General features: G+C 49.9%; 1 protein-coding gene and 1 non-coding gene across 2 annotated transcripts; one reads left to right on the top strand and one right to left on the bottom strand.

Annotated features, from left to right (window-relative positions):
- Positions 1-51,087: 51,087 nt before the first annotated feature.
- TRNAG-UCC (transfer RNA glycine (anticodon UCC)) lies at positions 51,088-51,159 on the bottom strand. The gene has a single exon. It is a non-coding gene; the product is annotated as a tRNA-Gly (tRNA).
- A 7,601-nt stretch (positions 51,160-58,760) lies between these two features.
- Positions 58,761-142,407, top strand: CD80 (CD80 molecule). The gene is made up of 5 exons (XM_068266434.1): positions 58,761-59,211; positions 125,698-126,048; positions 132,647-132,904; positions 133,491-133,598; positions 142,225-142,407. The coding sequence occupies exons 1-4, from the start codon at positions 58,761-58,763 to the stop codon at positions 133,589-133,591; spliced, it is 1,161 nt and encodes a 386-aa protein (XP_068122535.1). The 3' UTR covers positions 133,592-133,598; positions 142,225-142,407.
- Positions 142,408-144,179: the final 1,772 nt, after the last annotated feature.

Genomic DNA, 144,179 nt, shown 5'->3' with positions numbered 1-144,179 from the left:
ATATGGTAGCACATTAGACTATGGCTATGGTAGGATGAGATTGTGAGCTCCTCCGAGGACAGTCAGTGACATGACTATGTACTCTGTAATGTGCTGCAGAAGATGTCAGTGCTATATAAATACATAATAATAATATGGTAGGACATCAGACTATGACTATGGTAGGATTAGAGTGTGAGCTCCTCTAAAGACAGTCAGTGACATGACTATGTACTCTGTAAAGTGCTGCAGAAGATGGCAGTGCTATATAAATACATAATAATAATAATATGGTAGCACATTAGACTATGGCTATGGTTGGATGAGATTGTGAGCTCCTCTGAGGACAGTCAGTGACATGACTATGTACTCTGTAATGTGCTGCAGAAGATGTCAGTGCTATATAAATACATAATAATAATATGGTAGGACATCAGACTATGACTATGGTAGGATTAGAGTGTAAGCTCCTGTGAGGACAGTCAGTGACATGACTATGTACTCTGTAAAGTGCTGCAGAAGATGTCACTGCTATATAAATACATAATAATAATATGGTAGGACATTAGACTATGATTATGGTTGGGATAAGAGTGTGTGCTCCCCTGAGGACAGTCAGTGACATGACTATGTACTCTGTACAGTGCTGCAGGAGATGTCATTGCTATATAAATACATAATAATAATAATATGGTAGGACATTAGACTATGGCTATGGTAGTATGAGATTGTGAGCTCCTCTGAGGACAGTCAGTGACATGACTATGTACTCTGTACAGTGCTGCAGAAGATGTCAGTGCTATATAAATACATTATAATAATAATATGGTAGCACATTAGACTATGGCTATGGTAGGATGAGATTGTGAGCTCCTCTGAGGACAGTCAGTGACATGACTATGTACTCTGTAATGTGCTGCAGAAGATGTCAGTGCTATATAAATACATAATAATAATATGGTAGGACATCAGACTATGACTATGGTAGGATTAGAGTGTGAGCTCCTCTGAGGACAGTCAGTTACATGACTATGTACTCTGTAAAGTGCTGCAGAAGATGTCACTGCTATATAAATACATAATAATAATATGGTGGGACATTAGACTATGACTATGGTAGGATTAGATTGTGAGCTCCTCTGAGGACAGTCAGTGACATGACTATGTACTCTGTGAAGTGCTGCAGAAGATGTTAGTGCTATATAAATACATAATAATAATATGGTAGGACATTAGACTATGACTATGGTAGGATTAGACTGAGCTCATCTGAGGACAGTCAGTGACATGACTATGTACTCTGTAATGTGCTGCAGAAGATATCAGTGCTATATAAATACATAATAATAATAATATGGTAGGACATTAGACTATGAATATGGTAGGATTAGAGTGTGAGCTGAGGACAGCCAGTGACATGACTATGTACTTTGTAAAGTGTTGCAGAAGATGTCAGTGCTAAATAATAACAGCTAATCAAAAGTCACCTATTGATTTTCAGGGGAATATTGAAACTGCTGCCATTCTTACACTGTTTATGGCAGAGGCTTCACATTTGCTACAGTCGGTCATTGGGTGACTGGGGTCCAAATTAACTAAAGGGGGCGGAGCCACAAACAGCCAATCAGATTTCCTTGGTGGATAAACTGCTTCCATTCACACATTATTAATGCCAGGACTTCAAATCTCACAAAATTGATCATTGAGTGACTGTGCTTCAAGGTTACAAAAAGTGGGCAGAGCCAAAATCAAATGTCACTGGGAAAATGTAAACTGCCATTGTTACACTGTTAATGGCAGGGTTCTCAAACTTGGCACAGTTGGTCACTGGGTGAATGGGATTAACATTTAGAAAAGTGGGTGGAGCCTACAAAATCCAATCAAAATTGACCTATTGATTTTCAATGGGAATATTTCAATTGATGCCATTCTTACCCTGTTAATGGCAGAGGCCTCAAACTTGGTACAGTCGATCATTGGGTGACTGGGATTCAAATTCCAAAAAGGGCTAGAGCCACACAGCCAATCAGATTTGTTTCATTTCAATTGAAAATTTTACATTATTGATGCCAAGGACCCCCAACATCATAGACTTGGTCATTGAGTGACCAGTGGCAGGGTTAAAAAAAGGGAATGGAGCCAAAAACAACCAAATACATAACCGGGCAACACCAGATCATCAGCTAGTAATAATAATAAAAAGCAAAGAAGTAGAAAGTTCTTGAATGGCCAAGTCAGTCGCATGATCTAAATCCAACTAAGCATGCATTTCATTTATTGAAGACTAAACTTCAGACATAAAGGCCCACAAACAAACTGCAACTGCAACTGAAACTGCAGCAGTAAAGGCCTGGCAGAGCATTGATAAGGAGGAAACCCAGCATCTGGTGATGTCCATGAGCTCAGGACTTCAGGCTGTCATTGCCAGCAGAGGAGGAAACCCAACATCTGGTGATGTCCATGAGCTCAAGACTTCAGCCTGTCATTTGCCAGCAAAGGAGGAAACCCAGCATTTGGTGATGTCCATGAGTGCCAGACTTCAGGCTGTCATTGCCAGCAAAGGGGGAAACCCAGCATCTGGTGATGTCCATGAGCTCAAGACTTCAGGCTGCCATTGCCAACAAAGGAGGAAACCCAGCATTTGGTGATGTCCATGAGCTCAAGACTTCAGGCTGTAACTGCCAGCAAAGGGGGAAACCCAGCATCTGGTGATGTCCATGAGCTCAAGACTTCAGGCTGTCATTGCCAACAAAGGAGGAAACCCAGCATCTGGTGATGTCCATGAGCTCAAGACTTCAGGCTGTAACTGCCAGCAAAGGGGGAAACCCAGCATCTGGTGATGTCCATGAGCTCAAAACTTCAGCCTGTCATTTGCCAGCAAAGGAGGAAACCCAGCATCTGGTGATGTCCATGAGCTCAAAACTTCAGCCTGTCATTTGCCAGCAAAGGAGGAAACCCAGCATCTGGTGATGTCCATGAGCTCAAAACTTCAGCCTGTCATTTGCCAGCAAAGGAGGAAACCCAGCATCTGGTGATGTCCATGAGCTCAAAACTTCAGCCTGTCATTTGCCAGCAAAGGAGGAAACCCAGCATCTGGTGATGTCCATGAGCTCAAGACTTCAGGCTGTCATTGCCAACAAAGGAGGAAACCCAGCATCTGGTGATGTCCATGAGCTCAAGACTTCAGGCTGTCATTGCCAGCAAAGGAGGAAACCCAGCATTTGGTGATGTCCATGAGTGCCAGACTTCAGGCTGCCATTGCCAGCAAAGGGGGAAACCCAGCATCTGGTGATGTCCATGAGCTCAGGACTTCAGAATGTCATTGCCAGCAGAGGAGGAAACCCAGCATCTGGTGATGTCCATGAGCACAAGACTTCAGGCTGTCATTGCCAGCAAAGGGGGAAACCCAGCATCTGGTGATGTCCATGAGCTCAAGACTTCAGGCTGTCATTGCCAGCAAAGGAGGAAACCCAGCATCTGGTGATGTCCATGAGCTCAAGACTTCAGGCTGTCATTGCCAGCAAAGGAGGAAACCCAGCATCTGGTGATGTCCATGAGCTCAAGACTTCAGGCTGTCATTGCCAGAAAAGGAGGAAACCCAGCATCTGGTGATGTCCATGAGCTCAAGACTTCAGGCTGTCATTGCCAGCAGAGGAGGAAACCCAGCATCTGGTGATGTCCATGAGCTCAAGACTTCAGGCTGTCATTGCCAGCAAAGGAGGAAACCCAGCATCTGGTGATGTCCATGAGTTCACGACTTCAGTGTAACGACTGGTGTCAGCACGCAGAGAGAATCTGATTATTGGTGATCTGCAGTATCACCAAAAATGCAGATATATACCCGATTATTGATGATCTGCAGAATCACCGATAATACAGATATATTGGTAACCTCTGGACACCTAAGGTATATGAGTGTTTGGTGTAACAGTAATACTTTGAGTAATGCACCTGCGGAGCAGGTGATCAGAAGCAGCCTGGAATACTGCTTTAGAGGTCACAGGAACCCTCCAGCAGCCTGAGATGCTCCAAGGGGTGGAGTCAGGCTGAAGGTAGGAGGAACCTGCGCGGGAGTGACACCTGAAGGGTTGATGTCACTAGCAAGTCTGGAGACTATCTCCTAGGGAGAGAGATAGCTCCCAAGGAATAACAGATATCACACAATACCTAGTCTTGGTGTGAGGTCCGTTGTCACAACACCCTGGAACTAGTCTGGATTATAACACAAATGATAATACAGTTCCCTAGTCTTGGGTGTGAGGTCCGTAGTCACAATACCCTGGAACTAGTCTATAACATAACATACGAGAGTAATCTAGCTCAGTGTGAATTCCCAGGTCCTCCCGGTTCTAACACAATGTAGGATCTGACTATGCTCTGAATGCTTCCACGTAAGTGTTTGCAATGGCAGACAACCAGCAACTGACAAGCAACCTCAATATATAGCTGCTGCAGTCTGCTGCCCCGCCCAAGCCACTCAGCCAATCCTGAGTCCAGCAGGAATCAGCTGATCCTTCTGATCAGCTGACACTTCCCCTGCTGGTATAAAGGTCCTGACATCTGGACCGCGCGCGCGTAGCTCTCCATGCACTTATGTGAACTAACAGACCCAGCCACACCAACCGCACGCCGCCGCGTACAAACCGCCGCGTTGGACGCGGAAGCCGCCGCCTTGCTATCAATACCTGCGGCGGCTTTTCCGCGTTCTCTCGTGGTGCCAGGCGCACGTCTCCGCATGCCAGCCGCCATGCCGGACGCGGACTCAGCCGTCCTACCGTTAACACACGCGGCGGCTTTTCCGCGTTTCCTCACATTCAGGCTGTCATTGTCAGCAAAGGGGGAAACCCAGCATCTGGTGATGTCCATGAGCTCAAGACTTCAAGCTGTCATTCTCAGCAAAGGAGGAAACCAGCATCTGGTGATGTCCATGAGCTCAAGACTTCAGGCTGTCACTGTCAGCAAAGGAGGAAACCCGGCATCTGGTGATGTCCATGAGCTCAAGACTTCAGGCTGTCACTGTCAGCAAAGGAGGAAACCAGCATCTGGTGATGTCCATGAGCTCAAGACTTCAGGCTGTCATTGCCAGCAGAGGAGGAAACCCAGCATCTGGTGATGTCCATGAGTTCAGGACTTCAGGCTGTCATTGTCAGCAAAGGAGGAAACCAGCATCTGGTGATGTACATGAGCTCAAGACTTCAGGCTGCCATTGCCAGCAAAGGAGGAAACCCAGCATCTGGTGATGTCCATGAGCTCAAGACTTCAGGCTGCCATTGCCAGCAAAGGCGGAAACCAGCATCTGGTGATGTCCATGAGCTCAAGACTTCAGGCTGCCATTGCCAGCAAAGGAGAAAACCCAGCATCTGGTGATGTCCATGAGCTCAAGACTTCAGGATGTCATTGCCAGCAAAGGAGGAAACCCAGCATCTGGTGATGTCCATGAGCTCAAGACTTCAGGCTGCCATTGCCAGCAAAGGCGGAAACCAGCATCTGGTGATGTCCATGAGCTCAAGACTTCAGGCTGTCATTGCCAGCAAAGGAGGAAACCCGGCATCTGGTGATGTCCATGAGATCAAGACTTCAGGCTGTCATTGCCAGCAAAGGAGGAAACCCAGCATCTGGTGATGTCCATGAGATCAAGACTTCAGGCTGTCACTGTCAGCAAAGGAGGAAACCAGCATCTGGTGATGTCCATGAGATCAAGACTTCAGGCTGTCACTGTCAGCAAAGGAGGAAACCAGCATCTGGTGATGTCCATGAGATCAAGACCTCAGGCTGTCACTGCCAGCAAAGGGGGAAACCCAGCATCTGGTGATCTCCATGAGCTCAAGACTTCAGGCTGTCATGGCCAGCAAAGGAGGAAACCCAGCATCTGGTGATGTCCATGAGCTCGAGACTTCAGGCTGTCATTGCCAGCAAAGGGGGAAACCCAGCATCTGGTGATGTCCATGAGCTCAAGACCTCAGGCTGTCATTGCCAGCAAAGGAGGAAACCTAGCATCTGGTGATGTCCATGAGTTCAAGACTTCAGGCTGTCATTGTCAGCAAAGGAGGAAACCCAGCATCTGGAGATGTCCATGAGCTCAAGACTTCAGGCTGCCATTGCCGGCAAAGGAGGAAACCCAGAATCAGGTGATGTCCATGAGATCAAAACTTCAGTCTTTCATTGCCAGCAAAGGAGGAAACCCAGCATCTGGTGATGTCCATGAGCTCAAGTCTTCAGGCTGTCATTGCCAGCAAAGGAGGAAACCCAGCATCTGGTGATGTCCATGAGCTCAAGACTTCAGGCTGTCACTGCCAGCAAAGGAGGAAACCCAGCATCTGGTGATGTCCATGAGCTCAAGACTTCCGGCTGTCATTGCCAGCAAAGGAGGAAACCCAGCATCTGGTGATGTCCATGAGCTCAAGACTTCAGGCTGTCACTGCCAGCAAAGGAGGAAACCCGGCATCTGGTGATATCCATGAGCTCAAGACTTCAGGCTGTCATTGGCAGCAAAGGAGGAAACCCAGCATCTGGTGATGTCCATGAGCTCAAGACTTCAGGCTGTCACTGCCAGCAAAGGAGGAAACCCAGCATCTGGTGATGTCCATGAGCTCAAGACTTCAGGCTGTCACTGCCAGCAAAGGAGGAAACCCAGCATCTGGAGATGTCCATGAGCACAAGACTTCAGGCTGCCATTGCCAACAAAGGAGGAAACCCGGCATCTGGTGATGTCCATGAGTTCAAGACTTCAGGCTGTCATTGCCAGCAAAGGAGGAAACCCAGCATCCGGTGATATCCATGAGCTCAAGACTTCAGGCTGTCATTGCCAGCAAAGGAGGAAACCCAGCATCTAGTGATGTCCTTGAGCTCAAGACTTCAGGCTGTCACTGCCAGCAAAGGAGGAAACCCAGCATTTGGTGATGTCCATGACCTCAGGACTTCAGGCTGTCATTGCCAGCAGATGAGGAAACCCAGCATCTGGTGATGTCCATGAGCTCAAGACTTCAGGCTGTCATTGCCAGCAAAGGGAGAAACCCAGCATCTGGTGATGTCCATGAGTGCCAGACTTCAGGCTGCCATTGCCAGCAAAGGAGGAAACCCAGCATCTGGTGATGTCCATGAGCTCGAGACTTCAGGCTGTCATTGCCAGCAAAGGGGGAAACCCAGCATCTGGTGATGTCCATGAGCTCAAGACTTCAGGCTGTCATTGCCAGCAAAGGGGGAAACCCAGCATCTGGTGATGTCCATGAGCTCAAGACTTCAGGCTGTCACTGCCAGCAAAGGGGGAAACCCAGCATCTGGTGATGTCCATGAGTGCCAGACTTCAGGCTGCCATTGCCAGCAAAGGAGGAAACCCAGCATCTGGTGATGTCCATGAGCTCAAGACTTCAGGCTGTCATTGCCAGCAAAGTGGAAAACCCAGCATCTGGTGATGTCCATGAGTGCCAGACTTCAGGCTGCCATTGCCAGCAAAGGAGGAAACCCGGCATCTGGTGATGACCATGAGCTCAAGACTTCAGGCTGTCATTGCCAGCAAAGGAGGAAACCCAGCATCTGGTGATGTCCATGAGTTCAAGACTTCCGGCTGTCATTGCCAGCAAAGGCGGAAACCCAGCATCTGGAGATGTCCATGAGCACAAGACTTCAGGCTGTCATTGCCAGCAAAGGAGGAAACCCAGCATCTGGTGATGTCCATGAGCTCAAGACTTCAGGCTGTCACTGCCAGCAAAGGGGGAAACCCAGCATCTGGTGATGTACATGAGCTCAAGACTTCAGGCTGTCATTGCCAGCAAAGGAGGAAACCCAGCATCTGGTGATGTCCATGAGTTCACGACTTCAGTGTAACGACTGGTGTCAGCACGCAGAGAGAATCTGATTATTGGTGATCTGCAGTATCACCAAAAATGCAGATATATACCCGATTATTGATGATCTGCAGAATCACCGATAATACAGATATATTGGTAACCTCTGGACACCTAAGGTATATGAGTGTTTGGTGTAACAGTAATACTTTGAGTAATGCACCTGCGGAGCAGGTGATCAGAAGCAGCCTGGAATACTGCTTTAGAGGTCACAGGAACCCTCCAGCAGCCTGAGATGCTCCAAGGGGTGGAGTCAGGCTGAAGGTAGGAGGAACCTGCGCGGGAGTGACACCTGAAGGGTTGATGTCACTAGCAAGTCTGGAGACTATCTCCTAGGGAGAGAGATAGCTCCCAAGGAATAACAGATATCACACAATACCTAGTCTTGGTGTGAGGTCCGTTGTCACAACACCCTGGAACTAGTCTGGATTATAACACAAATGATAATACAGTTCCCTAGTCTTGGGTGTGAGGTCCGTAGTCACAATACCCTGGAACTAGTCTATAACATAACATACGAGAGTAATCTAGCTCAGTGTGAATTCCCAGGTCCTCCCGGTTCTAACACAATGTAGGATCTGACTATGGTCTGAATGCTTCCACGTAAGTGTTTGCAATGGCAGACAACCAGCAACTGACAAGCAACCTCAATATATAGCTGCTGCAGTCTGCTGCCCCGCCCAAGCCACTCAGACAATCCTGAGTCCAGCAGGAATCAGCTGATCCTTCTGATCAGCTGACACTTCCCCTGCTGGTATAAAGGTCCTGACATCTGGACCGCGCGCGCGTAGCTCTCCATGCACTTATGTGAACTAACAGACCCAGCCACACCAACCGCACGCCGCCGCGTACAAACCGCCGCGTTGGACGCGGAAGCCGCCGCCTTGCTATCAATACCTGCGGCGGCTTTTCCGCGTTCTCTCGTGGTGCCAGGCGCACGTCTCCGCATGCCAGCCGCCATGCCGGACGCGGACTCAGCCGTCCTACCGTTAACACACGCGGCGGCTTTTCCGCGTTTCCTCACATTCAGGCTGTCATTGTCAGCAAAGGGGGAAACCCAGCATCTGGTGATGTCCATGAGCTCAAGACTTCAAGCTGTCATTCTCAGCAAAGGAGGAAACCAGCATCTGGTGATGTCCATGAGCTCAAGACTTCAGGCTGTCACTGTCAGCAAAGGAGGAAACCCGGCATCTGGTGATGTCCATGAGCTCAAGACTTCAGGCTGTCACTGTCAGCAAAGGAGGAAACCAGCATCTGGTGATGTCCATGAGCTCAAGACTTCAGGCTGTCATTGCCAGCAGAGGAGGAAACCCAGCATCTGGTGATGTCCATGAGTTCAGGACTTCAGGCTGTCATTGTCAGCAAAGGAGGAAACCAGCATCTGGTGATGTACATGAGCTCAAGACTTCAGGCTGCCATTGCCAGCAAAGGAGGAAACCCAGCATCTGGTGATGTCCATGAGCTCAAGACTTCAGGCTGCCATTGCCAGCAAAGGCGGAAACCAGCATCTGGTGATGTCCATGAGCTCAAGACTTCAGGCTGCCATTGCCAGCAAAGGAGAAAACCCAGCATCTGGTGATGTCCATGAGCTCAAGACTTCAGGATGTCATTGCCAGCAAAGGAGGAAACCCAGCATCTGGTGATGTCCATGAGCTCAAGACTTCAGGCTGCCATTGCCAGCAAAGGCGGAAACCAGCATCTGGTGATGTCCATGAGCTCAAGACTTCAGGCTGTCATTGCCAGCAAAGGAGGAAACCCGGCATCTGGTGATGTCCATGAGATCAAGACTTCAGGCTGTCATTGCCAGCAAAGGAGGAAACCCAGCATCTGGTGATGTCCATGAGATCAAGACTTCAGGCTGTCACTGTCAGCAAAGGAGGAAACCAGCATCTGGTGATGTCCATGAGATCAAGACTTCAGGCTGTCACTGTCAGCAAAGGAGGAAACCAGCATCTGGTGATGTCCATGAGATCAAGACCTCAGGCTGTCACTGCCAGCAAAGGGGGAAACCCAGCATCTGGTGATCTCCATGAGCTCAAGACTTCAGGCTGTCATGGCCAGCAAAGGAGGAAACCCAGCATCTGGTGATGTCCATGAGCTCGAGACTTCAGGCTGTCATTGCCAGCAAAGGGGGAAACCCAGCATCTGGTGATGTCCATGAGCTCAAGACTTCAGGCTGTCATTGCCAGCAAAGGAGGAAACCTAGCATCTGGTGATGTCCATGAGTTCAAGACTTCAGGCTGTCATTGTCAGCAAAGGAGGAAACCCAGCATCTGGAGATGTCCATGAGCTCAAGACTTCAGGCTGCCATTGCCGGCAAAGGAGGAAACCCAGAATCAGGTGATGTCCATGAGATCAAAACTTCAGTCTTTCATTGCCAGCAAAGGAGGAAACCCAGCATCTGGTGATGTCCATGAGCTCAAGTCTTCAGGCTGTCATTGCCAGCAAAGGAGGAAACCCAGCATCTGGTGATGTCCATGAGCTCAAGACTTCAGGCTGTCACTGCCAGCAAAGGAGGAAACCCAGCATCTGGTGATGTCCATGAGCTCAAGACTTCCGGCTGTCATTGCCAGCAAAGGAGGAAACCCAGCATCTGGTGATGTCCATGAGCTCAAGACTTCAGGCTGTCACTGCCAGCAAAGGAGGAAACCCGGCATCTGGTGATATCCATGAGCTCAAGACTTCAGGCTGTCATTGCCAGCAAAGGAGGAAACCCAGCATCTGGTGATGTCCATGAGCTCAAGACTTCAGGCTGTCACTGCCAGCAAAGGAGGAAACCCAGCATCTGGTGATGTCCATGAGCTCAAGACTTCAGGCTGTCACTGCCAGCAAAGGAGGAAACCCAGCATCTGGAGATGTCCATGAGCACAAGACTTCAGGCTGCCATTGCCAACAAAGGAGGAAACCCGGCATCTGGTGATGTCCATGAGTTCAAGACTTCAGGCTGTCATTGCCAGCAAAGGAGGAAACCCAGCATCCGGTGATATCCATGAGCTCAAGACTTCAGGCTGTCATTGCCAGCAAAGGAGGAAACCCAGCATCTAGTGATGTCCTTGAGCTCAAGACTTCAGGCTGTCACTGCCAGCAAAGGAGGAAACCCAGCATTTGGTGATGTCCATGACCTCAGGACTTCAGGCTGTCATTGCCAGCAGATGAGGAAACCCAGCATCTGGTGATGTCCATGAGCTCAAGACTTCAGGCTGTCATTGCCAGCAAAGGGAGAAACCCAGCATCTGGTGATGTCCATGAGTGCCAGACTTCAGGCTGCCATTGCCAGCAAAGGAGGAAACCCAGCATCTGGTGATGTCCATGAGCTCGAGACTTCAGGCTGTCATTGCCAGCAAAGGGGGAAACCCAGCATCTGGTGATGTCCATGAGCTCAAGACTTCAGGCTGTCATTGCCAGCAAAGGGGGAAACCCAGCATCTGGTGATGTCCATGAGCTCAAGACTTCAGGCTGTCACTGCCAGCAAAGGGGGAAACCCAGCATCTGGTGATGTCCATGAGTGCCAGACTTCAGGCTGCCATTGCCAGCAAAGGAGGAAACCCAGCATCTGGTGATGTCCATGAGCTCAAGACTTCAGGCTGTCATTGCCAGCAAAGTGGAAAACCCAGCATCTGGTGATGTCCATGAGTGCCAGACTTCAGGCTGCCATTGCCAGCAAAGGAGGAAACCCGGCATCTGGTGATGACCATGAGCTCAAGACTTCAGGCTGTCATTGCCAGCAAAGGAGGAAACCCAGCATCTGGTGATGTCCATGAGTTCAAGACTTCCGGCTGTCATTGCCAGCAAAGGCGGAAACCCAGCATCTGGAGATGTCCATGAGCACAAGACTTCAGGCTGTCATTGCCAGCAAAGGAGGAAACCCAGCATCTGGTGATGTCCATGAGCTCAAGACTTCAGGCTGTCACTGCCAGCAAAGGGGGAAACCCAGCATCTGGTGATGTCCATGAGCTCAAGACTTCAGGCTGTCATTGCCAGCAAAGGAGGAAACCCAGCATCTGGTGATGTCCATGAGTTCACGACTTCAGTGTAACGACTGGTGTCAGCACGCAGAGAGAATCTGATTATTGGTGATCTGCAGTATCACCAAAAATGCAGATATATACCCGATTATTGATGATCTGCAGAATCACCGATAATACAGATATATTGGTAACCTCTGGACACCTAAGGTATATGAGTGTTTGGTGTAACAGTAATACTTTGAGTAATGCACCTGCGGAGCAGGTGATCAGAAGCAGCCTGGAATACTGCTTTAGAGGTCACTCACAGGAACCCTCCAGCAGCCTGAGATGCTCCAAGGGGTGGAGTCAGGCTGAAGGTAGGAGGAACCTGCGCGGGAGTGACACCTGAAGGGTTGATGTCACTAGCAAGTCTGGAGACTATCTCCTAGGGAGAGAGATAGCTCCCAAGGAATAACAGATATCACACAATACCTAGTCTTGGTGTGAGGTCCGTTGTCACAACACCCTGGAACTAGTCTGGATTATAACACAAATGATAATACAGTTCCCTAGTCTTGGGTGTGAGGTCCGTAGTCACAATACCCTGGAACTAGTCTATAACATAACATACGAGAGTAATCTAGCTCAGTGTGAATTCCCAGGTCCTCCCGGTTCTAACACAATGTAGGATCTGACTATGGTCTGAATGCTTCCACGTAAGTGTTTGCAATGGCAGACAACCAGCAACTGACAAGCAACCTCAATATATAGCTGCTGCAGTCTGCCGCCCCGCCCAAGCCACTCAGCCAATCCTGAGTCCAGCAGGAATCAGCTGATCCTTCTGATCAGCTGACACTTCCCCTGCTGGTATAAAGGTCCTGACATCTGGACCGCGCGCGCGTAGCTCTCCATGCACTTATGTGAACTAACAGACCCAGCCACACCAACCGCACGCCGCCGCGTACAAACCGCCGCGTTGGACGCGGAAGCCGCCGCCTTGCTATCAATACCTGCGGCGGCTTTTCCGCGTTCTCTCGTGGTGCCAGGCGCACGTCTCCGCATGCCAGCCGCCATGCCGGACGCGGACTCAGCCGTCCTACCGTTAACACACGCGGCGGCTTTTCCGCGTTTCCTCACATTCAGGCTGTCATTGTCAGCAAAGGGGGAAACCCAGCATCTGGTGATGTCCATGAGCTCAAGACTTCAAGCTGTCATTCTCAGCAAAGGAGGAAACCAGCATCTGGTGATGTCCATGAGCTCAAGACTTCAGGCTGTCACTGTCAGCAAAGGAGGAAACCCGGCATCTGGTGATGTCCATGAGCTCAAGACTTCAGGCTGTCATTCTCAGCAAAGGAGGAAACCAGCATCTGGTGATGTCCATGAGCTCAAGACTTCAGGCTGTCATTGCCAGCAAAGGAGGAAACCCAGCATCTGGTGATGTCCATGAGTTCAGGACTTCAGGCTGTCATTGTCAGCAAAGGAGGAAACCAGCATCTGGTGATGTCCATGAGCTCAAGACTTCAGGCTGTCATTGCCAGCAAGGAGGAAACCCAGCATCTGGTGATGTCCATGAGCTCAGGATTTCAGGCTGTCATTGTCAGCAAAGGAGGAAACCAGCATCTGGTGATGTCCATGAGCTCAAGACTTCAGGCTGTCACTGTCAGCAAAGGAGGAAACCCGGCATCTGGTGATGTCCATGAGCTCAAGACTTCAGGCTGTCATTGTCAGCAAAGGGGGAAACCCAGCATCTGGTGATGTCCATGAGCTCAAGACTTCAGGCTGTCACTGCCAGCAAAGGAGGAAACCCAGCATCTGGTGATGTCCATGAGCTCAAGACTTCAGGCTGTCACTGCCAGCAAAGGAGGAAACCCAGCATCTGGTGATGTCCATGAGTTCAAGACTTCAGGCTGTCATTGTCAGCAAAGGAGGAAACCCAGAATCAGGTGATGTCCATGAGATCAAAACTTCAGTCTTTCATTGCCAGCAAAGGAGGAAACCCAGCATCTGGTGATGTCCATGAGCTCAAGACTTCAGGCTGTCATTGCCAGCAAAGGAGGAAACCCAGAATCAGGTGATGTCCATGAGATCAAAACTTCAGTCTTTCATTGCCAGCAAAGGAGGAAACCCAGCATCTGGTGATGTCCATGAGCTCAAGACTTCAGGCTGTCACTGCCAGCAAAGGAGGAAACCCAGCATCTGGTGATGTCAATGAGCTCAAGACTTCAGGCTGCCATTGCCGGCAAAGGAGGAAACCCAGAATCAGGTGATGTCCATGAGATCAAAACTTCAGTCTTTCATTGCCAGCAAAGGAGGAAACCCAGCATCTGGTGATGTCCATGAGCTCAAGACTTCAGGCTGTCACTGCCAGCAAAGGAGGAAACCCAGCATCTGGTGATGTCCATGAGCTCAAGACTTCAGGCTGTCACTGCCAGCAAAGGAGGAAACCCAGCATCTGGTGATGTCCATGAGCTCAGGACTTCAGGCTGTCATTGCCAGCAAAGGCGGAAACCGAGCATCTGGAGATGTCCATGAGCTCAAGACTTCAGGCTGTCATTGCCAGCAAAGGAGGAAACCCAGCATCTGGTGATGTCCATGAGCTCAAGACTTCAGGCTGTCACTGCCAGCAAAGGAGGAAACCCGGCATCTGGTGATATCCATGAGCTCAAGACTTCAGGCTGTCATTGCCAGCAAAGGAGGAAACCCAGCATCTGGTGATGTCCATGAGCTCAAGACTTCAGGCTGTCACTGCCAGCAAAGGAGGAAACCCAGCATCTGGAGATGTCCATGAGCACAAGACTTCAGGCTGCCATTGCCAACAAAGGAGGAAACCCGGTCTCTGGTGATGTCCATGAGCTCAAGACTTCAGGCTGTCACTGCCAGCAAAGGAGGAAACCCAGCATCTGGTGATATCCATGAGCTCAAGACTTCAGGCTGTCATTGCCAGCAAAGGAGGAAACCCAGCATCTGGTGATGTCCATGAGCTCAAGACTTCAGGCTGTCACTGCCAGCAAAGGAGGAAACCCAGCATCTGGAGATGTCCATGAGCACAAGACATCAGGCTGCCATTGCCGGCAAAGGAGGAAACCCAGAATCAGGTGATGTCCATGAGATCAAAACTTCAGTCTTTCATTGCCAGCAAAGGAGGAAACCCAGCATCTGGTGATGTCCATGAGCTCAAGACTTCAGGCTGTCATTGCCAGCAAAGGAGGAAACCCAGCATCTGGTGATGTCCATGAGCTCAAGACTTCAGGCTGTCACTGCCAGCAAAGGAGGAAACCCAGCATCTGGTGATGTCCATGAGCTCAAGACTTCAGGCTGTCATTGCCAGCAAAGGAGGAAACCCAGCATCTGGTGATGTCCATGAGCTCAAGACTTCAGGCTGTCACTGCCAGCAAAGGAGGAAACCCGGCATCTGGTGATATCCATGAGCTCAAGACTTCAGGCTGTCATTGCCAGCAAAGGAGGAAACCCAGCATCTGGTGATGTCCGTGAGCTCAAGACTTCAGGCTGTCACTGCCAGCAAAGGAGGAAACCCAGCATCTGGTGATGTCCATGAGCTCAAGACTTCAGGCTGTCACTGCCAGCAAAGGAGGAAACCCAGCATTTGGTGATGTCCATGACCTCAGGACTTCAGGCTGTCATTGCCAGCAGATGAGGAAACCCAGCATCTGGTGATGTCCATGAGCTCAAGACTTCAGGCTGTCATTGCCAGCAAAGGGAGAAACCCAGCATCTGGTGATGTCCATGAGTGCCAGACTTCAGGCTGCCATTGCCAGCAAAGGAGGAAACCCAGCATCTGGTGATGTCCATGAGCTCGAGACTTCAGGCTGTCATTGCCAGCAAAGGGGGAAACCCAGCATCTGGTGATGTCCATGAGCTCAAGACTTCAGGCTGTCATTGCCAGCAAAGGGGGAAACCCAGCATCTGGTGATGTCCATGAGCTCAAGACTTCAGGCTGTCACTGCCAGCAAAGGGGGAAACCCAGCATCTGGTGATGTCCATGAGCTCAAGACTTCAGGCTGTCATTGCCAGCAAAGGGGGAAACCCAGCATCTGGTGATGTCCATGAGCTCAAGACTTCAGGCTGTCACTGCCAGCAAAGGGGGAAACCCAGCATCTGGTGATGTCCATGAGTGCCAGACTTCAGGCTGCCATTGCCAGCAAAGGAGGAAACCCAGCATCTGGTGATGTCCATGAGCTCAAGACTTCAGGCTGTCATTGCCAGCAAAGGGGGAAACCCAGCATCTGGTGATGTCCATGAGTTCCAGACTTCAGGCTGCCATTGCCAGCAAAGGAGGAAACCCGGCATCTGGTGATGACCATGAGCTCAAGACTTCAGGCTGTCATTGCCAGCAAAGGAGGAAACCCAGCATCTGGTGATGTCCATGAGTTCAAGACTTCAGGCTGTCATGGCCAGCAAAGGAGGAAACCCAGCATCTGGTGATGTCCATGAGCTCAAGACTTCAGGCTGTCACTGCCAGCAAAGGGGGAAACCCAGCATCTGGTGATATCCATGAGCTCAAGACTTCAGGCTGTCATTGCCAGCAAAGGAGGAAACCCAGCATCTGGTGATGTCCATGAGTTCACGACTTCAGTGTAACGACTGGTGTCAGCACGCAGAGAGAATCTGATTATTGGTGATCTGCAGTATCACCAAAAATGCAGATATATACCCGATTATTGATGATCTGCAGAATCACCGATAATACAGATATATTGGTAACCTCTGGACACCTAAGGTATATGAGTGTTTGGTGTAACAGTAATACTTTGAGTAATGCACCTGCGGAGCAGGTGATCAGAAGCAGCCTGGAATACTGCTTTAGAGGTCACAGGAACCCTCCAGCAGCCTGAGATGCTCCAAGGGGTGGAGTCAGGCTGAAGGTAGGAGGAACCTGTGCGGGAGTGACACCTGAAGGGTTGATGTCACTAGCAAGTCTGGAGACGATCTCCTAGGGAGAGAGATAGCTCCCAAGGAATAACAGATATCACACAATACCTAGTCTTGGTGTGAGGTCCGTTGTCACAACACCCTGGAACTAGTCTGGATTATAACACAAATGATAATACAGTTCCCTAGTCTTGGGTGTGAGGTCCGTAGTCACAATACCCTGGAACTAGTCTATAACATAACATACGAGAGTAATCTAGCTCAGTGTGAATTCCCAGGTCCTCCCGGTTCTAACACAATGTAGGATCTGACTATGGTCTGAATGCTTCCACGTAAGTGTTTGCAATGGCAGACAACCAGCAACTGACAAGCAACCTCAATATATAGCTGCTGCAGTCTGCCGCCCCGCCCAAGCCACTCAGCCAATCCTGAGTCCAGCAGGAATCAGCTGATCCTTCTGATCAGCTGACACTTCCCCTGCTGGTATAAAGGTCCTGACATCTGGACCGCGCGCGCGTAGCTCTCCATGCACTTATGTGAACTAACAGACCCAGCCACACCAACCGCACGCCGCCGCGTACAAACCGCCGCGTTGGACGCGGAAGCCGCCGCCTTGCTATCAATACCTGCGGCGGCTTTTTCCGCGTTCTCTCGTGGTGCCAGGCGCACGTCTCCGCATGCCAGCCGCCATGCCGGACGCGGACTCAGCCGTCCTACCGTTAACACACGCGGCGGCTTTTCCGCGTTTCCTCACATTCAGGCTGTCATTGTCAGCAAAGGGGGAAACCCAGCATCTGGTGATGTCCATGAGCTCAAGACTTCAAGCTGTCATTCTCAGCAAAGGAGGAAACCAGCATCTGGTGATGTCCATGAGCTCAAGACTTCAGGCTGTCACTGTCAGCAAAGGAGGAAACCCGGCATCTGGTGATGTCCATGAGCTCAAGACTTCAGGCTGTCATTCTCAGCAAAGGAGGAAACCAGCATCTGGTGATGTCCATGAGCTCAAGACTTCAGGCTGTCATTGCCAGCAAAGGAGGAAACCCAGCATCTGGTGATGTCCATGAGCTCAAGATTTCAGGCTGTCATTGTCAGCAAAGGAGGAAACCAGCATCTGGTGATGTCCATGAGCTCAAGACTTCAGGCTGTCACTGTCAGCAAAGGAGGAAACCCGGCATCTGGTGATGTCCATGACCTCAAGACTTCAGGCTGTCACTGTCAGCAAAGGAGGAAACCCAGCATCTGGTGATGTCCATGAGCTCAAGACTTCAGGCTGTCACTGTCAGCAAAGGAGGAAACCCAGCATCTGGTGATGTCCATGAGATCAAGACTTCAGGCTGTCACTGTCAGCAAAGGCGGAAACCCAGCATCTGGTGATGTCCATGAGCTCAGGACTTCAGGCTGCCATTGCCAGCAAAGGAGGAAACCCAGCATCTGGTTAAGTCCATGAGCTCGAGACTTCAGGCTGCCATTGCCAGCAAAGGAGGAAACCCAGCATCTGGTTATGTCCATGAGCTCAGGACTTCAGGCTGTCACTGCCAGCAAAGTAGGAAACCCAGCATCTGGTGATGTCCATGAGCTCAGGACTTCAGGCTGCCATTGCCAGCAAAGGAGGAAACCCAGCATCTGGTTATGTCCATGAGCTCGAGACTTCAGGCTGCCATTGCCAGCAAAGCAGGAAACCCAGCATCTGGTTATGTCCATGAGCTCAGGACTTCAGGCTGTCACTGCCAGCAAAGGGGGAAACCCAGCATCTGGTGATGTCCATGAGCTCAAGACTTCAGGCTGTCATTGCCAGCAAAGGAGGAAACCCAGCATCTGGTGATGTCCATGAGTTCAAGACTTCAGGCTGTCATTGCCAGCAAAGGAGGAAACCCAGAATCAGGTGATGTCCATGAGATCAAAACTTCAGTCTTTCATTGCCAGCAAAGGAGGAAACCCAGCATCTGGTGATGTCCATGAGCTCAAGACTTCAGGCTGTCACTGCCAGCAAAGGAGGAAACCCAGCATCTGGTGATGTCCATGAGCTCAAGACTTCAGGCTGCCATTGCCGGCAAAGGAGGAAACCCAGAATCAGGTGATGTCCATGAGATCAAAACTTCAGTCTTTCATTGCCAGCAAAGGAGGAAACCCAGCATCTGGTGATGTCCATGAGCTCAAGACTTCAGGCTGTCACTGCCAGCAAAGGAGGAAACCCAGCATCTGGTGATATCCATGAGCTCAAGACTTCAGGCTGTCACTGCCAGCAAAGGAGGAAACCCGGCATCTGGTGATATCCATAAGCTCAAGACTTCAGGCTGTCACTGCCAGCAAAGGAGGAAACCCAGCATCTGGAGATGTCTATGAGCACAAGACTTCAGGCTGCCATTGCCAACAAAGGAGGAAACCCGGCATCTGGTGATGTCCATGAGTTCAAGACTTCAGGCTGTCATTGCCAGCAAAGGAGGAAACCCAGCATCCGGTGATATCCATGAGCTCAAGACTTCAGGCTGTCATTGCCAGCAAAGGAGGAAACCCAGCATCTAGTGATGTCCTTGAGCTCAAGACTTCAGGCTGTCACTGCCAGCAAAGGAGGAAACCCAGCATTTAGTGATGTCCATGACCTCAGGACTTCAGGCTGTCATTGCCAGCAGATGAGGAAACCCAGCATCTGGTGATGTCCATGAGCTCAAGACTTCAGGCTGTCATTGCCAGCAAAGGGAGAAACCCAGCATCTGGTGATGTCCATGAGCTCAAGACTTCAGGCTGTCATTGCCAACAAAGGGAGAAACCCAGCATCTGGTGATGTCCATGAGCTCAAGACTTCAGGCTGTCATTGCCAGCAAAGGGAGAAACCCAGCATCTGGTGATGTCCATGAGCTCAAGACTTCAGGCTGCCATTGCCAGCAAAGGGAGAAACCCAGCATCTGGTGATGTCCATGAGTGCCAGACTTCAGGCTGCCATTGCCAGCAAAGGATGAAACCCAGCATCTGGTGATGTCCATGAGCTCAGGACTTCAGGCTGTCATTGCCAGCAAAGGAGGAAACCCAGCATCTGGTGATGTCCATGAGCTCGAGACTTCAGGCTGTCATTGCCAGCAAAGGGGGAAACCCAGCATCTGGTGATGTCCATGAGCTCAAGACTTCAGGCTGTCATTGCCAGCAAAGGGGGAAACCCAGCATCTGGTGATGTCCATGAGCTCAAGACTTCAGGCTGTCACTGCCAGCAAAAGGGGAAACCCAGCATCTGGTGATGTCCATGAGTGCCAGACTTCAGGCTGCCATTGCCAGCAAAGGAGGAAACCCAGCATCTGGTGATGTCCATGAGCTCAAGACTTCAGGCTGTCATTGCCAGCAAAGGGGGAAACCCAGCATCTGGTGATGTCCATGAGTGCCAGACTTCAGGCTGCCATTGCCAGCAAAGAAGGAAACCCGGCATCTGGTGATGACCATGAGCTCAAGACTTCAGGCTGTCATTGCCAGCAAAGGAGGAAACCCAGCATCTGGTGATGTCCATGAGTTCAAGACTTCCGGCTGTCATTGCCAGCAAAGGAGGAAACCCAGCATCTGGTGATGTCCATGAGTGCCAGACTTCAGGCTGTCATTGCCAGCAAAGGCGGAAACCCAGCATCTGGAGATGTCCATGAGCACAAGACTTCAGGCTGTCATTGCCAGCAAAGGAGGAAACCCAGCATCTGGTGATGTCCATGAGCTCAAGACTTCAGGCTGTCACTGCCAGCAAAGGGGGAAACCCAGCATCTGGTGATGTCCATGAGCTCAAGACTTCAGGCTGTCATTGCCAGCAAAGGAGGAAACCCAGCATCTGGTGATGTCCATGAGCTCAAGACTTCAGGCTGTCACTGCCAGCAAAGGGGGAAACCCAGCATCTGGTGATGACCATGAGCTCAAGACTTCAGGCTGTCATTGCCAGCAAAGGAGGAAACCCAGCATCTGGTGATGTCCATGAGTTCAAGACTTCCGGCTGTCATTGCCAGCAAAGGCGGAAACCCAGCATCTGGAGATGTCCATGAGCACAAGACTTCAGGCTGCCATTGCCAGCAAAGGAGGAAACCCAGCATCTGGTGATGTCCATGAGCTTGAGACTTCAGGCTGTCATTGCCAGCAAAGGAGGAAACCAAGCATCTGGTGATGTCCATGAGCTCAAGACTTCAGGCTGTCATTGCCAGCAGAGGAGGAAACCCAGCATCTGGTGATGTCCATGAGTTCAGGACTTCAGGCTGTCATTGTCAGCAAAGGAGGAAACCAGCATCTGGTGATGTCCATGAGCTCAAGACTTCAGGCTGCCATTGCCAGCAAAGGAGGAAACCCAGCTTCTGGTGATGTCCATGAGCTCAAGACTTCAGGCTGCCATTGCCAGCAAAGGCGGAAACCAGCCTCTGGTGATGTCCATGAGCTCAAGACTTCAGGCTGCCATTGCCAGCAAAGGAGGAAACCCAGCATCTGGTGATGTCCATGAGCTCAAGACTTCAGGATGTCATTGCCAGCAAAGGAGGAAACCCAGCATCTGGTGATGTCCATGAGCTCAAGACTTCAGGCTGCCATTGCCAGCAAAGGCGGAAACCAGCATCTGGTGATGTCCATGAGCTCAAGACTTCAGGCTGTCACTGTCAGCAAAGGAGGAAACCAGCATCTGGTGATGTCCATGAGATCAAGACTTCAGGCTGTCACTGCCAGCAAAGGGGGAAACCCAGCATCTGGTGATCTCCATGAGCTTAAGACTTCAGGCTGTCATGGCCAGCAAAGGAGGAAACCCGGCATCTGGTGATGTCCATGAGCTCGAGACTTCAGGCTGTCATTGCCAGCAAAGGGGGAAACCCAGCATCTGGTGATGTCCATGAGTTCAAGACTTCCGGCTGTCATTGCCAGCAAAGGAGGAAACCCAGCATCTGGTGATGTCCATGAGTGCCAGACTTCAGGCTGTCATTGCCAGCAAAGGCGGAAACCCAGCATCTGGAGATGTCCATGAGCACAAGACTTCAGGCTGTCATTGCCAGCAAAGGAGGAAACCCAGCATCTGGTGATGTCCATGAGCTCAAGACTTCAGGCTGTCACTGCCAGCAAAGGGGGAAACCCAGCATCTGGTGATGTCCATGAGCTTAAGACTTCAGGCTGTCATTGCCAGCAAAGGAGGAAACCCAGCATCTGGTGATGTCCATGAGCTCAAGACTTCAGGCTGTCACTGCCAGCAAAGGGGGAAACCCAGCATCTGGTGATGACCATGAGCTCAAGACTTCAGGCTGTCATTGCCAGCAAAGGAGGAAACCCAGCATCTGGTGATGTCCATGAGTTCAAGACTTCCGGCTGTCATTGCCAGCAAAGGCGGAAACCCAGCATCTGGAGATGTCCATGAGCACAAGACTTCAGGCTGCCATTGCCAGCAAAGGAGGAAACCCAGCATCTGGTGATGTCCATGAGCTTGAGACTTCAGGCTGTCATTGCCAGCAAAGGAGGAAACCAAGCATCTGGTGATGTCCATGAGCTCAAGACTTCAGGCTGTCATTGCCAGCAGAGGAGGAAACCCAGCATCTGGTGATGTCCATGAGTTCAGGACTTCAGGCTGTCATTGTCAGCAAAGGAGGAAACCAGCATCTGGTGATGTCCATGAGCTCAAGACTTCAGGCTGCCATTGCCAGCAAAGGAGGAAACCCAGCTTCTGGTGATGTCCATGAGCTCAAGACTTCAGGCTGCCATTGCCAGCAAAGGCGGAAACCAGCCTCTGGTGATGTCCATGAGCTCAAGACTTCAGGCTGCCATTGCCAGCAAAGGAGGAAACCCAGCATCTGGTGATGTCCATGAGCTCAAGACTTCAGGATGTCATTGCCAGCAAAGGAGGAAACCCAGCATCTGGTGATGTCCATGAGCTCAAGACTTCAGGCTGCCATTGCCAGCAAAGGCGGAAACCAGCATCTGGTGATGTCCATGAGCTCAAGACTTCAGGCTGTCACTGTCAGCAAAGGAGGAAACCAGCATCTGGTGATGTCCATGAGATCAAGACTTCAGGCTGTCACTGCCAGCAAAGGGGGAAACCCAGCATCTGGTGATCTCCATGAGCTCAAGACTTCAGGCTGTCATGGCCAGCAAAGGAGGAAACCCGGCATCTGGTGATGTCCATGAGCTCGAGACTTCAGGCTGTCATTGCCAGCAAAGGGGGAAACCCAGCATCTGGTGATGTCCATGAGCTCAAGACTTCAGGCTGTCATTGCCAGCAAAGGAGGAAACCCAGCATCTGGTGATGTCCATGAGTTCAAGACTTCAGGCAGTCATTGTCAGCAAAGGAGGAAACCCAGCATCTGGAGATGTCCATGAGCTCAAGACTTCAGGCTGCCATTGCCGGCAAAGGAGGAAACCCAGAATCAGGTGATGTCCATGAGATCAAAACTTCAGTCTTTCATTGCCAGCAAAGGAGGAAACCCAGCATCTGGTGATGTCCATGAGCTCAAGACTTCAGGCTGTCATTGCCAGCAAAGGAGGAAACCCAGCATCTGGTGATGTCCATGAGCTCAAGACTTCAGGCTGTCACTGCCAGCAAAGGAGGAAACCCAGCATCTGGTGATGTCCATGAGCTCAAGACTTCAGGCTGTCATTGCCAGCAAAGGAGGAAACCCAGCATCTGGTGATGTCCATGAGCTCAAGACTTCAGGCTGTCACTGTCAGCAAAGGAGGAAACCCGGCATCTGGTGATATCCATGAGCTCAAGACTTCAGGCTGTCATTGCCAGCAAAGGAGGAAACCCAGCATCTGGTGATGTCCATGAGCTCAAGACTTCAGGCTGTCACTGCCAGCAAAGGAGGAAACCCAGCATCTGGTGATGTCCATGAACTCAAGACTTCAGGCTGTCACTGCCAGCAAAGGAGGAAACCCAGCATCTGGAGATGTCCATGAGCACAAGACTTCAGGCTGCCATTGCCAACAAAGGAGGAAACCCGGCATCTGGTGATGTCCATGAGTTCAAGACTTCAGGCTGTCATTGCCAGCAAAGGAGGAAACCCAGCATCCGGTGATATCCATGAGCTCAAGACTTCAGGCTGTCATTGCCAGCAAAGGAGGAAACCCAGCATCTAGTGATGTCCTTGAGCTCAAGACTTCAGGCTGTCACTGCCAGCAAAGGAGGAAACCCAGCATTTGGGGATGTCCATGACCTCAGGACTTCAGGCTGTCATTGCCAGCAGATGAGGAAACCCAGCATCTGGTGATGTCCATGAGCTCAAGACTTCAGGCTGTCATTGCCAGCAAAGGGAGAAACCCAGCATCTGGTGATGTCCATGAGTGCCAGACTTCAGGCTGCCATTGCCAGCAAAGGAGGAAACCCAGCATCTGGTGATGTCCATGAGCTCGAGACTTCAGGCTGTCATTGCCAGCAAAGGGGGAAACCCAGCATCTGGTGATGTCCATGAGCTCAAGACTTCAGGCTGTCATTGCCAGCAAAGGGGGAAACCCAGCATCTGGTGATGTCCATGAGCTCAAGACTTCAGGCTGTCACTGCCAGCAAAGGGGGAAACCCAGCATCTGGTGATGTCCATGAGTGCCAGACTTCAGGCTGCCATTGCCAGCAAAGGAGGAAACCCAGCATCTGGTGATGTCCATGAGCTCAAGACTTCAGGCTGTCATTGCCAGCAAAGGGGGAAACCCAGCATCTGGTGATGTCCATGAGTGCCAGACTTCAGGCTGCCATTGCCAGCAAAGGAGGAAACCCAGCATCTGGTGATGACCATGAGCTCAAGACTTCAGGCTGTCATTGCCAGCAAAGGAGGAAACCCAGCATCTGGTGATGTCCATGAGTTCAAGACTTCAGGCTGTCATGGCCAGCAAAGGAGGAAACCCAGCATCTGGTGATGTCCATGAGCTCAAGACTTCAGGCTGTCACTGCCAGCAAAGGGGGAAACCCAGCATCTGGTGATGTCCATGAGCTCAAGACTTCAGGCTGTCATTGCCAGCAAAGGAGGAAACCCAGCATCTGGTGATGTCCATGAGTTCACGACTTCAGTGTAACGACTGGTGTCAGCACGCAGAGAGAATCTGATTATTGGTGATCTGCAGTATCACCAAAAATGCAGATATATACCCGATTATTGATGATCTGCAGAATCACCGATAATACAGATATATTGGTAACCTCTGGACACCTAAGGTATATGAGTGCTTGGTGTAACAGTAATACTTTGAGTAATGCACCTGCGGAGCAGGTGATCAGAAGCAGCCTGGAATACTGCTTTAGAGGTCACAGGAACCCTCCAGCAGCCTGAGATGCTCCAAGGGGTGGAGTCAGGCTGAAGGTAGGAGGAACCTGCGCGGGAGTGACACCTGAAGGGTTGATGTCACTAGCAAGTCTGGAGACTATCTCCTAGGGAGAGAGATAGCTCCCAAGGAATAACAGATATCACACAATACCTAGTCTTGGTGTGAGGTCCGTTGTCACAACACCCTGGAACTAGTCTGGATTATAACACAAATGATAATACAGTTCCCTAGTCTTGGGTGTGAGGTCCGTAGTCACAATACCCTGGAACTAGTCTATAACATAACATACGAGAGTAATCTAGCTCAGTGTGAATTCCCAGGTCCTCCCGGTTCTAACACAATGTAGGATCTGACTATGCTCTGAATGCTTCCACGTAAGTGTTTGCAATGGCAGACAACCAGCAACTGACAAGCAACCTCAATATATAGCTGCTGCAGTCTGCTGCCCCGCCCAAGCCACTCAGCCAATCCTGAGTCCAGCAGGAATCAGCTGATCCTTCTGATCAGCTGACACTTCCCCTGCTGGTATAAAGGTCCTGACATCTGGACCGCGCGCGCGTAGCTCTCCATGCACTTATGTGAACTAACAGACCCAGCCACACCAACCGCACGCCGCCGCGTACAAACCGCCGCGTTGGACGCGGAAGCCGCCGCCTTGCTATCAATACCTGCGGCGGCTTTTCCGCGTTCTCTCGTGGTGCCAGGCGCACGTCTCCGCATGCCAGCCGCCATGCCGGACGCGGACTCAGCCGTCCTACCGTTAACACACGCGGCGGCTTTTCCGCGTTTCCTCACATTCAGGCTGTCATTGTCAGCAAAGGGGGAAACCCAGCATCTGGTGATGTCCATGAGCTCAAGACTTCAAGCTGTCATTCTCAGCAAAGGAGGAAACCAGCATCTGGTGATGTCCATGAGCTCAAGACTTCAGGCTGTCACTGTCAGCAAAGGAGGAAACCCGGCATCTGGTGATGTCCATGAGCTCAAGACTTCAGTCTGTCATTCTCAGCAAAGGAGGAAACCAGCATCTGGTGATGTCCATGAGCTCAAGACTTCAGGCTGTCATTGCCAGCAAAGGAGGAAACCCAGCATCTGGTGATGTCCATGAGCTCAGGATTTCAGGCTGTCATTGTCAGCAAAGGAGGAAACCAGCATCTGGTGATGTCCATGAGCTCAAGACTTCAGGCTGTCACTGTCAGCAAAGGAGGAAACCCGGCATCTGGTGATGTCCATGAGCTCAAGACTTCAGGCTGTCACTGTCAGCAAAGGAGGAAACCCAGCATCTGGTGATGTCCATGAGCTCAGGACTTCAGGCTGCCATTGCCAGCAAAGGAGGAAACCCAGCATCTGGTTATGTCCATGAGCTCGAGACTTCAGGCTGCCATTGCCAGCAAAGGAGGAAACCCAGCATCTGGTTATGTCCATGAGCTCAGGACTTCAGGCTGTCACTGCCAGCAAAGGGGGAAACCCAGCATCTGGTGATGTCCATGAGCTCAAGACTTCAGGCTGTCATTGCCAGCAAAGGAGGAAACCCTGCATCTGGTGATGTCCATGAGTTCAAGACTTCAGGCTGTCATTGTCAGCAAAGGCGGAAACCCAGAATCAGGTGATGTCCATGAGATCAAAACTTCAGTCTTTCATTGCCAGCAAAGGAGGAAACCCAGCATCTGGTGATGTCCATGAGCTCAAGACTTCAGGCTGTCATTGCCAGCAAAGGAGGAAACCCAGAATCAGGTGATGTCCATGAGATCAAAACTTCAGTCTTTCATTGCCAGCAAAGGAGGAAACCCAGCATCTGGTGATGTCCATGAGCTCAAGACTTCAGGCTGTCATTGCCAGCAAAGGAGGAAACCCAGCATCTGGTGATGTCCATGAGCTCAAGACTTCAGGCTGCCATTGCCGGCAAAGGAGGAAACCCAGAATCAGGTGATGTCCATGAGATCAAAACTTCAGTCTTTCATTGCCAGCAAAGGAGGAAACCCAGCATCTGGTGATGTCCATGAGCTCAAGACTTCAGGCTGTCACTGCCAGCAAAGGAGGAAACCCAGCATCTGGTGATGTCCATGAGCTCAAGACTTCAGGCTGTCACTGCCAGCAAAGGCGGAAACCCAGCATCTGGAGATGTCCATGAGCTCAAGACTTCAGGCTGTCATTGCCAGCAAAGGAGGAAACCCAGCATCTGGTGATGTCCATGAGCTCAAGACTTCAGGCTGTCACTGCCAGCAAAGGAGGAAACCCAGCATCTGGTGATATCCATGAGCTCAAGACTTCAGGCTGTCACTGCCAGCAAAGGAGGAAACCCAGCATCTGGAGATGTCCATGAGCACAAGACTTCAGGCTGCCATTGCCAACAATGGAGGAAACCCGGCATCTGGTGATGTCCATGAGTTCAAGACTTGAGGCTGTCATTGCCAGCAAAGGAGGAAACCCAGCATCCGGTGATATCCATGAGCTCAAGACCTCAGGCTGTCATTGCCAGCAAAGGAGGAAACCCAGCATCTAGTGATGTCCTTGAGCTCAAGACTTCAGGCTGTCACTGCCAGCAAAGGAGGAAACCCAGCATTTGGTGATGTCCATGACCTCAGGACTTCAGGCTGTCATTGCCAGCAGATGAGGAAACCCAGCATCTGGTGATGTCCATGAGCTCAAGACTTCAGGCTGTCATTGCCAGCAAAGGGAGAAACCCAGCATCTGGTGATGTCCATGAGCTCAAGACTTCAGGCTGTCATTGCCAACAAAGGGAGAAACCCAGCATCTGGTGATGTCCATGAGCTCAAGACTTCAGGCTGCCATTGCCAGCAAAGGGAGAAACCCAGCATCTGGTGATGTCCATGAGTGCCAGACTTCAGGCTGCCATTGCCAGCAAAGGAGGAAACCCAGCATATGGTGATGTCCATGAGCTCAGGACTTCAGGCTGTCATTGCCAGCAAAGGAGGAAACCCAGCATCTGGTGATGTCCATGAGCTCGAGACTTCAGGCTGTCATTGCCAGCAAAGGGGGAAACCCAGCATCTGGTGATGTCTATGAGCTCAAGACTTCAGGCTGTCATTGCCAGCAAAGGGGGAAACCCAGCATCTGGTGATGTCCATGAGCTCAAGACTTCAGGCTGTCACTGCCAGCAAAAGGGGAAACCCAGCATCTGGTGATGTCCATGAGTGCCAGACTTCAGGCTGCCATTGCCAGCAAAGGAGGAAACCCAGCATCTGGTGATGTCCATGAGCTCAAGACTTCAGGCTGTCATTGCCAGCAAAGGGGGAAACCCAGCATCTGGTGATGTCCATGAGTGCCAGACTTCAGGCTGCCATTGCCAGCAAAGGAGGAAACCCGGCATCTGGTGATGACCATGAGCTCAAGACTTCAGGCTGTCATTGCCAGCAAAGGAGGAAACCCAGCATCTGGTGATGTCCATGAGTTCAAGACTTCCGGCTGTCATTGCCAGCAAAGGAGGAAACCCAGCATCTGGTGATGTCCATGAGTGCCAGACTTCAGGCTGTCATTGCCAGCAAAGGCGGAAACCCAGCATCTGGAGATGTCCATGAGCACAAGACTTCAGGCTGTCATTGCCAGCAAAGGAGGAAACCCAGCATCTGGTGATGTCCATGAGCTCAAGACTTCAGGCTGTCACTGCCAGCAAAGGGGGAAACCCAGCATCTGGTGATGTCCATGAGCTCAAGACTTCAGGCTGTCATTGCCAGCAAAGGAGGAAACCCAGCATCTGGTGATGTCCATGAGCTCAAGACTTCAGGCTGTCACTGCCAGCAAAGGGGGAAACCCAGCATCTGGTGATGTCCATGAGCTCAAGACTTCAGGCTGTCATTGCCAGCAAAGGAGGAAACCCAGCATCTGGTGATGTCCATGAGCTCAAGACTTCAGGCTGTCATTGACAGCAAAGGGGGAAACCCAGCATCTGGTGATGTCCATGAGTGCCAGACTTCAGGCTGTCATTGCCAGCAAAGGGGGAAACCCAGCATCTGGTGATGACCATGAGCTCAAGACTTCAGGCTGCCATTGCCAACAAAGGAGGAAACCCAGCATCTGGTGATGTCCATGAGCTCAAGACTTCAGGCTGTCATTGCCAACAAAGGAGGAAACCCAGCATCTGGTGATGTCCATGAGCTCAAGACTTCAGGCTGCCATTGCCAGCAAAGAAGGAAACCCAGCATCTGGTGATGTCCATGAGCTCAAGACTTCAGGCTGTCACTGCCAGCAAAGGGGGAAACCCAGCATCTGGTGATGTCCATGAGTGCCAGACTTCAGGCTGCCATTGCCAGCAAAAGAGGAAACCCAGCATCTGGTGATGTCCATGAGCTCAAGACTTCAGGCTGTCACTGCCAGCAAAGGGGGAAACCCAGCATCTGGTAATGTCCATGAGTGCCAGACTTCAGGCTGCCATTGCCAGCAAAGGGGGAAACCCAGCATCTGGTGATGTCCATGAGTGCCAGACTTTAGGCTGCCATTGCCAGCAAAGGAGGAAACCCGGCATCTGGTGATGTCCATGAGCTCAAGACTTCAGGCTGCCATTGCCAGCAAAGGAGGAAACCCAGCATCTGGTGATGTCCATGAGCTCAAGACTTCAGGCTGTCACTGCCAGCAAAGGGGGAAACCCAGCCTCTGGTGATGTCCATGAGTGCCAGACTTCAGGCTGCCATTGCCAGCAAAGGAGGAAACCCAGCATCTGGTGATGTCCATGAGCACGAGACTTCAGGCTGTCATTGCCAGCAAAGGGGGAAACCCAGCATCTGGTGATGTCCATGAGCTCAAGACTTCAGGCTGTCATTGCCAGCAAAGGAGGAAACCCAGCATCTGGTGATGTCCATGAGCTCAAGACTTCAGGCTGTCACTGCCAGCAAAGGGGTAAAACCCAGCATCTGGTGATGTCCATGAGCTCAAGACTTCAGGCTGTCATTGCCAGCAAAGGAGGAAACCCAGCATCTGGTGATATCCATGAGCTCAGGACTTCAGGCTGTCACTGCCAGCAAAGGAGGAAACCCGGCATCTGGTGATGTCCATGAGCTCAAGACTTCAGGCTGTCACTGCCAGCAAAGGAGGAAACCCAGCATCTGGAGATGTCAATGAGCACAAGACTTCAGGCTGCCATTGCCAACAAAGGAGGAAACCCAGCATCTGGTGATGTCCATGAGTTCAAGACTTCAGGCTGTCATTGCCAGCAAAGGAGGAAACCCAGCATCCGGTGATATCCATGAGCTCAAGACTTCAGGCTGTCATTGCCAGCAAAGGAGGAAACCCAGCATCTGGTGATGTACATGACCTCAGGACTTCAAGCTGTCATTGCCAGCTGATGAGGAAACCCAGCATCTGGTGATGTCCATGAGCTCAAGACTTCAGGCTGTCACTGCCAGCAAAGGAGGAAACCCAGCATCTGGTGATGTCCATGAGCTCAAGACTTCAGGCTGTCACTGCCAGCAAAGGAGGAAACCCAGCATCTGGAGATGTCCATGAGCACAAGACCTCAGGCTGCCATTGCCAACAAAGGAGGAAATCCGGCATCTGGTGATGTCCATGAGTTCAAGACTTCAGGCTGTCATTGCCAGCAAAGGAGGAAACCCAGCATCTTGTGATGTCCTTGAGCTCAAGACTTCAGGCTGTCACTGCCAGCAAAGGAGGAAACCCAGCATCTGGTGATGTCCATGACCTCAGGATTTCAGGCTGTCATTGCCAGCAGATGAGGAAACCCAGCATCTGGTGATGTCCATGAGCTCAAGACTTCAGGCTGTCATTGCCAGCAAAGGGAGAAACCCAGCATCTGGTGATGTCCATGAGTGCCAGACTTCAGGCTGCCATTGCCAGCAAAGGAGGAAACCCAGCATCTGGTGATGTCCATGAGCTCGAGACTTCAGGCTGTCATTGCCAGCAAAGGGGGAAACCCAGCATCTGGTGATGTCCATGAGCTCAAGACTTCAGGCTGTCATTGCCAGCAAAGGGGGAAACCCAGCATCTGGTGATGTCCATGAGCTCAAGACTTCAGGCTGTCATTGCCAGCAAAGGGGGAAACCCAGCATCTGGTGATGTCCATGAGTGCCAGACTTCAGGCTGCCATTGCCAGCAAAGGAGGAAACCCGGCATCTGGTGATGACCATGAGCTCAAGACTTCAGGCTGTCATTGCCAGCAAAGGAGGAAACCCAGCATCTGGTGATGTCCATGAGTTCAAGACTTCAGGCTGTCATTGCCAGCAAAGGCGGAAACCCAGCATCTGGAGATGTCCATGAGCACAAGACTTCAGGCTGTCATTGCCAGCAAAGGAGGAAACCCAGCATCTGGTGATGTCCATGAGCTCAAGACTTCAGGCTGTCACTGCCAGCAAAGGGGGAAACCCAGCATCTGGTGATGTCCATGAGCTCAAGACTTCAGGCTGTCATTGCCAGCAAAGGAGGAAACCCAGCATCTGGTGATGTCCATGAGCTCAAGACTTCAGGCTGTCACTGCCAGCAAAGGGGGAAACCCAGCATCTGGTGATGTCCATGAGCTCAAGACTTCAGGCTGTCATTGCCAGCAAAGGAGGAAACCCAGCATCTGGTGATGTCCATGAGCTCAAGACTTCAGGCTGTCATTGCCAGCAAAGGGGGAAACCCAGCATCTGGTGATGTCCATGAGTGCCAGACTTCAGGCTGTCATTGCCAGCAAAGGGGGAAACCCAGAATCTGGTGATGGCCATGAGCTCAAGACTTCAGGCTGTCATTGCCAGCAAAGGAGGAAACCCAGCATCTGGTGATGTCCATGAGCTCAGGACTTCAGGCTGTCATTGCCAGCAAAGGCGGAAACCCAGCATCTGGAGATGTCCACGAGCACAAGACTTCAGGCTGCCATTGCCAACAAAGGAGGAATCCCAGCATCTGGTGATGTCCATGAGCTCAAGACTTCAGGCTGTCATTGCCAACAAAGGAGGAAACCCAGCATCTGGTGATGTCCATGAGCTCAAGACTTCAGGCTGCCATTGCCAGCAAAGCAGGAAACCCAGCATCTGGTGATGTCCATGAGCTCAAGACTTCAGGCTGTCACTGCCAGCAAAGGGGGAAACCCAGCATCTGGTGATGTCCATGAGTGCCAGACTTCAGGCTGCCATTGCCAGCAAAGGAGGAAACCCAGCATCTGGTGATGTCCATGAGCTCAAGACTTCAGGCTGTCACTGCCAGCAAAGGGGGAAACCCAGCATCTGGTGATGTCCATGAGTGCCAGACTTCAGGCTGCCATTGCCAGCAAAGGGGGAAACCCAGCATCTGGTGATGTCCATGAGTGCCAGACTTCAGGCTTCCATTGCCAGCAAAGGGGGAAACCCAGCATCTGGTGATTTCCATGAGCTCAAGACTTCAGGCTGTCATTGCCAGCAAAGGAGGAAACCCAGCATCTGGTGATGTCCATGAGCTCAAGACTTCAGGCTGTCACTGCCAGCAAAGGGGGAAACCCAGCATCTGGTGATGTCCATGAGCTCAAGACTTCAGGCTGTCATTGCCAGCAAAGGGGGAAACCCAGCATCTGGTGATGTCCATGAGTGCCAGACTTCAGGCTGTCATTGCCAGCAAAGGGGGAAACCCAGCATCTGGTGATGACCATGAGCTCAAGACTTCAGGTTGTCATTGCCAGCAAAGGAGGAAACCCAGCATCTGGTGATGTCCATGAGCTCAGGACTTCAGGCTGTCATTGCCAGCAAAGGCGGAAACCCAGCATCTGGAGATGTCCATGAGCACAAGACTTCAGGCTGCCATTGCCAACAAAGGAGGAAACCCAGCATCTGGTGATGTCCATGAGCTCAAGACTTCAGGCTGTCATTGCCAACAAAGGAGGAAACCCAGCATCTGGTGATGTCCATGAGCTCAAGACTTCAGGTTGCCATTGCCAGCAAAGGAGGAAACCCAGCATCTGGTGATGTCCATGAGCTCAAGACTTCAGGCTGTCACTGCCAGCAAAGGGGGAAACCCAGCATCTGGTGATGTCCATGAGTGCCAGACTTCAGGCTGCCATTGCCAGCAAAGGGGGAAACCCAGCATCTGGTGATGTCCATGAGTGCCAGACTTCAGGCTGCCATTGCCAGCAAAGGAGGAAACCCGGCATCTGGTGATGTCCATGAGCTCAAGACTTCAGGCTGCCATTGCCAGCAAAGGAGGAAACCCAGCATCTGGTGATGTCCATGAGCGCCAGACTTCAGGCTGCCATTGCCAGCAAAGGAGGAAACCCCGCATCTGGTGATGTCCATGAGCTTAAGACTTCAGGCTGTCATTGCCAGCAAAGGGGGAAACCCAGCATCTGGTGATGTCCATGAGTGCCAGACTTCAGGCTGCCATTGCCAGCAAAGGAGGAAACCCGGCATCTGGTGATATCCATGAGCTCAAGACTTCAGGCTGCCATTGCCAGCAAAGGAGGAAACCCAGCATCTGGTGATGTCCATGAGTTCAGGACTTCAGGCTGTCACTGCCAGCAAAGGAGGAAACCCAGCATCTGGTGATGACCATGAGCTCAAGACTTCAGGCTGTCATTGCCAGCAAAGGCGGAAACCCGGCATCTGGTGAGGTCCATGAGCTCAGGACATCAGGCTGTCATTGCCAGCAAAGGGAGAAACCCAGCTTCTGGTGATGTCCATGAGCTCAAGACTTCAGGCTGCCATTGCCAGCAAAGGAGGAAACCCAGCATCTGGTGATGTCCATGAGCTCAAGACTTCAGGCTGTCATTGCCAGCAAAGGAGGAAACCCAGCATCTGGTGATGTCCATGAGCTCAAGACTTTAGGCTGTCACTGCCAGCAAAGGGGGAAACCCAGCATCTGGTAATGTCCATGAGCTCAAGACTTCAGGCTGTCACTGCCAGCAAAGGAGGAAACCCAGCATCCGGTGATATCCATGAGCTCAAGACTTCAGGCAATCATTGCCAGCAAAGGGGGAAACCCAGCATCTGGAGATGTCCATGAGCACAAGACTTCAGGCTGCCATTGCCAACAAAGGAGGAAACCCAGCATTTGGTGATGTCCATGAGCTCAAGACTTCAGGCTGTCACTGCCAGTAAAGGGGGAAACCCAGCATCTGGTGAGGTCCATGAGCTCAAGACTTCAGGCTGTCACTGTCAGCAAAGGAGGAAACCTGGCATCTGGTGATGTCCATGAGCTCAAGACTTCAGGCTGCCATTGCCAGCAAAGAGGAAACCCGGCATCTGGTGATGTCCATGAGCTCAAGTCTTCAGGCTGTCACTGCCAGGAAAGGAGGAAACCCAGCATCTGGTGATGTCCATGAGCACAAGACTTCAGGCTGCCATTGCCAACAAAGGAGGAAACCCAGCATCTGGTGATGTCCATGAGCTAAAGACTTCAGCCTGTCACTGCCAGCAGAGGAGGAAACCCAGCATCTGGTGATGTCCATGAGCTCAAGACTTCAGGCTGTCATTGCCAGCAAAGGGGGAAACCCAGCATCTGGTGATGTCCATGAGCTCAAGACTTCAGGCTGTCATTGCCAACAAAGGAGGAAACCCAGCATTTGGTGATGTCCATGAGCTCAAGACTTCAGGCTGCCATTGCCAGCAAATGGGGAAACCCAGCATCTGGTGATGTTCATGAGCTCAGGACATCAGGCTGTCATTGCCAGCAAAGGGGGAAACCCAGCATCTGGTGATGTCCATGAGCTCAAGACTTCAGGCTGTCATTGCCAGCAAAGGGGGAAACCCAGCATCTGGTGATGTCCATGAGTTCAAGACTTCCGGCTGTCATTGCCAGCAAAGGAGGAAACCCAGCATCTGGTGATGTCCATGAGTGCCAGACTTCAGGCTGTCATTGCCAGCAAAGGCGGAAACCCAGCATCTGGAGATGTCCATGAGCACAAGACTTCAGGCTGTCATTGCCAGCAAAGGAGGAAACCCAGCATCTGGTGATGTCCATGAGCTCAAGACTTCAGGCTGTCACTGCCAGCAAAGGGGGAAACCCAGCATCTGGTGATGTCCATGAGCTCAAGACTTCAGGCTGTCATTGCCAGCAAAGGAGGAAACCCAGCATCTGGTGATGTCCATGAGCTCAAGACTTCAGGCTGTCACTGCCAGCAAAGGGGGAAACCCAGCATCTGGTGATGACCATGAGCTCAAGACTTCAGGCTGTCATTGCCAGCAAAGGAGGAAACCCAGCATCTGGTGATGTCCATGAGTTCAAGACTTCCGGCTGTCATTGCCAGCAAAGGCGGAAACCCAGCATCTGGAGATGTCCATGAGCACAAGACTTCAGGCTGCCATTGCCAGCAAAGGAGGAAACCCAGCATCTGGTGATGTCCATGAGCTTGAGACTTCAGGCTGTCATTGCCAGCAAAGGAGGAAACCAAGCATCTGGTGATGTCCATGAGCTCAAGACTTCAGGCTGTCATTGCCAGCAGAGGAGGAAACCCAGCATCTGGTGATGTCCATGAGTTCAGGACTTCAGGCTGTCATTGTCAGCAAAGGAGGAAACCAGCATCTGGTGATGTCCATGAGCTCAAGACTTCAGGCTGCCATTGCCAGCAAAGGAGGAAACCCAGCTTCTGGTGATGTCCATGAGCTCAAGACTTCAGGCTGCCATTGCCAGCAAAGGCGGAAACCAGCCTCTGGTGATGTCCATGAGCTCAAGACTTCAGGCTGCCATTGCCAGCAAAGGAGGAAACCCAGCATCTGGTGATGTCCATGAGCTCAAGACTTCAGGATGTCATTGCCAGCAAAGGAGGAAACCCAGCATCTGGTGATGTCCATGAGCTCAAGACTTCAGGCTGCCATTGCCAGCAAAGGCGGAAACCAGCATCTGGTGATGTCCATGAGCTCAAGACTTCAGGCTGTCACTGTCAGCAAAGGAGGAAACCAGCATCTGGTGATGTCCATGAGATCAAGACTTCAGGCTGTCACTGCCAGCAAAGGGGGAAACCCAGCATCTGGTGATCTCCATGAGCTCAAGACTTCAGGCTGTCATGGCCAGCAAAGGAGGAAACCCGGCATCTGGTGATGTCCATGAGCTCGAGACTTCAGGCTGTCATTGCCAGCAAAGGGGGAAACCCAGCATCTGGTGATGTCCATGAGCTCAAGACTTCAGGCTGTCATTGCCAGCAAAGGAGGAAACCCAGCATCTGGTGATGTCCATGAGTTCAAGACTTCAGGCAGTCATTGTCAGCAAAGGAGGAAACCCAGCATCTGGAGATGTCCATGAGCTCAAGACTTCAGGCTGCCATTGCCGGCAAAGGAGGAAACCCAGAATCAGGTGATGTCCATGAGATCAAATCTTCAGTCTTTCATTGCCAGCAAAGGAGGAAACCCAGCATCTGGTGATGTCCATGAGCTCAAGACTTCAGGCTGTCATTGCCAGCAAAGGAGGAAACCCAGCATCTGGTGATGTCCATGAGCTCAAGACTTCAGGCTGTCACTGCCAGCAAAGGAGGAAACCCAGCATCTGGTGATGTCCATGAGCTCAAGACTTCAGGCTGTCATTGCCAGCAAAGGAGGAAACCCAGCATCTGGTGATGTCCATGAGCTCAAGACTTCAGGCTGTCACTGTCAGCAAAGGAGGAAACCCGGCATCTGGTGATATCCATGAGCTCAAGACTTCAGGCTGTCATTGCCAGCAAAGGAGGAAACCCAGCATCTGGTGATGTCCATGAGCTCAAGACTTCAGGCTGTCACTGCCAGCAAAGGAGGAAACCCAGCATCTGGTGATGTCCATGAACTCAAGACTTCAGGCTGTCACTGCCAGCAAAGGAGGAAACCCAGCATCTGGAGATGTCCATGAGCACAAGACTTCAGGCTGCCATTGCCAACAAAGGAGGAAACCCGGCATCTGGTGATGTCCATGAGTTCAAGACTTCAGGCTGTCATTGCCAGCAAAGGAGGAAACCCAGCATCCGGTGATATCCATGAGCTCAAGACTTCAGGCTGTCATTGCCAGCAAAGGAGGAAACCCAGCATCTAGTGATGTCCTTGAGCTCAAGACTTCAGGCTGTCACTGCCAGCAAAGGAGGAAACCCAGCATTTGGGGATGTCCATGACCTCAGGACTTCAGGCTGTCATTGCCAGCAGATGAGGAAACCCAGCATCTGGTGATGTCCATGAGCTCAAGACTTCAGGCTGTCATTGCCAGCAAAGGGAGAAACCCAGCATCTGGTGATGTCCATGAGTGCCAGACTTCAGGCTGCCATTGCCAGCAAAGGAGGAAACCCAGCATCTGGTGATGTCCATGAGCTCGAGACTTCAGGCTGTCATTGCCAGCAAAGGGGGAAACCCAGCATCTGGTGATGTCCATGAGCTCAAGACTTCAGGCTGTCATTGCCAGCAAAGGGGGAAACCCAGCATCTGGTGATGTCCATGAGCTCAAGACTTCAGGCTGTCACTGCCAGCAAAGGGGGAAACCCAGCATCTGGTGATGTCCATGAGTGCCAGACTTCAGGCTGCCATTGCCAGCAAAGGAGGAAACCCAGCATCTGGTGATGTCCATGAGCTCAAGACTTCAGGCTGTCATTGCCAGCAAAGGGGGAAACCCAGCATCTGGTGATGTCCATGAGTGCCAGACTTCAGGCTGCCATTGCCAGCAAAGGAGGAAACCCAGCATCTGGTGATGACCATGAGCTCAAGACTTCAGGCTGTCATTGCCAGCAAAGGAGGAAACCCAGCATCTGGTGATGTCCATGAGTTCAAGACTTCAGGCTGTCATGGCCAGCAAAGGAGGAAACCCAGCATCTGGTGATGTCCATGAGCTCAAGACTTCAGGCTGTCACTGCCAGCAAAGGGGGAAACCCAGCATCTGGTGATGTCCATGAGCTCAAGACTTCAGGCTGTCATTGCCAGCAAAGGAGGAAACCCAGCATCTGGTGATGTCCATGAGTTCACGACTTCAGTGTAACGACTGGTGTCAGCACGCAGAGAGAATCTGATTATTGGTGATCTGCAGTATCACCAAAAATGCAGATATATACCCGATTATTGATGATCTGCAGAATCACCGATAATACAGATATATTGGTAACCTCTGGACACCTAAGGTATATGAGTGCTTGGTGTAACAGTAATACTTTGAGTAATGCACCTGCGGAGCAGGTGATCAGAAGCAGCCTGGAATACTGCTTTAGAGGTCACAGGAACCCTCCAGCAGCCTGAGATGCTCCAAGGGGTGGAGTCAGGCTGAAGGTAGGAGGAACCTGCGCGGGAGTGACACCTGAAGGGTTGATGTCACTAGCAAGTCTGGAGACTATCTCCTAGGGAGAGAGATAGCTCACAAGGAATAACAGATATCACACAATACCTAGTCTTGGTGTGAGGTCCGTTGTCACAACACCCTGGAACTAGTCTGGATTATAACACAAATGATAATACAGTTCCCTAGTCTTGGGTGTGAGGTCCGTAGTCACAATACCCTGGAACTAGTCTATAACATAACATACGAGAGTAATCTAGCTCAGTGTGAATTCCCAGGTCCTCCCGGTTCTAACACAATGTAGGATCTGACTATGCTCTGAATGCTTCCACGTAAGTGTTTGCAATGGCAGACAACCAGCAACTGACAAGCAACCTCAATATATAGCTGCTGCAGTCTGCTGCCCCGCCCAAGCCACTCAGCCAATCCTGAGTCCAGCAGGAATCAGCTGATCCTTCTGATCAGCTGACACTTCCCCTGCTGGTATAAAGGTCCTGACATCTGGACCGCGCGCGCGTAGCTCTCCATGCACTTATGTGAACTAACAGACCCAGCCACACCAACCGCACGCCGCCGCGTACAAACCGCCGCGTTGGACGCGGAAGCCGCCGCCTTGCTATCAATACCTGCGGCGGCTTTTCCGCGTTCTCTCGTGGTGCCAGGCGCACGTCTCCGCATGCCAGCCGCCATGCCGGACGCGGACTCAGCCGTCCTACCGTTAACACACGCGGCGGCTTTTCCGCGTTTCCTCACATTCAGGCTGTCATTGTCAGCAAAGGGGGAAACCCAGCATCTGGTGATGTCCATGAGCTCAAGACTTCAAGCTGTCATTCTCAGCAAAGGAGGAAACCAGCATCTGGTGATGTCCATGAGCTCAAGACTTCAGGCTGTCACTGTCAGCAAAGGAGGAAACCCGGCATCTGGTGATGTCCATGAGCTCAAGACTTCAGTCTGTCATTCTCAGCAAAGGAGGAAACCAGCATCTGGTGATGTCCATGAGCTCAAGACTTCAGGCTGTCATTGCCAGCAAAGGAGGAAACCCAGCATCTGGTGATGTCCATGAGCTCAGGATTTCAGGCTGTCATTGTCAGCAAAGGAGGAAACCAGCATCTGGTGATGTCCATGAGCTCAAGACTTCAGGCTGTCACTGTCAGCAAAGGAGGAAACCCGGCATCTGGTGATGTCCATGAGCTCAAGACTTCAGGCTGTCACTGTCAGCAAAGGAGGAAACCCAGCATCTGGTGATGTCCATGAGCTCAGGACTTCAGGCTGCCATTGCCAGCAAAGGAGGAAACCCAGCATCTGGTTATGTCCATGAGCTCGAGACTTCAGGCTGCCATTGCCAGCAAAGGAGGAAACCCAGCATCTGGTTATGTCCATGAGCTCAGGACTTCAGGCTGTCACTGCCAGCAAAGGGGGAAACCCAGCATCTGGTGATGTCCATGAGCTCAAGACTTCAGGCTGTCATTGCCAGCAAAGGAGGAAACCCTGCATCTGGTGATGTCCATGAGTTCAAGACTTCAGGCTGTCATTGTCAGCAAAGGCGGAAACCCAGAATCAGGTGATGTCCATGAGATCAAAACTTCAGTCTTTCATTGCCAGCAAAGGAGGAAACCCAGCATCTGGTGATGTCCATGAGCTCAAGACTTCAGGCTGTCATTGCCAGCAAAGGAGGAAACCCAGAATCAGGTGATGTCCATGAGATCAAAACTTCAGTCTTTCATTGCCAGCAAAGGAGGAAACCCAGCATCTGGTGATGTCCATGAGCTCAAGACTTCAGGCTGTCATTGCCAGCAAAGGAGGAAACCCAGCATCTGGTGATGTCCATGAGCTCAAGACTTCAGGCTGCCATTGCCGGCAAAGGAGGAAACCCAGAATCAGGTGATGTCCATGAGATCAAAACTTCAGTCTTTCATTGCCAGCAAAGGAGGAAACCCAGCATCTGGTGATGTCCATGAGCTCAAGACTTCAGGCTGTCACTGCCAGCAAAGGAGGAAACCCAGCATCTGGTGATGTCCATGAGCTCAAGACTTCAGGCTGTCACTGCCAGCAAAGGCGGAAACCCAGCATCTGGAGATGTCCATGAGCTCAAGACTTCAGGCTGTCATTGCCAGCAAAGGAGGAAACCCAGCATCTGGTGATGTCCATGAGCTCAAGACTTCAGGCTGTCACTGCCAGCAAAGGAGGAAACCCAGCATCTGGTGATATCCATGAGCTCAAGACTTCAGGCTGTCACTGCCAGCAAAGGAGGAAACCCAGCATCTGGAGATGTCCATGAGCACAAGACTTCAGGCTGCCATTGCCAACAATGGAGGAAACCCGGCATCTGGTGATGTCCATGAGTTCAAGACTTGAGGCTGTCATTGCCAGCAAAGGAGGAAACCCAGCATCCGGTGATATCCATGAGCTCAAGACCTCAGGCTGTCATTGCCAGCAAAGGAGGAAACCCAGCATCTAGTGATGTCCTTGAGCTCAAGACTTCAGGCTGTCACTGCCAGCAAAGGAGGAAACCCAGCATTTGGTGATGTCCATGACCTCAGGACTTCAGGCTGTCATTGCCAGCAGATGAGGAAACCCAGCATCTGGTGATGTCCATGAGCTCAAGATTTCAGGCTGTCATTGCCAGCAAAGGGAGAAACCCAGCATCTGGTGATGTCCATGAGCTCAAGACTTCAGGCTGTCATTGCCAACAAAGGGAGAAACCCAGCATCTGGTGATGTCCATGAGCTCAAGACTTCAGGCTGCCATTGCCAGCAAAGGGAGAAACCCAGCATCTGGTGATGTCCATGAGTGCCAGACTTCAGGCTGCCATTGCCAGCAAAGGAGGAAACCCAGCATATGGTGATGTCCATGAGCTCAGGACTTCAGGCTGTCATTGCCAGCAAAGGAGGAAACCCAGCATCTGGTGATGTCCATGAGCTCGAGACTTCAGGCTGTCATTGCCAGCAAAGGGGGAAACCCAGCATCTGGTGATGTCTATGAGCTCAAGACTTCAGGCTGTCATTGCCAGCAAAGGGGGAAACCCAGCATCTGGTGATGTCCATGAGCTCAAGACTTCAGGCTGTCACTGCCAGCAAAAGGGGAAACCCAGCATCTGGTGATGTCCATGAGTGCCAGACTTCAGGCTGCCATTGCCAGCAAAGGAGGAAACCCAGCATCTGGTGATGTCCATGAGCTCAAGACTTCAGGCTGTCATTGCCAGCAAAGGGGGAAACCCAGCATCTGGTGATGTCCATGAGTGCCAGACTTCAGGCTGCCATTGCCAGCAAAGGAGGAAACCCGGCATCTGGTGATGACCATGAGCTCAAGACTTCAGGCTGTCATTGCCAGCAAAGGAGGAAACCCAGCATCTGGTGATGTCCATGAGTTCAAGACTTCCGGCTGTCATTGCCAGCAAAGGAGGAAACCCAGCATCTGGTGATGTCCATGAGTGCCAGACTTCAGGCTGTCATTGCCAGCAAAGGCGGAAACCCAGCATCTGGAGATGTCCATGAGCACAAGACTTCAGGCTGTCATTGCCAGCAAAGGAGGAAACCCAGCATCTGGTGATGTCCATGAGCTCAAGACTTCAGGCTGTCACTGCCAGCAAAGGGGGAAACCCAGCATCTGGTGATGTCCATGAGCTCAAGACTTCAGGCTGTCATTGCCAGCAAAGGAGGAAACCCAGCATCTGGTGATGTCCATGAGCTCAAGACTTCAGGCTGTCACTGCCAGCAAAGGGGGAAACCCAGCATCTGGTGATGTCCATGAGCTCAAGACTTCAGGCTGTCATTGCCAGCAAAGGAGGAAACCCAGCATCTGGTGATGTCCATGAGCTCAAGACTTCAGGCTGTCATTGACAGCAAAGGGGGAAACCCAGCATCTGGTGATGTCCATGAGTGCCAGACTTCAGGCTGTCATTGCCAGCAAAGGGGGAAACCCAGCATCTGGTGATGACCATGAGCTCAAGACTTCAGGCTGCCATTGCCAACAAAGGAGGAAACCCAGCATCTGGTGATGTCCATGAGCTCAAGACTTCAGGCTGTCATTGCCAACAAAGGAGGAAACCCAGCATCTGGTGATGTCCATGAGCTCAAGACTTCAGGCTGCCATTGCCAGCAAAGAAGGAAACCCAGCATCTGGTGATGTCCATGAGCTCAAGACTTCAGGCTGTCACTGCCAGCAAAGGGGGAAACCCAGCATCTGGTGATGTCCATGAGTGCCAGACTTCAGGCTGCCATTGCCAGCAAAGGAGGAAACCCAGCATCTGGTGATGTCCATGAGCTCAAGACTTCAGGCTGTCACTGCCAGCAAAGGGGGAAACCCAGCATCTGGTAATGTCCATGAGTGCCAGACTTCAGGCTGCCATTGCCAGCAAAGGGGGAAACCCAGCATCTGGTGATGTCCATGAGTGCCAGACTTTAGGCTGCCATTGCCAGCAAAGGAGGAAACCCGGCATCTGGTGATGTCCATGAGCTCAAGACTTCAGGCTGCCATTGCCAGCAAAGGAGGAAACCCAGCATCTGGTGATGTCCATGAGCTCAAGACTTCAGGCTGTCACTGCCAGCAAAGGGGGAAACCCAGCCTCTGGTGATGTCCATGAGTGCCAGACTTCAGGCTGCCATTGCCAGCAAAGGAGGAAACCCAGCATCTGGTGATGTCCATGAGCACGAGACTTCAGGCTGTCATTGCCAGCAAAGGGGGAAACCCAGCATCTGGTGATGTCCATGAGCTCAAGACTTCAGGCTGTCATTGCCAGCAAAGGAGGAAACCCAGCATCTGGTGATGTCCATGAGCTCAAGACTTCAGGCTGTCACTGCCAGCAAAGGGGTAAAACCCAGCATCTGGTGATGTCCATGAGCTCAAGACTTCAGGCTGTCATTGCCAGCAAAGGAGGAAACCCAGCATCTGGTGATATCCATGAGCTCAGGACTTCAGGCTGTCACTGCCAGCAAAGGAGGAAACCCGGCATCTGGTGATGTCCATGAGCTCAAGACTTCAGGCTGTCACTGCCAGCAAAGGAGGAAACCCAGCATCTGGAGATGTCAATGAGCACAAGACTTCAGGCTGCCATTGCCAACAAAGGAGGAAACCCAGCATCTGGTGATGTCCATGAGTTCAAGACTTCAGGCTGTCATTGCCAGCAAAGGAGGAAACCCAGCATCCGGTGATATCCATGAGCTCAAGACTTCAGGCTGTCATTGCCAGCAAAGGAGGAAACCCAGCATCTGGTGATGTACATGACTTTAGGACTTCAAGCTGTCATTGCCAGCTGATGAGGAAACCCAGCATCTGGTGATGTCCATGAGCTCAAGACTTCAGGCTGTCACTGCCAGCAAAGGAGGAAACCCAGCATCTGGTGATGTCCATGAGCTCAAGACTTCAGGCTGTCACTGCCAGCAAAGGAGGAAACCCAGCATCTGGAGATGTCCATGAGCACAAGACCTCAGGCTGCCATTGCCAACAAAGGAGGAAATCCGGCATCTGGTGATGTCCATGAGTTCAAGACTTCAGGCTGTCATTGCCAGCAAAGGAGGAAACCCAGCATCTTGTGATGTCCTTGAGCTCAAGACTTCAGGCTGTCACTGCCAGCAAAGGAGGAAACCCAGCATCTGGTGATGTCCATGACCTCAGGATTTCAGGCTGTCATTGCCAGCAGATGAGGAAACCCAGCATCTGGTGATGTCCATGAGCTCAAGACTTCAGGCTGTCATTGCCAGCAAAGGGAGAAACCCAGCATCTGGTGATGTCCATGAGTGCCAGACTTCAGGCTGCCATTGCCAGCAAAGGAGGAAACCCAGCATCTGGTGATGTCCATGAGCTCGAGACTTCAGGCTGTCATTGCCAGCAAAGGGGGAAACCCAGCATCTGGTGATGTCCATGAGCTCAAGACTTCAGGCTGTCATTGCCAGCAAAGGGGGAAACCCAGCATCTGGTGATGTCCATGAGCTCAAGACTTCAGGCTGTCATTGCCAGCAAAGGGGGAAACCCAGCATCTGGTGATGTCCATGAGTGCCAGACTTCAGGCTGCCATTGCCAGCAAAGGAGGAAACCCGGCATCTGGTGATGACCATGAGCTCAAGACTTCAGGCTGTCATTGCCAGCAAAGGAGGAAACCCAGCATCTGGTGATGTCCATGAGTTCAAGACTTCAGGCTGTCATTGCCAGCAAAGGCGGAAACCCAGCATCTGGAGATGTCCATGAGCACAAGACTTCAGGCTGTCATTGCCAGCAAAGGAGGAAACCCAGCATCTGGTGATGTCCATGAGCTCAAGACTTCAGGCTGTCACTGCCAGCAAAGGGGGAAACCCAGCATCTGGTGATGTCCATGAGCTCAAGACTTCAGGCTGTCATTGCCAGCAAAGGAGGAAACCCAGCATCTGGTGATGTCCATGAGCTCAAGACTTCAGGCTGTCACTGCCAGCAAAGGGGGAAACCCAGCATCTGGTGATGTCCATGAGCTCAAGACTTCAGGCTGTCATTGCCAGCAAAGGAGGAAACCCAGCATCTGGTGATGTCCATGAGCTCAAGACTTCAGGCTGTCATTGCCAGCAAAGGGGGAAACCCAGCATCTGGTGATGTCCATGAGTGCCAGACTTCAGGCTGTCATTGCCAGCAAAGGGGGAAACCCAGAATCTGGTGATGGCCATGAGCTCAAGACTTCAGGCTGTCATTGCCAGCAAAGGAGGAAACCCAGCATCTGGTGATGTCCATGAGCTCAGGACTTCAGGCTGTCATTGCCAGCAAAGGCGGAAACCCAGCATCTGGAGATGTCCACGAGCACAAGACTTCAGGCTGCCATTGCCAACAAAGGAGGAATCCCAGCATCTGGTGATGTCCATGAGCTCAAGACTTCAGGCTGTCATTGCCAACAAAGGAGGAAACCCAGCATCTGGTGATGTCCATGAGCTCAAGACTTCAGGCTGCCATTGCCAGCAAAGCAGGAAACCCAGCATCTGGTGATGTCCATGAGCTCAAGACTTCAGGCTGTCACTGCCAGCAAAGGGGGAAACCCAGCATCTGGTGATGTCCATGAGTGCCAGACTTCAGGCTGCCATTGCCAGCAAAGGAGGAAACCCAGCATCTGGTGATGTCCATGAGCTCAAGACTTCAGGCTGTCACTGCCAGCAAAGGGGGAAACCCAGCATCTGGTGATGTCCATGAGTGCCAGACTTCAGGCTGCCATTGCCAGCAAAGGGGGAAACCCAGCATCTGGTGATGTCCATGAGTGCCAGACTTCAGGCTTCCATTGCCAGCAAAGGGGGAAACCCAGCATCTGGTGATTTCCATGAGCTCAAGACTTCAGGCTGTCATTGCCAGCAAAGGAGGAAACCCAGCATCTGGTGATGTCCATGAGCTCAAGACTTCAGGCTGTCACTGCCAGCAAAGGGGGAAACCCAGCATCTGGTGATGTCCATGAGCTCAAGACTTCAGGCTGTCATTGCCAGCAAAGGGGGAAACCCAGCATCTGGTGATGTCCATGAGTGCCAGACTTCAGGCTGTCATTGCCAGCAAAGGGGGAAACCCAGCATCTGGTGATGACCATGAGCTCAAGACTTCAGGCTGTCATTGCCAGCAAAGGAGGAAACCCAGCATCTGGTGATGTCCATGAGCTCAGGACTTCAGGCTGTCATTGCCAGCAAAGGCGGAAACCCAGCATCTGGAGATGTCCATGAGCACAAGACTTCAGGCTGCCATTGCCAACAAAGGAGGAAACCCAGCATCTGGTGATGTCCATGAGCTCAAGACTTCAGGCTGTCATTGCCAACAAAGGAGGAAACCCAGCATCTGGTGATGTCCATGAGCTCAAGACTTCAGGTTGCCATTGCCAGCAAAGGAGGAAACCCAGCATCTGGTGATGTCCATGAGCTCAAGACTTCAGGCTGTCACTGCCAGCAAAGGGGGAAACCCAGCATCTGGTGATGTCCATGAGCTCCAGACTTCAGGCTGCCATTGCCAGCAAAGGAGGAAACCCAGCATCTGGTGATGTCCATGAGCTCAAGACTTCAGGCTGTCACTGCCAGCAAAGGGGGAAACCCAGCATCTGGTGATGTCCATGAGTGCCAGACTTCAGGCTGCCATTGCCAGCAAAGGGGGAAACTCAGCATCTGGTGATGTCCATGAGTGCCAGACTTCAGGCTGCCATTGCCAGCAAAGGAGGAAACCCGGCATCTGGTGATGTCCATGAGCTCAAGACTTCAGGCTGCCATTGCCAGCAAAGGAGGAAACCCAGCATCTGGTGATGTCCATGAGCTCAAGACTTCAGGCTGCCACTGCCAGCAAAGGGGGAAACCCAGCATCTGGTGATGTCCATGAGCGCCAGACTTCAGGCTGCCATTGCCAGCAAAGGAGGAAACCCCGCATCTGGTGATGTCCATGAGCTTAAGACTTCAGGCTGTCATTGCCAGCAAAGGGGGAAACCCAGCATCTGGTGATGTCCATGAGTGCCAGACTTCAGGCTGCCATTGCCAGCAAAGGAGGAAACCCGGCATCTGGTGATATCCATGAGCTCAAGACTTCAGGCTGCCATTGCCAGCAAAGGAGGAAACCCAGCATCTGGTGATGTCCATGAGTTCAGGACTTCAGGCTGTCACTGCCAGCAAAGGAGGAAACCCAGCATCTGGTGATGACCATGAGCTCAAGACTTCAGGCTGTCATTGCCAGCAAAGGCGGAAACCCGGCATCTGGTGAGGTCCATGAGCTCAGGACATCAGGCTGTCATTGCCAGCAAAGGGAGAAACCCAGCTTCTGGTGATGTCCATGAGCTCAAGACTTCAGGCTGCCATTGCCAGCAAAGGAGGAAACCCAGCATCTGGTGATGTCCATGAGCTCAAGACTTCAGGCTGTCATTGCCAGCAAAGGAGGAAACCCAGCATCTGGTGATGTCCATGAGCTCAAGACTTTAGGCTGTCACTGCCAGCAAAGGGGGAAACCCAGCATCTGGTAATGTCCATGAGCTCAAGACTTCAGGCTGTCACTGCCAGCAAAGGAGGAAACCCAGCATCCGGTGATATCCATGAGCTCAAGACTTCAGGCAATCATTGCCAGCAAAGGGGGAAACCCAGCATCTGGAGATGTCCATGAGCACAAGACTTCAGGCTGCCATTGCCAACAAAGGAGGAAACCCAGCATTTGGTGATGTCCATGAGCTCAAGACTTCAGGCTGTCACTGCCAGCAAAGGGGGAAACCCAGCATCTGGTGAGGTCCATGAGCTCAAGACTTCAGGCTGTCACTGTCAGCAAAGGAGGAAACCTGGCATCTGGTGATGTCCATGAGCTCAAGACTTCAGGCTGCCATTGCCAGCAAAGAGGAAACCCGGCATCTGGTGATGTCCATGAGCTCAAGTCTTCAGGCTGTCACTGCCAGGAAAGGAGGAAACCCAGCATCTGGTGATGTCCATGAGCACAAGACTTCAGGCTGCCATTGCCAACAAAGGAGGAAACCCAGCATCTGGTGATGTCCATGAGCTAAAGACTTCAGCCTGTCACTGCCAGCAGAGGAGGAAACCCAGCATCTGGTGATGTCCATGAGCTCAAGACTTCAGGCTGTCATTGCCAGCAAAGGGGGAAACCCAGCATCTGGTGATGTCCATGAGCTCAAGACTTCAGGCTGTCATTGCCAACAAAGGAGGAAACCCAGCATTTGGTGATGTCCATGAGCTCAAGACTTCAGGCTGCCATTGCCAGCAAAGGGGGAAACCCAGCATCTGGTGATGTTCATGAGCTCAGGACATCAGGCTGTCATTGCCAGCAAAGGGGGAAACCCAGCATCTGGTGATGTCCATGAGCTCAAGACTTCAGGCTGTCATTGCCAGCAAAGGAGGAAACCCAGCATCTGGTGATGTCCATGAGCTCAAGACTTCAGGCTGTCATTGCCAGCAAAGGAGGAAACCCAGCATCTGGTGATGTCCATGAGCTCCAGACTTCAGGCTGTCATTGCCAACAAAGGAGGAAACCCAGCATCTGGTGATGTCCATGAGCTCAAGACTTCAGGCTGTCACTGCCAGCAAAGGGGGAAACCCAGCATCTGGTGATGTCCATGAGTGCCAGACTTCAGGCTGCCATTGCCAGCAAAGGGGGAAACTCAGCATCTGGTGATGTCCATGAGTGCCAGACTTCAGGCTGCCATTGCCAGCAAAGGAGGAAACCCGGCATCTGGTGATGTCCATGAGCTCAAGACTTCAGGCTGCCATTGCCAGCAAAGGAGGAAACCCAGCATCTGGTGATGTCCATGAGCTCAAGACTTCAGGCTGCCACTGCCAGCAAAGGGGGAAACCCAGCATCTGGTGATGTCCATGAGCGCCAGACTTCAGGCTGCCATTGCCAGCAAAGGAGGAAACCCCGCATCTGGTGATGTCCATGAGCTTAAGACTTCAGGCTGTCATTGCCAGCAAAGGGGGAAACCCAGCATCTGGTGATGTCCATGAGTGCCAGACTTCAGGCTGCCATTGCCAGCAAAGGAGGAAACCCGGCATCTGGTGATATCCATGAGCTCAAGACTTCAGGCTGCCATTGCCAGCAAAGGAGGAAACCCAGCATCTGGTGATGTCCATGAGTTCAGGACTTCAGGCTGTCACTGCCAGCAAAGGAGGAAACCCAGCATCTGGTGATGACCATGAGCTCAAGACTTCAGGCTGTCATTGCCAGCAAAGGCGGAAACCCGGCATCTGGTGAGGTCCATGAGCTCAGGACATCAGGCTGTCATTGCCAGCAAAGGGAGAAACCCAGCTTCTGGTGATGTCCATGAGCTCAAGACTTCAGGCTGCCATTGCCAGCAAAGGAGGAAACCCAGCATCTGGTGATGTCCATGAGCTCAAGACTTCAGGCTGTCATTGCCAGCAAAGGAGGAAACCCAGCATCTGGTGATGTCCATGAGCTCAAGACTTTAGGCTGTCACTGCCAGCAAAGGGGGAAACCCAGCATCTGGTAATGTCCATGAGCTCAAGACTTCAGGCTGTCACTGCCAGCAAAGGAGGAAACCCAGCATCCGGTGATATCCATGAGCTCAAGACTTCAGGCAATCATTGCCAGCAAAGGGGGAAACCCAGCATCTGGAGATGTCCATGAGCACAAGACTTCAGGCTGCCATTGCCAACAAAGGAGGAAACCCAGCATTTGGTGATGTCCATGAGCTCAAGACTTCAGGCTGTCACTGCCAGCAAAGGGGGAAACCCAGCATCTGGTGAGGTCCATGAGCTCAAGACTTCAGGCTGTCACTGTCAGCAAAGGAGGAAACCTGGCATCTGGTGATGTCCATGAGCTCAAGACTTCAGGCTGCCATTGCCAGCAAAGAGGAAACCCGGCATCTGGTGATGTCCATGAGCTCAAGTCTTCAGGCTGTCACTGCCAGGAAAGGAGGAAACCCAGCATCTGGTGATGTCCATGAGCACAAGACTTCAGGCTGCCATTGCCAACAAAGGAGGAAACCCAGCATCTGGTGATGTCCATGAGCTAAAGACTTCAGCCTGTCACTGCCAGCAGAGGAGGAAACCCAGCATCTGGTGATGTCCATGAGCTCAAGACTTCAGGCTGTCATTGCCAGCAAAGGGGGAAACCCAGCATCTGGTGATGTCCATGAGCTCAAGACTTCAGGCTGTCATTGCCAACAAAGGAGGAAACCCAGCATTTGGTGATGTCCATGAGCTCAAGACTTCAGGCTGCCATTGCCAGCAAAGGGGGAAACCCAGCATCTGGTGATGTTCATGAGCTCAGGACATCAGGCTGTCATTGCCAGCAAAGGGGGAAACCCAGCATCTGGTGATGTCCATGAGCTCAAGACTTCAGGCTGTCATTGCCAGCAAAGGAGGAAACCCAGCATCTGGTGATGTCCATGAGCTCAAGACTTCAGGCTGTCATTGCCAGCAAAGGAGGAAACCCAGCATCTGGTGATGTCCATGAGCTCAAGACTTCAGGCTGTCATTGCCAACAAAGGAGGAAACCCAGCATCTGGTGATGTCCATGAGCTCAAGACTTCAGGCTGTCATTGCCAGCAAAGGGGGAAACCCAGCATCTGGTGATGTCCATGACCTCAGGACTTCAGGCTGCCATTGCCAGCAAAGGAGGAAACCCGGCATCTTGTGATTCCAGGAGTTAAGACTTCAGGCTGTCATTGCCAGCAAAGGGGGAAACCCAGCATCTGGTGATGTCCATGACCTCAGGCTGTCATTGCCAACAAAGGAGGAAACCCAGCATTTGGTGATGTCCATGAGCTCAAGACTTCAGGCTGCCATTGCCAGCAAAGGGGGAAACCCAGCATCTGGTGATGTTCATGAGCTCAGGACTTCAGGCTGTCATTGCCAGCAGAGGAGGAAACCCAGCATCTGGTGATGTCCATGAGCACAAGACATCAGGCTGTCATTGCCAGCAAAGGGGGAAACCCAGCATCTGGTGATGTCCATGAGCTCAAGACTTCAGGCTGTCATTGCCAGCAAAGGAGGAAACCCAGCATCTGGTGATGTCCATGAGCTCAAGACTTCAGGCTGTCATTGCCAGCAAAGGAGGAAACCCAGTATCTGGTGATGTTCATGAGCTCAAGACTTCAGGCTGTCATTGCCAACAAAGGAGGAAACCCAGCATCTGGTGATGTCCATGAGCTCAAGACTTCAGGCTGTCATTGCCAGCAAAGGGGGAAACCCAGCATCTGGTGATGTCCATGACCTCAGGACTTCAGGCTGCCATTGCCAGCAAAGGAGGAAACCCGGCATCTTGTGATTCCAGGAGTTAAGACTTCAGGCTGTCATTGCCAGCAAAGGGGGAAACCCAGCATCTGGTGATGTCCATGACCTCAGGCTGTCATTGCCAGCAAAGGAGGAAACCCAGCATCTGGTGATGTCTATCAAGGGTCCTCGGATACCCCTTTTTAAAATCCGAATTGATTCGGATCCGGATACTCAGATATCCAGATCCGGATCGGATATCCGAATCCGAACGTTCTGATTTCCGCATAGAAAACCGGAAGTGGCCTTTAAAATGCTTCCAAAACGTTTTGGAAGCTAAAAAACACTACCAATACCCTCTTCTACCTACCTCCTTCTCCTCCTTCATGGATCTTGTCTTCCAGGGATTTGTAGGATATCAAAAGCCAGCTCACTTACATTGGCTAGGAATCGAACCTAGGTCAACTGCTTGGAAGGCAGCTATGCTCACCACTATACCACCAACGCTACATGCTGAAGCCAGCCTAGCATGTACCATTGTGATATACCCAAGAGAAAATTGAGCTTGCTTAGGGATTTGTAGGATGTAAAAAGCAAGCTCACATACATTGGCCAGGAATCGACCTCAGGTCAACTGCTTGGAAGGCAGCTATGTTCATCACTATACCACCACCAACACTACATGCTGTGGTGTCACAGTTCACTCATCTCTTCAACTACAAGAAAGGCCCAGGAGTAGTCTTAGCTACCATAATATCTATGTTACGGCAGGGCCCTTATTACACTTTCTCTTACAGGGCTATGGAAACCGTTTTGCCCATGCGATAAAGCGAGGTGCAAAAATGAAATCATGCCTAGCAGAGGATGGTTTTGATCCATCAACCTCTGGGTTATGGGCCCAGCACACTTCCGCTGCACCACTCTGCAGTCTGCTTACATTTGTATACAATCTTCAAGTTTAAGAAGGGTACATTAGTTGAAATAGTTACACTACAATCTATGTTACAGCAAAGCCCTAATGACACTTTCTCTTAAGGGAGCTATACCCTGGAAGCACATCAAGCAATGAATCAATCCAATACCACACTCAGACCCAGCATGTCCTCCCAAGTTCACAGGTACCCAGAACAGGTGAATACATCTGAGAAATGAATAACTTAACTCTGAAATATGCCACGATCACCAGTCACATCTCAGCATACTCCTATTCCTGTGAGTATCCCCCTCAGGCACATACAGCCAGCATGATCACCAATCACATCTCAGCATACTCCTATTCCTGTGAGTATCCCCCTCAGGCACATACGGCTGGCATGATCACCAATCACATCTCAGCATACTCCTATTCCTGTGAGTATCCCCCTCAGGCACATACGGCCGGCATGATCACCAGTCACATCTCAGCATACTCCTATTCCTGTGAGTATCCCCCTCAGGCACATACGGCCGGCATGATCACCAGTCACATCTCAGCATACTCCTATTCCTGTGAGTATCCCCCTCAGGCACATACGGCCGGCATGATCACCAATCACATCTCAGCATACTCCTATTCCTGTGAGTATCCCCCTCAGGCACATATGGCCAGCATGATCACCAGTCACATCTCAGCATACTCCTATTCCTGTGAGTATCCCCCTCAGGCACATACAGCCAGCATGATCACCAATCACATCTCAGCATACTCCTATTCCTGTGAGTATCCCCCTCAGGCACATACAGCCAGCATGATCACCAGTCACATCTCAGCATACTCCTATTCCTGTGAGTATCCCCCTCAGGCACATACGGCCAGCGTGATCACCAATCACATCTCAGCATACTCCTATTCCTGTGAGTATCCCCCTCAGGCACATACAGCCAGCATGATCACCAATCACATCTCAGCATACTCCTATTCCTGTGAGTATCCCCCTCAGGCACATACAGCCAGCATGATCACCAATCACATCTCAGCATACTCCTATTCCTGTGAGTATCCCCCTCAGGCACATACGGCTGGCATGCCATGATCACCAATCACATCTCAGCATACTCCTATTCCTGTGAGTATCCCCCTCAGGCACATACGGCTGGCATGCCATGATCACCAGTCACATCTCAGCATACTCCTATTCCTGTGAGTATCCCCCCTCAGGCACATACAGCCAGCATGATCACCAATCACATCTCAGCATACTCCTATTCCTGTGAGTATCCCCCTCAGGCACATACAGCCAGCATGATCACCAATCACATCTCAGCATACTCCTATTCCTGTGAGTATCCCCCTCAGGCACATACAGCCAGCATGATCACCAGTCACATCTCAGCATACTCCTATTCCTGTGAGTATCCCCCTCAGGCACATACAGCCAGCATGATCACCAATCACATCTCAGCATACTCCTATTCCTGTGAGTATCCCCCTCAGGCACATACGGCTGGCATGATCACCAATCACATCTCAGCATACTCCTATTCCTGTGAGTATCCCCCTCAGGCACATACAGCTGGCATGATCACCAATCACATCTCAGCATACTCCTATTCCTGTGAGTATCCCCCTCAGGCACATACAGCCAGCATGATCACCAATCACATCTCAGCATACTCCTATTCCTGTGAGTATCCCCCTCAGGCACATACAGCCAGCATGATCACCAATCACATCTCAGCATACTCCTGTTCCTGTGAGTATCCCCCTCAGGCACATACAGCCAGCATGATCACCAATCACATCTCAGCATACTCCTATTCCTGTGAGTATCCCCCTCAGGCACATACAGCCAGCATGATCACCAATCACATCTCAGCATACTCCTATTCCTGTGAGTATCCCCCTCAGGCACATACAGCTGGCATGATCACCAATCACATCTCAGCATACTCCTGTTCCTGTGAGTATCCCCCTCAGGCACATACGGCCGGCATGATCACCAGTCACATCTCAGCATACTCCTATTCCTGTGAGTATCCCCCTCAGGCACATACGGCCAGCATGATCACCAGTCACATCTCAGCATACTCCTATTCCTGTGAGTATCCCCCTCAGGCACATACGGCTGGCATGATCACCAATCACATCTCAGCATACTCCTATTCCTGTGAGTATCCCCCTCAGGCACATACGGCTGGCATGATCACCAATCACATCTCAGCATACTCCTATTCCTGTGAGTATCCCCCTCAGGCACATACAGCCAGCAGGATCACCAATCACATCTCAGCATACTCCTGTTCCTGTGAGTATCCCCCTCAGGCACATACAGCCAGCATGATCACCAGTCACATCTCAGCATACTCCTATTCCTGTGAGTATCCCCCTCAGGCACATACAGCCAGCATGATCACCAATCATATCTCAGCATACTCCTATTCCTGTGAGTATCCCCCTCAGGCACATACGGCCGGCATGATCACCAATCACATCTCAGCATACTCCTATTCCTGTGAGTATCCCCCTCAGGCACATACGGCTGGCATGATCACCAATCACATCTCAGCATACTCCTATTCCTGTGAGTATCCCCCTCAGGCACATACAGCCGGCATGATCACCAATCAGATCTCAGCATACTCCTATTCCTGTGAGTATCCCCCTCAGGCACATACAGCCGGCATGATCACCAATCAGATCTCAGCATACTCCTGTTCCTGTGAGTATCCCCCTCAGGCACATACAGCCAGCATGATCACCAATCACATCTCAGCATACTCCTATTCCTGTGAGTATCCCCCTCAGGCACATACAGCCAGCATGATCACCAATCACATCTCAGCATACTCCTATTCCTGTGAGTATCCCCCTCAGGCACATACGGCTGGCATGATCACCAATCACATCTCAGCATACTCCTATTCCTGTGAGTATCCCCCTCAGGCACATACAGCCAGCATGATCACCAATCACATCTCAGCATACTCCTATTCCTGTGAGTATCCCCCTCAGGCACATACGGCCAGCATGATCACCAATCACATCTCAGCATACTCCTATTCCTGTGAGTATCCCCCCTCAGGCACATACAGCCAGCAGGATCACCAATCATATCTCAGCATACTCCTATTCCTGTGAGTATCCCCCTCAGGCACATACAGCCAGCATGATCACCAATCACATCTCAGCATACTCCTGTTCCTGTGAGTATCCCCCTCAGGCACATACAGCCAGCATGATCACCAATCACATCTCAGCATACTCCTATTCCTGTGAGTATCCCCCTCAGGCACATACGGCCAGCATGATCACCAGTCACATCTCAGCATACTCCTATTCCTGTGAGTATCCCCCTCAGGCACATACAGCCAGCATGATCACCAATCACATCTCAGCATACTCCTATTCCTGTGAGTATCCCCCTCAGGCACATACGGCCGGCATGATCACCAGTCACATCTCAGCATACTCCTATTCCTGTGAGTATCCCCCTCAGGCACATACGGCCGGCATGCCATGATCACCAGTCACATCTCAGCATACTCCTATTCCTGTGAGTATCCCCCTCAGGCACATACGGCCGGCATGATCACCAATCACATCTCAGCATACTCCTATTCCTGTGAGTATCTCCCTCAGGCACATACAGCCAGCATGATCACCAGTCACATCTCAGCATACTCCTATTCCTGTGAGTATCCCCCTCAGGCACATACGGCTGGCATGATCACCAATCACATCTCAGCATACTCCTATTCCTGTGAGTATCCCCCTCAGGCACATACGGCTGGCATGATCACCAGTCACATCTCAGCATACTCCTATTCCTGTGAGTATCCCCCTCAGGCACATACAGCCAGCATGATCACCAATCACATCTCAGCATACTCCTATTCCTGTGAGTATCCCGTTCAGGCACATACGGCCAGCATGATCACCAATCACATCTCAGCATACTCCTATTCCTGTGAGTATCCCCCTCAGGCACATACGGCTGGCATGCCATGATCACCAGTCACATCTCAGCATACTCCTATTCCTGTGAGTATCCCCCTCAGGCACATACAGCCAGCATGATCACCAGTCACATCTCAGCATACTCCTATTCCTGTGAGTATCCCCCTCAGGCACATACAGCCGGCATGATCACCAGTCACATCTCAGCATACTCCTATTCCTGTGAGTATCCCCCTCAGGCACATACGGCTGGCATGATCACCAGTCACATCTCAGCATACTCCTATTCCTGTGAGTATCCCCCTCAGGCACATACGGCCAGCATGATCACCAATCACATCTCAGCATACTCCTATTCCTGTGAGTATCCCCCTCAGGCACATACAGCCAGCATGATCACCAGTCACATCTCAGCATACTCCTATTCCTGTGAGTATCTCCCTCAGGCACATACAGCTGGCATGATCACCAATCACATCTCAGCATACTCCTATTCCTGTGAGTATCCCCCTCATGCACATACGGCCGGCATGATCACCAGTCACATCTCAGCATACTCCTATTCCTGTGAGTATCCCCCTCAGGCACATACAGCCAGCAGGATCACCAATCACATCTCAGCATACTCCTATTCCTGTGAGTATCCCCCTCAGGCACATACAGCCAGCATGATCACCAGTCACATCTCAGCATACTCCTATTCCTGTGAGTATCCTCCTCAGGCACATACAGCCAGCAGGATCACCAATCACATCTCAGCATACTCCTATTCCTGTGAGTATCCCCCTCAGGCACATACAGCTGGCATGATCACCAGTCACATCTCAGCATACTCCTATTCCTGTGAGTATCCCCCTCAGGCACATACGGCCAGCATGATCACCAGTCACATCTCAGCATTCTCCTATTCCTGTGAGTATCCCCCTCAGGCACATACGGCTGGCATGCCATGATCACCAGTCACATCTCAGCATACTCCTATTCCTGTGAGTATCCCCCTCAGGCACATACAGCCAGCAGGATCACCAATCACATCTCAGCATACTCCTATTCCTGTGAGTATCCCCCTCAGGCACATACGGCCGGCATGATCACCAGTCACATCTCAGCATACTCCTATTCCTGTGAGTATCCCCCTCAGGCACATACGGCTGGCATGCCATGATCACCAGTCACATCTCAGCATACTCCTATTCCTGTGAGTATCCCCCTCAGGCACATACAGCCGGCATGATCACCAATCACATCTCAGCATACTCCTATTCCTGTGAGTATCCCCCTCAGGCACATACAGCCAGCATGATCACCAATCACATCTCAGCATACTCCTATTCCTGTGAGTATCCCCCTCAGGCACATACAGCCAGCATGATCACCAGTCACATCTCAGCATACTCCTATTCCTGTGAGTATCCCCCTCAGGCACATACGGCCGGCATGATCACCAGTCACATCTCAGCATACTCCTATTCCTGTGAGTATCCCCCTCAGGCACATACAGCCAGCATGATCACCAATCACATCTCAGCATACTCCTATTCCTGTGAGTATCCCCCTCAGGCACATACAGCCAGCATGATCACCAGTCACATCTCAGCATACTCCTATTCCTGTGAGTATCCCCCTCAGGCACATACGGCCAGCATGATCACCAATCACATCTCAGCATACTCCTATTCCTGTGAGTATCCCCCTCAGGCACATACGGCCGGCATGATCACCAATCACATCTCAGCATACTCCTATTCCTGTGAGTATCCCCCTCAGGCACATACGGCCAGCATGATCACCAGTCACATCTCAGCATTCTCCTATTCCTGTGAGTATCCCCCTCAGGCACATACGGCCGGCATGATCACCAATCACATCTCAGCATACTCCTATTCCTGTGAGTATCCCCCTCAGGCACATACGGCCGGCATGATCACCAATCACATCTCAGCATACTCCTATTCCTGTGAGTATCCCCCTCAGGCACATACGGCCAGCATGATCACCAGTCACATCTCAGCATTCTCCTATTCCTGTGAGTATCCCCCTCAGGCACATACGGCCGGCATGATCACCAATCACATCTCAGCATACTCCTATTCCTGTGAGTATCCCCCTCAGGCACATACGGCCGGCATGATCACCAATCACATCTCAGCATACTCCTATTCCTGTGAGTATCCCCCTCAGGCACATACGGCTGGCATGATCACCAGTCACATCTCAGCATACTCCTATTCCTGTGAGTATCCCCCTCAGGCACATACAGCCAGCATGATCACCAGTCACATCTCAGCATTCTCCTATTCCTGTGAGTATCCCCCTCAGGCACATACGGCCAGCATGATCACCAATCACATCTCAGCATACTCCTATTCCTGTGAGTATCCCCCTCAGGCACATACAGCCAGCATGATCACCAGTCACATCTCAGCATACTCCTATTCCTGTGAGTATCCCCCTCAGGCACATACAGCAAGCATGATCACCAATCACATCTCAGCATACTCCTATTCCTGTGAGTATCCCCCTCAGGCACATACGGCTGGCATGATCACCAGTCACATCTCAGCATACTCCTATTCCTGTGAGTATCCCCCTCAGGCACATACAGCCAGCATGATCACCAGTCACATCTCAGCATTCTCCTATTCCTGTGAGTATCCCCCTCAGGCACATACGGCCGGCATGATCACCAATCACATCTCAGCATACTCCTATTCCTGTGAGTATCCCCCTCAGGCACATACGGCCGGCATGATCACCAATCACATCTCAGCATTCTCCTATTCCTGTGAGTATCCCCCTCAGGCACATACGGCCGGCATGATCACCAGTCACATCTCAGCATACTCCTATTCCTGTGAGTATCCCCCTCAGGCACATACAGCTGGCATGATCACCAATCACATCTCAGCATACTCCTATTCCTGTGAGTATCCCCCTCAGGCACATACGGCCGGCATGATCACCAATCACATCTCAGCATACTCCTATTCCTGTGAGTATCCCCCTCAGGCACATACGGCCGGCATGATCACCAATCACATCTCAGCATACTCCTATTCCTGTGAGTATCCCCCTCAGGCACATACAGCCAGCAGGATCACCAATCACATCTCAGCATACTCCTATTCCTGTGAGTATCTCCCTCAGGCACATACAGCCAGCATGATCACCAGTCACATCTCAGCATACTCCTATTCCTGTGAGTATCCCCCCTCAGGCACATACAGCCAGCATGATCACCAATCACATCTCAGCATACTCCTATTCCTGTGAGTATCCCCCTCAGGCACATACAGCCGGCATTAGCAGAAATCACATCTCAGCATACTCCTATTCCTGTGAGTATCCCCCTCAGGCACATACAGCCGGCATTAGCAGAAATCACATCTCAGCATACTCCTATTCCTGTGAGTATCCCCCTCAGGCACATACGGCCAGCATGATCACCAATCACATCTCAGCATACTCCTATTCCTGTGAGTATCCCCCTCAGGCACATACAGCCGGCATGAGTACCAGTCACATCTCAGCATACTCCTATTCCTGTGAGTATCCCCCTCAGGCACATACGGCCGGCATGATCACCAATCACATCTCAGCATACTCCTATTCCTGTGAGTATCCCCCTCAGGCACATATGGCTGGCATGATCACCAATCACATCTCAGCATACTCCTATTCCTGTGAGTATCCCCCTCAGGCACATACGGCCGGCATGATCACCAATCACATCTCAGCATTCTCCTATTCCTGTGAGTATCCCCCTCAGGCACATACAGCCGGCATGATCACCAGTCACATCTCAGCATACTCCTATTCCTGTGAGTATCCCCCTCAGGCACATACAGCCAGCATGATCACCAATCACATCTCAGCATACTCCTATTCCTGTGAGTATCCCCCTCAGGCACATACGGCCGGCATGATCACCAATCACATCTCAGCATACTCCTATTCCTGTGAGTATCCCCCTCAGGCACATACAGCCAGCATGATCACCAATCACATCTCAGCATACTCCTATTCCTGTGAGTATCCCCCTCAGGCACATACGGCCAGCATGATCACCAGTCACATCTCAGCATACTCCTATTCCTGTGAGTATCCCCCTCAGGCACATACAGCCAGCATGATCACCAGTCACATCTCAGCATACTCCTATTCCTGTGAGTATCACCCTCAGGCACATACGGCCGGCATGATCACCAATCACATCTCAGCATACTCCTATTCCTGTGAGTATCCCCCTCAGGCACATACGGCCAGCATGATCACCAATCACATCTCAGCATACTCCTATTCCTGTGAGTATCCCCCTCAGGCACATACGGCCAGCATGATCACCAGTCACATCTCAGCATACTCCTATTCCTGTGAGTATCCTCCTCAGGCACATACGGCCAGCAGGATCACCAATCACATCTCAGCATACTCCTATTCCTGTGAGTATCCCCCTCAGGCACATACGGCCAGCATGATCACCAATCACATCTCAGCATACTCCTATTCCTGTGAGTATCCCCCTCAGGCACATACAGCCAGCATGATCACCAATCACATCTCAGCATACTCCTATTCCTGTGAGTATCCCCCTCAGGCACATACGGCCAGCATGATCACCAATCACATCTCAGCATACTCCTATTCCTGTGAGTATCCCCCTCAGGCACATACAGCCAGCATGATCACCAGTCACATCTCAGCATACTCCTATTCCTGTGAGTATCCCCCTCAGGCACATACGGCCGGCATGATCACCAATCACATCTCAGCATACTCCTATTCCTGTGAGTATCCCCCTCAGGCACATACGGCTGGCATGATCACCAATCACATCTCAGCATACTCCTGTTCCTGTGAGTATCCCCCTCAGGCACATACGGCTGGCATGATCACCAGTCACATCTCAGCATACTCCTATTCCTGTGAGTATCCCCCTCAGGCACATACGGCCAGCATGATCACCAGTCACATCTCAGCATACTCCTATTCCTGTGAGTATCCCCCTCAGGCACATACAGCCAGCATGATCACCAGTCACATCTCAGCATACTCCTATTCCTGTGAGTATCCCCCTCAGGCACATACAGCCAGCATGATCACCAATCACATCTCAGCATACTCCTATTCCTGTGAGTATCCCCCTCAGGCACATACGGCCGGCATGATCACCAATCACATCTCAGCATACTCCTATTCCTGTGAGTATCCCCCTCAGGCACATACAGCCAGCATGATCACCAATCACATCTCAGCATACTCCTATTCCTGTGAGTATCTCCCTCAGGCACATACAGCCAGCATGATCACCAATCACATCTCAGCATACTCCTATTCCTGTGAGTATCCCCCTCAGGCACATACAGCCAGCATGATCACCAGTCACATCTCAGCATACTCCTATTCCTGTGAGTATCCCCCTCAGGCACATACAGCCAGCATGATCACCAGTCACATCTCAGCATACTCCTATTCCTGTGAGTATCCCCCTCAGGCACATACAGCCAGCATGATCACCAATCACATCTCAGCATACTCCTATTCCTGTGAGTATCCCCCTCAGGCACATACGGCCAGCATGATCACCAGTCACATCTCAGCATACTCCTATTCCTGTGAGTATCCCCCTCAGGCACATACGGCTGGCATGATCACCAATCACATCTCAGCATACTCCTATTCCTGTGAGTATCCCCCTCAGGCACATACGGCTGGCATGATCACCAATCACATCTCAGCATACTCCTATTCCTGTGAGTATCCCCCTCAGGCACATACAGCCAGCAGGATCACCAATCACATCTCAGCATACTCCTATTCCTGTGAGTATCCCCCTCAGGCACATACAGCCAGCATGATCACCAATCACATCTCAGCATACTCCTATTCCTGTGAGTATCCCCCTCAGGCACATACAGCCAGCATGATCACCAATCACATCTCAGCATACTCCTGTTCCTGTGAGTATCCCCCTCAGGCACACACGGCCAGCATGATCACCAGTCACATCTCAGCATACTCCTATTCCTGTGAGTATCCCCCTCAGGCACATACGGCCGGCATGATCACCAGTCACATCTCAGCATACTCCTATTCCTGTGAGTATCCCCCTCAGGCACATACAGCCAGCATGATCACCAATCACATCTCAGCATACTCCTATTCCTGTGAGTATCCCCCTCAGGCACATACAGCCAGCATGATCACCAATCACATCTCAGCATTCTCCTATTCCTGTGAGTATCCCCCTCAGGCACATACAGCCAGCATGATCACCAATCACATCTCAGCATACTCCTATTCCTGTGAGTATCCCCCTCAGGCACATACGGCCGGCATGATCACCAATCACATCTCAGCATACTCCTATTCCTGTGAGTATCCCCCTCAGGCACATACAGCCAGCATGATCACCAATCACATCTCAGCATACTCCTATTCCTGTGAGTATCCCCCTCAGGCACATACGGCCAGCATGATCACCAATCACATCTCAGCATACTCCTATTCCTGTGAGTATCCCCCTCAGGCACATACGGCCAGCATGATCACCAGTCACATCTCAGCATACTCCTATTCCTGTGAGTATCCCCCTCAGGCACATACGGCTGGCATGATCACCAATCACATCTCAGCATACTCCTATTCCTGTGAGTATCCCCCTCAGGCACATACGGCTGGCATGATCACCAATCACATCTCAGCATACTCCTATTCCTGTGAGTATCCCCCTCAGGCACATACAGCCAGCAGGATCACCAATCACATCTCAGCATACTCCTGTTCCTGTGAGTATCCCCCTCAGGCACATACAGCCAGCATGATCACCAGTCACATCTCAGCATACTCCTATTCCTGTGAGTATCCCCCTCAGGCACATACAGCCAGCATGATCACCAATCACATCTCAGCATACTCCTGTTCCTGTGAGTATCCCCCTCAGGCACATACAGCCAGCATGATCACCAATCACATCTCAGCATACTCCTATTCCTGTGAGTATCCCCCTCAGGCACATACAGCCAGCATGATCACCAATCACATCTCAGCATACTCCTGTTCCTGTGAGTATCCCCCTCAGGCACATACAGCCAGCATGATCACCAATCACATCTCAGCATACTCCTATTCCTGTGAGTATCCCCCTCAGGCACATACGGCTGGCATGATCACCAGTCACATCTCAGCATACTCCTATTCCTGTGAGTATCCCCCCTCAGGCACATACGGCCGGCATGATCACCAGTCACATCTCAGCATACTCCTATTCCTGTGAGTATCCCCCTCAGGCACATACGGCCAGCATGATCACCAGTCACATCTCAGCATACTCCTATTCCTGTGAGTATCCCCCTCAGGCACATACGGCTGGCATGATCACCAGTCACATCTCAGCATACTCCTATTCCTGTGAGTATCCCCCTCAGGCACATACGGCTGGCATGATCACCAATCACATCTCAGCATACTCCTATTACTGTGAGTATCCCCCTCAGGCACATACAGCCAGCATGATCACCAGTCACATCTCAGCATACTCCTATTCCTGTGAGTATCCCCCTCAGGCACATACAGCCAGCATGATCACCAATCACATCTCAGCATACTCCTATTCCTGTGAGTATCCCCCTCAGGAACATACAGCTGGCATGATCACCAGTCACATCTCAGCATACTCCTATTCCTGTGAGTATCCCCCTCAGGCACATACGGCCGGCATGATCACCAATCACATCTCAGCATACTCCTATTCCTGTGAGTATAACCCTCAGGCACATACGGCCAGCATGATCACCAGTCACATCTCAGCATACTCCTATTCCTGTGAGTATCCCCCTCAGGCACATACAGCCAGCATGATCACCAGTCACATCTCAGCATACTCCTATTCCTGTGAGTATCCCCCTCAGGCACATACGGCCGGCATGATCACCAGTCACATCTCAGCATACTCCTATTCCTGTGAGTATCCCCCTCAGGCACATACGGCCAGCATGATCACCAATCACATCTCAGCATACTCCTATTCCTGTGAGTATCCCCCTCAGGCACATACAGCCAGCATGATCACCAATCACATCTCAGCATACTCCTGTTCCTGTGAGTATCCCCCTCAGGCACATACAGCCAGCATGATCACCAATCACATCTCAGCATACTCCTATTCCTGTGAGTATCCCCCTCAGGCACATACAGCCAGCATGATCACCAATCACATCTCAGCATACTCCTATTCCTGTGAGTATCCCCCTCAGGCACATACAGCCAGCATGATCACCAATCACATCTCAGCATACTCCTGTTCCTGTGAGTATCCCCCTCAGGCACATACAGCCAGCATGATCACCAATCACATCTCAGCATACTCCTATTCCTGTGAGTATCCCCCTCAGGCACATACGGCTGGCATGATCACCAGTCACATCTCAGCATACTCCTGTTCCTGTGAGTATCCCCCTCAGGCACATACAGCCAGCATGATCACCAATCACATCTCAGCATACTCCTATTCCTGTGAGTATCCCCCTCAGGCACATACAGCCAGCAGGATCACCAATCACATCTCAGCATACTCCTATTCCTGTGAGTATCCCCCTCAGGCACATACAGCCAGCAGGATCACCAATCACATCTCAGCATACTCCTATTCCTGTGAGTATCCCCCTCAGGCACATACAGCCAGCAGGATCACCAATCACATCTCAGCATACTCCTATTCCTGTGAGTATCCCCCTCAGGCACATACGGCCAGCATGATCACCAGTCACATCTCAGCATACTCCTGTTCCTGTGAGTATCCCCCTCAGGCACATACGGCCGGCATGATCACCAGTCACATCTCAGCATACTCCTATTCCTGTGAGTATCCCCCTCAGGCACATACGGCTGGCATGATCACCAGTCACATCTCAGCATACTCCTATTCCTGTGAGTATCCCCCTCAGGCACATACGGCCAGCATGATCACCAATCACATCTCAGCATACTCCTATTCCTGTGAGTATCCCCCTCAGGCACATACAGCCAGCATGATCACCAATCACATCTCAGCATACTCCTATTCCTGTGAGTATCCCCCTCAGGCACATACGGCCGGCATGAGTACCAGTCACATCTCAGCATACTCCTATTCCTGTGAGTATCCCCCTCAGGCACATACGGCCGGCATGATCACCAATCACATCTCAGCATACTCCTATTCCTGTGAGTATCCCCCTCAGGCACATACGGCCGGCATGAGTACCAGTCACATCTCAGCATACTCCTATTCCTGTGAGTATCCCCCTCAGGCACATACGGCCAGCATGATCACCAATCACATCTCAGCATACTCCTATTCCTGTGAGTATCCCCCTCAGGCACATACAGCCAGCATGATCACCAGTCACATCTCAGCATACTCCTATTCCTGTGAGTATCCCCCTCAGGCACATACGGCTGGCATGATCACCAGTCACATCTCAGCATACTCCTATTCCTGTGAGTATCCCCCTCAGGCACATACAGCCGGCATGAGTACCAGTCACATCTCAGCATACTCCTATTCCTGTGAGTATCCCCCTCAGGCACATACGGCCAGCATGATCACCAATCACATCTCAGCATACTCCTATTCCTGTGAGTATCCCCCTCAGGCACATACGGCCAGCATGATCACCAATCACATCTCAGCATACTCCTATTCCTGTGAGTATCCCCCTCAGGCACATACAGCCGGCATGAGTACCAGTCACATCTCAGCATACTCCTATTCCTGTGAGTATCCCCCTCAGGCACATACGGCCAGCATGATCACCAATCACATCTCAGCATACTCCTATTCCTGTGAGTATCCCCCTCAGGCACATACGGCCAGCATGATCACCAGTCACATCTCAGCATACTCCTATTCCTGTGAGTATCCCCCTCAGGCACATACAGCCGGCATGATCACCAATCACATCTCAGCATACTCCTATTCCTGTGAGTATCCCCCTCAGGCACATACAGCCAGCATGATCACCAATCACATCTCAGCATACTCCTATTCCTGTGAGTATCCCCCTCAGGCACATACGGCCGGCATGCCATGATCACCAATCACATCTCAGCATACTCCTATTCCTGTGAGTATCTCCCTCAGGCACATACAGCCAGCATGATCACCAGTCACATCTCAGCATACTCCTATTCCTGTGAGTATCCCCCTCAGGCACATACAGCCAGCATGATCACCAATCACATCTCAGCATACTCCTATTCCTGTGAGTATCCCCCTCAGGCACATACAGCCAGCATGATCACCAGTTACATCTCAGCATACTCCTATTCCTGTGAGTATCCCCCTCAGGCACATACAGCCAGCATGATCACCAATCACATCTCAGCATACTCCTATTCCTGTGAGTATCCCCCTCAGGCACATACGGCCGGCATGCCATGATCACCAATCACATCTCAGCATACTCCTATTCCTGTGAGTATCTCCCTCAGGCACATACAGCCAGCATGATCACCAATCACATCTCAGCATACTCCTATTCCTGTGAGTATCCCCCTCAGGCACATACGGCCAGCATGATCACCAATCACATCTCAGCATACTCCTATTCCTGTGAGTATCCCCCTCAGGCACATACGGCTGGCATGCCATGATCACCAGTCACATCTCAGCATACTCCTATTCCTGTGAGTATCCCCCTCAGGCACATACGGCCAGCATGATCACCAGTCACATCTCAGCATACTCCTATTCCTGTGAGTATCCCCCTCAGGCACATACAGCCGGCATGATCACCAATCACATCTCAGCATACTCCTATTCCTGTGAGTATCCCCCTCAGGCACATACAGCCAGCATGATCACCAATCACATCTCAGCATACTCCTATTCCTGTGAGTATCCCCCTCAGGCACATACGGCCGGCATGCCATGATCACCAATCACATCTCAGCATACTCCTATTCCTGTGAGTATCTCCCTCAGGCACATACAGCCAGCATGATCACCAATCACATCTCAGCATACTCCTATTCCTGTGAGTATCCCCCTCAGGCACATACGGCCAGCATGATCACCAATCACATCTCAGCATACTCCTATTCCTGTGAGTATCCCCCTCAGGCACATACGGCTGGCATGCCATGATCACCAATCACATCTCAGCATACTCCTATTCCTGTGAGTATCCCCCTCAGGCACATACAGCCAGCATGATCACCAGTCACATCTCAGCATACTCCTATTCCTGTGAGTATCCCCCTCAGGCACATACAGCTAGCATGATCACCAGTCACATCTCAGCATACTCCTATTCCTGTGAGTATCCCCCTCAGGCACATACAGCCAGCATGATCACCAATCACATCTCAGCATACTCCTATTCCTGTGAGTATCCCCCTCAGGCACATACAGCCGGCATGAGTACCAGTCACATCTCAGCATACTCCTATTCCTGTGAGTATCCCCCTCAGGCACATACAGCCAGCATGATCACCAATCACATCTCAGCATACTCCTATTCCTGTGAGTATCCCCCTCAGGCACATACGGCCGGCATGCCATGATCACCAATCACATCTCAGCATACTCCTATTCCTGTGAGTATCTCCCTCAGGCACATACAGCCAGCATGATCACCAATCACATCTCAGCATACTCCTATTCCTGTGAGTATCCCCCTCAGGCACATACGGCCAGCATGATCACCAATCACATCTCAGCATACTCCTATTCCTGTGAGTATCCCCCTCAGGCACATACGGCTGGCATGCCATGATCACCAGTCACATCTCAGCATACTCCTATTCCTGTGAGTATCCCCCTCAGGCACATACGGCCAGCATGATCACCAGTCACATCTCTGCATACTCCTATTCCTGTGAGTATCCCCCTCAGGCACATACGGCCGGCATGATCACCAATCACATCTCAGCATACTCCTATTCCTGTGAGTATCCCCCTCAGGCACATACAGCCAGCATGATCACCAGTCACATCTCAGCATACTCCTATTCCTGTGAGTATCCCCCTCAGGCACATACAGCCAGCATGATCACCAATCATATCTCAGCATACTCCTATTCCTGTGAGTATCCCCCTCAGGCACATACGGCCGGCATGATCACCAATCACATCTCAGCATACTCCTATTCCTGTGAGTATCCCCCTCAGGCACATATGGCCAGCATGATCACCAATCACATCTCAGCATACTCCTATTCCTGTGAGTATCCCCCTCAGGCACATACAGCCAGCATGATCACCAATCACATCTCAGCATACTCCTATTCCTGTGAGTATCCCCCTCAGGCACATACGGCCAGCATGATCACCAGTCACATCTCAGCATACTCCTATTCCTGTGAGTATCCCCCTCAGGCACATACAGCTGGCATGATCACCAGTCACATCTCAGCATACTCCTATTCCTGTGAGTATCCCCCTCAGGCACATACGGCCGGCATGATCACCAATCACATCTCAGCATACTCCTATTCCTGTGAGTATCCCCCTCAGGCACATACGGCCAGCATGATCACCAATCACATCTCAGCATACTCCTATTCCTGTGAGTATCCCCCTCAGGCACATACAGCCAGCATGATCACCAGTCACATCTCAGCATACTCCTATTCCTGTGAGTATCCCCCTCAGGCACATACGGCCGGCATGATCACCAATCACATCTCAGCATACTCCTATTCCTGTGAGTATCCCCCTCAGGCACATATGGCCAGCATGATCACCAATCACATCTCAGCATACTCCTATTCCTGTGAGTATCCCCCTCAGGCACATACGGCTGGCATGAGTACCAGTCACATCTCAGCATACTCCTATTCCTGTGAGTATCCTCCTCAGGCACATACAGCCGGCATGATCACCAGTCACATCTCAGCATACTCCTATTCCTGTGAGTATCCCCCTCAGGCACATACGGCCAGCATGATCACCAATCATATCTCAGCATACTCCTATTCCTGTGAGTATCCCCCTCAGGCACATACAGCCGGCATGATCACCAATCACATCTCAGCATACTCCTATTCCTGTGAGTATCCCCCTCAGGCACATACGGCCAGCATGATCACCAATCACATCTCAGCATACTCCTATTCCTGTGAGTATCCCCCTCAGGCACATACAGCCAGCATGATCACCAATCACATCTCAGCATACTCCTATTCCTGTGAGTATCCCCCTCAGGCACATACGGCCAGCATGATCACCAGTCACATCTCAGCATACTCCTATTCCTGTGAGTATCCCCCTCAGGCACATACGGCTGGCATGATCACCAGTCACATCTCAGCATACTCCTATTCCTGTGAGTATCCCCCTCAGGCACATACAGCCAGCATGATCACCAATCACATCTCAGCATACTCCTATTCCTGTGAGTATCCCCCTCAGGCACATACGGCTGGCATGATCACCAATCACATCTCAGCATACTCCTATTCCTGTGAGTATCCCCCTCAGGCACATACAGCCAGCATGATCACCAATCACATCTCAGCATACTCCTATTCCTGTGAGTATCCCCCTCAGGCACATACAGCCAGCATGATCACCAATCACATCTCAGCATACTCCTATTCCTGTGAGTATCCCCCTCAGGCACATACGGCCGGCATGATCACCAGTCACATCTCAGCATACTCCTATTCCTGTGAGTATCCCCCTCAGGCACATACGGCCGGCATGATCACCAGTCACATCTCAGCATACTCCTATTCCTGTGAGTATCCCCCTCAGGCACATACGGCTGGCATGATCACCAATCACATCTCAGCATACTCCTATTCCTGTGAGTATCCCCCTCAGGCACATACGGCCGGCATGATCACCAATCACATCTCAGCATACTCCTATTCCTGTGACTATCCCCCTCAGGCACATACGGCCGGCATGATCACCAGTCACATCTCAGCATACTCCTATTCCTGTGAGTATCCCCCTCAGGCACATACGGCCGGCATGATCACCAATCACATCTCAGCATACTCCTATTCCTGTGAGTATCCTCCTCAGGCACATACAGCCAGCATGATCACCAGTCACATCTCAGCATACTCCTATTCCTGTGAGTATCCCCCTCAGGCACATACGGCCGGCATGATCACCAATCACATCTCAGCATACTCCTATTCCTGTGAGTATCCCCCTCAGGCACATACAGCCAGCATGATCACCAATCACATCTCAGCATTCTCCTATTCCTGTGAGTATCCCCCTCAGGCACATACGGCCGGCATGATCACCAATCACATCTCAGCATACTCCTATTCCTGTGAGTATCCCCCTCAGGCACATACAGCCAGCATGATCACCAATCACATCTCAGCATACTCCTATTCCTGTGAGTATCCCCCTCAGGCACATACAGCCAGCATGATCACCAGTCACATCTCAGCATACTCCTATTCCTGTGAGTATCCCCCTCAGGCACATACGGCCAGCATGATCACCAATCACATCTCAGCATACTCCTATTCCTGTGAGTATCCCCCTCAGGCACATACGGCTGGCATGATCACCAATCACATCTCAGCATACTCCTATTCCTGTGAGTATCCCCCTCAGGCACATACAGCTAGCATGATCACCAGTCACATCTCAGCATACTCCTATTCCTGTGAGTATCCCCCTCAGGCACATACAGCCAGCATGATCACCAATCACATCTCAGCATACTCCTATTCCTGTGAGTATCCCCCTCAGGCACATACGGCTGGCATGATCACCAGTCACATCTCAGCATACTCCTATTCCTGTGAGTATCCCCCTCAGGCACATACAGCCGGCATGATCACCAATCATATCTCAGCATACTCCTATTCCTGTGAGTATCCCCCTCAGGCACATACGGCCAGCGTGATCACCAATCACATCTCAGCATACTCCTATTCCTGTGAGTATCCCCCTCAGGCACATACAGCCAGCATGATCACCAGTCACATCTCAGCATACTCCTATTCCTGTGAGTATCCCCCTCAGGCACATACAGCCAGCATGATCACCAGTCACATCTCAGCATACTCCTATTCCTGTGAGTATCCTCCTCAGGCACATACAGCCAGCATGATCACCAATCACATCTCAGCATACTCCTATTCCTGTGAGTATCCCCCTCAGGCACATACAGCTGGCATGATCACCAATCACATCTCAGCATACTCCTATTCCTGTGAGTATCCCCCTCAGGCACATACAGCCGGCATGATCACCAATCACATCTCAGCATACTCCTATTCCTGTGAGTATCCCCCTCAGGCACATACAGCCAGCATGATCACCAATCACATCTCAGCATACTCCTATTCCTGTGAGTATCCCCCCTCAGGCACATACGGCCAGCATGATCACCAATCACATCTCAGCATACTCCTATTCCTGTGAGTATCCCCCTCAGGCACATACAGCCGGCATGATCACCAATCATATCTCAGCATACTCCTATTCCTGTGAGTATCCCCCTCAGGCACATACAGCCAGCATGATCACCAATCACATCTCAGCATACTCCTATTCCTGTGAGTATCCCCCTCAGGCACATACGGCCGGCATGATCACCAATCACATCTCAGCATACTCCTATTCCTGTGAGTATCCCCCTCAGGCACATACAGCCAGCATGATCACCAGTCACATCTCAGCATACTCCTATTCCTGTGAGTATCCCCCTCAGGCACATACGGCCGGCATGATCACCAATCACATCTCAGCATACTCCTATTCCTGTGAGTATCCCCCTCAGGCACATACAGCCAGCATGATCACCAATCACATCTCAGCATACTCCTATTCCTGTGAGTATCCCCCTCAGGCACATACGGCCGGCATGATCACCAATCACATCTCAGCATACTCCTATTCCTGTGAGTATCCCCCTCAGGCACATACGGCCGGCATGATCACCAATCACATCTCAGCATACTCCTATTCCTGTGAGTATCCCCCTCAGGCACATACAGCCAGCAGGATCACCAATCACATCTCAGCATACTCCTATTCCTGTGAGTATCCCCCTCAGGCACATACTGCCGGCATTAGCAGAAATCATGAAAATATGAGTAAACTTACATGACTTATATCTGGGGTGATGTTCAGGTTCAGTTCCCTCTGCACCCCCTCCTGGCATTCTTGCTGTTTCCTTACATGATGCCAGAAGGAGAGAATCCCGCCCCCCCCTGGGGCGTAACAATAGGGGCTTCAGCCCCTGCATCCATGGGAGGGCCTGGGGCCCGCTCAGGGCCGTTTTGGGGGGCAGGAGCGGTCGCAGGATGAGGAGAGAGCATGGTCGCACATCGGCGGGGAGAGGGGACAATTCCCCCTCTCCCTCACCTCAGGCTCTCCCCTCAGAGCGCTCCCCTCCTCCAGTTATCAGTGGCAGAGGGCGGCGGGCAGAAACACATACCTCCATGCGTTCCACGTGCCAGAGGTTGTGATCTCTAAGTGTCTGATGCTACTTCCTGTATAAACAGGAAGTAGCATGAGGCACTTAGAAAGATCAGATATCCGCGGTGGATGGAGGTATGTGTTCCTGCCACTGATAATTGCAGGAGGGGAGCATGCTGAGGGGAGAGCCCGAGGTAAGGGGGGGAGGGAGCGGGTCCAACCAAATTTTTGCAGGGGGGCCCGCTGATTTCTAGTTATGCCCCCCCCCCCCCCATTCCTTTAGATTGTAAGCTCATAAGGGCAGGGCTCTCTCACCCTTTTGTGTCTTGGAATTTGTAACTTTTGTCACGGTAAATTAAACTTTATTTTGTATCATTTCTGTATTTTGCATATTGGTGTACACCACTGTCTGTATTATTATGTACACCACTGTCTGTATTATTATGTACACCACTGTCTGTATTATTATGTACACCACTATCTGTATTATTATGTACACCACTATCTGTATTATTATGTACACCACTGTCTGTATTATTATGTACACCACTGTCTGTATTATTATGTACACCACTGTCTGTATTATTATGTACACCACTATCTGTATTATTATGTACACCACTATCTGTATTATTATGTACACCACTGTCTGTATTATTATGTACACCACTGTCTGTATTATTATGTACACCATGTTTGTTTCTTAGTTTGTACAGCACCACGGAATATGTTGGCGCTTTATAGATCGATATTAATAACAATTTATAACCCCGGTTCTGGTGGTGGGAGCACTGGGCTGCCCTTTTGGTGTTGCATGTGAAGTGGGGGGCCCCTGGTAGTGGCAAAGCCCAGGTGCCCCTGCTTCTCATGTTCCCAATGTTTGCAGCTCCTAGTGGCAGATCAGTGTAGGGGTGGAATATGGAGAGGGGTGTCTGCACGCGATGCCCCCTGCTGGTCACATATTCTATGATTGTGTGTGACTGAGGTCAAGGGCACTTTTAGGCATAGGCAGTAAAGGCCATTGGTCCTGGGGGCGCCATGTTGCTGGACTAAGCCCTGCCCCCGAATGAAGCCCTGACCCCAGACTGAGCCCTGCCCCAGTGGGTGTTCTATTACTTGCTTCTGCTGCATCTGCTTTGCGTAAGTTGCAGGCAGCTGCTTTTGTGTCCCTTTGTGCCTTCTCTGCCCACATTCCGTATTTTTTGGTGAAATGCTGCATTCGTTTTTTCCTTCGTTTTAACCATGACGAGTTGTAGAATAAATGTTGGTGTGTCTTACAGCTTGGACCCCCGTCACATAAAAAATAGGTAGGGGCAAACTCAATCAAAACATAAAAATTAATTTTCAAAATTATGATCAAACTTGGGAAAGTTGTAAGAAAACTACAAGAGACATAAGTGGTAACATTTTAACCGGGATAAGTAGTAGAATACAGTTTAGACAGTTTTAGGGTTGAGGCCCGTGTCTTGTGTATTCTTTTTAGTCAGAAACTGATTCAAAAGCAATTACATTTTTGCATATTCTGCACCAAAATAAAAGACTTGTAAAATGATAACAAAGTTACAGAATATAAAAGGAAAAAATATATTGTTCCCTTAGGAACATGGCTTTTTAAATATGTATGCCATGAGGGTATATTACTATTATTTTGCAAATAAGGTCTTGTAATCATCGATAGTGTATAATGAGAAAGAAAAAAATGAACAGAAAAAGACACCTTTCTTTCCAAATACAATAATGTCACCATACATTGTGCTAGGAACAAAATCTAAATGTTGTAATAACCAGACTGAATAAGCAAATAACATTTGTGGGTTTAACTTATAGTTAGCACTGTTTATTGTAAAGCTATACTGAATATAAATGGAGAAATAGTGTTTTTTTCTATTTTTTTCCCTTATTTTCCCTTTAAAATGCATAGAAAATAAGGTAATTACTAAACAAAATTATCACATGCTAAAAGCCTAATTTGTCCTGAAAAAAACAATATATAGATCATTTAGATGTGATAAGAAGTAATAAAGTTATTGGTGAATGAATGGGAGCAGCGCTGATATGTGAAAGTTGCTCTCGTCCTGAAGTGGTTAAGGTTATTTTCTGGTGAAACGTTGCTGCATTTACATGTAATTTTTGGTGAAACGATGCTGCATTAAGATTATTTTCTGGTGAAACGCTGCTGCATTAAGATTATTTTCTGGTGAAACGTTGCTGCATTTACATGTCATTTCTGGTGAAACGCTGTTGTATTACGATTATTTTCTGGTGAAATGCTTCCACAATACGTGTATTTTCTGGTGAAACTCTGCCACATTACGATTATTTTCTGGTAAAAACGCTGCTGCATTACGATTATTTTCTGGAAAAAATGCTGCTGCATTACGATTATCTCTTTGTGAAACGCTGCTGCATTACAATTCTTTTCATGGGGGGGCACCCTGGGGGGTGGAGGCAAAGGTTTTCTTGCCTGGGGTGACAAAATGGCTAGAGCCGCCCTTCTCTGAGGTCTCGCTCTGGTCTATGGCGTCCGTTTCAGCTCTTGCTGGATTTGACAGCACAGCTTCTGTATTGTGTTCTGCAGGGAGGGAAGAATGAAGACTCCTCTCTGTCCTCTCCTCATTGTCACTTCCTCATTTCACACTTCACCCTCCTGTCACTGCTCCGGTTCAAGAAGAGCTGCAAGAGCTTCCTGGCTGGCAGCAACAGGTGAGCACATGTGTACTAGTGAGTGTGTTTGTGTACTGTGTGTGTGTGTGTGTGTGTGTGTGTGTGTGTGTGTGTGTGTGTGTGTGTGTGAGTGTGTGTGTGTGTGTGTGTGTGTACTGCCTCTGTGTGTGTGTGTGTGTACTGCTTGTGTGTGTACTGCTTGTGTGTGTGTTTACTGCTGTATGTGTGTATTGGTGCATGTGTGTGTGTGTGTGTGTGTGTGTACCTGAGTGTGTGTGTGTGTGTGTGTGTGTGTGTGTACATTGTGTGTGTGTGTGTGTGTGTGTGTGTGTACAGTGTGTGTGTACAGTGTGTGTGTGTGTGTACAGCGTGTGTGTGTGTGTGTTTGTGTGTGTGTGTGTGTGTGTGTGTGTACAGTGTGTGTGTGTGTGCGTGTGTGTGTGTGTGTACCTGAGTGTGTGTGTGTGTGTGTGTGTGTACAGTGTGTGTGTGTGTGTGTGTGTGTGTGTACAGTGTGTGTGTGTGTGTGTACAGTGTGTGTGTGTGTGTGTGTGTGTGTGTGTGTGTGTGTGTGTGTGTGTGTGTGTGTGTGTACAGTGTGGGTTGGTGTGTATACAGTGTGTGTGTGTGTATATACAGTGTGTGTGTGTGTGTGTATATACTGTATATAATGTGTGTGTGTGTGTGTGTACAGTGTGGGTTGGTGTGTATACAGTGTGTGTGTGTGTGTGTGTGTGTACCTGAGTGTGTGTGTGTGTGTGTGTGTGTGTGTGTGTGTGTACCGCTGTGTGTGTGCATTTGTGCATAGCTCCCAACTGTCCCTTTTTCAGAGGGACAGTCCCTCTTTGGGAGCCCTGTCCCCCTGTCCCTCTTTCACCCTCCTTTGTCCCTCTTTCAGGACTCTGTCCCTCTTTCTATGTAAATATATATATTTCTATACTAAAAATGTGTTTGATTGACTCTACACTTTATTCCCAACCTTTAAATTGATATATAACTAATTTTATAGTGTTACTATGAAGGAAAATGAACCACGATAGAAAGGACCGGTGTGGTTTGAATTATAAAACAACATATTTTTCTTATGAAATCTTTATGGTATGCGTGACTAGAGGCGTGGTGAGGGTCGTGGCAGGGACATGGCTTAAGTGTCCCTTTTTCTCATATCAAAAAGTTGGGAGGTATGATTTGTGTGTGTATGTATGTACCAGTGTGTGTATACCTGAGTGTGTATGTGTACCGCTGTGTGTGTGTGTACTGTGTGTGTGTGGGTATATGTGTGTGTGTGTACAGTGTGTGTGTGTGTGTGTGTGTGTGTGTGTGTGTACTGCCTGTGTGTGCGTGTTTACTGCTGTATGTGTGTATTGGTGCATGTGTGTGTGTATGTGTGTGTACCTGAGTGTGTGTGTGTGTACCTGAGTGTGTGTGTGTGTACAGTGTGTGTGTGTGTGAGTGTGTGTGTGTGTGTGTGTGTGTACAGTGTGTGTGTACCTGAGTGTGTGTGTATGTGTGTGTGTGTGTGTGTGTGTGTGTGTGTGTGTGTGTGTGTGTGTGTGTGTGTGTGTGTGTGTGTGTGTGTTTGTGTGTACCGCTGTGTGTGTGCATTTGTGTGTGTATGTGTGTACCAGTGTGTGTATACTTCAGTGTGTATGTGTACCTGAGTGTGTGTGTGTACTGCTCTTAGTGTGTGTGCGTTTGTTTGTGTAAACTAGTGCATGTAAGATGTAAGCGCTGAGTAAGATGTCGGCGCTATATAAATACTAAATAATAATAAATAATGTGTGTATCGATGTGTATATATACAGTAGTTTGCTGCTGCATGTACATTGTGTGCAGGAGCGTAACTAGGCCCCACCGGGCCCCCCTGCAGAATTTCAGAGCGCCCCCCCCCACTCCCTGGGGCCCGCTCTGGGCCGTTTTGTGGGGGCTGGAGGGGTGGCAGCATGAGGGGAACGCCTTGGCCACAGTCGGCGGGGAGAGGTGAAGTTCCCCCCCTCTCCTCGGGGCTCTCCCCTCTGCACTCCCCTCCAGCTAGTTACCGTCTGTGGGCAGCGGGCAGTGGCGGGCAGATACGTACCTTCTTCCGTGCGTTCCACCGCTTACTCCTCGCTCTAGCGGCTGACGTCACTTCCGGAGGTGACAACCGATGCTAGAGCGAGGAGTATGCGGTGGAACGCACGGAAGAAGGTACGTATCTGCCCGCCACTGCCCGCTGCCCACAGACGGTAACTAGCTGGAGAGGAGTGCAGAGGGGAGAGCCCCGAGGTGAGGGAGAGGGGGGGAACTTTCCCTCTCCCCGCCGACTGTGGCCAAGGCGTTCCCCTCATGCTGCCACCCCTCCAGCCCCCACAAAACAGCCCCGAGCGGGCCCCAGGGGGAACTGACCCCCCCCCCGCGGGAGCAGGGGCTGCAGGGCCTATTGTTACGCATGTGTGTGTGTGTGTATATACAGTAGTCTGCTGCATGTACTGTGTGTGTGTGTGTGTGTGTGTGTGTGTGTGTGTGTGTACAGTGTGTGTGTGTGTGTGTGTGTGTGTGTGTGTGTGTGTACAGTGTGTGTGTGTGTGTGTGTGTGTGTGTGTGTGTGTGTGTGTGTGTGTGTGTGTGTGTGTACAGTGTGTGTGTGTGTGTGTGTGTGTGTGTGTGTATACAGTAGTCTGCTGCATGTACTGTGTGTGTGTGTACAGTGTGTGTGTGTGTGTGTATACAGTAGTCTGCTGCATGTACTGTGTGCAGTGTGTGTGTGTGTGTGTGTGTGTGTGTGTGTGTACAGTGTGTGTGTGTGTGTGTGTGTGTGTATATACAGTAGTCTGCTGCATGTACTGTGTGTGTGTGTGTGTGTGTGTGTGTGTGTGTGTACAGTGTGTGTGTGTCTGTGTGTGTGTGTGTGTGTGTGTGTGTGTGTGTGTGTACAGTGTGTGTGTGTGTGTGTGTACAGTGTGTGTGTGTGTGTCTGTGTGTGTGTGTGTGTGTGTGTGTGTGTACAGTGTGTGTGTGTGTACAGTGTGTGTGTGTGTGTGTGTGTGTGTGTGTGTGTGTGTGTGTGTGTGTGTGTGTGTGTACAGTGTGTGTGTGTCTGTGTGTGTGTGTGTGTGTGTGTGTGTACAGTGTGTGTGTGTGTGTACAGTGTGTGTGTGTGTGTCTGTGTGTGTGTGTGTGTGTGTGTGTGTACAGTGTGTGTGTGTGTACAGTGTGTGTGTGTCTGTGTGTGTGTGTGTACAGTGTGTGTGTACAGTGTGTGTGTGTCTGTGTGTGTGTGTGTGTGTGTACAGTGTGTGTGTGTGTACAGTGTGTGTGTGTCTGTGTGTGTGTGTGTACAGTGTGTGTGTGTCTGTGTGTGTGTGTGTGTGTGTGTGTACAGTGTGTGTGTGTGTGTACAGTGTGTATACAGTAGTCTGCTGCATGTACTGTGTGTGTGTGTGTGTGTGTGTGTATACAGTAGTCTGCTGCATGTACTGTGTGTGTGTTTGTCATGTACATACTAGCATGTATTTGAGAATGTATGTGTATATAGTAGTGTGGTGCATGTCGTATGAGTGTGTTGTTTACATTGTACTGTGGGTATCTCAGAGTGTGTATGATGTGTATAAGGTGTGGTGTGTATAAGTTATAGTGTATGGTGTAGGTTTGTAGTGTGTGGTTATAGTGAATAGGGAAGTATGAGTGTTTGTTATCTGTGATCAGAAAGTATCACTAGTCTATTTAGTTCTTGCGGATGCATCCTTCTCTATGCCCCTGATGAGTCAGTGATGATGAAACATGTTGGGAGGAGCTAGTGCCCCTGATGAGTCAGTGATGATGAAACATGTTGGGAGGAGCTAGTGTCTCTGATGAGTCAGTGATGATGAAACAAGTTGGGAGGGGCTAGTGCCCTTGATGAGTCAGTGATGATGAAACATGTTGGGAGGAGCTAGTGCCCCTGATGAGTCAGTGATGATGACACATGTTGGGAGGAGCTAGTGTCTCTGATGAGTCAGTGATGATAAAAACATGTTGGGAGGAGCTAGTGCCCCTGATGGGTCAGTAATGATGAAAGATGTTGGGAGGGGCTAGTGCCCCTGATGAGTCAGTGATGATGACACATGTTGGGAGGGGCTAGTGCCCCTGATGAGTCGGTAATGATGAAACATGTTGGGAGGAGCTAGTGTCTCTGATGAGTCAGTGATGATGAAACATGTTGGGAGGAGCTAGTGTCTGATGAGTCAGTGATGATGAAACATGTTGGGAGGAGCTAGTGCCCCTGATGAGTCAGTGATGATGAAACATGTTGGAAGGAGCTAGTGCCCCTGATAAGTCAGTGATGATGAAACATGTTGGGAGGAGCTAGTGCCCCTGATAAGTCAGTGATGATGAAACATGTTGAGAGGGGCTAGTGCCCCTGATGAGTCAGTGATGATGAAACATGTTGAGAGGGGCTAGTGTCTCTGATGAGTCAGTGATGATGAAACATGTTGGGAGGAGCTAGTGTCCCTGATGAGTCAGTGATGATGAAACATCTTGGGAGGAGCTAGTGCCCCTGATGAGTCAGTGATGATGAAACATGTTGGGAGGAGCTAGTGCCACTGTTGAGTCAGTAATGATGAAACATGTTGGGAGGAGCTAGTGTCTCTGATGAGTCAGTGATGATGAAACATGTTGGGAGGGGCTAGTGCCCCTGATGAGTCAGTGATGATGAAACATGTTGGGAGGAGCTAGTGTCTCTGATGAGTCAGTGATGATGAAACATGTTGGGAAGGGCTAGTACCCCTGATGAGTCAGTGATGATGAAACATGTTGAGAGGGGCTAGTGCCCCTGATGAGTCAGTGATGATGAAACATGTTGGGAGGAGCTAGTGCCCCTGATGAGTCAGTGATGATGAAACATGTTGGGAGGAGCTAGTGCCCCTGATGAGTCAGTGATGATGAAACATGTTGGGAGGAGCTAGTGTCTCTGATGAGTCAGTGATGATAAAACATGTTGGGAAGGGCTAGTGCCCCTGATGAGTCAGTGATGATGAAACATGTCGGGAGGAGCTAGTGTCTCTGATGAGTCAGTGATGATGAAACATGTTGGGAAGGGCTAGTGCCCCTGATGAGTCAGTGATGATGAAACATGTTGAGAGGGGCTAGTGCCCCTGATGAGTCAGTGATGATGAAACATGTTGGGAGGAGCTAGTGTCTGATGAGTCAGTGATGATGAAACATGTTGGGAGGAGCTAGTGCCCCTGATAAGTCAGTGATGATGAAACATGTTGGGAGGAGCTAGTGCCCCTGATGAGTCAGTGATGATGAAACATGTTGAGAGGGGCTAGTGCCCCTGATGAGTCAGTGATGATGAAACATGTTGAGAGGGGCTAGTGTCTCTGATGAGTCAGTGATGATGAAACATGTTGGGAGGAGCTAGTGTCCCTGATGAGTCAGTGATGATGAAACATGTTGGGAGAAGCTAGTGCCCCTGATGAGTCAGTGATGATGAAACATGTTGGGAGGAGCTAGTGCCACTGTTGAGTCAGTAATGATGAAACATGTTGGGAGGAGCTAGTGTCTGTGATGAGTCAGTGATGATGAAACATGTTGGGAGGGGCTAGTGCCCCTGATGAGTCAGTGATGATGAAACATGTTGGGAGGAGCTAGTGTCTCTGATGAGTCAGTGATGATGAAACATGTTGGGAAGGGCTAGTGCCCCTGATGAGTCAGTGATGATGAAACATGTTGAGAGGGGCTAGTGCCCCTGATGAGTCAGTGATGATGAAACATGTTGGGAGGAGCTAGTGCCCCTGATGAGTCAGTGATGATGAAACATGTTGGGAGGAGCTAGTGCCCCTGATGAGTCAGTGATGATGAAACATGTTGGGAGGGGCTAGTGCCCCTGATGAGTCAGTGATGATGAAACATGTTGGGAGGGGCTAGTGCCCCTGATGAGTCAGTGATGATGAAACATGTTGGGAGGAGCTAGTGCCCCTGATGAGTCAGTAATGATGAAACATGTTGGGAGGAGCTCATGCCCCTGATGAGTCAGTGATGAGGAAACATGTTGGGAGGAGCTAGTGTCTCTGATGAGTCAGTGATGATGAAACATGTTGGGAGGAGCTGGTGTCTCTGATGAGTCAGTGATGATGAAACATGTTGGGAGGGGCTAATGCCCCTGATGAGTCAGTGATGATGAAACGTGTTGGGAGGGGCTAGTGCCCCTGATGAGTCAGTGATGATGAAACATGTCGGGAGGGGCTAGTGCCCCTGATGAGTCAGTGATGATGAAACATGTTGGGAGGAGCTAGTGTCTCTGATGAGTCAGTGATGATGAAACATGTTGGGAGGAGCTAGTGTCTCTGATGAGTCAGTGATGATGAAACATGTTGGGAGGGGCTAGTGTCTCTGATGAGTCAGTGATGATGAAGCATGTTGGGAGGAGCTAGTGTCTGATGAGTCAGTGATGATGAAACATGTTGGGAGGAGCTAGTGCCCCTGATGAGTCAGTGATGATGAAACATGTTGGGAGGGGCTAGTGTCTCTGATGAGTCAGTGATGATGAAACATGTTGGGAGGAGTTAGTGCCCCTGATGAGTCAGTGATGATAAAACATGTTGGGAGGGGCTAGTGTCTCTGATGAGTCAGTGATGATGAAACATGTTGGGAGGAGCTAGTGCCCCTGATGAGTAAGTGATGATGAAACATGTTGAAAGGGGCTAGTGTCTCTGATGAGTCAGTGATGATGAAACATGTTGGGAGGAGCTAGTGCCCCTGATGAGTCAGTGATGATGAAACATGTTGGGAGGGGCTAGTGTCTCTGATGAGTCAGTGATGATGAAACATGTTGGGAGGGGCTAGTGCCCCTGATGAGTCAGCGATGATGAAACATGTTGGGAGGGGCTAGTGCCCCTGATGAGGCAGTGATGATGAAACATGTTGGGAGGGGCTAGTGCCCCTGATGAGTCAGTGATGATGAAACATGTTGGGAGGAGCTAGTGTCTCTGATGAGTCAGTGATGATGAAACATGTTGGGAGGAGCTAGTGTCTCTGATGAGTCAGTGATGATGAAACATGTTGGGAGGGGCTAGTGTCTCTGATGAGTCAGTGATGATGAAACATGTTGGGAGGGGCTAGTGTCTGATGAGTCAGTGATGATGAAACATGTTGGGAGGGGCTAGTGTCTCTGATGAGTCAGTGATGATGAAACATGTTGGGAGGAGCTAGTGTCTCTGATGAGTCAGTGATGATGAAACATGTTGGAAGGAGCTAGTGCCCCTGATGAGTCAGTGATGATGAAACATGTTGGGAGGGGCTAGTGTCTCTAATGAGTCAGTGATGATGAAACATGTTGGGAGGAGCTAGTGCCCCTGATGAGTCAGTGATGATGAAACATGTTGGGAGGGGCTAGTGTCTCTGATGAGTCAGTGATGATGAAACATGTTGGGAGGAGCTAGTGCCCCTGATGAGTCAGTGATGATGAAACATGTTGGGAGGGGCTAGTGTCTCTGATGAGTCAGTGATGATGAAACATGTTGGGAGGAGCTAGTGTCTCTGATGATTCAGCGATGATGAAACATGTTGGGAGGAGCTAGTGCCCCTGATGAGTCAGTGATGACGAAACATGTTGGGAGGGGCTAGTGTCTCTGATGAGTCAGTGATGATGAAACATGTTGGGAGGGGCTAGTGTCTCTGATGAGTCAGTGATGATGAAACATGTTGGGAGGAGCTAGTGTCTCTGATGAGTCAGTGATGATGAAACATGTTGGAAGGAGCTAGTGCCCCTGATGAGTCAGTGATGATGAAACATGTTGGGAGGGGCTAGTGTCTCTGATGAGTCAGTGTTGATGAAACATGTTGGGAGGACCTAGTGCCCCTGATGAGTCAGTGATGATGAAACATGTTGGGAGGAGCTAGTGTCTCTGATGAGTCAGTGATGATGAAACATGTTGGAAGGAGCTAGTGCCCCTGATGGGTCAGTAATGATGAAACATGTTGGGAGGGGCTAGTGTCTCATATGAGTCAGTGATGACGACACAAGTTGGGACGGGCTAGTTCCCCTGATGAGTCGGTAATGATGAAACATGTTGGGAGGAGCTAGTGTCTCTGATGAGTCAGTGATGATGAAACATGTTGGGAGGAGCTAGTGTCTGATGAGTCAGTGATGATGAAACATGTTGGGAGGGGCTAGTGCCTCTTATGAGTCAGTGATGATGAAACATGTTGGGAGGAGCTAGTGCCCCTGATGAGTCAGTGATGATGAAACATGTTGGGAGGAGCTAGTGCCCCTGATGAGTCAGTGATGATGAAACATGTTGGGAGGGGCTAGAGTCTCTGATGAGTCAGTGATGATGAAACATGTTGGGAGGAGCTAGTGTCTCTGATGAGTCAGTGATGATGAAACATGTTGGGAGGAGCTAGTGTCTCTGATGAGTCAGTGATGATGAAACATGTTGGGAGGAGCTAGTGCCCCTGATGAGTCAGTGATGATGAAACATGTTGGGAGGGGCTAGTGTCTCTGATGAGTCAGTGATGATGAAACATGTTGGGAGGAGCTAGTGTCTCTGATGAGTCAGTGATGATGAAACAGGTTGGGAGGGGCTAGTGCCCCTGATGAGTCAGTGATGATGAAACATGTTGGGAGGAGCTAGTGTCTCTGATGAGTCAGTGATGATGAAACATGTTGGGAGGAGCTAGTGTCTCTGATGAGTCAGTGATGATGAAACATGTTGGGAGGAGCTAGTGTCTGATGAGTCAGTGATGATGAAACATGTTGGGAGGAGCTAGTGCCCCTGATGAGTCAGTGATGATGAAACATGTTGGGAGGAGCTAGTGCCCCTGATGAGTCAGTGATGATGAAACATGTTGGAAGGAGCTAGTGCCCCTGATAAGTCAGTGATGATGAAACATGTTGGGAGGAGCTAGTGCCCCTGATGAGTCAGTGATGATGAAACATGTTGAGAGGGGCTAGTGCCCCTGATGAGTCAGTGATGATGAAACATGTTGAGAGGGGCTAGTGTCTTTGATGAGTCAGTGATGATGAAACATGTTGGGAGGAGCTAGTGTCCCTGATGAGTCAGTGATGATGAAACATGTTGGGAGAAGCTAGTGCCCCTGATGAGTCAGTGATGATGAAACATGTTGGGAGGAGCTAGTGCCACTGTTGAGTCAGTAATGATGAAACATGTTGGGAGGAGCTAGTGTCTCTGATGAGTCAGTGATGATGAAACATGTTGGGAGGGGCTAGTGCCCCTGACGAGTCAGTGATGATGAAACATGTTGGGAGGAGCTAGTGTCTCTGATGAGTCAGTGATGATGAAACATGTTGGGAAGGGCTAGTGCCCCTGATGAGTCAGTGATGATGAAACATGTTGAGAGGGGCTAGTGCCCCTGATGAGTCAGTGATGATGAAACATGTTGGGAGGAGCTAGTGCCCCTGATGAGTCAGTGATGATGAAACATGTTGGGAGGAGCTAGTGCCCCTGATGAGTCAGTGATGATGAAACATGTTGGGAGGGGCTAGTGCCCCTGATGAGTCAGTGATGATGAAACATGTTAGGAGGAGCTAGTGCCCCTGATGAGTCAGTGATGATGAAACATGTTAGGAGGGGCTAGTGCCCCTGATGAGTCAGTGATGATGAAACATGTTGGGAGGGGCTAGCGCCCCTGATGAGTCAGTGATGATGAAACATGTTGGGAGGAGCTAGTGCCCCTGATGAGTCAGTAATGATGAAACATGTTGGGAGGAGCTCATGCCCCTGATGAGTCAGTGATGAGGAAACATGTTGGGAGGAGCTAGTGTCTCTGATGAGTCAGTGATGATGAAACATGTTGGGAGGAGCTGGTGTCTCTGATGAGTCAGTGATGATGAAACATGTTGGGAGGGGCTAATGCCCCTGATGAGTCAGTGATGATGAAACATGTTGGGAGGAGCTAGTGCCCCTGATGAGTCAGTGATGATGAAACATGTCGGGAGGGGCTAGTGCCCCTGATGAGTCAGTGATGATGAAACATGTTGGGAGGAGCTAGTGTCTCTGATGAGTCAGTGATGATGAAACATGTTGGGAGGGGCTAGTGTCTCTGATGAGTCAGTGATGATGAAGCATGTTGGGAGGAGCTAGTGTCTGATGAGTCAGTGATGATGAAACATGTTGGGAGGAGCTAGTGCCCCTGATGAGTCAGTGATGATGAAACATGTTGGGAGGGGCTAGTGTCTCTGATGAGTCAGTGATGATGAAACATGTTGGGAGGAGTTAGTGCCCCTGATGAGTCAGTGATGATAAAACATGTTGGGAGGGGCTAGTGTCTCTGATGAGTCAGTGATGATGAAACATGTTGGGAGGAGCTAGTGCCCCTGATGAGTAAGTGATGATGAAACATGTTGGGAGGGGCTAGTGTCTCTGATGAGTCAGTGATGATGAAACATGTTGGGAGGAGCTAGTGCCCCTGATGAGTCAGTGATGATGAAACATGTTGGGAGGGGCTAGTGTCTCTGATGAGTCAGTGATGATGAAACATGTTGGGAGGAGCTAGTGTCTCTGATGAGTCAGTGATGATGAAACATGTTGGGAGGAGCTGGTGTCTCTGATGAGTCAGTGATGATGAAACATGTTGGGAGGGGCTAGTGCCCCTGATGAGTCAGCGATGATGAAACATGTTGGGAGGGGCTAGTGCCCCTGATGAGGCAGTGATGATGAAACATGTTGGGAGGGGCTAGTGCCCCTGATGAGTCAGTGATGATGAAACATGTTGGGAGGAGCTAGTGTCTCTGATGAGTCAGTGATGATGAAACATGTTGGGAGGAGCTAGTGTCTCTGATGAGTCAGTGATGATGAAACATGTTGGGAGGGGCTAGTGTCTCTGATGAGTCAGTGATGATGAAACATGTTGGGAGAGGCTAGTGTCTGATGAGTCAGTGATGATGAAACATGTTGGGAGGGGCTAGTGTCTCTGATGAGTCAGTGATGATGAAACATGTTGGGAGGAGCTAGTGTCTCTGATGAGTCAGTGATGATGAAACATGTTGGAAGGAGCTAGTGCCCCTGATGAGTCAGTGATGATGAAACATGTTGGGAGGGGCTAGTGTCTCTAATGAGTCAGTGATGATGAAACATGTTGGGAGGAGCTAGTGCCCCTGATGAGTCAGTGATGATGAAACATGTTGGGAGGGGCTAGTGTCTCTGATGAGTCAGTGATGATGAAACATGTTGGGAGGAGCTAGTGCCCCTGATGAGTCAGTGATGATGAAACATGTTGGGAGGGGATAGTGTCTCTGATGAGTCAGTGATGATGAAACATGTTGGGAGGAGCTAGTGTCTCTGATGATTCAGTGATGATGAAACATGTTGGGAGGAGCTAGTGCCCCTGATGAGTCAGTGATGACGAAACATGTTGGGAGGGGCTAGTGTCTCTGATGAGTCAGTGATGATGAAACATGTTGGGAGGGGCTAGTGTCTCTGATGAGTCAGTGATGATGAAACATGTTGGGAGGAGCTAGTGTCTCTGATGAGTCAGTGATGATGAAACATGTTGGAAGGAGCTAGTGCCCCTGATGAGTCAGTGATGATGAAACATGTTGGGAGGGGCTAGTGTCTCTGATGAGTCAGTGTTGATGAAACATGTTGGGAGGACCTAGTGCCCCTGATGAGTCAGTGATGATGAAACATGTTGGGAGGAGCTAGTGTCTCTGATGAGTCAGTGATGATGAAACATGTTGGAAGGAGCTAGTGCCCCTGATGGGTCAGTAATGATGAAACATGTTGGGAGGGGCTAGTGTCTCATATGAGTCAGTGATGATGACACAAGTTGGGAGGGGCTAGTTCCCCTGATGAGTCGGTAATGATGAAACATGTTGGGAGGAGCTAGTGTCTCTGATGAGTCAGTGATGATGAAACATGTTGGGAGGAGCTAGTGTCTGATGAGTCAGTGATGATGAAACATGTTGGGAGGGGCTAGTGCCTCTGATGAGTCAGTGATGATGAAACATGTTGGGAAGAGCTAGTGCCCCTGATGAGTCAGTGATGATGAAACATGTTGGGAGGAGCTAGTGCCCCTGATGAGTCAGTGATGATGAAACATGTTGGGAGGGGCTAGTGTCTCTGATGAGTCAGTGATGATGAAACATGTTGGGAGGAGCTAGTGTCTCTGATGAGTCAGTGATGATGAAACATGTTGGGAGGAGCTAGTGTCTCTGATGAGTCAGTGATGATGAAACATGTTGGGAGGAGCTAGTGCCCCTGATGAGTCAGTGATGATGAAACATGTTGGGAGGGGCTAGTGTCTCTGATGAGTCAGTGATGATGAAACATGTTGGGAGGAGCTAGTGTCTCTGATGAGCCAGTGATGATGAAACAGGTTGGGAGGGGCTAGTGCCCCTGATGAGTCAGTGATGATGAAACATGTTGGGAGGAGCTAGTGTCTCTGATGAGTCAGTGATGATGAAACATGTTGGGAGGAGCTAGTGTCTCTGATGAGTCAGTGATGATGAAACATGTTGGGAGGAGCTAGTGTCTGATGAGTCAGTGATGATGAAACATGTTGGGAGGAGCTAGTGCCCCTGATGAGTCAGTGATGATGAAACATGTTGGGAGGAGCTAGTGCCCCTGATGAGTCAGTGATGATGAAACATGTTGGAAGGAGCTAGTGCCCCTGATAAGTCAGTGATGATGAAACATGTTGGGAGGAGCTAGTGCCCCTGATGAGTCAGTGATGATGAAACATGTTGAGAGGGGCTAGTGCCCCTGATGAGTCAGTGATGATGAAACATGTTGAGAGGGGCTAGTGTCTTTGATGAGTCAGTGATGATGAAACATGTTGGGAGGAGCTAGTGTCCCTGATGAGTCAGTGATGATGAAACATGTTGGGAGAAGCTAGTGCCCCTGATGAGTCAGTGATGATGAAACATGTTGGGAGGAGCTAGTGCCACTGTTGAGTTAGTAATGATGAAACATGTTGGGAGGAGCTAGTGTCTCTGATGAGTCAGTGATGATGAAACATGTTGGGAGGGGCTAGTGCCCCTGATGAGTCAGTGATGATGAAACATGTCGGGAGGAGCTAGTGTCTCTGATGAGTCAGTGATGATGAAACATGTTGGGAAGGGCTAGTGCCCCTGATGAGTCAGTGATGATGAAACATGTTGAGAGGGGCTAGTGCCCCTGATGAGTCAGTGATGATGAAACATGTTGGGAGGAGCTAGTGCCCCTGATGAGTCAGTGATGATGAAACATGTTGGGAGGAGCTAGTGCCCCTGATGAGTCAGTGATGATGAAACATGTTGGGAGGGGCTAGTGCCCCTGATGAGTCAGTGATGATGAAACATGTTAGGAGGAGCTAGTGCCCCTGATGAGTCAGTGATGATGAAACATGTTGGGAGGGGCTAGTGCCCCTGATGAGTCAGTGATGATGAAACATGTTGGGAGGGGCTAGTGCCCCTGATGAGTCAGTGATGATGAAACATGTTGGGAGGAGCTAGTGCCCCTGATGAGTTAGTAATGATGAAACATGTTGGGAGGAGCTCATGCCCCTGATGAGTCAGTGATGAGGAAACATGTTGGGAGGAGCTAGTGTCTCTGATGAGTCAGTGATGATGAAACATGTTGGGAGGAGCTGGTGTCTCTGATGAGTCAGTGATGATGAAACATGTTGGGAGGGGCTAATGCCCCTGATGAGTCAGTGATGATGAAACATGTTGGGAGGGGCTAGTGCCCCTGATGAGTCAGTGATGATGAAACATGTCGGGAGGGGCTAGTGCCCCTGATGAGTCAGTGATGATGAAACATGTTGGGAGGAGCTAGTGTCTCTGATGAGTCAGTGATGATGAAACATGTTGGGAGGAGCTAGTGTCTCTGATGAGTCAGTGATGATGAAACATGTTGGGAGGGGCTAGTGTCTCTGATGAGTCAGTGATGATGAAGCATGTTGGGAGGAGCTAGTGTCTGATGAGTCAGTGATGATGAAACATGTTGGGAGGAGCTAGTGCCCCTGATGAGTCAGTGATGATGAAACATGTTGGGAGGGGCTAGTGTCTCTGATGAGTCAGTGATAATGAAACATGTTGGGAGGAGTTAGTGCCCCTGATGAGTCAGTGATGATAAAACGTGTTGGGAGGGGCTAGTGTCTCTGATGAGTCAGTGATGATGAAACATGATGGGAGGAGCTAGTGCCCCTGATGAGTAAGTGATGATGAAACATGTTGGGAGGGGCTAGTGTCTCTGATGAGTCAGTGTTGATGAAACATGTTGGGAGGAGCTAGTGCCCCTGATGAGTCAGTGATGATGAAACATGTTGGGAGGGGCTAGTGTCTCTGATGAGTCAGTGATGATGAAACATGTTGGGAGGAGCTAGTGTCTCTGATGAGTCAGTGATGATGAAACATGTTGGGAGGAGCTGGTGTCTCTGATGAGTCAGTGATGATGAAACATGTTGGGAGGGGCTAGTGCCCCTGATGAGTCAGCGATGATGAAACATGTTGGGAGGGGCTAGTGCCCCTGATGAGGCAGTGATGATGAAACATGTTGGGAGGGGCTAGTGCCCCTGATGAGTCAGTGATGATGAAACATGTTGGGAGGAGCTAGTGTCTCTGATGAGTCAGTGATGATGAAACATGTTGGGAGGAGCTAGTGTCTCTGATGAGTCAGTGATGATGAAACATGTTGGGAGGGGCTAGTGTCTCTGATGAGTCAGTGATGATGAAACATGTTGGGAGGGGCTAGTGTCTGATGAGTCAGTGATGATGAAACATGTTGGGAGGGGCTAGTGTCTCTGATGAGTCAGTGATGATGAAACATGTTGGGAGGAGCTAGTGTCTCTGATGAGTCAGTGATGATGAAACATGTTGGAAGGAGCTAGTGCCCCTGATGAATCAGTGATGATGAAACATGTTGGGAGGGGCTAGTGTCTCTAATGAGTCAGTGATGATGAAACATGTTGGGAGGAGCTAGTGCCCCTGATGAGTCAGTGATGATGAAACATGTTGGGAGGGGCTAGTGTCTCTGATGAGTCAGTGATGATGAAACATGTTGGGAGGAGCTAGTGCCCCTGATGAGTCAGTGATGATGAAACATGTTGGGAGGGGCTAGTGTCTCTGATGAGTCAGTGATGATGAAACATGTTGGGAGGAGCTAGTGTCTCTGATGATTCAGTGATGATGAAACATGTTGGGAGGAGCTAGTGCCCCTGATGAGTCAGTGATGACGAAACATGTTGGGAGGGGCTAGTGTCTCTGATGAGTCAGTGATGATGAAACATGTTGGGAGGGGCTAGTGTCTCTGATGAGTCAGTGATGATGAAACATGTTGGGAGGAGCTAGTGTCTCTGATGAGTCAGTGATGATGAAACATGTTGGGAGGGGCTAGTGTCTCTGATGAGTCAGTGTTGATGAAACATGTTGGGAGGACCTAGTGCCCCTGATGAGTCAGTGATGATGAAACATGTTGGGAGGAGCTAGTGTCTCTGATGAGTCAGTGATGATGAAACATGTTGGGAGGAGCTAGTGCCCCTGATGAGTCAGTGATGATGAAACATGTTGGGAGGGGCTAGTGTCTCTGATGAGTCAGTGATGATGAAACATGTTGGGAGGAGCTAGTGTCTCTGATGATTCAGTGATGATGAAACATGTTGGGAGGAGCTAGTACCCCTGTTGAGTCAGTGATGATGAAACATGTTGGGAGGGGCTAGTGTCTCTGATGAGTCAGTGATGATGAAACATGTTGGGAGGAGCTAGTGCCCCTGATGAGTCAGTGATGATGAAACATGTTGGGAGGGGCTAGTGTCTCTGATGAGTCAGTGATGATGAAACATGTTGGGAGGGGCTAGTTTCTCTGATGAGTCAGTGATGATGAAACATGTTGGGAGGAGCTAGTGCCCCTGATGAGTCAGTGATGATGAAACATGTTGGGAGGAGCTAGTGCCCCTGATGAGTCAGTGATGATGAAACATGTTGGGAGGGGCTAGTGCCTCTGATGAGTCAGTGATGATGAAACATGTTGGGAGGGGCTAGTGCCCCTGATGAGTCAGTGATGATGAAACATGTTGGGAGGAGCTAGTGCCCCTGATGAGTCAGTGATGATGACACATGTTGGGAGGAGCTAGTGTCTCTGATGAGTCAGTGATGATGAAACATGTTGGGAGGAGCTAGTGTCTCTGATGAGTCAGTGATGATGAAACATGTTGGAAGGAGCTAGTGCCCCTGATGGGTCAGTAATGATGAAACATGTTGGGAGGGGCTAGTGTCTCATATGAGTCAGTGATGATGACACAAGTTGGGAGGGGCTAGTTCCCCTGATGAGTCGGTAATAATGAAACATGTTGGGAGGAGCTAGTGTCTCTGATGAGTCAGTGATGATGAAACATGTTGGGAGGAGCTAGTGTCTGATGAGTCAGTGATGATGAAACATGTTGGGAGGGGCTAGTGCCTCTGATGAGTCAGTGATGATGAAACATGTTGGGAGGAGCTAGTGCCCCTGATGAGTCAGTGATGATGAAACATGTTGGGAGGAGCTAGTGCCCCTGATGAGTCAGTGATGATGAAACATGTTGGGAGGGGCTAGTGTCCCTGATGAGTCAGTGATGATGAAACATGTTGGGAGGAGCTAGTGTCTCTGATGAGTCAGTGATGATGAAACATGTTGGGAGGAGCTAGTGTCTCTGATGAGTCAGTGATGATGAAACATGTTGGGAGGAGCTAGTGCCCCTGATGAGTCAGTGATGATGAAACATGTTGGGAGGGGCTAGTGTCTCTGATGAGTCAGTGATGATGAAACATGTTGGGAGGAGCTAGTGTCTCTGATGAGTCAGTGATGATGAAACAGGTTGGGAGGGGCTAGTGCCCCTGATGAGTCAGTGATGATGAAACATGTTGGGAGGAGCTAGTGTCTCTGATGAGTCAGTGATGATGAAACATGTTGGGAGGAGGTAGTGTCTCTGATGAGTCAGTGATGATGAAACATGTTGGGAGGAGCTAGTGTCTGATGAGTCAGTGATGATGAAACATGTTGGGAGGAGCTAGTGCCCCTGATGAGTCAGTGATGATGAAACATGTTGGGAGGGGCTAGTGTCTCTAATGAGTCAGTGATGATGAAACATGTTGGGAGGAGCTAGTGCCCCTGATGAGTCAGTGATGATGAAACATGTTGGGAGGGGCTAGTGTCTCTGATGAGTCAGTGATGATGAAACATGTTGGGAGGAGCTAGTGCCCCTGATGAGTCAGTGATGATGAAACATGTTGGGAGGGGCTAGTGTCTCTGATGAGTCAGTGATGATGAAACATGTTGGGAGGAGCTAGTGTCTCTGATGATTCAGTGATGATGAAACATGTTGGGAGGAGCTAGTGCCCCTGATGAGTCAGTGATGACGAAACATGTTGGGAGGGGCTAGTGTCTCTGATGAGTCAGTGATGATGAAACATGTTGGGAGGGGCTAGTGTCTCTGATGAGTCAGTGATGATGAAACATGTTGAGAGGAGCTAGTGTCTCTGATGAGTCAGTGATGATGAAACATGTTGGAAGGAGCTAGTGCCCCTGATGAGTCAGTGATGATGAAACATGTTGGGAGGGGCTAGTGTCTCTGATGAGTCAGTGGTGATGAAACATGTTGGGAGGACCTAGTGCCCCTGATGAGTCAGTGATGATGAAACATGTTGGGAGGAGCTAGTGTCTCTGATGAGTCAGTGATGATGAAACATGTTGGGAGGAGCTAGTGCCCCTGATGAGTCAGTGATGATGAAACATGTTGGGAGGGGCTAGTGTCTCTGATGAGTCAGTGATGATGAAACATGTTGGGAGGAGCTAGTGTCTCTGATGATTCAGTGATGATGAAACATGTTGGGAGGAGCTAGTACCCCAGTTTAGTCAGTGATGATGAAACATATTGGGAGGGGCTAGTGTCTCTGATGAGTCAGTGATGATGAAACATGTTGGGAGGAGCTAGTGCCCCTGATGAGTCAGTGATGATGAAACATGTTGGGAGGGGCTAGTGTCTCTGATGAGTCAGTGATGATGAAACATGTTGGGAGGGGCTAGTTTCTCTGATGAGTCAGTGATGATGAAACATGTTGGGAGGAGCTAGTGCCCCTGATGAGTCAGTGATGATGAAACATGTTGGGAGGAGCTAGTGCCCCTGATGAGTCAGTGATGATGAAACATGTTGGGAGGGGCTAGTGCCTCTGATGAGTCAGTGATGATGAAACATGTTGGGAGGGGCTAGTGCCCCTGATGAGTCAGGGATGATGAAACATGTTGGGAGGAGCTAGTGCCCCTGATGAGTCAGTGATGATGACACATGTTGGGAGGAGCTAGTGTCTCTGATGAGTCAGTGATGATGAAACATGTTGGGAGGAGCTAGTGTCTCTGATGAGTCGGTGATGATGAAACATGTTGGAAGGAGCTAGTGCCCCTGATGGGTCAGTAATGATGAAACATGTTGGGAGGGGCTCGTGTCTCATATGAGTCAGTGATGATGACACATGTTGGGAGGGGCTAGTTCCCCTGATGAGTCGGTAATGATGAAACATGTTGGGAGGAGCTAGTGTCTCTGATGAGTCAGTGATGATGAAACATGTTGGGAGGAGCTAGTGTCTGATGAGTCAGTGATGATGTAACATGTTGGGAGGGGCTAGTGCCTCTGATGAGTCAGTGATGATGAAACATGTTGGGAGGAGCTAGTGCCCCTGATGAGTCAGTAATGATGAAACATGTTGGGAGGAGCTAGTGGCCCTGATGAGTCAGTGATGATGAAACATGTTGGGAGGGGCTAGTGTCTCTGATGAGTCAGTGATGATGAAACATGTTGGGAGGAGCTAGTGTCTCTGATGAGTCAGTGATGATGAAACATGTTGGGAGGAGCTAGTGTCTCTGATGAGTCAGTGATGATGAAACATGTTGGGAGGAGCTAGTGCCCCTGATGAGTCAGTGATGATGAAACATGTTGGGAGGGGCTAGTGTCTCTGATGAGTCAGTGATGATAAAACATGTTGGGAGGAGCTAGTGTCTCTGATGAGTCAGTGATGATGAAACAGGTTGGGAGGGGCTAGTGCCCCTGATGAGTCAGTGATGATGAAACATGTTGGGAGGAGCTAGTGTCTCTGATGAGTCAGTGATGATGAAACATGTTGGGAGGAGCTAGTGTCTCTGATGAGTCAGTGATGATGAAACATGTTGGCAGGAGCTAGTGTCTGATGAGTCAGTGATGATGAAACATGTTGGGAGGAGCTAGTGCCCCTGATGAGTCAGTGATGATTAAACATGTTGGGAGGGGCTAGTGTCTCTGATGAGTCAGTGATGATGAAACATGTTGGGAGGAGCTAGTGCCCCTGATGAGTCAGTGATGATGAAACATGTTGGGAGGAGCTAGTGTCTCTGATGAGTCAGTGATGATGAAACATGTTGGGAGGGGCTAGTGCCTCTGATGAGTCAGTGATGATGAAACATGTTGGGAGGGGCTAGTGCCCCTGATGAGTCAGTGATGATGAAACATGTTGGGAGGGGCTAGTGCCTCTGATGAGTCAGTGATGATGAAACATGTTGGGAGGGGCTAGTGCCCCTGATGAGTCAGTGATGATGAAACATGTTGGGAGGAGCTAGTGCCCCTGATGAGTCAGTGATGATGACACATGTTGGGAGGAGCTAGTGTCTCTGATGAGTCAGTGATGATGAAACATGTTGGGAGGAGCTAGTGTCTCTGATGAGTCAGTGATGATGAAACATGTTGGAAGGAGCTAGTGCCCCTGATGGGTCAGTAATGATGAAACATGTTGGGAGGGGCTAGTGTCTCATATGAGTCAGTGATGATGACACATGTTGGGAGGGGCTAGTTCCCCTGATGAGTCGGTAATGATGAAACATGTTGGGAGGAGCTAGTGTCTCTGATGAGTCAGTGATGATGAAACATGTTGGGAGGAGTTAGTGTCTGATGAGTCAGTGATGATGAAACATGTTGGGAGGGGCTAGTGCCTCTGATGAGTCAGTGATGATGAAACATGTTGGGAGGAGCTAGTGCCCCTGATGAGTCAGTGATGATGAAACATGTTGGGAGGAGCTAGTGCCCCTGATGAGTCAGTGATGATGAAACATGTTGGGAGGGGCTAGTGTCTCTGATGAGTCAGTGATGATGAAACATGTTGGGAGGAGCTAGTGTCTCTGATGAGTCAGTGATGATGAAACATGTTGGGAGGAGCTAGAGTCTCTGATGAGTCAGTGATGATGAAACATGTTGGGAGGAGCTAGTGCTCCTGATGAGTCAGTGATAATGAAACATGTTGGGAGGGGCTAGTGTCTCTGATGAGTCAGTGATGATGAAACATGTTGGGAGGAGCTAGTGTCTCTGATGAGTCAGTGATGATGAAACAGGTTGGGAGGGGCTAGTGCCCCTGATGAGTCAGTGATGATGAAACATGTTGGGAGGAGCTAGTGTCTCTGATGAGTCAGTGATGATGAAACATGTTGGGAGGGGCTAGTGTCTCTAATGAGTCAGTGATGATGAAACATGTTGGGAGGAGCTAGTGCCCCTGATGAGTCAGTGATGATGAAACATGTTGGGAGCGGCTAGTGTCTCTAATGAGTCAGTGATGATGAAACATGTTGGGAGGAGCTAGTGCCCCTGATGAGTCAGTGATGATGAAACATGTTGGGAGGGGCTAGTGTCTCTGATGAGTCAGTGATGATGAAACATGTTGGGAGGAGCTAGTGCCCCTGATGAGTCAGTGATGATGAAACATGTTGGGATGGGCTAGTGTCTCTGATGAGTCAGTGATGATGAAACATGTTGGGAGGAGCTAGTGTCTCTGATGATTCAGTGATGATGAAACATGTTGGGAGGAGCTAGTGCCCCTGATGAGTCAGTGATGACGAAACATGTTGGGAGGGGCTAGTGTCTCTGATGAGTCAGTGATGATGAAACATGTTGGGAGGGGCTAGTGTCTCTGATGAGTCAGTGATGATGAAACATGTTGGGTGGAGCTAGTGTCTCTGATGAGTCAGTGATGATGAAACATGTTGGGAGGAGCTAGTGCCCCTGATGAGTCAGTGATGATGAAACATGTTGGGAGGGGCTAGTGTCTCTGATGAGTCAGTGATGATGAAACATGTTGGGAGGACCTAGTGCCCCTGATGAGTCAGTGATGATGAAACATGTTGGGAGGAGCTAGTGTCTCTGATGAGTCAGTGATGATGAAACATGTTGGGAGGAGCTAGTGCCCCTGATGAGTCAGTGATGATGAAACATGTTGGGAGGGGCTAGTGTCTCTGATGAGTCAGTGATGATGAAACATGTTGGGAGGAGCTAGTGTCTCTGATGATTCAGTGATGATGAAACATGTTGGGAGGAGCTAGTACCCCTGTTTAGTCAGTGATGATGAAACATGTTGGGAGGGGCTAGTGTCTCTGATGAGTCAGTGATGATGAAACATGTTGGGAGGAGCTAGTGCCCCTGATGAGTCAGTGATGATGAAACATGTTGGGAGGGGCTAGTGTCTCTGATGAGTCAGTGATGATGAAACATGTTGGGAGGAGCTAGTGTCTCTGATGATTCAGTGATGATGAAACATGTTGGGAGGAGCTAGTGCCCCTGATGAGTCAGTGATGACGAAACATGTTGGGAGGGGCTAGTGTCTCTGATGAGTCAGTGATGATGAAACATGTTGGGAGGGGCTAGTGTCTCTGATGAGTCAGTGATGATGAAACATGTTGGGAGGAGCTAGTGTCTCTGATGAGTCAGTGATGATGAAACATGTTGGAAGGAGCTAGTGCCCCTGATGAGTCAGTGATGATGAAACATGTTGGGAGGGGCTAGTGTCTCTGATGAGTCAGTGGTGATGAAACATGTTGGGAGGACCTAGTGCCCCTGATGAGTCAGTGATGATGAAACATGTTGAGAGGAGCTAGTGTCTCTGATGAGTCAGTGATGATGAAACATGTTGGGAGGAGCTAGTGCCCCTGATGAGTCAGTGATGATGAAACATGTTGGGAGGGGCTAGTGTCTCTGATGAGTCAGTGATGATGAAACATGTTGGGAGGAGCTAGTGTCTCTGATGATTCAGTGATGATGAAACATGTTGGGAGGAGCTAGTACCCCTGTTTAGTCAGTGATGATGAAACATATTGGGAGGGGCTAGTGTCTCTGATGAGTCAGTGATGATGAAACATGTTGGGAGGAGCTAGTGCCCCTGATGAGTCAGTGATGATGAAACATGTTGGGAGGGGCTAGTGTCTCTGATGAGTCAGTGATGATGAAACATGTTGGGAGGGGCTAGTTTCTCTGATGAGTCAGTGATGATGAAACATGTTGGGAGGAGCTAGTGCCCCTGATGAGTCAGTGATGATGAAACATGTTGGGAGGAGCTAGTGCCCCTGATGAGTCAGTGATGATGAAACATGTTGGGAGGGGCTAGTGCCTCTGATGAGTCAGTGATGATGAAACATGTTGGGAGGGGCTAGTGCCCCTGATGAGTCAGGGATGATGAAACATGTTGGGAGGAGCTAGTGCCCCTGATGAGTCAGTGATGATGACACATGTTGGGAGGAGCTAGTGTCTCTGATGAGTCAGTGATGATGAAACATGTTGGGAGGAGCTAGTGTCTCTGATGAGTCAGTGATGATGAAACATGTTGGAAGGAGCTAGTGCCCCTGATGGGTCAGTAATGATGAAACATGTTGGGAGGGGCTAGTGTCTCATATGAGTCAGTGATGATGACACATGTTGGGAGGGGCTAGTTCCCCTGATGAGTCGGTAATGATGAAACATGTTGGGAGGAGCTAGTGTCTCTGATGAGTCAGTGATGATGAAACATGTTGGGAGGAGCTAGTGTCTGATGAGTCAGTGATGATGAAACATGTTGGGAGGGGCTAGTGCCTCTGATGAGTCAGTGATGATGAAACATGTTGGGAGGAGCTAGTGCCCCTGATGAGTCAGTGATGATGAAACATGTTGGGAGGAGCTAGTGGCCCTGATGAGTCAGTGATGATGAAACATGTTGGGAGGGACTAGTGTCTCTGATGAGTCAGTGATGATGAAACATGTTGGGAGGAGCTAGTGTCTCTGATGAGTCAGTGATGATGAAACATGTTGGGAGGAGCTAGTGTCTCTGATGAGTCAGTGATGATGAAACATGTTGGGAGGAGCTAGTGCCCCTGATGAGTCAGTGATGATGAAACATGTTGGGAGGGGCTAGTGTCTCTGATGAGTCAGTGATGATAAAACATGTTGGGAGGAGCTAGTGTCTCTGATGAGTCAGTGATGATGAAACAGGTTGGGAGGGGCTAGTGCCCCTGATGAGTCAGTGATGATGAAACATGTTGGGAGGAGCTAGTGTCTCTGATGAGTCAGTGATGATGAAACATGTTGGGAGGAGCTAGTGTCTCTGATGAGTCAGTGATGATGAAACATGTTGGCAGGAGCTAGTGTCTGATGAGTCAGTGATGATGAAACATGTTGGGAGGAGCTAGTGCCCCTGATGAGTCAGTGATGATGAAACATGTTGGGAGGGGCTAGTGTCTCTGATGAGTCAGTGATGATGAAACATGTTGGGAGGAGCTAGTGCCCCTGATGAGTCAGTGATGATGAAACATGTTGGGAGGAGCTAGTGTCTCTGATGAGTCAGTGATGATGAAACATGTTGGGAGGGGCTAGTGCCTCTGATGACTCAGTGATGATGAAACATGTTGGGAGGGGCTAGTGCCCCTGATGAGTCAGTGATGATGAAACATGTTGGGAGGGGCTAGTGCCTCTGATGAGTCAGTGATGATGAAACATGTTGGGAGGGGCTAGTGCCCCTGATGAGTCAGTGATGATGAAACATGTTGGGAGGAGCTAGTGCCCCTGATGAGTCAGTGATGATGACACATGTTGGGAGGAGCTAGTGTCTCTGATGAGTCAGTGATGATGAAACATGTTGGGAGGAGCTAGTGTCTCTGATGAGTCAGTGATGATGAAACATGTTGGAAGGAGCTAGTGCCCCTGATGGGTCAGTAATGATGAAACATGTTGGGAGGGGCTAGTGTCTCATATGAGTCAGTGATGATGACACATGTTGGGAGGGGCTAGTTCCCCTGATGAGTCGGTAATGATGAAACATGTTGGGAGGAGCTAGTGTCTCTGATGAGTCAGTGATGATGAAACATGTTGGGAGGAGCTAGTGTCTGATGAGTCAGTGATGATGAAACATATTGGGAGGGGCTAGTGCCTCTGATGAGTCAGTGATGATGAAACATGTTGGGAGGAGCTAGTGCCCCTGATGAGTCAGTGATGATGAAACATGTTGGGAGGAGCTAGTGCCCCTGATGAGTCAGTGATGATGAAACATGTTGGGAGGAGCTAGTGCCCCTGATGAGTCAGTGATGATGAAACATGTTGGGAGGGGCTAGTGTCTCTGATGAGTCAGTGATGATAAAACATGTTGGGAGGAGCTAGTGTCTCTGATGAGTCAGTGATGATGAAACAGGTTGGGAGGGGCTAGTGCCCCTGATGAGTCAGTGATGATGAAACATGTTGGGAGGAGCTAGTGTCTCTGATGAGTCAGTGATGATGAAACATGTTGGGAGGAGCTAGTGTCTCTGATGAGTCAGTGATGATGAAACATGTTGGCAGGAGCTAGTGTCTGATGAGTCAGTGATGATGAAACATGTTGGGAGGAGCTAGTGCCCCTGATGAGTCAGTGATGATGAAACATGTTGGGAGGGGCTAGTGTCTCTGATGAGTCAGTGATGATGAAACATGTTGGGAGGAGCTAGTGCCCCTGATGAGTCAGTGATGATGAAACATGTTGGGAGGGGCTAGTGCCCCTGATGAGTCAGTGATGATGAAACATGTTGGGAGGGGCTAGTGCCTCTGATGAGTCAGTGATGATGAAACATGTTGGGAGGGGCTAGTGCCCCTGATGAGTCAGTGATGATGAAACATGTTGGGAGGGGCTAGTGTCTCTGATGAGTCAGTGATGATGAAACATGTTGGGAGGAGCTAGTGCCCCTGATGAGTCAGTGATGATGAAACATGTTGGGAGGGGCTAGTGCCTCTGATGAGTCAGTGATGATGAAACATGTTGGGAGGGGCTAGTGCCCCTGATGAGTCAGTGATGATGAAACATGTTGGGAGGAGCTAGTGCCCCTGATGAGTCAGTGATGATGACACATGTTGGGAGGAGCTAGTGTCTCTGATGAGTCAGTGATGATGAAACATGTTGGGAGGAGCTAATGTCTCTGATGAGTCAGTGATGATGAAACATGTTGGAAGGAGCTAGTGCCCCTGATGGGTCAGTAATGATGAAACATGTTGGGAGGGGCTAGTGTCTCATATGAGTCAGTGATGATGACACATGTTGGGAGGGGCTAGTTCCCCTGATGAGTCGGTAATGATGAAACATGTTGGGAGGAGCTAGTGTCTCTGATGAGTCAGTGATGATGAAACATGTTGGGAGGAGCTAGTGTCTGATGAGTCAGTGATGATGAAACATGTTGGGAGGGGCTAGTGCCTCTGATGAGTCAGTGATGATGAAACATGTTGGGAGGAGCTAGTGCCCCTGATGAGTCAGTGATGATGAAACATGTTGGGAGGAGCTAGTGCCCCTGATGAGTCAGTGATGATGAAACATGTTGGGAGGGGCTAGTGTCTCTGATGAGTCAGTGATGATGAAACATGTTGGCAGGAGCTAGTGTCTGATGAGTCAGTGATGATGAAACATGTTGGGAGGAGCTAGTGCCCCTGATGAGTCAGTGATGATGAAACATGTTGGGAGGGGCTAGTGTCTCTGATGAGTCAGTGATGATGAAACATGTTGGGAGGAGCTAGTGCCCCTGATGAGTCAGTGATGATGAAACATGTTGGGAGGAGCTAGTGTCTCTGATGAGTCAGTGATGATGAAACATGTTGGGAGGGGCTAGTGCCTCTGATGACTCAGTGATGATGAAACATGTTGGGAGGGGCTAGTGCCCCTGATGAGTCAGTGATGATGAAACATGTTGGGAGGGGCTAGTGCCTCTGATGAGTCAGTGATGATGAAACATGTTGGGAGGGGCTAGTGCCCCTGATGAGTCAGTGATGATGAAACATGTTGGGAGGAGCTAGTGCCCCTGATGAGTCAGTGATGATGACACATGTTGGGAGGAGCTAGTGTCTCTGATGAGTCAGTGATGATGAAACATGTTGGGAGGAGCTAGTGTCTCTGATGAGTCAGTGATGATGAAACATGTTGGAAGGAGCTAGTGCCCCTGATGGGTCAGTAATGATGAAACATGTTGGGAGGGGCTAGTGTCTCATATGAGTCAGTGATGATGACACATGTTGGGAGGGGCTAGTTCCCCTGATGAGTCGGTAATGATGAAACATGTTGGGAGGAGCTAGTGTCTCTGATGAGTCAGTGATGATGAAACATGTTGGGAGGAGCTAGTGTCTGATGAGTCAGTGATGATGAAACATGTTGGGAGCAGCTAGTGCCCCTGATGAGTCAGTGATGATGAAACATGTTGGGAGGAGCTAGTGCCCCTGATGAGTCAGTGATGATGAAACATGTTGGGAGGAGCTAGTGCCCCTGATGAGTCAGTGATGATGAAACATGTTGGGAGGGGCTAGTGTCTCTGATGAGTCAGTGATGATAAAACATGTTGGGAGGAGCTAGTGTCTCTGATGAGTCAGTGATGATGAAACAGGTTGGGAGGGGCTAGTGCCCCTGATGAGTCAGTGATGATGAAACATGTTGGGAGGAGCTAGTGTCTCTGATGAGTCAGTGATGATGAAACATGTTGGGAGGAGCTAGTGTCTCTGATGAGTCAGTGATGATGAAACATGTTGGCAGGAGCTAGTGTCTGATGAGTCAGTGATGATGAAACATGTTGGGAGGAGCTAGTGCCCCTGATGAGTCAGTGATGATGAAACATGTTGGGAGGGGCTAGTGTCTCTGATGAGTCAGTGATGATGAAACATGTTGGGAGGAGCTAGTGCCCCTGATGAGTCAGTGATGATGAAACATGTTGGGAGGGGCTAGTGCCCCTGATGAGTCAGTGATGATGAAACATGTTGGGAGGGGCTAGTGCCTCTGATGAGTCAGTGATGATGAAACATGTTGGGAGGGGCTAGTGCCCCTGATGAGTCAGTGATGATGAAACATGTTGGGAGGGGCTAGTGTCTCTGATGAGTCAGTGATGATGAAACATGTTGGGAGGAGCTAGTGCCCCTGATGAGTCAGTGATGATGAAACATGTTGGGAGGGGCTAGTGCCTCTGATGAGTCAGTGATGATGAAACATGTTGGGAGGGGCTAGTGCCCCTGATGAGTCAGTGATGATGAAACATGTTGGGAGGAGCTAGTGCCCCTGATGAGTCAGTGATGATGACACATGTTGGGAGGAGCTAGTGTCTCTGATGAGTCAGTGATGATGAAACATGTTGGGAGGAGCTAGTGTCTCTGATGAGTCAGTGATGATGAAACATGTTGGAAGGAGCTAGTGCCCCTGATGGGTCAGTAATGATGAAACATGTTGGGAGGGGCTAGTGTCTCATATGAGTCAGTGATGATGACACATGTTGGGAGGGGCTAGTTCCCCTGATGAGTCGGTAATGATGAAACATGTTGGGAGGAGCTAGTGTCTCTGATGAGTCAGTGATGATGAAACATGTTGGGAGGAGCTAGTGTCTGATGAGTCAGTGATGATGAAACATGTTGGGAGGAGCTAGTGCCCCTGATGAGTCAGTGATGATGAAACATGTTGGGAGGAGCTAGTGCCCCTGATGAGTCAGTGATGATGAAACATGTTGGGAGGAGCTAGTGCCCCTGATGAGTCAGTGATGATGAAACATGTTGGGAGGGGCTAGTGTCTCTGATGAGTCAGTGATGATAAAACATGTTGGGAGGAGCTAGTGTCTCTGATGAGTCAGTGATGATGAAACAGGTTGGGAGGGGCTAGTGCCCCTGATGAGTCAGTGATGATGAAACATGTTGGGAGGAGCTAGTGTCTCTGATGAGTCAGTGATGATGAAACATGTTGGGAGGAGCTAGTGTCTCTGATGAGTCAGTGATGATGAAACATGTTGGCAGGAGCTAGTGTCTGATGAGTCAGTGATGATGAAACATGTTGGGAGGAGCTAGTGCCCCTGATGAGTCAGTGATGATGAAACATGTTGGGAGGGGCTAGTGTCTCTGATGAGTCAGTGATGATGAAACATGTTGGGAGGGGCTAGTGCCCCTGATGAGTCAGTGATGATGAAACATGTTGGGAGGGGCTAGTGCCCCTGATGAGTCAGTGATGATGAAACATGTTGGGAGGGGCTAGTGCCTCTGATGAGTCAGTGATGATGAAACATGTTGGGAGGGGCTAGTGCCCCTGATGAGTCAGTGATGATGAAACATGTTGGGAGGGGCTAGTGTCTCTGATGAGTCAGTGATGATGAAACATGTTGGGAGGAGCTAGTGCCCCTGATGAGTCAGTGATGATGAAACATGTTGGGAGGGGCTAGTGCCTCTGATGAGTCAGTGATGATGAAACATGTTGGGAGGGGCTAGTGCCCCTGATGAGTCAGTGATGATGAAACATGTTGGGAGGAGCTAGTGCCCCTGATGAGTCAGTGATGATGACACATGTTGGGAGGAGCTAGTGTCTCTGATGAGTCAGTGATGATGAAACATGTTGGGAGGAGCTAGTGTCTCTGATGAGTCAGTGATGATGAAACATGTTGGAAGGAGCTAGTGCCCCTGATGGGTCAGTAATGATGAAACATGTTGGGAGGGGCTAGTGTCTCATATGAGTCAGTGATGATGACACATGTTGGGAGGGGCTAGTTCCCCTGATGAGTCGGTAATGATGAAACATGTTGGGAGGAGCTAGTGCCCCTGATGAGTCAGTGATGATGAAACATGTTGGGAGGGGCTAGTGTCTCTGATGAGTCAGTGATGATGAAACATGTTGGGAGGAGCTAGTGTCTCTGATGAGTCAGTGATGATGAAACAGGTTGGGAGGGGCTAGTGCCCCTGATGAGTCAGTGATGATGAAACATGTTGGGAGGAGCTAGTGTCTCTGATGAGTCAGTGATGATGAAACATGTTGGGAGGAGCTAGTGTCTCTGATGAGTCAGTGATGATGAAACATGTTGGCAGGAGCTAGTGTCTGATGAGTCAGTGATGATGAAACATGTTGGGAGGAGCTAGTGCCCCTGATGAGTCAGTGATGATGAAACATGTTGGGAGGGGCTAGTGTCTCTGATGAGTCAGTGATGATGAAACATGTTGGGAGGAGCTAGTGCCCCTGATGAGTCAGTGATGATGAAACATGTTGGGAGGGGCTAGTGCCCCTGATGAGTCAGTGATGATGAAACATGTTGGGAGGGGCTAGTGTCTCTGATGAGTCAGTGATGATGAAACATGTTGGGAGGGGCTAGTGCCCCTGATGAGTCAGTGATGATGAAACATGTTGGGAGGGGCTAGTGTCTCTGATGAGTCAGTGATGATGAAACATGTTGGGAGGAGCTAGTGCCCCTGATGAGTCAGTGATGATGAAACATGTTGGGAGGGGCTAGTGCCTCTGATGAGTCAGTGATGATGAAACATGTTGGGAGGGGCTAGTGCCCCTGATGAGTCAGTGATGATGAAACATGTTGGGAGGAGCTAGTGCCCCTGATGAGTCAGTGATGATGACACATGTTGGGAGGAGCTAGTGTCTCTGATGAGTCAGTGATGATGAAACATGTTGGGAGGAGCTAGTGTCTCTGATGAGTCAGTGATGATGAAACATGTTGGAAGGAGCTAGTGCCCCTGATGGGTCAGTAATGATGAAACATGTTGGGAGGGGCTAGTGTCTCATATGAGTCAGTGATGATGACACATGTTGGGAGGGGCTAGTTCCCCTGATGAGTCGGTAATGATGAAACATGTTGGGAGGAGCTAGTGTCTCTGATGAGTCAGTGATGATGAAACATGTTGGGAGGAGCTAGTGTCTGATGAGTCAGTGATGATGAAACATGTTGGGAGGGGCTAGTGCCTCTGATGAGTCAGTGATGATGAAACATGTTGGGAGGAGCTAGTGCCCCTGATGAGTCAGTGATGATGAAACATGTTGGGAGGAGCTAGTGCCCCTGATGAGTCAGTGATGATGAAACATGTTGGGAGGGGCTAGTGTCTCTGATGAGTCAGTGATGATGAAACATGTTGGGAGGAGCTAGTGTCTCTGATGAGTCAGTGATGATGAAACATGTTGGGAGGAGCTAGTGTCTCTGATGAGTCAGTGATGATGAAACATGTTGGGAGGAGCTAGTGCCCCTGATGAGTCAGTGATAATGAAACATGTTGGGAGGGGCTAGTGTCTCTGATGAGTCAGTGATGATGAAACATGTTGGGAGGGGCTAGTGCCTCTGATGAGTCAGTGATGATGAAACATGTTGGGAGGGGCTAGTGCCCCTGATGAGTCAGTGATGATGAAACATGTTGGGAGGGGCTAGTGCCTCTGATGAGTCAGTGATGATGAAACATGTTGGGAGGGGCTAGTGCCCCTGATGAGTCAGTGATGATGAAACATGTTGGGAGGAGCTAGTGCCCCTGATGAGTCAGTGATGATGACACATGTTGGGAGGAGCTAGTGTCTCTGATGAGTCAGTGATGATGAAACATGTTGGGAGGAGCTAGTGTCTCTGATGAGTCAGTGATGATGAAACATGTTGGAAGGAGCTAGGGCCCCTGATGGGTCAGTAATGATGAAACATGTTGGGAGGGGCTAGTGTCTCATATGAGTCAGTGATGATGACACATGTTGGGAGGGGCTAGTTCCCCTGATGAGTCGGTAATGATGAAACATGTTGGGAGGAGCTAGTGTCTCTGATGAGTCAGTGATGATGAAACATGTTGGGAGGAGCTAGTGTCTGATGAGTCAGTGATGATGAAACATGTTGGGAGGGGCTAGTGCCTCTGATGAGTCAGTGATGATGAAACATGTTGGGAGGAGCTAGTGCCCCTGATGAGTCAGTGATGATGAAACATGTTGGGAGGAGCTAGTGCCCCTGATGAGTCAGTGATGATGAAACATGTTGGGAGGGGCTAGTGTCTCTGATGAGTCAGTGATGATGAAACATGTTGGGAGGAGCTAGTGTCTCTGATGAGTCAGTGATGATGAAACATGTTGGGAGGAGCTAGTGTCTCTGATGAGTCAGTGATGATGAAACATGTTGGGAGGAGCTAGTGCCCCTGATGAGTCAGTGATAATGAAACATGTTGGGAGGGGCTAGTGTCTCTGATGAGTCAGTGATGATGAAACATGTTGGGAGGAGCTAGTGTCTCTGATGAGTCAGTGATGATGAAACAGGTTGGGAGGGGCTAGTGCCCCTGATGAGTCAGTGATGATGAAACATGTTGGGAGGAGCTAGTGTCTCTGATGAGTCAGTGATGATGAAACATGTTGGGAGGGGCTAGTGTCTCTAATGAGTCAGTGATGATGAAACATGTTGGGAGGAGCTAGTGCCCCTGATGAGTCAGTGATGATGAAACATGTTGGGAGCGGCTAGTGTCTCTAATGAGTCAGTGATGATGAAACATGTTGGGAGGAGCTAGTGCCCCTGATGAGTCAGTGATGATGAAACATGTTGGGAGGGGCTAGTGTCTCTGATGAGTCAGTGATGATGAAACATGTTGGGAGGAGCTAGTGCCCCTGATGAGTCAGTGATGATGAAACATGTTGGGAGGGGCTAGTGTCTCTGATGAGTCAGTGATGATGAAACATGTTGGGAGGAGCTAGTGTCTCTGATGATTCAGTGATGATGAAACATGTTGGGAGGAGCTAGTGCCCCTGATGAGTCAGTGATGACGAAACATGTTGGGGGGGCTACTGTCTCTGATGAGTCAGTGATGATGAAACATGTTGGGAGGGGCTAGTGTCTCTGATGAGTCAGTGATGATGAAACATGTTGGGAGGAGCTAGTGTCTCTGATGAGTCAGTGATGATGAAACATGTTGGGAGGAGCTAGTGCCCCTGATGAGTCAGTGATGATGAAACATGTTGGGAGGGGCTAGTGTCTCTGATGAGTCAGTGATGATGAAACATGTTGGGAGGACCTAGTGCCCCTGATGAGTCAGTGATGATGAAACATGTTGGGAGGAGCTAGTGTCTCTGATGAGTCAGTGATGATGAAACATGTTGGGAGGGGCTAGTGTCTCTGATGAGTCAGTGATGATGAAACATGTTGGGAGGAGCTAGTGTCTCTGATGATTCAGTGATGATGAAACATGTTGGGAGGAGCTAGTACCCCTGTTTAGTCAGTGATGATGAAACATGTTGGGAGGGGCTAGTGTCTCTGATGAGTCAGTGATGATGAAACATGTTGGGAGGAGCTAGTGCCCCTGATGAGTCAGTGATGATGAAACATGTTGGGAGGGGCTAGTGTCTCTGATGAGTCAGTGATGATGAAACATGTTGGGAGGAGCTAGTGTCTCTGATGAGTCAGTGATGATGAAACATGTTGGGAGGAGCTAGTGCCCCTGATGAGTCAGTGATGATGAAACATGTTGGGAGGGGCTAGTGTCTCTGATGAGTCAGTGATGATGAAACATGTTGGGAGGACCTAGTGCCCCTGATGAGTCAGTGATGATGAAACATGTTGGGAGGAGCTAGTGTCTCTGATGAGTCAGTGATGATGAAACATGTTGGGAGGAGCTAGTGCCCCTGATGAGTCAGTGATGATGAAACATGTTGGGAGGGGCTAGTGTCTCTGATGAGTCAGTGATGATGAAACATGTTGGGAGGAGCTAGTGTCTCTGATGATTCAGTGATGATGAAACATGTTGGGAGGAGCTAGTACCCCTGTTTAGTCAGTGATGATGAAACATGTTGGGAGGGGCTAGTGTCTCTGATGAGTCAGTGATGATGAAACATGTTGGGAGGAGCTAGTGCCCCTGATGAGTCAGTGATGATGAAACATGTTGGGAGGGGCTAGTGTCTCTGATGAGTCAGTGATGATGAAACATGTTGGGAGGGGCTAGTTTCTCTTATGAGTCAGTGATGATGAAACATGTTGGGAGGAGCTAGTGCCCCTGATGAGTCAGTGATGATGAAACATGTTGGGAGGAGCTAGTGCCCCTGATGAGTCAGTGATGATGAAACATGTTGGGAGGAGCTAGTGTCTGATGAGTCAGTGATGATGAAACATGTTGGGAGGGGCTAGTGCCTCTGATGAGTCAGTGATGATGAAACATGTTGGGAGGAGCTAGTGCCCCTGATGAGTCAGTGATGATGAAACATGTTGGGAGGAGCTAGTGGCCCTGATGAGTCAGTGATGATGAAACATGTTGGGAGGGGCTAGTGTCTCTGATGAGTCAGTGATGATGAAACATGTTGGGAGGAGCTAGTGTCTCTGATGAGTCAGTGATGATGAAACATGTTGGGAGGAGCTAGTGTCTCTGATGAGTCAGTGATGATGAAACATGTTGGGAGGAGCTAGTGCCCCTGATGAGTCAGTGATGAAGAAACATGTTGGGAGGGGCTAGTGTCTCTGATGAGTCAGTGATGATAAAACATGTTGGGAGGAGCTAGTGTCTCTGATGAGTCAGTGATGATGAAACAGGTTGGGAGGGGCTAGTGCCCCTGATGAGTCAGTGATGATGAAACATGTTGGGAGGAGCTAGTGTCTCTGATGAGTCAGTGATGATGAAACATGTTGGGAGGAGCTAGTGTCTCTGATGAGTCAGTGATGATGAAACATGTTGGCAGGAGCTAGTGTCTGATGAGTCAGTGATGATGAAACATGTTGGGAGGAGCTAGTGCCCCTGATGAGTCAGTGATGATGAAACATGTTGGGAGGGGCTAGTGTCTCTGATGAGTCAGTGATGATGAAACATGTTGGGAGGAGCTAGTGCCCCTGATGAGTCAGTGATGATGAAACATGTTGGGGGAGCTAGTGTCTCTGATGAGTAAGTGATGATGAAACATGTTGGGGGGAGCTAGTGCCCCTGATGAGTCAGTGATGATGAAACATGTTGGGAGGGGCTAGTGTCTCTGATGAGTCAGTGATGATGACACATGTTGGGAGGGGCTAGTGCCCCTGATGAGTCAGTGATGATGAAACATGTTGGGAGGGGCTAGTGTCCCTGATGAGTCAGTGATGATGAAACATGTTGGGAGGAGCTAGTGCCCCTGATGAGTCAGTGATGATGAAACATGTTGGGAGGGGCTAGTGTCTCTGATGAGTCAGTGATGATGACACATGTTGGGAGGGGCTAGTGCCCCTGATGAGTCAGTGATGATGAAACATGTTGGGAGAGGCTAGTGTCCCTGATGAGTCAGTGATGATGAAACATGTTGGGAGGGGCTAGTGTCTCTGATGAGTCAGTGATGATGAAACATGTTGGGAGGAGCTAGTGTCTGATTAATCAGTAATGATGAAAAATGTTGGGAGGGGCTAGTGCCCCTGATGAGTCAGTGATGATGAAACATGTTGGAAGGAGCTCGTGTCTCTGATGAGTCAGTGATGATGAAACATGTTGGGAGGAGCTAGTGCCCCTGATGAGTCAGTGATGATGAAACATGTTGGGAGGAGATAGTGTCTCTGATGAGTCAGTGATGATGAAACATGTTGGGAGGAGCTAGTGCCCCTGATGAGTCAGTAATGATGAAACATGTTGGGAGGAGCTAGTGTCTCTGATGAGTCAGTGATGATGAAACATGTTGCGAGGGCCTAGTGCCCCTGATGAGTTGGTAATGATGAAACATGTTGGGAGGAGCTAGTGCCCCTGATGAGTCGGTAATGATGAAAAATGTTGGGAGGAGCTAGTGCCCCTGATGAGTCAGTGATGATGAAACATGTTGGTAGGAGCTAGTGTCTCTGATGAGTCAGTAATGATGACACATGTTGGGAGGAGCTAGTGCCCCTGATGAGTCAGTGAGGATGAAACATGTTGGGAGGGGCTAGTGCCCCTGATGAGTCAGTGATGATGACACATGTTGGGAGGAGCTAGCGTCTCTGATGAATCAGTGATGATGAAGCATGTTGGGAGGGGCTAGTGCCCCTGATGAGTCAGTGTTGATGAAACATGTTGGGAGGAGCTTGTGCCACTGATTAGTCAGTGATGATGACACATGTTGGGAGGGGCTAGTGCCCCTGATGAGTCGGTAGTGATGAAACATGTTGGGAGGAGCTAGTGCCCCTGATTAGTCAGTAATGTTGAAACATGTTGGGAGGAGCTAGTGTCTCTGATGAGTCAGTGATGATGAAACATGTTGGGAGGGGCTAGTGTCTCTGATGAGTCAGTGATGATGAAACATGTTGGGAGGAGCTATTGTCTGATTAATCAGTAATGATGAAAAATGTTGGGAGGGGCTAGTGCCCCTGATGAGTCAGTGATGATGAAACATGTTGGAAGGAGCTCGTGTCTCTGATGAGTCAGTGATGATGAAACATGTTGGGAGGAGCTAGTGACTGTGCCCCTGATGAGTCAGTGATGATGAAACATGTTGGGAGGAGCTAGTGTCTCTGATGAGTCAGTGATGATGAAACATGTTGGGAGGAGCTAGTGCCCCTGATGAGTCAGTAATGATGAAACATGTAGGGAGGGGCTAGTGTCTCTGATGAGTCAGTGATGATGAAACATGTTGGGAGGAGCTCATGCCCCTGATGAGTCAGTAATGATGAAACATGTTGGGAGGAGCTAGTGTCTCTGATGAGTCAGTGATGATGAAAGATGTTGCGAGGGCCTAGTGCCCCTGATGAGTTGGTAATGATGAAACATGTTGGGAGGAGCTAGTGCCCCTGATGAGTCGGTAATGATGAAACATGTTGCGAGGGCCTAGTGCCCCTGATGAGTCAGTGATGATGAAACATGTTGGGAGGAGCTAGTGCCCCTGATGAGTCGGTAATGATGACACATGTTGGGAGGAGCTAGTGCCCCTGATGAGTCAGTGAGGATGAAACATGTTGGGAGGGGCTAGTGCCCCTGATGAGTCAGTGATGATGACACATGTTGGGAGGAGCTAGTGCCCCTGATGAGTCAGTGAGGATGAAACATGTTGGGAGGGGCTAGTGCCCCTGATGAGTCAGTGATGATGACACATGTTGGGAGGAGCTAGCGTCTCTGATGAGTCAGTGATGATGAAGCATGTTGGGAGGGGCTAGTGCCCCTGATGAGTCAGTAATGATGAAACATGTTGGGGGGAGCTAGTGCCCCTGATGAGTCAGTGAGGATGAAGCATGTTGGGAGGGGCTAGTGCCCCTGATGAGTCAGTAATGATGACACATGTTGGGAGGGGCTAGTGCCCCTGATGAGTCGGTAATGATGAAACATGTTGGGAGGAGCTAGTGCCCCTGATGAGTCAGTGATGATGAAACATGTTGGGAGGGGCTAGTGTCTCTGATGAGTCAGTGATGATGAAACATGTTGGGAGGAGCTAGTGCCCCTGATGAGTCAGTGATGATGAAACATGTTGGGAGGGGCTAGTGCCCCTGATGAGTCGGTAATGATGAAACATGTTGGGAGGAGCTAGTGCCCCTGATGAGTCAGTGATGATGAAACATGTTGGGAGGAGCTAGTGTTTCTGATGAGTCAGTGATGATGAAACATGTTGGGAGGAGCTAGTGTTTCTGATGAGTCAGTAATGATGACACATGTTGGGAGGGGCTAGTGCCCCTGATGAGTCGGTAATGATGAAACATGTTGGGAGGAGCTAGTGCCCCTGATGAGTCAGTGATGATGAAACATGTTGGGAGGAGCTAGTGTCTCTGATGAGTCAGTGATGATGAAACATGTTGGGAGGAGCTAGTGCCCCTGATGAGTCAGTGATTGTCACGGAATAGCCGTGAGAAACGCAGGTGAATCTAGAGAATTCACAGTCGCTTTCCTGATCGCTCCCTGTCGGATCTGAGCAGTCGTGCAAGCGATCCGAAAATGACATTTTGTGTTATTTTAAATCCAAAGATATGTTCCCCTGTGAGCCAGAGCAGTCCCCTCACCCCTCCGGAATGTCGCACGTGGCTGGACTCCCTGCCGGGCCCAGCTCATTCCCCCTACAGCAGATGTCCCCATGAAAAGGACCAGGAAACTGGCTCCACAGGGGGGCCATAGAAAGCCAGCCGATCCGGCACCGAGCATGGGCCATAAGGAAAGCATGGGTGATATGATTTCCTGTCGGCATACGAAAACCGTATGTCGCACAGCTATAAAATTCATATCGTCTTGTCCGGTAAAATCTGGCCATCGTGCTGATATGAAATTCCTTGGGATAGACCGTCCGGTTATCGAGATATGAATCTTCTCAGGAGCCTGACCCGCTGGCTTAGCCGTGTCTGATGTCATATTAATCTGTATTTTCCAACAAGTCTGAAGCTGTTACCCCCCTAAATATAACGTGTATGGTTCAGGAGTTACAGCATTTCATAAGTTTAGCCCTAAAATCTCTCAGAGGGAATGAACTGTCATTGGTGGGTGACTCAGATGGGCCGGCATTGCCACACCCCCAAACCAGCTTCATCAAAAGCACCTGGCCAGCAGGAGGGCGGAATTCCTCCCTTTACCATCTTCATGACAAGCTGCTGCCAGCCAGAGGACATAGGGCTGGTGGCCATTTTGCTGACCCATCTGATCCCAAAGAACTCTAAGAACTTGAAACCGTTTTGCTTGAACTTGATTGGAAACCAGAACTCTGATTTTTCCCACAAAAAGGACATCTTTCCAGGAACTAAGTATTTTTCTCCCTTCTTTTATTTTTCATTCTGGCTATTACTGTTTTCATAATTGTTGGTTTTCATAATTGTCTGTATATATTAATTATTTATATTGCGTGAATAAACGACTTTCTCCAAGTCATTCACTTTCCGCTACCCTGCTTATCAGCACACACACAGAAATGATCCCGGGTCTCTGAAGATACGCTACTGTTTGTTTGTTGTTGGCTAGACAGAATATCGTGTGTTTAACCGTTTTATTCGCAGGATTAGTCAGTCAGTTAGTGGGCCCCACGGTCCCATGATAACCGCGGTGGTGGCAGTTTACTCTGAACCAGTGGGTGAAGTGGTAATCACCCGTGTCTCACAGGCTCCCTTCTGAGTTGTCTGCGGCTAATTCTTAACGGTTCCTGCGCATTGACTGCGACCAGAGTTCGCACGATCTGTGCGCTGGCACCGTTTAGAAGGCTAAGTGCGGTCAGCCACGAGGGCTCCTGTGACAGTGGTGGCAGCGGTGGGATCTGTGTTGTGCTGAAAGTATCTACGATAGCGCTAGCGCTATCGAGAAACGAACTAATTCGTTGGTGTAGCTGGAAGGCAATATATTTTTTATATATACAGAGAGACTGTGTAGCCAGTACCCCTTCCCCAAAGTTTTATTTTATTTGGCATGGAAATGTCCGGGAACTACCAGAACATGTGCCTAGCAGACCTGGAAAATCTTTGCGAAGAGAGGGGCATTGGCATCCTCCGCAAGACAAAACGGGACCTGATAGCCGACTTGTCCAGATGGGATACCCAGCAACTGCGGGAGCCGGGAGTGTCCGCTGAGGTGGATACCAGCCCATCTGACAATCGAGGGGAACCAGAGACTGAGACTCCGGACCGTACAGAGGTTGTGCATCCTGAGGGCCCTGCATCAACAGTTACGCCGGAGAATGTCAGTGTGGACCCCAATCCCAGAGTTTCTGACAGTACTCGCCCGGAACTGGCCAGTACTGGACTGTCCATGGGTGCTGACCCGGTAATGCAGCAGGCATTACAAAAGCTCATGGAGACTGACCTGGACAAGTACCTGCAGTACATGCGTGAGGAGCGCCAATCTGCAGAACGCAAGGCGGCTGAGGAACGCCAATCTGCGGAACGCACAGCTGCTGCTGTTGCTGCTGAACGCCACGCGGAGAGGGATGCCGCAGAGGCGCGGGAGAGACGACAGCATGAGCTCAACATGGCAAAGGTTCAACAGGCCAGCCGGAGTTCACCGCCCAGCCTCCCTGCCGAAGGAGCTGCAGCACCCGTAAGTGCAAAATTTAAATTTGCTAATATTGAAAAAGACACTGACATTGACTTGTTTTTGCGGTCTTTTGAAAAAGCATGCCGTCAGTATCGTCTGTCCCAAGACCAGTGGGCCAGACATCTGACACCTTTGCTGCGCTACAAAGCGCTTGATGCTTTCGCAGAATTGCCTGCGGAAAAGGATAATGATTATGATGCTATAAAAGACGCTATCATTACTAAGTACCAGCTGACGCCAGAAGCCTATCGCAAAAAGTTCAGGGCCTGGCAGAAAAAGTCCTCTGATTCGTACCGAGATGTGGTCAGCAGCTTGCTCACCACACTCCGGCAGTGGACTCTAGGCCTCACCAAAGGGTCTTATGGCGTCCTGGAGGACTTGATAGTCCTCGAACAATTTCTGAACATTTGCCCTGCTGATGTACGCCAGTTTGTGCTAGAACGCAGGCCGGCTTCAGCAACTGTCGCTGCAGACCTTGCTGAGACTTTTGCAACTACCCGGGTGGCTGATACCCGCAGAACTGTCCCATCCAGCTGGAGAGGAGGTCAGCCCAATACCTCGGCAGACCCTCCTGCCCCTGTGAGCCGTCCGCCACAGAGGTCACCCAGCGCAGCTGCTGCACCCAGGCCTGCCGCGCCTGGAGAGGTCACCTGTCACTACTGCCGCCAGCCCGGACACATGAAATTCGACTGTCCGGAGCGGAGACAGACACCACCAGCACCTGGATCATCTGCATCACCTGCACCTCACCCACAGCAGAGGCAACCCGCCAGCGAACCACAGCCTGGATCATCAGATTTTGTCCTGTTTGCACGCGGACAGGAAACCCGCGACCGAACCGACCAGCAGCAACTTGTTAGAGTGAACGGCAAAGTTGTCACCGGATTTCGAGACACCGGAGCTGACATCACGTTAGTTCACTCACATCTTGTGCCAAAGGAGAGCATCAGCTCCAGCCGATCCCTTGCCCTTACTGGAGTAGAGGGCACCCTTTTCCACATAGCCCACGCAAGAGTGAAGCTGGATTGGGGAGTGGGAGGGGTCCACGAAAGGGTTGTTGGGGTTATGAAGGATCTCCCAGTCCCTGTGTTGCTGGGGACTGATTTGGGCAAGCTTGTGTCCTACTATGAACCTGCCACGACCGCCTTGTCGCTCACGGAAGGAGACGGACTCTCCACCCACCACCAGGTACTTTATACACTTGGGGGAGCACCAGGGGGAGGCGGGTTGAATGTGCCCAGTTCAAGGGTACCAGGTTCAATAGTGCCTGCTGCAAAGGCACCTGAGTTTGAGGTACAGACTGTCTGTTGTGAGGATGCTGTAACTGTACCTGAGTTTACTGTACAACCTGTCTGTAATGAAAAAATGTCTATACCTGTCAATGTCATTACTGCATGCAATGATGATTTGAGCAATGTCCGTCTGTGCCATTCTGACAGTGTACCTGTGCTAGCAGTACCGCGCAGCTGCACTGCTCAGAACCCGAGCTCAGAACAGGTGGAGGGGGTTCCGGCCTCCTCCCCCTCCTCTGACCGCAGGGATGAGACCTTTCAGCCGCTGGCCTTGTGTGACATGAGCCAGTTGGCTGAAACTGACAGCGCCGTATTCTCAGCCGCACTACAAAGTGACCCAAGCCTGGAGGTGCTCAGGCAGCAAGCCGCTGAGCCCCTTGCAGACGGGGCCGCTTTCAAGGTGTACTGGGAAGGTGGGAGACTGTACAGTGAGTCTGTACAGCCCCCTACAGGTAGATCCCACGCGAATACCAAATGGCTTGTGGTCCCGAGTGCGTTCAGGGGACATGTGCTGAAATCCGCACATGGTAATCCTCTGACAGGGCACTCAGGGGTCCGCAAGACACTTGCCGGTATTCGGAAACAGTTTTATTGGCCCCGGATGAACAGGGATGTAGCAAACTACTGCGGAGCATGTGCCGTCTGTCAGGAGCTGGGAAGGTCCAGGGATTCCCGCGGGGTTCCCTTAGGTCCACAGCCACTTAGCAGGGGAACCCTGCGTGGGCTGGCTGTTGACCTAACCAACCCACTGCCCGTTGTCAGCAGTCCCGGCAGACACCACGTCCAACTGCAGTGGCGCAAACGCCCTGTCCAGAACGGTCCATGTCGGGTCAACCCTGAGGGTAGCAGACCGCGACCGGTCCAGGGGAACCGAGCCACACGCTCCAATAGGTTTCCCTGCCGCACCGGCAACCCGAGACCCGTCAGCCAGGTTGGCCAACACTGGAACGCTGATGGGCTGTCCCGGTGTCAGGGGGAACTAGGCCCAACAGCGCCAATGGCTGCTACGACGGATGTCTTGCTGACAACCCTCTACACAGCGTCAGGAAAGGGAGGTGTCACGGAATAGCCGTGAGAAACGCAGGTGAATCTAGAGAATTCACAGTCGCTTTCCTGATCGCTCCCTGTCGGATCTGAGCAGTCGTGCAAGCGATCCGAAAATGACATTTTGTGTTATTTTAAATCCAAAGATATGTTCCCCTGTGAGCCAGAGCAGTCCCCTCACCCCTCCGGAATGTCGCACGTGGCTGGACTCCCTGCCGGGCCCAGCTCATTCCCCCTACAGCAGATGTCCCCATGAAAAGGACCAGGAAACTGGCTCCACAGGGGGGCCATAGAAAGCCAGCCGATCCGGCACCGAGCATGGGCCATAAGGAAAGCATGGGTGATATGATTTCCTGTCGGCATACGAAAACCGTATGTCGCACAGCTATAAAATTCATATCGTCTTGTCCGGTAAAATCTGGCCATCGTGCTGATATGAAATTCCTTGGGATAGACCGTCCGGTTATCGAGATATGAATCTTCTCAGGAGCCTGACCCGCTGGCTTAGCCGTGTCTGATGTCATATTAATCTGTATTTTCCAACAAGTCTGAAGCTGTTACCCCCCTAAATATAACGTGTATGGTTCAGGAGTTACAGCATTTCATAAGTTTAGCCCTAAAATCTCTCAGAGGGAATGAACTGTCATTGGTGGGTGACTCAGATGGGCCGGCATTGCCACACCCCCAAACCAGCTTCATCAAAAGCACCTGGCCAGCAGGAGGGCGGAATTCCTCCCTTTACCATCTTCATGACAAGCTGCTGCCAGCCAGAGGACATAGGGCTGGTGGCCATTTTGCTGACCCATCTGATCCCAAAGAACTCTAAGAACTTGAAACCGTTTTGCTTGAACTTGATTGGAAACCAGAACTCTGATTTTTCCCACAAAAAGGACATCTTTCCAGGAACTAAGTATTTTTCTCCCTTCTTTTATTTTTCATTCTGGCTATTACTGTTTTCATAATTGTTGGTTTTCATAATTGTCTGTATATATTAATTATTTATATTGCGTGAATAAACGACTTTCTCCAAGTCATTCACTTTCCGCTACCCTGCTTATCAGCACACACACAGAAATGATCCCGGGTCTCTGAAGATACGCTACTGTTTGTTTGTTGTTGGCTAGACAGAATATCGTGTGTTTAACCGTTTAATTCGCAGGATTAGTCAGTCAGTTAGTGGGCCCCACGGTCCCATGATAACCGCGGTGGTGGCAGTTTACTCTGAACCAGTGGGTGAAGTGGTAATCACCCGTGTCTCACAGGCTCCCTTCTGAGTTGTCTGCGGCTAATTCTTAACGGTTCCTGCGCATTGACTGCGACCAGAGTTCGCACGATCTGTGCGCTGGCACCGTTTAGAAGGCTAAGTGCGGTCAGCCACGAGGGCTCCTGTGACAGTGATGATGAAACATGTTGGGAGGAGCTAGTGTCTCTGATGAGTCAGTAATGATGACACATGTTGGGAGGGGCTAGTGCCCCTGATGAGTCGGTAATGATGAAACATGTTGGGAGGAGCTAGTGCCCCTGATGAGTCAGTGATGATGAAACATGTTGGGAGGAGCTAGTGCCCCTGATGAGTCAGTGATGATGAAACATGTTGGGAGGAGGTAGTGCCCCTGATGAGTCAGTGATGATGAAACATGTTGGGAGGAGGTAGTGTCTCTGATGAGTCAGTCATGATGACACATGTTGGGAGGGGCTAGTGCCCCTGATGAGTCGGTAATGATGAAACATGTTGGGAGGAGCTAGTGCCCCTGATGAGTCAGTGATGATGAAACATGTTGGGAGGAGCTAGTGCCCCTGATGAGTCAGTGATGATGAAACATGTTGGGAGGAGGTAGTGCCCCTGATGAGTCAGTGATGATGAAACATGTTGGGAGGAGGTAGTGCCCCTGATGAGTCAGTCATGATGACACATGTTGGGAGGGGCTAGTGCCTCCCACCATGGATACAGCAGAAGCTGCACTGTGTACTCAGTATACACGCTTCCAACACAATCTGATAGTCCTGCCTGGCAATGGCTGGTTTATCAGTGGAGGGAACAGATTATACATCTGTGGTTGCTATGTGATATCTCACCTATGTATTCCTCTTGTGCAGCTGTATTGTGTGACGTATCCAATCCGTAGAGGCGGAGTCATATGATGTCACCGGCGTCCCGCTGGGCCATCTATATCCTGGAGGGCTGCACCATCCTCTCTACCATGATCTGTTCAGGTAAAATATATCTCTATATGTGTGACTGACCAGTAGAGTGTCCTTGTACCAAGAGTGCCCCTCACAAACTTTCCACAGTGCAATGAGGATCCCCCGACAAAACTACAAATCATTCCACTAATCAGGGACAAAACTACAAATCACTGAGAGTTGGTGCTCTATACAGTGATCACTGAGATATGTTGGTCTGTACAGAGATCACTGAGATTTGTTGCTGTACAGAGATCACTGAGATGTTTTGCTCTACAGAGATCACTGACATACAGTGGGTTGCAAAAGTATTCGGCCCCCTTGAAATTTTCCACATTTTGTCACATTACTGCCAGAAACATGAATCAATGTTATTGGAATTCCACATGAAAGACCAATACAAAGTGGTGTACACGTGAGAAGTGGAATGAAAATCATACATGATTCCAAACATTTTTTACAAATAAATAACTGCAAAGTGGGGTGTGCGTAATTATTCAGCCCCCTGAGTCAATACTTTGTAGAACCACCTTTTGCTGCAATTACAGCTGCCAGTCTTTTAGGGTATGTCTCTACCAGCTTTGCACATCTAGAGACTGAAATCCTTGCCCATTCTTCTTTGCAAAACATCTCCAGCTCAGTCAAATTATATGGACAGAGTTTGTGAACAGCAGTTTTCAGATCTTGCCACAGATTCTCGATTGGATTTAGATCTGGACTTTGACTGGGCCATTCTAACACATAGATATGTTTTGTTTTAAACCATTCCATTGTTGCCCTGGCTTTATGTTTAGGGTCATTGTCCTGCTGGAAGGTGAACCTCCGCCCCAGTCTCAAGTCTTTTGCAGACTCCAAGAGGTTTTCTTCCAAGTTTGACCTGTATTTGGCTCCATCCATCTTCCCATCAACTCTGACCAGCTTCCCTGTCCCTGCTGAAGAGAAGCACCCCCCGAGCATGATGCTGCCACCACCATATGTGACAGGGGGGATGGTGTGTTCAGAGTGATGTGCAGTGTTAGTTTTCCGTCACACATTGGGCTTGATTCACAAAGCGGTGATAACTGTTTAGCAAGGGTGTGCTAAACAGTTAGCAGGTGAAGTGCCGTTCGCGGACTGTTGCACGCGCAAAGTGCCGCGATTCGCACGATCGCGGACTTTTGCACGTGCAATTTGCTGTAAAATGCGCGCGCAAAAGTCTGCAATCGCGCGAATCGCTGAACTTTGCGCGCGCAACAGTCCGCGAACGGCACTTCACCTGCTAACTGTTTAGCCCACCCTTGCTAAACAGTTAGCACCGCTTTGTGAATCAAGCCCATAGGCTATCATTCATAAAAGTGTTGTCGGTAACAAAAATCCGTGCGTGAAAATACCGATGTCGGTATTTCAGCCTTCTGGGTGGTCATTCATAAAAATGTTTCTAGTTGCGATAGGAGTGCAGTGATATCCCGCTGTAGGCTGGCGGTGAGCTTGCGGAAACAGGAGAAGCTGGCCGAGTACCTCCATGCGGTGTTCTCTCTGCTGCTGCTTGGGAGGTCTGTCCCATTCACTGCACTGTATTCCGCACGCTTAGCGCTACATCCAGGGGAGCGGTAATCCCCGTCCGCATACCGCCTGCGCTAATTTTTATGAATTGACATTTTGTTACATTTCCGCATAGAATCACCGCACAAGGTGGTAATTTATCGCTTTGCTCAGGAAAGTCAGCTTCGCATGCGGAAACAGCCTTTATGAATACACATTTTGCTCAGTGTTCGGTAAAGTCGGCTGTTTTTAGCATTTCCGCATGCGGGAACGCTTTATGAATGATAGCCATAGTGTTTTGCATTTTGGCCAAAAAGTTCCATTTTGGTCTCATCTGACCAGAGCACCTTCTTCCACATGGTTGCTGTGTCCCCCACATGGCTTGTGGCAAACTGCAAACGGGACTTCTTATGCTTTTCTATTAACAATGCCTTTCTTCTTGCCACTCTTCCATAAGAGCCAACTTTGTACAGTGCATGACTAATAGTTGTCCTATGGACAGATTCCCCCACCTGAGCTGTAGATCTCTGCAGCTCGTCCAGAGTCACCATGGGCCTCTTGACTGCATTTCTGATTAGCGCTCTCCTTGTTCGGCCTGTGAGTTTAGGTGGACGGCCTTGTCTTGGTAGGTGTACAGTTGTGCCATACTCCTTCCATTTCTGAATGATCGCTTGAACAGTGCTCCGTGGGATGTTCAAGGCTTTGGAAATCTTTTTGTAGCCTAAGCTGTCACAGGAGCCCTAGTGGTCAGACCGCAAATTGCCTTCCAACTGGTTTCAGCACACAGACCATGCAAACTGTGGGCGTGATCTTTGCACAGAAACCAACTGAAATTTGGGCAGCAGCCCGACCAGAAGGGAGCCTGTGAGGTACGGTAATTACAATTTACACACTATCTCAGGGTATAACTGCCACCACCACTGGTATGGGCCAGTGGACCCGACTGACTGACTAGTCCTGCAAATAAAACCGGTTAAACACACTCTATTCTGTCTGGCTAGTAACAACAGTAGCGTCTCTTCAGAAGTCTGGTTCAGTTTGTGCGGCTGAGAAGCAGGGTAGCAGAACAGTGAATGACTTTGATAAAGTCTTTATTCACGGGCAATATAAATAATTCATATATACAGACAATTATTAAAATCAACAATTATTGAAACATTAATAGCCAGTATGAAAAATAAAAGAAAGGGAGGAAAAATACTTAGTTTCATGGAACGATGTCCTTTTGTGGGAAGAATCATAAAGTCCAAGCAAAATGGTTTCAAGTTCCGCAAAGTTCTTTGTTTCAGAGCAAAATGCAAAGTTCAGCAAGATGGCCGCCAACCATGTGTCCTCTGGCTGGCAGCAGACTGTTCTCATACAGATGGAATGTGGAGGACTGAGGGAAGGGCCCTTTGCAGATACTTTTGATGAAGCTGGTTTGGGGGTGTGGCAATGCCGGCCCCCTCTGAATTATCAACCAATGACAGTTCATTCCCTCTGAGAGATTTTAGGTTTAAACTTAAATTTTAAACGATACAAGTCATATTTAGGGGGATAACAGATTCATACTTGTTGGAAAATACAGATTAATATGACATCAGACATGGCTAGGGCAGCGGGTCAGGTTCCTGAGAAGATTCATACCGTAATAACCGGACGGGCTATCGTGATGAATCAGCATGTTGGCCAGATTTTACCGAATAAGACTATATGAATTTCATAGCTGTGCGATATACGGTTTTTGTATACCGACAGGAAATCATACCACCCATGCTTTCAGATCTGCCGTTCATCGGTGCCATGAAGTCTGGGGTGAATGTAGGTTTTGAGTAGCCCCTGCTGGGAGGGAAGCCTTCTCTGAATAGAGTCTCCATCTGGTGACTAGAGAGGTAAGGAAAGATAAACATTCTCCAGGATACAGGCCTGGCCCAAGCTAATTAACACATCAAAAGACATCCTGCATCTAAGTGCTGCTAGCCCAGATTGACTGCAGATGCGCCTACACAACCAATCTAGATATAGCACGTCACTGGCAATCGTTGCAATAAACCGACTGCGATTGCGTTCTCGTTTCTCACGGCTGTTCCGTGACATAAGCCTGCTTTAAATTTCTCAATAACTTGATCCTTGACCTGTCTAGTGTGTTCTTTGGACTTCACGGTGTTGTTGCTCCCAATATTCTCTTAGACAACCTCTGAGGCCCTCACAGAGCAGCTGTATTTGTACTGACATTAGATTACACACAGGTGCACTCTATTTAGTCATTAGCACTCATCAGGCAATGTCTATAGGCAACTGACTGCACTCAAACCAAAGGGGGCTGAAAAATTAAGCACACCCCACTTTGCAGTTATTGATTTGTAAAAAATGTTTGGAATCATGTATGATTTTCGTTCCACTACTCACATGTACACCGCTTTGTATTGGTCTTTCACGGGGAATTCCAATAAAATTGATTCATGTTTGTGGCAGTAATGTGACAAAATGTGGAAAACTTCAAGGGGGCTGAATACTTTCACAAGCCACTGTATGTTGCACTATACAGAGATCATTGAGATTTATTGCTCTATTCAAAGATCAGTGAGATTTGGTGCTGTACAGAGATCACTAAGACTTGTTGCACTACATAGCCACAGCCGTTTCTCTCATGAAGCAAGGTGAAACACTTGCATCAGGCGCAGAGATTACAGGGGCGGCATGTAGAGATGGGCCTAACTGTTCTGCTAGCGAATAGTATGTAGGGGTGTTCGAAAACTTTAGGGGTTAATAGCAAAGCCCCCTTGCATGCTAGAAGCACCAGATTTTCAGGGAGTGTGGAGGGGGACAGTGGGTAGAAGAGGATAATTTTTTTTTAAAAAAAAGACCCTATAGTTTTTGAGAAAATCTATTTTAAAATTTCATAGGAGAAAAGTATATATTTGACAAGACAAATAACATTTATATCGCGCTTTTCTCCTGGCGGACTCAAAGCTCCAGAGCAGCAGCCACTAGGGCACGCTCTATAGGCAGTAGCAGTGTAAGGCCAGAGCTGCAGCCACTAGGGGGGGCTCTATAGGCAGTAGCAGTGTTAGGCCAGAGCTGCAGCCACTAGGGGGCGCTCTATAGGCAGTAGCAGTGTTAGGCCAGAGCTGCAGCTACTAGGGGGCGCTCTATAGGCAGTAGCAGTGTTAGGCCAGAGCTGCAGCCACTAGGGGGCGCTCTATAGGCAGTAGCAGTGTTAGGCCAGAGCTGCAGCCACTAGGGGGCGCTCTATAGGCAGTAGCAGTGTTAGGCCAGAGCTGCAGCTACTAGGGGGCGCTCTATAGGCAGTAGCAGTGTTAGGCCAGTGCTGCAGCCACTAGGGGGCGCTCTATAGGCAGTAGCAGTGTTAGGCCAGAGCTGCAGCCACTAGGGGGTGCTCTATAGGCAGTAGCAGTTTTTGGGAGATTTGCCCAAGGTCTCCTACTGAATAAGTGCTGGCTTACTGAACAGGCAGAGCCGAGATTCAAACCCTGGTCTCCTGTGTCAGAGGCAGAGCCCTTAACCATTACACCATATGGCCACTTAAATGATAATGTAGCAAACCTAATGGTGGTGTAAATTTACATACAGTGCTGCCCATAATTATTCATACCCCTGGCAAATTTTGACTTAAAGGGAAGGTTCAGGGAGTGGATAAAAAAATAAAAATCCATATCCACTTACCTGGGGCTTCCTCCAGCTAGTGGCAGGCAGGAGGTGCCCTCGCCGCTGCTCCGCAGGCTCCTGGTGGTCTCCGGTGACCGACCCGACCTGGCCAGGCCGGCTGCCAGGTCGGGCTCTTCTGCGTTCCACGCGGGCGTGCTGACGTCATCGGACGTCCTCTGGGCTGTACTGTGCAGGCGCAGAACTACTCAGCCCGGAGGACATCCGATGACGTCAGCGCGCCCCCGTGAGGAGCAGAAGAGCCCGACCTGACAGCTGGGCCTGGCCAGGTCGGGTCAGCCACCGGAGATGACCGGGAGCCTCCAGAGCGGTGGCGAGGTCACCTGCTGCCTGCCACGGGCTGGAGGAAGCCCCAGGTAAGTGGATATGGATTTTTATTTTTTTTACCCACTCCCTGAATCTTCCCTTTAAAGTTACTTTTATTCAACCAGGAAGTAATTTTTTGAGGGGAAATGGCATAGGTGTCTCCCAAAAGATAATGAGACGATGTACAAGAGGCATTATTGTGGGAAAAAAAATTCTCACCTCTTATTTTCATTTAAGCAAAAAGTTTCCGGTCCAAAATTCTTCATACCCTTCACAAACTGTCACAGTCTGTGTGAAAATCCAAAGTTCTATGCCATTCCAAATAGTCCAAGCTGTTCTAAAGCATCCCAATTACCCTGATTAATTGGGAACAGCTGTTTTAATCAACTCAACAGGTGAAAAACAGCAGCTCTCTGCAGTTGGTTTGTGGACAGTCGTGGCTAAGACAAGCACAAGGGCTCTTCCCCACCTCCGGTGCCCCAAGGGGAGGTGGGGGCTGATGACACCCCGGGGGGGGGGGGGGGGTCATGGTGGCATCTGGGAGTCCTCTTTAGGAAGGGGACCCCCAGATGCCCCCCCAGGAGAAATTTCCACAAAGGGTTAAATGAAATAAAAATACAACAACGGAAGAAAGTCCTTTAATATTCTTAATATTAAGTATTAACCAGAAATACTTACCTGTACCTATAAAGGACATCCGAGGTGACATGTGACGTGATGAGATAGACATGGGTATGTACAGTGCCTAATGCTGGGCATACACGGCTGATGGCTCGATTACTAATATCCAACATGTCCGATACCCCGCCGGATCGATACTGCGCTCGATACCGGCGGGGAGAACAATAGAAGAAACGAGTGGCTGATTAGCCGCCGCCCGCGGGGATCGATCCGCACGAACGAGCGGGGAGGCGCCGGCATCGAGCATGCCTGGCATAACACACAAATATCTAGGCTGTGTTCCTTTTTTTCTTTCTCTGCCTGAAAGAGTTAAGCTGGCCATACACTAAGCCGATTACCCGCCGATCGAATCTGCTGTCACATCGTTCACGCTAAACGCTAAATTTCAATCCATTTCGTCCCGAAATAGATCGATCCCGTCGATCGCTCCGTGCGGGAAATTACCGTCGATCGCCCGCTGGTAGGGAGCGCATCGCTAGCGGCGTACGATCGACGCAGGTATACATTACCTGAAGCCTGGTCCTTGCATCTTCTCCGCATCACCTCCCGGCTTCCGGCACCCGTGTATAACTTCCTGTGTCGCTGCAGTGACAGCGGAAGTACAAATAGAGGGCGCTCTATTTGTACTTCCGCTGTCACTGGAGTGACAGAAAGTTATACGCGGATGCCGGATGTGTGATGCGGAAGGTGATGCAGAGAAGATGCCAGCCGGGAGGTGATGCGGAGAAGATGCCCGGGACCAGGCTTCAGGTAATGTATGCGGGGGAGGAGGGGGGGGGTGGACAGGTGACAGCGGCAGCTCAGCAGATGTTGAATCGGTTTCAGGCTGAAATCGATTAACAATCTGTTTGCAGTAAAGGCAGCCATACAGATTCGATCAGAGAGGAGTCTATCTGTTGGTCGAATCTGATGGCGAATAGACCAGTGTATGGCTACCTTTAAACATCAGGTATGCAAGTGACAGTTTCTGTCTGGATCGGGACCGGGTCGGACTGGGTCAGACTATGGCATAGCCCTCACTGATAAGTAATTACAGCCATAAAACACTTTCCTGTCAGTAAATGGCTTCTGAGAGCAGGAAAGAAATAAAAAGGGCCAATAATACACAGATTTTAGCTCTAGCATATTTTAGTGAAGGTGTCATTGAGCAGAGACAATGAAACAGTAAAGACTTAAAAACTAGTTTTAAATATAAAATAAAACTATGGGATATCTAAAAAAAAAGTCATTTTTAGGAGAAGGAAAATAGATACAATTGTTTATTTCATTAGTTTATTTTCACCTCGTATGTCCTTTAAAAAAAACCCACGCCAATATCCTCAGAAAAGGTCCCTCAGAAAAAGAAAAATGAGACCTGTTTATTCTTCCTCTCTGTCAGTATAAAATGGGATGATACGAAACTCCAGAAGAATCAGGAAGAAACTCTGCTGGGCCAAAAGAAATGTGTGGCTTCATAAGAGACTGCATGCAGGACACATCTATTGTTTTCAATCAGATGGGTGGGATAAGAGATGTGCAGCTAGAAAGGAGGGCCTGCCTGTGTTACCATAAATGGACAGTCACATGTCTTCTTCTTCCAGCAGGTGGTGCCCAGGAGCAGGCAGTCTGGGCTCAGGTGGGACACAAGACACACCTGCAGTGTGTGACTCCTCCTCCCATCATCACTGATTGGCAGACGCTGCGGCTCTTTGTGCAGAAGCCCCTCCCTGGAGCACTCCCTCAGGTCGTTTTTTCCTTCTCTAATGGCCGAGAGGAGCCGGAACACCAGGCCGGCAGATTCCAGAACCGCACGCGGCTCACCCGGGACAACCTGACCCTGACACTGATGCAGGTCAGTCCCCAGGACGAGGGACGGTACGACTGTAGGATCTTCACCCTAATGAGGAGCGGATATGAGCTGACACACCAGGGCCAACAGCTACTGTCTGTCTGGGGTAAGACCAGTTCCAGGGCCAAACCCTGAGGAGCCCTGTATCTGTAAACCCTACAGTTCCAGGACCAAACCACGAGGAGCCTGAGATCTGTAAACCCTACAGTTCCGGGGCCAAACCCTGAAGAGCCTGAGATCTGTAAACCCTACAGTTCCAGGGCCAAACCCTGAGGAGCCTGAGATCTGTAAACCCTGCAGTTCCAGGACCAAACCCTGAGGAGCCTGAGATCTGTAATCCCTACAGTTCCAGGGCCAAACCCTGAGAAGCCCAGTATCTCTAAACCCTACAAATCCTGGGCCAAACCCTGAGGAACCCGAGATCTATAAAACATACAGTTCCAGGGCCAAAGCCTGAGGAGCCTGAGATCTGTAAACCCTACAGTTCAAGGGCCAAACCCTGAGGAGCCCTGTTTCTGTAAACCCTACAGTTCCAGGACCAAACCCTGAGGAGCCAGAGATCTATAAACCGTACAGTTCCAGGACCAAACCCTGAGGAGCCTGAGATCTGTAAACCCTACAGTTCCAGGGCAAAATCCTGAGGATCCCAGTATCTCTAAACCCTACAGTTCCAGGGCCAAACCCTGAGGAGCCCTGTATCTGTAAACCCTACAGTTCCAGGACCAAACCCTGAGGAGCCTGAGATCTGTAAACCCTAAAGTTCCAGGGCAAAACCCTGAGGAGCCCAGTATCTCTAAACCCTACAGTTCCAGGGCCAAACCCTGAGGAGCCCGAGATCTGTAAACCGTACAGTTCCAGGACAAAACCCTGAGGAGCCTGAGATCTGTAAACCCTACAAATCCAGGGCCAAACCCTGAGGAGCCTGAGATCTGTAAACCTACAGTTCCAGGGCCAATCCCCGGCTTACTGAGGAGCCCACTATCTGTAAACCCTACAGTTCCAGGACAAACCCCCATTGTACTGAGGAGCCCAATATCTGTAATCCCTACAGTTTCAGGACCAATCCTCAGCTTACTGAGGAGCCCAATATCTGTAAACCCTAGAGTTATAGGGCCAATCCCTGGCTTACTGAGGAGCCCATTATCTGTAAACCCTACAGTTTTAGGGCCAAACCCCGGCTTACTGAGGAGCCCAATATCTGTAATCCCTACAGTTCCAGGGCCAATCCCCGGCTTACTGAGGAGCCCAATATCTGTAAACCCTACAGTTCCAGGGCCAATCCCCAGCTTACTGAGGAGCCCAATATCTGTAAACCCTACAGTTCCAGGGCCAATCCTCAGCTTACTGAGGAGCCCACTATCTGTAACCCTACAGTTCCAGGGCAAAACCCCGGCTTGCTGAGGAGCCCAATATCTGTACACCCTACAGTTCCAGGGCCAATCCCCAGCTTACTGAGGAGCCCAATATCTGTACACCCTACAGTTCCAGGGCCAATCCCCGGCATACTGAGGAGCCAGAGATCTGTAATCCCTACAGTTCCAGGGCCAAACCCCGGCTTACTGAAGAGCCCAATATCTGTAAACTCTACAGTTCCAGGGCCAAACCGCAGCTTCCTGAGGAGCCCAATATCTGTAACCCTAAAGTTCCAGGGCCAATCCCCGGCTTACTGAGGAGCCCACTATCTGTAACCCTACAGTTCTAGGGCCAAACCCCATCTTACTGAGGAGCCCAATATCTGTAACCCTACAGTTCCAGGGCCAATCCCCATCTTACTGAGGAGCCTAATATCTGTAACCCTACAGTTCCAGGGCCAATCCCCGGCTTATTGAGGAGCCCACTATCTGTAATCCCTATAGTTCCAGGGCCAATCCCCGGCATACTGAGGAACCCAATATCTGTAACCCTACAGTTCCAGGGCCAATCCCCAGCTTACTGAGGGGCCCAATATCTGTAAACCCTACAGTTCCAGGGCCAATCCCCGGCATACTGAGGAACCCAATATCTGTAACCCTACAGTTCCAGGGCCAATCCCCAGCTTACTGAGGGGCCCAATATATGTAAACCCTACAGTTCCAGGGCCGATCCCCATCTTACTGAGGAGCCCAATATCTGTAACCCTACAGTTCCAGGGCCAATCCCCAGCTTACTGAGGGGCCCAATATCTGTAAACCCTACAGTTCCAGGGCCAATCCCCGGCATACTGAGGAACCCAATATCTGTAACCCTACAGTTCCAGGGCCAATCCCCAGCTTACTGAGGGGCCCAATATATGTAAACCCTACAGTTCCAGGGCCAATCCCCAGCTTACTGAGGGGCCCAATATATGTAAACCCTACAGTTCCAGGGTCAATCCCCAGCTTACTGAGGAGCCCAATATCTGTAAACCCTACAGTTCCAGGGCCAATCCCCGGCTTACTGAGGAGCCCAATATCTGTAATCCCTACAGTTCCAGGGCCAATCCCCAGCTTACTGAGGAGCCCAATATCTGTATACCCTACAGTTCCAGGGCCAATCCCCGGCTTACTGAGGAGCCCAATATCTTTACACCCTACAGTTCCAGGGCCAATCCCCGGATTACTGAGGAACCCAATATCTGTAATCCCTACAGTTCCAGGGCCAATCCCCAGTTTACTGAGGAGCCCACTATCTGTAACCCTACAGTTCCAGGGCCAAACCCCATCTTACTGAGGAGCCCAATATCTGTAACCCTACAGTTCCAGGGCCAATCCCCATCTTACTGAGGAGCCTAATATCTGTAACCCTACAGTTCCAGGGCCAATCCCCGGCTTATTGAGGAGCCCACTATCTGTAATCCCTATAGTTCCAGGGCCAATCCCCGGCATACTGAGGAACCCATTATCTGTAACCCTACAGTTCCAGGGCCAATCCCCAGCTTACTGAGGGGCCCAATATCTGTAAACCCTACAGTTCCAGGGCCAATCCCCGGCATACTGAGGAACCCAATATCTGTAACCCTACAGTTCCAGGGCCAATCCCCAGCTTACTGAGGGGCCCAATATCTGTAAACCCTACAGTTCCAGGGCCAATCCCCGGCATACCGAGGAACCCAATATCTGTAACCCTACAGTTCCAGGGCCAATCCCCAGCTTACTGAGGGGCCCAATATATGTAAACCCAACAGTTCCAGGGCCAATCCCCAGCTTACTGAGGGGCCCAATATATGTAAACCCTACAGTTCCAGGGTCAATCCCCAGCTTACTGAGGAGCCCAATATCTGTAAACCCTACAGTTCCAGGGCCAATCCCCGGCTTACTGAGGAGCCCAATATCTGTAATCCCTACAGTTCCAGGGCCAATCCCCAGCTTACTGAGGAGCCCAATATCTGTATACCCTACAGTTCCAGGGCCAATCCCCGGCTTACTGAGGAGCCCAATATCTTTACACCCTACAGTTCCAGGGCCAATCCCCGGATTACTGAGGAACCCAATATCTGTAATCCCTACAGTTCCAGGGCCAATCCCCAGTTTACTGAGGAGCCCAATATCTGTACACCCTACAGTTCCAGGGTCAATCCCTGGCTTACTGAGGAGCCCAATATCTGTAAACCCTACAGTTCCAGGGCCAATCCCCGGCTTACTGAGGAGCCCAATATCTGTAATCCCTACAGTTCCAGGGCCAATCCCCAGTTTACTGAGGAGCCCAATATCTGTATACCCTACAGTTCCAGGGCCAATCCCCGGCTTACTGAGGAGCCCAATATCTTTACACCCTACAGTTCCACGGCCAAGCCCCGGCTTACTGAGGAACCCAATATCTGTAACCCTACAGTTCCAGGGCCAATCCCCATCTTACTGAGGAGCCTGATATCTGTAAACCCTACAGTTCCAGGGCCAATCCCCGGCTTATTGAGGAGCCCACTATCTGTAATCCCTATAGTTCCAGGGCCAATCCCCGGCATACTGAGGAACCCAATATCTGTAACCCTACAGTTCCAGGGCCAATCCCCATCTTACTGAGGGGCCCAATATCTGTAAACCCTACAGTTCCAGGGCCAATCCCCGGCATACTGAGGAACCCAATATCTGTAACCCTACAGTTCCAGGGCCAAACCCCGGCTTACTGAAGAGCCCAATATCTGTAAACCCTACAGTTCCAGGGCCAAACCGCAGCTTCCTGAGGAGCCCAATATCTGTAACCCTAAAGTTCCAGGGCCAATCCCCGGCTTACTGAGGAGCCCACTATCTGTAACCCTACAGTTCCAGGGCCAAACCCCATCTTACTGAGGAGCCCAATATCTGTAACCCTACAGTTCCAGGGCCAATCCCCATCTTACTGAGGAGCCTAATATCTGTAACCCTACAGTTCCAGGGCCAATCCCCGGCTTATTGAGGAGCCCACTATCTGTAATCCCTATAGTTCCAGGGCCAATCCCCGGCATACTGAGGAACCCAATATCTGTAACCCTACAGTTCCAGGGCCAATCCCCAGCTTACTGAGGGGCCCAATATCTGTAAACCCTACAGTTCCAGGGCCAATCCCCGGCATACTGAGGAACCCAATATCTGTAACCCTACAGTTCCAGGGCCAATCCCCAGCTTACTGAGGGGCCCAATATATGTAAACCCTACAGTTCCAGGGCCAATCCCCAGCTTACTGAGGAGCCCAATATCTGTAACCCTACAGTTCCAGGGCCAATCCCCAGCTTACTGAGGGGCCCAATATCTGTAAACCCTACAGTTCCAGGGCCAATCCCCGGCATACTGAGGAACCCAATATCTGTAACCCTACAGTTCCAGGGCCAATCCCCAGCTTACTGAGGGGCCCAATATATGTAAACCCTACAGTTCCAGGGCCAATCCCCAGCTTACTGAGGGGCCCAATATATGTAAACCCTACAGTTCCAGGGTCAATCCCCAGCTTACTGAGGAGCCCAATATCTGTATACCCTACAGTTCCAGGGCCAATCCCCGGCTTACTGAGGAGCCCAATATCTGTAATCCCTACAGTTCCAGGGCCAATCCCCATCTTACTGAGGAGCCCAATATCTGTATACCCTACAGTTCCAGGGCCAATCCCCGGCTTACTGAGGAGCCCAATATCTTTACACCCTACAGTTCCAGGGCCAATCCCCGGATTACTGAGGAACCCAATATCTGTAATCCCTACAGTTCCAGGGCCAATCCCCAGTTTACTGAGGAGCCCAATATCTGTACACCCTACAGTTCCAGGGTCAATCCCTGGCTTACTGAGGAGCCCAATATCTGTAAACCCTACAGTTCCAGGGCCAATCCCCGGCTTACTGAGGAGCCCAATATCTGTAATCCCTACAGTTCCAGGGCCAATCCCCAGTTTACTGAGGAGCCCAATATCTGTATACCCTACAGTTCCAGGGCCAATCCCCGGCTTACTGAGGAGCCCAATATCTTTACACCCTACAGTTCCACGGCCAAGCCCCGGCTTACTGAGGAACCCAATATCTGTAACCCTACAGTTCCAGGGCCAATCCCCATCTTACTGAGGAGCCTGATATCTGTAAACCCTACAGTTCCAGGGCCAATCCCCGGCTTATTGAGGAGCCCACTATCTGTAATCCCTATAGTTCCAGGGCCAATCCCCGGCATACTGAGGAACCCAATATCTGTAACCCTACAGTTCCAGGGCCAATCCCCAGCTTACTGAGGGGCCCAATATCTGTAAACCCTACAGTTCCAGGGCCAATCCCCGGCATACTGAGGAACCCAATATCTGTAACCCTACAGTTCCAGGGCCAATCCCCAGCTTACTGAGGGGCCCAATATATGTAAACCCTACAGTTCCAGGGCCAATCCCCAGCTTACTGAGGAGCCCAATATCTGTAACCCTACAGTTCCAGGGCCAATCCCCAGCTTACTGAGGAGCCCAATATCTGTAACCCTACAGTTTCAAGGCCAATCCCCAGTTTACTGAGGAGCCCAATATCTGTAATCCCTACAGTTCCAGGGCCAATCCCTATCTTACTGAGGAGCCCAAGATCTGTAATCCCTACAGTTCCAGGGCCAATCCCCAGTTTACTGAGGAGCCCAATATCTGTAACCCTACAGTTCCAGGGCCAATCCCCAGCTTTCTGAGGAGCCCAATAGCTTTAATCCCTACAGTTTCAAGGCCAATCCCCAGTTTACTGAGGAGCCCAATATCTATAATCCCTACAGTTCCAGGGCCAATCCCCATCTTACTGAGGAGCCCAAGATCTGTAATCCCTACAGTTCCAGGGCCAATCCCCAGTTTACTGAGGAGCCCAATATCTGTAAACCCTACAGTTCCAGGGCCAAACCCTGGCTTACTGAGGAGCCCAATATCTGTAATCCCTACAGTTTCAGGGCCAATCCACAGTTTACTGAGGAGCCCAATATCTGTAAACCCTACAGTTCCAGGGCCAAACCTCTGCCTCTTTGTCTAGCTCAGGAGTAACTCAGATATCAGTACTTAGCTCAGTACTCTTTGCTGAATGCTTGACCTGCACTGGTGGCCTCCTTCCAGGAGGAGCTTGGATTTGACTGGTGGCCTCCTTCCAGGAGGAGCTTGGATTTGACTGGTGGCCTCCTTCCAGGAGGAGCTTGGATTTGACTGGTGGCCTCCTTCCAGGAGGAGCTCAGATTTGGCTGGTGGCCTCTTTCCAGGAGGAGCTCGGATTTACATGGAACCTCATGAAGCATTGAGCAGCTCAGATTATGGTCATTGTGATGAGACTCTCTCTGTCTTTCCAGCCGCCTATGAACCGCCGCAGATCAGCCTCTCCAGTTTCGCCAGTTGTTCCGCGGGGGCCGGGTACCCCTCAGGGCACATTAAATGGAAGTTTCCGCTTGCTGGTCCAGACATCAGCCGTATTGGTGAAATCCACACTGAACAGGACCCCCAGACATTGCTGTACAACATATCAGGGTGGCTAAATACCTCAGAATTAGGGGGTGCCATTTCCTGCTGTGTGACCACCCCGAAGAGTGAGGTCTGCAGTGACCAGATGTGTAAGTCCGCGGGGGAGGCGGTCCTGAAGGCTGAAGGGGGTAGGATTGTGTCTCTGTAGGGCGAGGGCCTATGTCTGCACTTATCTGATGAAGGGGACCCTCCGTGGCCCCGAAACAATTGTCATGCTGTGCATTCAATAAATATGCTTGGGGACTTGAATTGGTGTGCCGACCGACCTTGAATTGATTGTAGGGCGAGGGCAGAGAAGCTGTAAAAGGGGAGGTGCTTTGTATGGCAGAGGCAACTGGAGTGTACAGGAAGAAGGTAGTTCTGTAGTGTGGGTTTGGGCAGGTAGTTCTTTAGGATGGGGAGGAGCAGGTATAAGAGGGGAGGTAGCTCTGTAGGATGGGGAGGGGCAGGTATAAGAGGGGAGGTAGTTTTGTAGGATGGGGAGGGGCAGGTATCTGAGGGGAGGTAGTTCTTTAGGGTGGGGAGGGGCAAGTATCTGAGGGGAGGTAGTTCTTTAGGGTGGGGAGGGGCATGTATTATAGGGGAGGGGAAATAGATATGGATATGTAGGGTGGGAGTACAACGGGATTTGGCTCTGTTGGGTAGAGTGATTGTAATATCTCTGTCTCTTTCCAGCTTTGACTCCTCGGGGGCGGTCTGGAACCAGAGGAAGGGGAGGAGAGATGATGCTAGTCTGCATTATTCAGTTGCTGACCCTTGCAGTGAGGATGACATAGATTGGCTGTAAGTATAGAGAGAGGTGACAGGGATGGGCTCCTCACCAGGCAGTGTGGCTGGCTGTACTGTTTATTCAGTACAGGTAGCCAGTAAAGTTGCCCCCAGTTTAGGTTAGCCAAGTAGGTGCCTCCACTATAGGTTAGATAGGTTGGTGCCTCCAGTATAGGTAGGGAGTATAATTTCCCCCAGTATAGGTTAGCCAGGTAGTTTCCTCCAATATAGGTAGCCAGGTAGGTTGCCCCAGTACAGGTTAGCCTGGTAGGTGCTTCCAGTATGTTTAGCCAGTATAGTTGCCCCTATATAGGTTAGCCAAGCAGGTTACTCCAGTATAGGTAGTCAGGTAGGTTGTCCCAGTACAGGTTAGCCAGTGCCTCCAGTATAGGTAGCCAGTATAGTTTCACCCCATATAGGTTAGCCAGGTAGGTTCCTCCAGTATAGGTAGCCGGGTAGGTTGCCCCAGTACAGGTTAGCCAGGCAGGTGCCTCCAGTATAGGTAGTGAGTATAGTTTCCCCCAGTATAGGCTAGCCAGGTAGGTTCCCCCAGTATAGGCTAGCCAGGTAGGTTCCCCCAGTATAGGCTAGCCAGGTAGGTTCCCCAGTATAGGCTAGCCAGGTAGGTTTCTCCAATATAGGTAGCCGGGTAGGTTGCCCCAGTACAGGTTAGCCAGGTAGGTCCCTCCAGTATAGGTAGCCAGGTAAGTTGCCCCAGTACAGGTTAGCCAGGCAGGTGCCTCCAGTATAGGTAGCCAGTATAGTTGCACCCCATATAGGTTAGGCAAGCAGGTGACTCCAGTATAGGTAGCCAGTATAGCTTCCCCCAGTATAGGTTAGCCAAGCAGGTGCCTCCAGTATAATTGCCACCAGTATAGGTTAGGTAGGTAGGTGCCTCGAGTATAGGTAGGGATGGCGCTGCCTAGGAGAACTCATGGAGAAGCATGTGATCAGTTTGATCAGCTGATAGATTTGTAAGCCCCTGATTTGCTGGTCCTGATCATGTGATAAACCAGGAAGTCCTCACAGCAAATCAGGACATTACAAATCTATCAGCTGACCAAACTGATCACATGCTTCTCCAGGAGTTCTCCTCATCAGAGCCATCTCTAAGTATAGGAAGCCAGTATAGTTGCCCCCAGTATAGGTTAGCTAGGTAGGTTCCTCCGGTATAGGTAGTCAGGTAGGTTGCCCCAGTACAGGTTAGCCAGGCAGGTGCCTCCAGTATAAGTAGCCAGTATAGTTGCCCCCAGTATAGGTTTGCCAAGCAGGTGCCCCCAGTGTAGGTAGCCAGGCATAGTGGTGGGGAAGAGCGGGCATAGCGCAGTAACAACTCTCCTTCCAGGATCTCCACAGCCTCTATCTTCTTCAGCACTCAACAAAGTAACTGGTGCTGCGGGGGACAAGAGAGAGGCAACTACACCCAGCCCACACCCCACACAGGCTAGAAGTTGAAAAGTTTAGGACTGACCCATGTAGAAGTCGACCCCTACACTTTTATACAATGAGACAGCCGTACATTTCTCAACGGTTAAGTCTTTGTGCTGAATGATCCCAAGTATTGCGATTTTGGCCAGTGTTCAGCTAGCCTGTCGATAGAGGGAATACAACAAATGGTGAATAAAGGACACAGATCTGAGTATGTCACTGAGTTTTACCCACTCTGCAGCTGGGAGGGGAGAGTCCAGCCCTGCTGCGATTGGAGCTGGGGGCCGTCCCGTCACTCTGCAGCTGGGAGGGGAGAGTCCAGCCCTGCTGCGATTGGAGCTGGGGGCCGTCCCATCACTCTGCAGCTGGGAGGGGAGAGTCCAGCCCTGCTGCGATTGGAGCTGGGGGCAGTCCCGTCACTCTGCAGCTGGGAGGGGAGAGTCCAGCCCTGCTGTGATTGGAGCTGGGGGCAGTTCCGTCACTCTGCAGCTGGGAGGGGAGAGTCCAGCCCTGCTGTGATTGGAGCTGGGGGCCGTCCCTTCACTCTGCAGCTGGGAGGGGAGAGTCCAGCCCTGCTGTGATTGGAGCTGGGAGCCGTCCCGTCACTCTGCAGCTGGGAGGGGAGAGTCCAGCCCTGCTGTGATTGGAGCTGGGGGCAGTCCCGTCACTCTGCAGCTGGGAGGGGAGGGTCCAGCCCTGCTGCGATTGGAGCTGGGGGCAGTCCCGTCACTCTGCAGCTGGGAGGGGAGGGTCCAGCCCTGCTGCGATTGGAGCTGTAGAGTGACGGCCGTCCCGTCACTCTGCAGCTGGGAGGGGAGAGTCCAGCCCTGCTGTGATTGGAGCTGGGGGCAGTCCCGTCACTCTGCAGCTGGGAGGGGAGGGTCCAGCCCTGCGGCGATTGGAGCTGGGGGCAGTCCCGTCACTCTGCAGCTGGGAGGGGAGGGTCCAGCCCTGCTGCGATTGGAGCTGAGGGCAGTCCCCCATCCAAGGAGAGAGATCGTGCAGAATATCTGCTACGCTGATCACTCAATGCCAATAAGTCATATCAGGAAATGGATTGTCTGGGTGTCCGATCAGCCTGAGATTTCCCAGAAGGTATGTCAGATTGGCCTTAAAGCAAAATGAAACCCAGCATTTATTCTTTGCTCTAAAAGATTATTTACAGCATATTACAGTATATACTACCACCATTTTTTTTTTTACTAGAACAGCATTCAATTAGTTAAACACAGTACTTACAAGCTCCCTGCAGAGAAAGCTGGACGTATCCGAACTGGAGATAATGTTATGTTTACTTAATTGTATCAAGTGAGGAATGACACATTCTCTGACTGTGCAGACTCTCCTGAACACAGACAGACAATCAGAAAGCATTTCTTCTCAAAATTCAAGATGAATAAATCAGTTATGAATAAAATGCAAAGTCAGCTCTCAGAGAAAAAACTGTACTTTGGGAACTTGTAATTTCTACATGAATAATACTTATGCACAAAAGCAAATATGATGACCGTATGGCATATAAAAAGTAGGAAAACATGTTTTTATTGAATATTATGTCAAGGTTTTATACCGCTTGAATAAGGTCTATAAACAATGGTTCCGTTTTTTTATATTCCAGCAGCTAGAAATGCATGAAATATGAATTTTAGGTTTCTCTGAGTTTGACTGGCATACCAGCAGAACAACCAGCGGCCAATTTTGACTGACCGCATTTGTTTGTCTCTGAGGAAGCGGCCTTTGGCCGTGAAACGTGTCAGGCAATTGTTGGTTTTGGGATTGGATATCCTATGTATGAGACTGCAATCAAATGATACAATATTTATGAAAAATTAAAGACTGATGCTGTTCCTTTAAAACCCCATAGGCTTGATTTACTAAGCGGTGCTAACCTACTTAGCACGTCTAAAGTCTTTAGGCGTGCTAACCAGGGTGCTAAGTAGGTTAGCACCGGTTTTCTCAATCAGATCTCACATTTCAAGGGCCAGTGCTAGTTAGCACCGTTTTGTAAATCAAGCCCCTTGTGGATTGTTTTGTATATACCAGCAGAACAGCTGTGTGAGGAACATAGATAAGGATCTCTTTGAAGCTTCTGGAGAAAGTTTTAAGGTGTGAGGTTTGGAGACTGTCAGGCTGGCAAGAGTCTGTTTTATGAGTTTGTGTCAGGCTAGTCCAAGATGGATGGCTTCGGTAAACAGATGTTAATTGCACTCAGCTCAGCTTGGGACCAAGCTGCTAAAAGCTAATTAACGGTGTAATGGAAAAGTTTAACCCTTTGCTAGGTTGGGACATCGTTGTGAGATTGTGTATGAGCTAGGATACGAAATATATGACAACTGTCACACCTTGTAATATTGTCGATTGGGACGCATATAACTGCTTAATACTGATTAATTGCCCCACCAAATTTATTTGGATTGGCTCATTAAGCCTTGAACTTCATAGACAGGTGTGTCCAGTCATGGAATAGGTAGGTGTAAGGTGGCCAGTTGCAATTGTGCTTCTTTTTGACTCCTCTTGCAGTGAGGGGCATTCCCGGCTATAATTACTAGGTAATTTCCGGAGTTGATGCAGGGATTTATCTGACTGCCACCTGGAGACTGGAAGGAATTTCTCTCCTTGAGGGCTAATTGGCCCAGGCCTTGAACAGATATTGGCCTTCCTCTGGATCAGCTATTGTTGTGCAATTTTCTGGTTGAACTCGATAGACAGATGTCTTTTTTCAACCTAAATAACTGTGTAAATATCTGTATGGCAGAATCACTTGTATGCAAAAGTTCATTTAGACAAGTCAGATTCATTTTGGAACAAAGTGCTTTAGACGGATGAACCCAAAATTGAATTATTAAGTCATAACAAAAAGTACTTTTGGTGGAAGAAGAACAGTGCATTCCAAGAAAACAATAGGAGAGGGGCTGCATCAAGAGGTTCTCGACAGTTAGTTAGGGTAGCAGCAAGATGAGTTTTGAGTGCTTGAAGGTGTTGAAGGAGGGGACAAGCCTAATAGGCAGTGGGAGAGAGTTCCACATGATGGGGGCAGCTCTAGTGAAGTCCTGTAGTCACGCATGGGAGTGCGAGATACGTGGGGTGGTTAGGAGGAGGTCGTTGGAGGAGTGAAATGGGCGGCCAGGTGTGTATCTGCTGACGAGGTCAGAGATGTAGGTCAGGCAGGACTGCTGTAAAGATTTGTGGGACCAGAAATACGATCTTGAAGCTGATCCTAAAGCGGATTGCAAGCCTGTGAAGGAAATTGCACAGGGGATTCGTGGACACAGAACGATTTGAGGAGCAGATTAGTCTGGCTGCCGCATTGGATTGTAGGGGTGGTGGGGCAGTCGGGACGGGGGGGGGGGGAGGTGTTAATGAGGGCATGGACAAGGATTTTGACAGTGCCCGGGATTAGAGGGAGGCCTGACAGGAGGGTGTTGCAGTAGTCCAGGCGGCAGATGATGAGGGCATAATCGGCATCACATACAGGTAAAACCAGAAAAAGTAAAATATTGTGCAAAAGTCCATATATTTCAGTAATTCAACTTAAAGGAGTACTGTAACCCAAAAAATAAACTGACCTGGAGCTTCTACCGCACCCCTTGCAGAAGTCCTGTGCCTGCGCCGGGACAAAACGATCCTCCGCTCCCCCGCCGCAGCTCACTTTCGTTTGTGACTTTTAAAGAGACTAACAAAATGCCTTATTTCTCCTATCCTACAAGTTCCTATATCTGTTCTAATGTGGTCTGGATTACTGCAGCCTTTTCTAGTTGCAGTCTCTGTAATATATCTAATCTTCTTTTCTTTGTCAACTCAGAGAGGGAGGAGCTGCCTCTGCTGTGAGAGGGACAAATTATGCACGCCCCCTCCTGGCTCACTCCTGTGTGTTTCTCACTCACAGACAGGTCCCTGCTCTCAGTCTCAGCTGTGTCTGTGAGGCTGTGGGAGGAGGGAGCTGCCTGTCACATGCTGACAATTTGTTACCCAGACACAAGTGCAGTGTGCAGACTCCTGGCTCAGAAGAAACAGCTGTGTTTATAAAGGAGTCTGAGGATTCTTGTCATGCTTCAGTGGCACAGAGCCGCAGAGGCAACTTTTTCTAAACTTGCACATAACATCTGATGGCTGCTTTCACTGTGTAATAATAAACTACTTGTCATGCAAACATAAGGCAGTATACTTCCTGTTTCAGCGACCATTTTTATTGTTTACAAAACAGTTTATAAAAATGTTATTTTATCGCCAATATTGGGGCGGAGAGCGGCGAAAATGTCACAGAGGGGGCTAGGAGATGTCCCTGAACGGGCTATGTCTATTTATATAACATTTCTTCAATACAGATTCTCTTTAATGGCACAAGCCACTGCTTCTGCGCAGCCTTAGTCATGCGCGTCCTTGCTCCCACTGACGCCGCAGGGCGCTCCCTGCACATGCGTAGTACGCTCCCGGTGATGTCAGCGGGAGCGAGGATACGCGCGGCCAGTGCAGCACAGGCACAGTGGCTTGTGACATTAATGCCACAAATACCGAAAGCGAGCCGCGGCAGGGGAGTGGAGGATCAATTTGCCCTGGCGCGGGCACAGGACGTCTGCGGGGGGCCGGTACAAGCCCAGGTCAGTTAAACTATTTTTTGGGTTACAGTACCCCTTTAAAAAGGAACTCCAGTGAAAATAACGTAATGAAAAAAGAAGTGCTTCATTTTTACAATAATTATGTATAAATGATTTAGTCAGTGTTTGCCCATTGTAAAATCTTTCCTCTCCCTGATTTACATTCTGACATTTATCACATGGTGACATCTTTACTGCTGGCAGGTGATGTCCCTGGAAGGAGATGCTGCTTGCTTTTTTGGCAGTTGGAAACAGCTGTTATTTCCCACAATGCAACAAGGCTCCTGCAGCTTGATGTCCATACCTAGGCGCTGGCATCACACTGTGGGAGGGGTTTCACCAGAATGTTAGCCATACAGATGTCAGAATTCTAGCGGTTTATTTATGCAGGAAAAGCTGTCATATGTGTATGTTTTAAGCTTTAATTTTCCATGCAAAATTTCATTGTAAACTGTAAAGTTAGAGTACTTCTTTAAAATATTGCTCTGGGACATCTCAGCATATTCCAGGCAGTGAAACTCATAAGATTATTTTAGTAACAGAAGCTAAAACATTTTTGTTTATATTACAAGCATCTTTCAAATGTCAAAGTCATACATAAGCGTTGTGTGTGAAGACTGGAAACAAGTTTAAAAGTCACATTACTGCAGCAATAATACTTCTATATTTACTCAGTTATTACATATAAATATTAATCAATACAGTCCTTCTAAAGAAAGACAATTATTGTTAACCCCTATAATTACATATAATAGAATTTATTACTTTAAATTACATTTTAAATGCGTGTTTCTGCCAGTGATAGTTAAGACAGTAAAACTTTCATAAGATTGTTTTCATTTTAAAACTAGAAGATTGTTTATATGTTCTTTTTGCTTGAAGGTCATTGCAGCTAGCTAAACACTGATAGCTGATAACACATGCTATGTTATGGGAACAGGCCTCAACAATATAAAACAAATGTAAGGGGTTTTCCCAGTTATTTAAAAATGATTAAATAGTGACATCTGCCGGTGGAAATTATGCTATTTCTTTAAGAAGATTACTACAAGTTTTACACAGCTACTAGATACACAGCTATTAACTTCTTGCCGACTGCTCCACGCCAATTGGCGGCAGCCCAAGGACCGCGCCAACGGCTTCTTATGGGGCTTGGAGGAGATCATCGATGCACCCGCATCTCCGCTTCAGTCTCCCAGCGGAGCGTTCTGCAGCAGCCTATGACAGCCGATCACGCTGAATGGCTGGCGGGGGGAGGGATATAAAATAAATTTAAAAAGGTGTAATTTATTTAAAGGTACTCCGAGCTCATCTAAAAAATAAAAGTTGTACTCACCCGGGGCTTTTTCCAGCCCAGTGCCGGTCGGGAGGTCCCACGACGGCGTCCTGGCTCCTCTCCTACTCCCCGCTCCGGAATGGCTGACCGGCCGCAGCCCGGGCGACACTCGGGCCGAGTGTCGGGCTGTTCCTTCCGCGTATGACGCGGCTGACGTCACACGCCGGCCGCCTCGCGTCATCACGGCGGCCGGCGCGGCAGTACCGCGCTTGCACGCTTTAATCACGCATGCGCGGTACTGCCACGCCGGCCGGCGTGACGTCAGCCGCGTCATACGCGGAAGGAACAGCCTGACACTCGGCCGAGTGTCGCCCGGTCAGCCATTCCGGAACGGGGAGTAGGAGAGGAGCCAGGACGCCGTCGTGGGACCTCCCGACCAGCACTGGGCTGGAAAAAGCTCCGGGTGAGTACAACTTTTATTTTTTAGATGAGCTCGGAGTCCCTTTAAAAAATTAACAAAATAAATATTTATAAAAACAAAACAAAACTGGGGAGCGATCAGACCCCACTAACAGAGGGCTCTGCTGGTGGGGAGAAAAGGAGGAAGGGAATCACTTGTGTTCTAAATTGTGCGGCCCTGCAGCTTGGCCTTAAAGGTGCAGTGCCCCAATTAGTAAAAAATGGCCTGGTCACTAGGGGGGTTTAACACCGCGGTCCTCAAGTGGTTAATACAGAGACTACTTTTGATCCCATTCTACATTACACAACTGTTATATTACTTTTTTGAATGTACTTAGAAGAAGGATGATTGCTTGGCTATAAAGCCTTGATGAGATGGAATACTGTTAGAAGGAAACACTACTTGGAACTGTTCATATTTTGTATATATGCTGTATGATAAGCAAATACATTATTTTTATATAAAATCATATACTGAGTGCTCTGATTCATTTCAAGGTATACCGTCAATCTATAATTACTGTTATAGAGGGTTCAGACCCCACTATGCCGGATTTATAGGATAGCAACGCTTTAAGGGCCGGTCCTTTACTGAGTTAGCAATCATGAAAAAGGCAAGGACTGCACACAGAGCCCCCTGCTGATCCGTCAGAGAGAAGGTAAAGCTTTCTCCAGGGAAAGGGAGTATCAGCTACTGATTGGGAGGAAGTTCAAGCCTTAGTTACAGTTCATCTTCAAAATGTTAAACCAATATATGAAACAGGAACCCTGTGCAGATGTTTTGGATTACAGGTTACAGGGTGGTTCTGGCTGGGCTGTACATTACCGACAGCACACCGTGCTCTAAGTTATGCTCTGTAGTTACTATCCCTTTCTCCTGCAGGTGTACTGGCCGCCGCTGGATCATGTGACCTCTGTGAGGTCATCACCCACACAATCTGAACCGCTTTCTGGTTCTCCATGTAATGACAGCTGGTGCTGGGCTGCTGCCATCTGCTGGTGGGGGCAAGAGATGTTCATTTTATGCAGCCTGGACTTGCACTTTGTCAATAAAATCATAATAATAAAACAACGCCGTCTGTATCACGTCTTTCTTCCATTTGCCTTCCGTTATAGTCAATTAACCACCCTGGCGTTCTATTAAGATCGCCAGGGAGGCTGCGGGAGGGTTTTTTTTTTAATAAAAAAAAAACTATTTCATGCAGCCAACTGAAAGTTGGCTGCATGAAAGCCCACTAGAGGGCGCTCCGGATGCGCACTTTCGATCGCCTCCGGCGATCAAAAGTAACAAGGAAGGCCGCAATGAGCGGCCTTCCTTGTTTCGCTTACCTCGTCGCCATGGCGACGAGCGGAGTGACGTCATGGGCGTCAGCCGACGTCCTGACGTCAGCCGCCTCTGATCCAGCCCTTAGCGCTGGCCGGAACTTTTTGTTCCGGCTACGCTGGGCTCAGGCGGCTGGGGGGACCCTCTTTCGCCGCACTGCAGCGGCGATCAGGCAGCACACGCGGCTGGCAAAGTGCCAGCTGCGTGTGCTGCTTTTTATTTGAGCCAAATCGGCCCAGCAGGTCGTCCAGACCGCTCAGCAGGTTAAATGCCAAACGAAATATTGCATGTTCTACCAGATTTGCTCTTTTACGCTACATGCGATTTCAACTCCAGTGCAATTCTAAAAAGTCCTGCATGCTGCGTTTTCTTCTTGTGTTGCCAGCATCCAGAGAAAATCGCCAATCATGAGCTGCAGTGGAAAAAAAAAAAAACCTCAATTTTGAAAAAAAAAAAAGTCTAAAATACCATAAGGTAAATTACCGAACGTGTCTTAGGGCCTGTACACACTAACAATCACCAAGCGCAAGCACATTTTAGTAAAATGCTACTTTTTGAGCGTTTGTGATACAATTTTCATTTTTTTTTAACCTGCGTTTTTGATGCGACTGAAAATTGCACATAAGTGGATTCGGCTTGATGGAGGTTTTTTACAGCAATTTTCACCACTCATCTGTTTGCCCTTCCTCGGGCTTTTGCAATATCAGTCTCATTTTCCAGCACAACCTGTTTGGTGGCTCTCTGTTGCTGATTGTATATATTTGTATATAGCTCTGATTATTTTGTTTGTTTGATTTTAGTCCTTGTTTGCAAAGGCCTGAGGAAGGGGCAATCTATGCCTGAAACGGACAAGCGTCGCTGCCTAAAAATTGCTGTAAAAAATACAACTCCAAGTCAAATTCACTTCTGCGCAATTTTCATACAACCATTAGCAAATCTATGACTTTTTTTATTAATATATTTCACATTTTGGAATGAATAAAGTTTAAAAGACTTCTTGGACTTCAGGTTCCTAAAAAAACCACAGAAATATATTGAAGTCCAAGAAATCTAACATATGTTGAAGTTTGGTGGACTACTCTGATGAGGATATTTTGTAATTATCAGTCTGGTGAATTCTCTCCCACTTATGGTATATACACACATTTTGACTCCCCGAGTCTCCTCTGTAGCCCCCGATCCATCGGGTGAAAACCGCCGTCTGTCATGTGACGAAACACAGCAATCTCACCATAGAGCACCACCCGGAGGACGGGAGGAAGACATGCAGCGCTAGATCCTGGGGAGGTGACTTCTGTGGAAGGGCTCTCTAGGGTAGGGGTTTTTCCATATTCTAAAAAGCACTAAATATTGTACCACGTTTAGACCCCAGAATCCAGAATCATTCCGCAGGGGAGGTTAAAGGAAACCTGAGGTGAGAATAATCTTGAGGCTGCCATATTTATTTCCTTTTAAACAATACCAGTTGCCTGGCTGTCCTCCTGATCCTGAGTCTCTAATACTTTTTAGCCATA

Source organism: Hyperolius riggenbachi, chromosome 2 (genome assembly GCF_040937935.1).
Source record: "Hyperolius riggenbachi isolate aHypRig1 chromosome 2, aHypRig1.pri, whole genome shotgun sequence".
Classification (NCBI taxonomy): domain Eukaryota; kingdom Metazoa; phylum Chordata; class Amphibia; order Anura; family Hyperoliidae; genus Hyperolius; species Hyperolius riggenbachi.
The sequence above is the reverse complement of the archived record's forward strand: the minus strand, read 5'-3'. Positions and strand labels throughout refer to the sequence as shown.

What these genes read in the sequence shown, in the direction of transcription:
- CD80 (XM_068266434.1), top strand. Translation starts at nt 58,761, where the DNA reads ATGATCACCAATCACATCTCAGCATACTCCTATTCCTGTGAGTATCCC. An exon ending in CTCAGCATACTCCTATTCCT is followed by an intron (nt 59,212 to 125,697) that starts GTGAGTATCCCC and finishes TTCTTCCAGCAG; the next exon opens with GTGGTGCCCAGGAGCAGGCA. An exon ending in GGTCTGCAGTGACCAGATGT is followed by an intron (nt 132,905 to 133,490) that starts GTAAGTCCGCGG and finishes GTCTCTTTCCAG; the next exon opens with CTTTGACTCCTCGGGGGCGG.